We start from the raw sequence: 115467 nt of genomic DNA on the forward strand, positions 1-115467 counted from the left end.
TGGCTGTGGTGTAGGCCAGCAGCTACAGCTCCAATTTGACCCCTAGCCAGGGAACTTCCATATGCTACAGGTGTGGCCCTAAAAAACAAAACAAAACAAAACAAAAAAGATAGGTTTGTGATTTCTTTATTATGTAAAAGTATATTAAGAACCTGACCTGACATAAGAAACCAGGTACTAAATGTGATGTGTTGTGGGATCAAATTACCTAAGGAAAACTATTTATTGACATGCTGATCTTTACTAGGAAAAATCTTAAGATCACAAGAGATAAATGTTTGCCTTACTGGCCACAAACACAGGGAATTCTGTGGATGCACATTTGCAGGGCAGCAGTTTCCATGGTAATGTCATTTTCCCAGCATGCCACACGCTCTCACCCTCCTCTGTAGACCTGGAGTCTACCTTACACATCTCCCATCTTTTACTCTCTAACTAGTGAGCTCTGCTAGAGCAAGCAGAAGAGTGTCTTTCCTTTTACCATTAATGTTGGGATTGACCCTGTAACCTGCTCTATGTAACTCATGGAATACAAATCTGTCACAGTGGTTGATACACAGCAAGCATTTACATATGCAAATTAATTGAATTAAGAAATTTTGAGAGAAAAATCTAAATCAGAACCTGTACCACTAGGTGGTTTTGATCTATATGCTATTTGTGTGTGTGTTTGCTTTATGATTCCTTCCTCTGTTCTGTATTGCTAGAAAGACTGGCCTCTGCAAACTCTGTTTCACAGTCTTCCCTGTCAGTCATTCCCAGGTACTTTCAGCCACTAACAGGTACTGGCACTGAAAGAAAGGAGAAGCCAGGGTTTTTCTCCCCTTTCTCTTCTCGGGAACAGGGAGCTGCATCTGTAGCAGTGGCTGCTTCTCTTCTGTGGTTACAAATCTCACTTGACAGCCGTTCCCCATGGCCCCATGTCTTTCGTAGCCTGTTAAAGTTCCCACTGCTACCAGGTGATCCATGTTTCTGGGGTCCAGCAAGGACACATCCTTTCTTTATCTTTCCATTCCCTAGGGGCGTATCAGCTGCCTAGTTACCACTTTCTGGGTTTACTCTTCTTCCCCTATTTGCTTTTCAGCTTTTCTAATCTTGGATGTTATTTCCTGTATTACATTCCTTCTAGTAGTTTCATTTTCCTAGCTGGATCTTTGATGGATAACTTATTTCAGGAGCCATGTACAAAACTGTTTTTTTTTTTTTTCCTAAACTCTGGTTCCTAAGGGAGATATGTTTTCTTCCTTAATTCTTCTTTGAGTGCATTCCTCAGAAATACTCTTCCCTACGACTTCTTTTCTTTTCTTATGATACTATTTTGTATAACTTGAGATAATTATATCCAGAACACTATCAGCAATCAAAACCTAAGTCTGCCCACTAATGTCGTCAGCTGTTACCACATTGATTCATAGATTTGCTGCAATTCCTATCAAAATCCTAACAGATTTTTTCATGAAAATTGAAAACTGATTCTAAAATTAATATGACATTGCAAAGGGCCAAGAATAATGAATACCTTCCTAAAGAAAAACAAAGTGTTAAGACCTTTTCCACAGATATCAAGCCCTATTAAAAAGCTATGGCATTAAAGAAAGTGTGGTATTGCTCCAAGAATAAACAAATAGCCCAATGAAATGGAATGGACTGATATTATAGAAGAGTCCAGAAACATACCAATGCATATATGATCTCCAGGTTGTTTCAAAGTTAAACTACAGAGGAGGTAGGAAATATAGTCACTTCAATAAAAAAATTCCCAGAACAATTAGGTAGTGATATTTTTTTTTTTAAGTTGACAGTATCCCTATCTGATACCATGTTTATCCTAAAGCCTTGGTTCCAAAGGAAAATGTTGGATTTCTTCCATCATTCTGTTTTGGGAGAATTTCTGAGAAATAAGGCTTTTTGTTTGTTTGTTTGTTTGTTTTGAGATATAAATGTCAATGGCGGAGTTCCCATTGTGGTGCAGCAGAAACGAATCCGACTAGGAACTATGAGGTTTCCGGCCTTGCTCAGTGGGTTAAGGATCCGACATTGCCGTGAGCTGTGATATAGGTCGCAGACACGGCTCGGATCTGGCGTTGCTGTGGCTGTGGTGTAGGTCAGCAGCAACAGCTCGGATTCAATCCCTAGCATGGGAACCTCCATATGCCGCTGGAGCGGCCCTAAAAAGACAAAAATAAAAATAAAAAATAAAAAAATAAATGTCAACGGCAAAATAATTTTTTAAATTATAAAATAATGAGAAAAAAGAAAATCTGAATATAGGAACTGGCTATCTGCCAACTGACAACAATGAAAGACAGAGCCTCAAATACATTTCTAGATATGAAGGTTGGGCAGGGATGGGAGAGAGATGACAAACAAGTCTACGAAATCCTACCAGGACCTTGCACTTTTCCTCCCGACTCAGATTTCAACTACATCCCCTCACCCCTCCATTCTTTTTTCTGCCTTATTCCGTACCCTTGGTCCAGACCCTGGGCACCTAGGCGACTGGACTGGCGTAAATTCCCTCCTACTTGAGCCGCCACCCCCAGGGCCGCCCCGTGACGTCAGAGCTGAGCCGGGGGCGCAGCCTCCTGGGTGCCCGCCCCTCCCCGCCCTGCGGCCTCAGCTCGCCCTTTAAAAGAGCGAGTCCTGCGCCAACCGCGCCACACCGCGGGAACCAGGACACAGGGCTGCCTTCCCTGAGTATCTTCATCTTGCCTTCCGTCCACGACTCACTCACCACTCAGCAGCCGTCCTCTTCTCCGCGCAGATTCGGGCGAGCCGGGCCATGCAGCCGGCGGTGCTTCTCGGCTTCCTGGGAGCTACTGTGGTGGCCGGTGAGTGGGCGCGGCTGGCTGTTCAGCACCGTGGACAGCGCCAGCCTCTGTCTCCCAGGCTGCTCTGGGCATCTCGGCAGGCGTATGCTGGGAGAGAGGGAAGTTGAGTGGAAGGTTTATACATCTTGCTTGAGGGTCTTAATTTCTTTTTTCCTGGGTGTTTCCGCTCAACTACCCGCCCCATCGTCTGACTTGGAAAAAGCCAAAGGACTTCCTAGTCCAACCAAAAGAGTCTCGGTTTTTTCATATCTTTCTATCTGTAAGATAGAAAGAAAACGTGGCAGCACCTCCAAGGAAATCCCATATTTTGTGCTCACTTCTGAAATGCTACGTTCTCTCTACCTGTTTAGAGAGATGCTGTTATAGTCTTATTCTGCATCTGTAATTAAGTATTGGTTTGACTTTTAAAAGTCAAATGACCACGGAGAGACAGGAGTACATGTGTTATATTAGTTGGCACCTGTATAATTTCTTTTATCATCATCATCATTATTATTAAAACACAATGAGATAAAAGTTAGTTTCTTATGTGTATATGTATATAAGATATGTGATATCTTTTAAACATATTCATATGTAATTTATGTGTATTCGTGTTCAGGCATGTGTATACATAGTTTTAATGTAATATTTTTTTGTATTTTGTGTTTCTGTCAATGGGGAGAGAGATTGAGAGATTTCACTCAATCAATTTTTAGTTATAAATGGAAACTACAATATATATTTTTACTTTTGTACTCCAGAAAAATAATGAGTATAAAATAACCACTAAAATTCTGTTGGAGTGGTTTAAAAAATCATTTTAAGCAATTTAGGAGGATGAAATTTTAAGTGGTAAATCTTTGACAGTGTCTCTCTACGATGGAAAATTGTGGGGTTAATCTTTCAAACTACTCTTTATCTTAAAGAAATGGTCTTTGGGGGGGAAAGTGTGTGTGTGTGTGTGTGTGTGTGTGTGTGTGTGTCTGTGTGTGTGTGTGTGTTGAAGCCATGAGTATTGAGACCACTGAGAAATAAATATGCCATCATCAGATTAAACTGTGTGTTTTCTGTAGCTGTTTTAGTGACCTCATAAAATATCATTCTTATCTGAGATTGAAATTCCTAACTAGAACTGAGGTATTGCCATCCATGAATCTGAAGATTTTATTAACAGAAATTACTGGATCCCAAATATAAAAACAAAATGAAAGCCACTGGGATTTATTTTGTTGCAAGCTATTTACATTCAGAATTTTCTAAAATTGTTGTCACTCTTACAAACTGCCTATAGATGTTTTCAATTTGATTAAAGAAAAGCAAATGAATATTTAGAGTCCTTTCTGGTCAAAAGTATTTTCAGAAAGGAATTGCTTGAAAGGCTAGATCTATGCTATACTTTGTGTTATAGACCACAAAAACAGAGACATTTAATTATGGTGGTAAAATAATTACAGCTCTTATGCAAGAAAATCTTTTTAAGAAGTGTTTATCTTTTAATATCAGATAAAATCAAGGCATTACATTCTTTTAAAAAATTATTGAGCTATAATTCACACACCATAAAATCCACACGTTTAAAGTGCACAATTCGGTGATTTGTTTAGTATATTCACAGATTGTGTAACCATTATCAAATTTTGCAATCACCCAGGAAGAAACTCCTTACCCACAGCAGTCATTCCCCATTTCTACCTCCCTCAGATGCTTGGAAATGAGACATGGCAGCCTTCAAGCAGAGTTTGTTATTTAGCAAAATCACAGGAAACCTGCAGAAACCATCTGGTTCATTTCCTACCCTTAAGAGCTTCTGGAGGGAGATCTACACCTTTTCACAGTAGTTACTGTGCACTCTAAAAATTAATACAAGTGAAGTAGCTAGTGACATTTATATTATACTAGGTAAGATGGTTTCTACATTCAAAATAGCTCGTGTAACATATTTTAGAGCTGTATTTTCCTTCTGGGATCAAAACCTAATTTGGTAGTCTTATGAGATATTAATACTTTGAAAGTTATCCTCAGATTTATCATATGATATTATGATATTACTTGAAATATTTCCTACCATTTCACTACTTCACTTTTATCATAATCATTGGGTTTTCTTTTGTGCCCCTTGAATCTTATGTTATACAAAGAAATAACTACTTTAGGGGTATCAACATATCTTTGGTTATTACTTTGCTGTCACAGATTCTATTGGAAAAAATATAGTGGAACTTAGATGTCTCACTAGATGTATAATATGTTTTCATAAGAAGACCTTGGTTCCTTTCCACCAAAAAGATGTCTGAAGAGCCTCAATCAGGGAAAGAGGACTGTTCTATAAAAACAAGTATGAGCTACAAATTGTTTAGAACCACAAAAGAAAAATATTCCTTCCCCCTCAAATCAGATGACTGTTAATACTTTAGCAATATCGATATTAGCTATTTAATGATAGCACCTATTATACATTTGTGAAATGAAGATGAAAGTTATTAGCAAGAAAAAGTTATTAGCCAGAAACTGTATTACCAAAGAAAGTTTTGTAAAGCTATATTTTAAACAGGTACCTTATAGTTGAGTAATTCTCAGTGCTTTTCAGAGGATTTTAGAGATCTCAGGTGGAGGAGTTCCTGCTGTGGCAAGTTAAGAACCCGACTAGTATCCATGAGGATTCAGGTTTGATCCCTGGCCTCACTCAGTGGGTTAAGGATCCAGTGCTACAGCGAAGGTCAAAGATGGGGTGGCGTTGCAGTGGCTGTGGCATAGGCCACCAGCCATAAGCCGAAAGAGGGGCCCTGAGAAGATAAGGAAAGAAAAAAAGGAAGTGCCAAAGTGGGAATGTTCTCAGATAACAGCCATTTGGAGGATAAAATAATGGCCCAGCATATTGAACCCTGGGTGTCAAAGGTGCCCATCTGGATCTTGTCTGAACTACATTTCAGAAAGGCCATGGGGTCATACCTTGTTAGCCACCTCTCGAATGTTTTTACCAATGATTTTAACCTGCTGCTTAGCTTTGGGCCTCTTGAAACAATTGAAGTAGCTCCCAGGCCATGCTTTGAGAAGGAAAATTCTGTGAGTCAATAAAGCAGAAGTTTTATTTCTAGACTGAGCTCTATGACATGTAATTAATTGGGGGAGGTAATTAAAGAGATTTGGGGGGCAAATATTTGGGGAGGAAAGGTTATCAATAAACTGCATTTGAGCAGCTTCCACCTCTGATGTCCAAGAATTTTGCTCTTGTTCCCACTAGCTTTTTGCTTGTCTCGGGGACCTAGAAGAACCTTCTGCACTGAGCTTCTCCAGCCATAAGAGCAGGTTCTACTCCAGGGAATATCAGGAGAACTGTGGAGATGGGCCTGTATGTACATAATTTGAACTTCTCCAATAGTAAGGGCTTAGACAGAAGAAAGTGAAAGAGAAAAGAATTAAAACAACTTTGAAAGAGAAAAAAAAAAAATGGCACTGTAAAATTTAAAACATCTGAAGCATTTTCCTAAGGAGACAAATGCACTTCAGTCATGCATTTAAAGTAAGCAGAATCTGGAGTTCCCGTCGTGGCGCAGTGGTTAACGAATCCGACTAGGAACCATGAGGTTGCGGGTTCGGTCCCTGCCCTTGCTCAGTGAGTTAAGGATCCGGCATTGCCGTGAGCTGTGGTGTAGGTTGCAGACGCAGCTCGGATCCCGAGTTGCTGTGGCTCTGGCTCCAATTCGACCCCTAGCCTGGGAACCTCCATATGCCGCAGGAGTGGCCCAAGAAATAGCAAAAAAAAATAAAAAAATAAATAAAGTAAGCAGAATCTCATGAAACTTAATTTAAATAAATTAAAATTTATCTTTTTGCAACATCCTCATAAACCATCTGTTGAATACCTATTTGCATGTGATATTACGGACTCGATGCTGTGCTGGAAAAACTAGATGCCTCCCATATTCTGCACAGGGCTGCAGATGACATGAAGAAAAACAAAACTGCTACAAACACATAAGCACCTTGTCCAAGAAAAGGCCTGGGAGTAAAACAAGGTAATTAATTACACAAGATAATCATAATCATGCTTTTGGACAGGAAGTGGTTTTCAGGGAAAATATTTCCTTGGGAACAGGAAAAGGTGGAAGGAATCACAGATCTTTACCCATTTTGTGTAGGCAGAGGGTTGACCTTACCCTGGTTTCCTTTAAACTAGGTTTGTTTTAAACTTTTAATTGACACAATATACATAGAGGAAACTGTGTACAACTTACTGGATTTTTCACTCATTGAACACACCTGTGTAATCAACACCTAGATCAAGAAACAAAACATTGCCAGTATCCCAGCAGCTCTGCTTGTCTGGATTTGATTTATACTGGATATAAGATAGCATTCATTTCCAAATTATGTTTATAACATTGCCAGGAGAAACAGCTGTGTGTGTGTGTGTGTGTGTGTGTGTGTGTGTGTGTGTGTGTGTGTGTGTGTGTACGTGTACATATAACTGGGGCAATTCTGGTCCTTAAGGCAGCCATCCTCTACTTTCTCCACTCTGCTCAGCTCTGACTCTGCCCTTCTCTCCAAGTAACATGCTACAGGTGGGGTGATTTTGTGAGTTTGAGGACACACAGCTTCCAAAAATCAACTCATTTCCCATTCTTTTTCTCCTTCAAAGCTGTCAGTTCTATGCCAGTGGACAACAGGAACCACAATGAAGAAATGGTAAGCTGAAATGGAAGTCTGGAATCTAGATTTACATCTAGACCCTAGAGCTCCTACTCCTTGTCATACCAAACTAAGCAAACAAACAAGAAACCCAGGCTTACGAAGCCAGGTTTTTAATCCATGAGGAAATGGGAGCAAGGGATGCCCCTCCTGCTCCGGGCTCTTCCTCCCTTCTTAGATGTTTAGTCCTCTTGAGGAGAGCTGGCATCACAACATTTCCCATCTAACCTGTTCAGAAATGAACATTTATTTCTCTGTGTCATCTTGACCTTCTTGCATTGCTCTGTGAGGAGGCCTGGGAGCTTTCATTCCTGGCCCAAGGATTCTGCATCAGTAGAGGCCACGTAGCCAACCCTCTCCTGGGAGCAGCTCTGGAATGAGTAGTCCAGCATCCCAGTGACACCAGCTTTGTCAACCTCCTTCTGGGTTTCCCCCAGGTGGCTCACTGCATCATCGAGGTCCTTTCAAATGCCCTGTCGAAGTCCAATGCTCCTCCCATCACTCCTGAGTGCAGACAAGTCCTGAAGAAAGGTAAGTATCTTACACTGTAGGAGGTCTTTGTTCCTTGAATGGTCCTTTCTCCTGCTCCCTCCATTTCTCCTTCCTCTTTGCTCCCACAGGAACAGGGAGCATGATGCAGTGGGAACAGGACTTGCTAGATCAGCAAATGATCTAAGATATGGCTTCTAGTCCCGGCTCTGCCACTTACAGGCTGTATGACCATGGGGAAGACTCCTTGACTCTCTGGGCTTATTTCCTCAAAGTAAAGTGAGGGAGTTGAATTCAATGATAGTCTTTGAGATGTCTATTAGTTCCTCAATTCCTTGTTTTCACAGTCTGGATTTTTTAGGTTGAGGGAGGTGTGCAGAGTGTTTGTTTATAAGATGGGGTGGGGTGGGGGCTAAATGTTCTGGAAGTATTAGAAGATGAAAGGATAGAAGGAGACAAAAATTATTCTTCTCTTTGCCTTCCACCCTTCTGACAGAGAGGAGCTGGAAGCTTGGAAAGGTGGCTGGGCAACTTGTGGTATATTTACCTGACAGATTGGTGGAGCCATTTTAATGAAGATCTTATTAGAATGAGAGGTACTAGTAAATGGTATCAGGGGTTCCAGAACTGGAAGGAGTGAGGGTGGACTCAGAGCATCCAAGGAGCAGAATAATGGCACTTCCAGGTCTAGACTGGGAAGTTTTCTCCACAAGAAACAGCTTGTGTTGAAAACAAAATTGGAACAGTGACACAAGCAGTATCCATTGGGAGTTGATATGAAGAGATAAATTTTAGTGCAAAGTCAAACGGATTCAAACAAATCCAAACGTCTCTGTCCTCGTCAACACCTGTCAGTGCTTTTAAATTTTTAGTCAAGCTGAGAACAGCAGATTTTCTTTGTTATTTTCACCTTTAAAATCTCCCATTATGGAGTTCCCATTGTGGCTCAGCAGGTGGGTTAAGAACTTGACCAGTATCCCTTAGGATTCAGGTTCGATCCCTGGTCTCACTCATTTGGTTAAGGATCTGGCATTGCCACAAGCTGCAGCGTAGGTTGCAGATGCAGCTCAGATCTGGTGTTGCTGTGGCTATGGCATAGGCCAGCAGCTGAAGCTCCAGTTCGACCCCTAGCCTAGGAACTTCCATATGCTGCAGGTGTGGCCCTAAAAAGAAAAAAGAAAAGAAAAAATTCCCCATTGCAAGATGATACTCTCTTGCTATTGCTGCACACGAGGCCTCATGCATAAAATCATAAAAACAAGTATTAGTGATTGGCTGAAAGATGACCTGGGGGGGACTCAGTCCACCATTGGGGGCTTCCGGATAACCATTGTAGGGGTGTGGGTCTGAGGCTGTAGGAGCCCCATGCACAGTGGAAGGAAGCTTCCCTGCCACTCCTAGCCTACATATCTCTTTCAGAATTTCTCCTCAACTTTCTTTTCCAGCACTACAGGAGTGAGCTTACTAGAATGAGTTTATTAGCCATTGCAGGGAATGAGTGAGAGCAGGGTGGGTCTCCAGGCAGGGACCAAAGACTCCTTTAGTCAAACTCGTGTTCCTATCTCCGTTCCCCTTTCTTGGTTTACCAGATGGACACAGAAGGTTTGGATCCCTCATTCTAGGGGATTCATCAAAGAACTGTGATTGCTTAAGAAGAGTGGTCAATTTTAGAGCTCTGCTAGCTGCCACGGTCAGATTCTTAGCACCCAGGCTGTGGCCATAGGTTTCTAGCCTCAACTCATCACTGTGCCCTGGGGTCTTTTGATGTCTCTTGAGGGACATCGGGGAAAAATGGTAAAAATCAGGACCCTGGAGATATCACACCCAGAGAGCCATTGAATGCTGAGATAGAAAAAAATTAAAGATCTCCTCCCAGGCTACAGACTCAAATACCAGCCAAGGCCAGATGGACAGATAACAGAAAGGAGTAAAACATGACAGAAGTGACTCACAAACTCCAAGTAGATTTTTCTCAGGTTCAACCTTATAGTGAGAGAAATATAGATTCTGTTATCATATCTTGGGAATTTTCAAAAGAATTAAAAATTTGGATTTTTGAAGTAGTATCTCCTGGCATTTAAATATTGCCTCTAAATTCAAATTTATGAAAAATGTTACTTACCTCTGGGCTACCAATTCAGAACTTTAGTCGACTAAAAAAAAAATGCACAACCTAAAAGTTGAAAATTATGTTTTATTCCATGACATACTGAGGACTGAAGCCCAGGAGACAGTTTCTCAGATGGCTTTGAGGGACTGTTTTGAAGATATAAGGGAGGAGCCAGAATATAGGAGTTTTTTGGCAATAAAAACCAAGTAGTTGGAACATCAAAAAAATCATTGTTAATTAAAGAAAACCAGATATCTTAGGTTAATAAACTTGGCACTTTTCTATGTACAGGAAGGTGCAAGAGCCTAGGCTTATTGAAATCATTCCTTTGATATGCACCTTAAATGCCAGTATCCTGAGTTTGTTTGTTTTTTCCATCCTGAATCCCCTCAGGATACACAATTGGGGTGGCTGTACTAACCGATGGCTTGATGGCCACAACATCCTTTGTTTACTGATATGACAGGAAAATTCTTAGTCCACACTTCTATTCTGTTTTCTCTCTCCTGCTGATATGTCTTAGGCTGATTGGAAGACTGATGGTGCTTTCTGCCAATGAGTAGGATGAATTCTTTCCTGCAGCCTCCCTCCCACCCTCAACCCATCTCTGTCTCCACTCCCACTCTCCTTAGCATGTTGCTGAGGCAAGTGTACACTTACTGAGCAAACCAACATTTGGGGACTTACTGAGCAAACTATTGTTTCATGGTTTAAAGAGACTTTAGGGAATACACAGTCCAATTTCTTAACAGGTATAAGAGTCTCGTTGATCTGGTCATCTTTACAACTGACAGTTAGGGATGGAAGGTGCATTTTCCCCTTTTTACTGGAAGAGAACTCTTCACACCTTAGTTTTACAGCTTGACAAGACTTTGTGCTGCTAATCACAGCCCTCCTCTGATCTCACCTGCGGGGGCTTAAAGCTAAATATAGGAGGAAGTGTTAAGCCTCAGGCAAGCTGCTGCAAGCAGCACTCATTCAACTGGGAAAAAAATAAAAATAACTTCTCTTCCTGACCAGCAGGCAGTAAAAAAGGGGCCACACAGCCTCTGCCCCGGGAAGCTCGGATCCTGCCTGAATGATGTCAGTACCTGCTCAAAGCCTCCCTGCTTACCTGTGCCTACCTAGTCAGCCCTGCCTCATTGCTGCACATACCACCACTGGCTCTTAAAAGGCAAAGGCACTGGTGATGGGCCAGACCTCAGATGTCTGGGTCAAAATGTCATGGACATTTCAGGTGCCTCATCAAACATGAGAATATTATCATGCCAGGCTGGGCTTTAAGTAGAGAGGTATAGACTGCCTTCTATTTCTTGGAGATTTTTACAAAGCAGACCGATTCTTTTTCTATTCTGCAAATATCAGTTCAAAATGACTCATCAGAACCGTTCAGTAGAAATATCATGCGGGCCACAAATAAATTTCAAATTTTCCAGTAGCCACATATTTAAAAAGTAAAAGGGACAGGTGAAGCTAATTTTAATAATATATTCAAGTTTGTCCAATTTATTTTATTCACTATACAACTTGTAAAATCCAATGTATTTATAGTATATATATTCCAGTATATCCAAAATATTGTCATTTCAACATATAATCAATATGAAATTTTGAGATACTTTACATTCTTTTTTTCATCTGAAGCCTTTGAGATCTGGTGGTTTCTTATATTTATGGAATGTGTCAGTTTGGACCGGCTACATTCAAGTCCTCAATAACTACAAAGGGGTGGTGACTCCCACAATGATGGCCTAGAGGTTGGCTCAGAACTGTGAGCGTCCTTGGCTTCAGGTGTTCTATCTGAACTCAGTGACGTCAGTTGAAATCTAAGCCCTTCCAGGTAACGACTCAGACAGTGTTAATTGCATGTCTCCTTTCAATGGGATGCCCTTGAGTTAAGGAAGATTTAGTAAAAGAGCTGTCAACATTTGGAAAAGATGGGAGGAAATAGCATTCAGTTAAAACATCAGTCATTCCATCTACTGTTGACTCGTGCAATATAAAGATAATTCAGTATACTGAAGCTTATTCTCAACACGTGAGAACATGTTGGATGGGACCTGAAAGAGGGAAAACATTGGTCCTTCACTGCTGTGCAGTTTTCTCAACAAAGAAATACACACGCTGCTTATCGCCAAATACTAAGTTATATTGTCACTGCTAAGTTGAGTCTACACAGTTGACTGAATAATAAAAGTCTTATAAACTGGAGTTCCCATCGTGGTGCAGCGGAAAGGAATCTGACTAGGAACAATGAGGTTGCAGGTTCGATCCCTGGCCTTGCTCAGTAGGTTAAGGATCTGGCGTTGCCATGAGCTGTGGTGAAGGTTGCAGACGTGGCTTGGATCTGTTGTTGCTGTGGCTGTGGCATAGGCCAGCAGCTACAGCTCCGATTAGACCCCCAGCCTGGGAACCTCCACAGGCCACAGGTGCGGCCCTAAAAAAAAAAAAAAAAAAAAAAAAAAAAGTCTTATAAACTAATATTAACATGTTAGTCTTCCTTTGAATCTGATATTTCCCATTTTGATTGTTTAACTTTATTTAGCTGGATTCTAGTGGGAGCTCTTTATACAATGTTAACTTTTTAATCCCTACTTAGAGGAAATATGGAAAGAATGGTCCTGAATTACACCTCTCTGAGCCTTAATGTCTTTGGTCTTCAGAGAGAGGAGATTGAACTACATGAATGCTAAGGTTTCTTCTGGGTCTAAATTCTAGTATTTTACAAACCTATATTTGAGTTTCAATTCAGTCATCAAGCAAATGAAAGAAACTTGGGTGTTATGAAAAAAATCAATATAGAGAGAATTTATGATTCAATTTAAACACAACTAAGTAGTTTTCCTATCATTGCTTTTAAAAGTAGTCTGAGGAGTTCCTGTCATGGCTCATCGGTAATGAATGAAACTAGTATCTGAGAGGATATGGGTTGGATCCCCAGCCTTGCTCAGTGGGTTAAGGATCTGGCGTTGCCGTGAGCTGTGGTGTAGGTCACAGGCACAGCTCAGATCCAGTGATACTGTGGCTGTGGTGTGGGCCAGCAGCTGCAGCTCCAATTGGACCCGAAGCCTGGGAACTTCCATATACTGTGGGTGCAGCCCTAAAAAGACAAAAAAGAATAAAATAAAATAAAAGTAGTCTGAGTATATTCTTCATTAACTGAAAAATTACCCAAGCAATTTTCAGGGTCTTTAGGGTTTGTAGTGATCACTGAGGCTGGGGCTTACTGAACAGCAAGCAATTCTGATGTTACACTTGCTCCTTTTTCTTTTCATTATAGGTGGAAAAGAGGTCAAAGATGAAGAGAAAGGTGCAAATGAGAACACAAGGTTTGAAGTGAGATTGTTAAGAGACCCAGCTGACACCTCCGAAACCCAGAGGCCCTCCGGTGGTAGGGAGGGCGCAGAAGCCCCATCGGAGGACACCCAAGGCCCCCCAGGGGCGGACGTAGAGGGCGGCGGGCACAGCCGAGAGGGGGCAGGCAAGCCCCGAGGGGGCCCCTACTCCTCTGACAACCAGTGGCCAAGGAGGCAAGACACGCCATTCTGAGAAGAGCGAGGGACAGGACAGGGAAGAAGAAGAGGGAGAGAAATATCAGAAAAGGGAGCGTGGGGAAGAGGGCAGCGAGGAGCGACACCTCCAAGAGCCGGGAGAGACGCAAACTGCTTTTCTCAACCAAGGAAACCGGGCTACAGCTAAGAAAAAAGAGGAGTTCGAGTCCAGGTACGATGCACACTCTGCTGGGGGCCCTGCGAAGACACACAGCCGGGAAAGGAGCAGCCAGGAGAGTGGAGAGGAGACCGGGAGCCAGGACGCGGCACCCGGAGAGCCTGAAAGCCCACCCGAGGGTCAGGAGGCACCTGAGGAAAGCCAGGAAGATGCCAGCCTTGAGGTGGACAAACGACGCTGGAGGCCGAGGCATCACCACGGGAGGAGCAGGCCGGACAGAGCCCCTCAGGAAGGGAGTCCTCCCCCCGAGGAGAGAGGACACCCCCGCGAGGAATCTGAGGAGTCAGTGTTGGGCCTGGCCAGCCCCGGGGGACAGAGAACCCGCCATCCAACCCACTACCCAGCTTCCGAAGAAGAAGCCGAACACGGGGAAGAAGTGAGGAGTTCCTCCTCGGTCCAGGCTCCTGGGGACCTGGTGGGGGCACGATACGGGGGCAGAGGGGGTGCGGAACACCGGGCTGCAAGACGTCCCGGCGAGGAGAGCCCAGAGCAGGACAGGAGGGTGGCCCAGCTCGGAGCTGAGGAATAAGGGGCCCGGACACAGTGAGGAAAGTGAGGAAGAGAGAGGCGACGAGGGGCAGCGGCACCACCGAGCCTGGGCAGGGGGGCCACGTGCCGACGCCCCTCCTGACCCGGCAGAAGAGGAACAGTTCTGGGGTGAAGCACACCGCCCTGTTCCAGAAAGCCAGGTGGACGAGGCAAGGCGCCACCCACAGGCCAAGCTGAGAAATTACCTCAACCGCGGTGAGGAGAATGGGGAGGAAGGAGCCCCAGGCAGGTGGCAGCAGCCGGAGGACCTGCAAGGCCCTGGGGAGCACGCTGCAGAAGCCAGGCTTCCAGGCAAACCCTATGCTGCCCATCGCATCCCTGAGAAGAAGAGATTAGGGGAGCTACTCAATCCATACTACGTCCCACCCCAGTGGGAGAGCAGCCATTTCGAGAGGAAGGACAACGTGGGTGACAATTTTCTTGAGGGTGAAGATGCAAATGGGGTGACCTTGAACGAGAAGACTTTCTTCCCGGAATACAGCTATGACTGGTGGGAGAAAAAGCCCTTTGAGGAGGATGTAAACTGGGGATATGAGGAGAGAAACCTGGCCCCCAAACTGGATCTGAAGAGGCAGTATGACAGAGTGGCTGAACTGGACCAGCTTCTTCATTACAGGAAGAAGTCAGCTGAGTTTCCAGACTTCTATGACTCCGGGGAGCACCTGAGTCCACGCCACGCAGCAGAGAGTGAGAAGGAGAGGGCCGGCCAAGGAGTTCTGACAGAGGAGGAGGTAAGATGTGGGGCTTTTGCCTAAAGCTAACTTCGGATGGTCAATGTTCAGATGTCACATACAAGGCTGCTATTAATGGGGAGAGATCCACAGCAATTACTCGCCATGAGAGGGTACCTCTAGTCAGAGACAGTCTGTGGGTTTGATTTCCACCTGGCATCTGGCCATTGCCTGCATCCCTGTCCACCCCCTTGCCCTGGGGTGCTTCTCAACCTTGGCTGCACATTGTAATTACCAGGAAAGCTTGAAAAATGACTGATACCTGAGACCAAGAGATTCTGTCCATTTGGTACCAGGTATTGCCTGGGCCTCAGGATCTTTTAAAGCTCCAAGGGGGTTTCAACATTCAGTCAAGGTTGAAAACCACCTGTCTGCTGTCTTCTCCTTGGTCATTTGACTTGTCATCACTATTTCTCAGGGTAAGAGAGAACAGATGTACAGAAATTAGTTGCTTTGTTCTGTCTGTACCATCTCTTGGTCCACATCAATCACAGCTACATTTGAGAGAGGTAACATCACCAGAGCTTTGCCTTCCTTAACAATGTTTTTCCCCCCAATATTGATTATGTAGGTCTATTCTTCTCAAACTAGAATGTGTATCAGAGTTACAACAGTGGTGGGGGGGGGAGTGGGATGGACCTGGGAGCTTGGGGTTGGTAGATACAAACTATTACATTTAGAATAGATAAGCAATGGGGTCTTACTCTACAGCACAGGGAACTATGTCCAATCTCTTGGGGTAGAATATTACAAAAGATAGTATGAGAAAAAGGATGTATACATATATATGACTGGGTCACTATGCTGTACAACAGAAATTGATACAACACTGTAAATCAACTGTACTCTAATAAAAATTTTAAAAAATATAAAGGAAAAAAGAACCATTATTTTAACAAATTTAAATGTTTTAAATTAAAGTATTTTTTTATTTTTTGCCTTTTTGATTTTTTAAATGGCTGCACCTGAATTATATGGATGTTCTGGGGCTAGAGTTCAAATCGGAGCTGAAGCTGCCAGCCTACACCACAGCCATGGAAATGCAGGATCCAAGCCATAGCTTGCGGCAATGCCAGATCCTTAACCCACCGAATGAGGCCAGGGATGGAACCTGCATCCTTATGGGTACCAGTCGAGTTCTTAACCCACTGAACCACAACCAGAACTCCAAAAGTAACCATTTTGATTGAAAAAACAAACAAACAAAAAAATCACGATTCCTAGACCTTAGCATTTCTTTTTTTAGTCTTTTTTATTTATTTATTTATTTATTAGGGCTGCACCTGCAGTATTTGGAGGTTCTCAGGCTAGGGGTCCAGTCAGAGCTATACCTGCTGGCCTACACCACAGCTCACAGCAATGCTGGATTCTTGACCCACTGAGCAAGGCCAGGAATCGAACCTACGTCCTCATGGATGCTAGTCAGATAAATCTCCGCTGAGCTATGACCGGAACTCCGGCATTTCTTTTTTTAAAAAAAATTTTCACTCACTTTTTTAAAATGATTTTTATTTTTAAACTCATTATAGTTGGTTTACAGTGGTAAAAAATTTTTTTAAATTAAAATACAGTTGATTTACAGTGTTGTGCCAATTTCTGCTGTATGGCCAAGTGACTCAGTTATATATATATGTATATTCTTTCCTAGCCGTTGGAATTTCTGATTCAGCAGGTTGTGGTGGAGCTCAAGATTCTATATTTCTGACAAGTTCCCTGGTGATACTGATGCTGCTGGTCCAGGGACCGAAGTTTGAAAACCCCTGATGTAGGGTATCTCATATAGCCTTTAACACATCAAAAATTCCCCTTTCTGTCCATACTCCTTCCAACGACAACAAAGTAATTTGATCGGGGACCTCATGCCTCCATTTTCTGTATTTTTCTGTATTTTCTAGGAAAAAGAACTCGAAAATTTGGCTGCAATGGATTTGGAACTACAGAAAATAGCTGAGAAGTTCAGTGGTAACCGAAGGGGCTGATGGTCCCTGGAGAAAAGGGCATATTTAAGAAGCAGCCCTCACATGACCTGTTTTCCACCACTTCACTGAAAGACACCATTTATTTACCCAAAGGCAAAAGTAGAATTTACTATTCATCAAATATTTGACACAACTGGAAATATCTTTAATTTTGCCAGAATGCTATTGAAACTATAAATAGCATGACTTGTAGCATATTCTTTATTAAAAATTAGATATATTAATATGCTTGTGGCAATGACTGTGCTTACTGTCCTTGAAAAAAGTATTTGTTTCAGTGTGACATAATAAAGGATTCTCTCCAGGCCAAAAGTGTCATGTTCTCATCTTCCTTTGGGCTCATAGGGAAGAAAGTGACTTTCAGATTCACTCTTCAAAGTAAATTCTAGGAGGTCCTGTGGTGGCTCAGTGGTTAATAAATCCGACTAGGAACCATGAGGTTGTGGGTTCGGTCTCCGGCCTTGCTCAGTGGGTTAAGGAGCCAGCATTGCCATGAGCTGTGGTATAGGCCACAGACGTGGCTCGGATCCGTGTTGCCATGGCTCTGGCGTAGTCTGGTGGCTACAGCTCCGATTCCACCCCTAGCCTGGGAACCTCCATATGCCACGTGAGCAGCCCTAGAAAAGGGAAAAAGACAAAAACAAAAACAAAAATAAATTCTAAATACAGCACTAAGATTTGTTAGTTTGTTGGTCTTTGTCTCTTTTTTTTTTTTTTTTTTTTTTTCCTTTCTTTTTATGGCTATGCCTGTGGCATATGGAAGTTCCTGGGCCAGGGATCAGTGAGTCTGAACTGTGAGCCGAGCCACAGCTGTGGCAACACTGGATCCTTTAACCCACTGCACCAGGCCAGGGATGAAATTCACACCTCCGCAAGGACTGGAGTTGCTCCAGTCAGATCCTTAAGCCACTGCTCCACTGCTGGAACTCTGATTTGTTGGTCTTTGGATGCAGAATAGGGGGAAAAAAAAGTAAATCTTCGAAATTAAAAGAATGTGCAGGATATAAAGAGAGAGATGGAGAGAAGACATCTGCTCCCCCAGTCTGGATAAAGACTAAATAGCCTTGAAGAACCTGGTTCAAAAATGATTATGAGACATTACTTCTAAAGTCCTATTATCTGGAGAGCTCTGGCCAAGAGTCATTATTTTCAGTGCTGAGTGTGGAACTCAAGCCATAGCCTATTAGCTCAAACACAAAACATGAAGCTGATGGACAAAACCTGAACCTGACACCAGTGACAGGCCTGGCTCTCTTCTGATAAAGAAGTAACCTGCCCTAGAAAGCTCTCTGTTTCTCGGTAAAGGGATGGCTTACTCAAGCAGACCCTTAGCCAGAATGAGACCCCCAGCTAATCTGTAAAACCACATCACCCTCTCCCCTATTTTAAGACTATAAAAAGAAGCAGCCATGGGAGTTCCCATTGTGGTGCAGCAGAAACAAACCTGAATTGTGTCCTTGAGGATGCAGGTTTGATCCCTGACCTTGCTTGGTGGGTTAAGGATCCAGCGTTGCCATGAGCTCTGGTGTAGGCCTGGACGCAGCTCCAATTCAACCCTCCTAGCCTGGGAACCTCCAGATGCTGCAGGTGCGGCCCTAAAAAGCAAAAAAAAAAAAAAAAAAAAAGGAAAAAATCAGAAAGCTGTTAGGTTTGCTGAGGGAGGCACATGCAAAGCCAAGTCAGTAAAGCAAAAGAGATTTATTAAGGCATCAGAGGGGCACAGGCTGAGCTCAAGATGCCACCAGCTCTGCCTGTGAGGAGGTGCTAGGCTTTTAAAAAATCTGTGGTGGAAATGTGTGGCAGGAACAATGAAGGAGGAGGGGAAGGCCAAGGGAGGGGTAGGTGGTCGAGTCCCATGACAGAGGACAGTTAATCCTTGTAGGTGGTTAATCTATGCTCCACATTCCAGGAAAGGGTATAGATTTTGTGCTGGGCTGTATGCATGTCCCCAGCAGGTCTCCAAGGTGAACAGTCACATTCCAGGGGTGGGGGTCTGTCTCCGTTCTCCAGGGAACCTATCAAATACTTCCACTGGGGTCAGCTCTCTCTGACCATCAGGAAGTCGTCCCATTGTGATAGCATGTCTTATGTCAACAAACTCATCTCTCTCCTCACTCCACTTTGTGTCCAGAAATTCTTTTCTGACCCATGTTAGGACCACGACACTGAGGAGAAAGTCTGGACGGTGGGAAGATGACAACACCTGGATTGGGCCAGACCAATCCTTGGGGCCTTGGGGGCCTGTCTGATTTCTGCTCTGGGAGAAGTCAGGCCTCTGACTCTAGGTAGCTGTGTGACTTTGGGCAGGTTACTTTCCCTCTCTGGACCTCAGGCTCATCAGTAAAATAAGGGTATATGTCCCACTGGGTTGTTATGAGTAGTGCCTGGTATAAGGTGACAGTGAGGAAACTCTGGCTGCTGCCATTATTATCACTGTATCTTCTCACAGCAAGACCCTTGTGTTGGGCTTCAAGACCCCTTCAAGGAGCTTGAACTCAAAACCTCTGCCCAAGACAAGAATTACCAGACCCTTATCATTGCCCCACCTATCTCTTTGTAATGCCCCCTCCCCCACTTGAGCAACCTGGCCTACTCCTTCCTGCCCCCTACCAGAAAACGTATGTGGCCCATTCGTCACCTACGTCTCTATAGGGACTTTATACACCCCCAACCAATCAGCAAGTGTATCATAAGACCCCTCTTCCCCCAACCAATCAGCAGGTCAGCAGGTATATCCCAAGACCTCCCCTCTCTGGGCTATAAAAACAGACAGGCCCACATGCTCACTGTCGGCTCCCCTAATCAACAGGAAGTTGTTTTCCTGATGAGCTGGCAGTATTTCTATCCTCAATAAACTCTTCTTCAGTCTCGCCCTGACTTAAGACTGGAACTTCTTCTTCCAACCTGCAAGCACAGACTGATGCCAGAAAGATGTTACTGGAATCTGGGTTCTTGTTCATGCAGTCGAAGAAGGAACTCACAGGCAGCAAGCAAGCAAAGTCTTTATTAAAGGAAAGCAAATATCTCCCAGGGCTGTTGGGAATGGGGACAAGCACACCACCTGCCCTCCCGCCACTCTCTATTGTCTATAGGGATTTTTATCTCTTAAAGATGAAGGGGACCAATGTGGGGTCCAGAAAGATGTGGTTCTCTCCCATTGGCCCTGTCCAGTTACCTACATCAGTCCTAGTCCTATAGGGTTTTAGGGGTGGAAATGTCCCATAAGTTTTATGGTTTCTTTGTCCTCTCTTCCCTTAGACTGAGTCACCATTCCTCTCATTCCTTTCTACCAGTTGAGGAGTGGGTTAGAGATTAAGGTCCACGTGGGGGAAGGCACATTTCCCATAGTAAATAAGGGCTGTGGAGAAAGTACACTTCCTATAGTAAACAAAGCCTGTGGGGAAGGCACAATTCCTATAATAAAACAAGGCCTGTGGAATTACTCCCTGGAGCCCTTAAGTCACAAATGTTAATCAATAGCCATATCAAAGAATTGACATATCACAGTATCATAGTCCATGCGCCTACACAGACTACCTGAGTTAATATTCTGCCTCAACACCACAATACCATGGATGATACCCCCTGCTCCCTCCTTTGACTTGTCATTTCATTCCTCACAAATGGTGGCTTCTACTTGGCTGATTACTACTATTTTGGCAGTTCAGGTAAAGAGCTGTTCTCTGGGCATCGAAACTGAGAAGGGCCCTGTGGGTCTCCTGGACACACACAAGTCTTTCTTTGTCTCCCATTTCTTGTTTTTAGGGAATAATCTTCAGCCTCCATGACCTTCCCTGAGTTCCAAAGGGTCGGCTCAAACAGCTGTTAATCAGGGAAGGGAGGGGATGCAGAGACCAGGGAGGAGCAGTCAAGAAACAATAGTGAAGCCTTACTGCAGGGTCCTGGTTCTTCTTCAAGGAATATACATAACAATATCGTTGAGTTCTTCTGCAGAACTAAAACCCCCAACAAAGAAAACCAAGAGGAGGACTACCAGATGGGGCCACTAAACACCAGCTTTGAAGAAGAATACAAGCCTGCATCCACCCTGATCCTTCTCTGTGGCCCCATTTTCCACTCCCAAGCTATAAAACACTTCCTAATCTCTCCTAAAGGAGGAACAACTCTTTAGGGCATTACCCTGCATGGCTCCTTTGCCTGCAAAGCGATAAAGCTATTTTTTTTCTCCTTCACCCCAAACTCTGTCTCGGAGTTTCTATTTGGAACCAGTGGACAGAGGCCGAGTTTCAACAACACCATCACCTATGACTTTTTTTCATCCTAAAAGCCTCGTTCTCCTCTTGGCTAAATGAAGAATTACCTGTGATAATTCAACCAGATTCTTCTCAGGTTATGTTTCCACGACATACTTTTCCAGGATAGTTTCAGCCTCACCATATGGAGAGCAAGCCAATTCGTGCTGTGAATTTGTGGGCAAGTTGTTCTAAATCTCACACACTTCTGAAAGGCTGCTTGTTACCTTTCTAGGGTCTTATTCTCTGGCCTCAGATCACAATGGGTGGCTTGCAAAGGCAAATGAAAAGTATGGGTTGGGGGTGGATGAAAATGGCTGCTGGAGGCAGAGACTCTATTTCCCAGTAAGGTCATGGTCCCAGGTACCAGAGTTGGGATTTCAACATATCATTTCGTGGCACACAGTTCAATGCATAACATTCACTGTATGTCTCTGTTTTCTCTACTGCCATCCATAGAAAACAAAATCATTTCCTAAATAAAGAGAATTCAAGAGGCCCAAAATGAATACAGCTTTACTCACTGGATGAGAGAAGCACTGCCATGCACCACTTTTTGGTGGACCAGGAGTTGGTACAGAACTGTTGTACTGGTTTCCTGGGGCTGCCATAAGCACCACAAACTGGGTGGCTTAAAACAACAGAAACGTACTCTCTCAGAGTTCTTGAGGCCAGAAGTACAAAGTTAAGGCACTGGCAGGGGGCCACGTTCCCTCTGAAGTCTTTTTTTTTTTTTTTTTTGTCTTTTGTTGTTGTTGTTGCTATTTCTTGGGCAGCTCCCGCGGCATATGGAGTTCCCAGGCTAGGGGTTGAATCGGAGCTGTAGCCACCGGCCTACGCCAGAGCCACAGCAATGCGGGATCCGAGCCGTGTCTGCAACCTACACCACAGCTCACGGCAACGCCGGATCGTTAACCCACTGAGCAAGGGCAGGGACCGAACCCGCAACCTCATGGTTCCTAGTCGGATTCGTTAACCACTGCGCCACGACGGGAACTCCCCCCTCTGAGTCTTTATAAAGATCCTTCCTTGCCTCTTGCAGCTTCCAGCAGTCCCAGGTGTTTCTTGGCTTGTGGTCACATCTGCCTCCATCTTCACATGATCATCTTCTTTCTATGAGTCTCTGTCTATTCACGAGATATTCTTTTATGGCAGACACCAGTCATACTGGATCGTGTCCCTCCTTCTCCAGTGTGACCTCATCTTAACTAATTACCTCTGCATCTACTCTATTTCCAAATAAGGTTACATTTGGAGGTACTGGGGAATTTTGACCTGTAGGCTAGATCCCACACCCCTGAGGTGGATTAACTCTAAGCCACTTGTTCTACAAGCCACAGATGCCACATTTGGGGACCTGCTCACTAATGAGCCCTTTATGCATTATTTTTAACCTTCCTGTCTCCCCACTGGTGTTTCTGAGGATCACCTCTTAGGGAAACTTGTCCTCAACTTCCTGAGTGTTGCTTTGAGAAACCCCGAACCTAAGAAGCCATTTAAAAGCAAGCTTGTATTGGAATTCCCACTGTGGCTCAATGCGTTAAGAACCTGACTAGTGTCTTAATGAGGATTTGGGTTCGATCCCTGACATTGCTCTGTGGGTTAGGATCCAGCATTGCTATAAACTGTGGTGTAGGTAGCAGATGTGGCTTGGATCCCACGTTGCTAAGCCTGTGGCTGGCAGCTGCAGCTCCAATTTGACCTCCAGCCCAGGAAATTCCATATGCCATGGGTGCAGCCTTAAAAAGAAAAAAAAAAAAGTAAGCTCATGATATGGCAATAATACAACTACAGTTATAACACATTACAATTATAAGCCCTTGTGTTACTGCATCTCTACAGAAGATGCGGGGAAATGCTTAAGACATTGCAATAAACACAATGCAATACGTCTCTCCTTTTCTCTACTGCTGTCTAGTAGAAAACAAAATCATTTCCTAAATATAGAGAATTCAAGCAGCCTAAAATGAATAAGGTTTTACTTATAGGATGGGAGAAGCACTGCAATGCACCAAATGCTAGCTTGTCAAGTCACACACAGATGTGCGCACATGGGTACACGTGCTGGGCAGTGGGCAGTGCCCATGAGGAGAAACTGCTGGCAGATGTAGCATAGCACTGCATGGTGCCCCATGCTTAGAGATGGTTCACATAGCATCCTTCTGGCCCGCTGCCTGGTGAGCCCTGTGCACTAGCACAGCCTTTCATTTTAGTTTGCAAACACTTCAGCACAGGGGAATGTACAGACACAAATGGCCTAGCAAGGATGCAGGAGATGTCCAAGAGAGCCCCCTGACCCAGGGTACCCTTCAGAAGGCAGTTAGAGTCTCTGGGTTCCACCATTTCTTCGAGGAGAAATCCAGGACTAGCCGGGCCACAGTTTTTCCCTCCTTTCTTCTCAATAATATAGGTTAATTGTAAAAATGTCAAGGAGTCCTAAAAGGCTTATAGTGTTATGAATTGAACTGTGTGCCTCAAAATGATAAGCTGAAGCCTTAACCCAACACCTGTGAATGTGACCTTATTTGGGCATAGAGCTTCTGCAGATGCACTCTAGTTATGATGAGGTCTTTAGGGTGGGCCCATAACTTACATGACCAGTGTTTGTATAAGAAGAGGGAAATTTGGGAGTACCTGTCGTGGCTCAGTGGTAATGAACCTGACTAGGATCCAAGAGGATGCAGGTTTGACCCCTGTCCTCACTAGTGGGTTAAGGATCCTATGTTGCTGCAAGCTGTGGTACAGGTCACAGACATAGCTCTGATCTGGCATTGCTGTGGCTGTGGTTTGGGCTGGCAGCTGTAGCTCTGATTTGCCCCCTAGCCTGGGAACTTCCACATGCTTCAGTGCAGCCCTAAAAAGACAAAAAAAAAAAAAAAAGGGACCTTTGCATGGCACACAGAGGAGAACCTGTAGAACCATGAGGTGCGGTGTCGGGCTGTGGCAGTGGTTAACGATCCGGGTGCCGGAGCTGGGTAGGCAAGGGTGGATCCCCTGTGGTCGGGGGCATGGCCTGATACACTCCGATTGGACCTTCTGGCCTCCAGATGTGAGAGGAATAAATGTAAGCCACCAGGCATAGCTTTGTTAATTGAGATACTTGAACATGAGAAACAAATGGCCTCTGCCCCCTCCTCCTTAATCCTTCGGCAAATGCAGCCACTGGTAGTTATTTTAGAGGTTTTTTCCTTATTTGAGTATTTTAATGGTCACACTATCTAATATTTTATCAAGTGATAGGTTAGGAAGGGGAAAAGATCCCACTATCATTACAGAATGACAGTATACAACATATCACTGTAACATATAGCATAATTGGGAGAGCTCAGGTACAAAAATAAGTAACTAAATGCAATAATCACTATTTTTACCTCAGGAACAGACCCTTAGATACACAATGGTGTGAAAAAGTGAAAAAAGATCTATAGAAGCAGGATGAGCCATGTGGATGACTGAGGAAGGACAATTTGGACAGAAGGACAGCAGGTGCAAAGGTCCAGAGACGGAATGTGGTAGACCCATCTCAAGAGGAACAAGAAGGCCTCTTGTGTGGGCCAGTCCTAGGGGATGAGGGTAGAGAGGTGGCTGTGACCAGATCACACAGGGCTTTGCAGGTCTTGGTAGGGACTTTTGCTTTCGAGTGCCCAGACTATGGACAGGATTTGCTTTATGTAATAGAAACACTCTGGCTGCCGGTTGAGAGAAGGCTATAGGGGAAGTGAGGGAAAAAATACAGAAACCAGTGAGGATGTCCCTGCAAAGCCTCCTGGCAGGTCATCATGATGGTTTGGACCAAGGCAATGGCACTGGGAGTGGGAAGAAGTGGTCAAACTCAGCATCTATTTTGGAGACAGATGACAGGCAGAGCCAACGGATTTGGTATGGCATGGCAGAAAGAGAGGAATCAAGGTGATTCCAATGTTTTAGTCCTAGCAGCTGGGAAGAACAGAGGTGGGGAAGACTGGCTTGGAGGGGAGGTACGTGGAACTCAGGGTGGGATTTGTTAAGTCTAAGTTGTGACCAGATACCAAGATGTGACCAGATGGAAGTGTTGAGTTGAGTACATGGGTCTGGATCTCAGGGAAAAGATTTGCTAAAGACACAGAGTGTGGGAGTTCCCATTGCGGCTCAGCAGGTTAAGAGCCCTGGCCTTTCTCAGTGGCTTAGGGTCACAGGTACGGCTCAGACTTAGTGTTGCTGTGGCTGTGGCATAGGCCTGCAGCTGCTGCTCTGATTCAACCCCTAGCCGAGGAAATTCTATATGCTGCAGGTGTGGCTGCAAAAAGACAAAAAACAAACAAAAAAAAAACAAAAAAAAAACCCCGCAGTGTGGCGGTCTCGTCACAGAGATGGTATTTAAGACTCAAAACTGGGTGAGATCAACTAGTGTTGAATAAAAGAGCCAAGGATAGCCTCTGTATATCGGCCCCGAGTTTATTTCTTCACTGTAGGCTGAGGTCTGTTATCTCAAAAGCCTGCCAGTGATACACTCAAATTTATACAACCATATACATATGTATTTGTCTTTTGTCTTTTAAAGGCCACACCCGCGGCATATGGAGGTTTGCAGGCTAGGGATCTAATCGGAGCTGTAGCTGCCAGGCTACACCACAACCACGGCCATGCCAGGTCCAAGCCGCATTTTCGACCTACAGCACAGCTCACGGCAACGTTGGGTCCTTAACCCACTGAGCAAGGCCAGGGATCGGACCCGCAACCTCATGGTTCCTAGTCGGATTCATTTCTGCTGCGCCACGACAGGAACTCCAACAACTATATATTTTAAACACAGCCCAAAGGAGCAGATTTTTGGACATTCAGGGCCCAACTTCTTTGCCTCTGCCAAGCTACACCCAGCATCTGCTGGCCATTGAAAAGATAGAGCCATGTGGAGTTCCCGTTGTGGCTCGGCAGGTTAAGAACGCAACTACTGTCCATGAGGTTCGATCCCTGTCCTTGCTCAGTGGGTTAAGGATCCAGCATTGCCTCAAGCTGTGGTGTAGTTCGTAGATACAGCTCGGATCCAGTGTTGCCATGGCTGTGGTATCAACCTCAGCTGCAGCTCTGATTTAACCCCTAGCCTGGGAACTTCTATATGCCACTAGAGTGGCCCTAAAATGGAAAACAGAAAAAAAAAAAAAAAAAAAACTAGGCATTCCTCTTGTGGCTCAGCAGGTTATGAACCCAACTAGTACTAACTAGTATCCACGAGGATGCAGGTTTGATCCGTGGCCTTGCTCAGTGGGCTAAGTATCCAGTGTTACTGTGAGCTATGGTGTAGTTTGCAGGTGCAGTTTGGGTGTGGCATTGCTGTGGCTATGGCATAGATCAGCAGCTGTGGCTTCGATTCGACCCCTAGCCTGGGAACTTCCATATGGTGAAGGTGAGGCCCTAAAAAGAAAAAAAAAACAACGACCACAAAGCTAAATGAATTTGTCCAGGGAAAGTCTCATGTTTTTTGGAAAAGCAGTGCTGCCACACAGTTTCCAGATCTGCCTCCAAAGCTGAACTTGGGTGTCAGTAGCTCTTTGAAAAATTAATTCTTCATTGAATTCATTTAGAAACTCTTCTTTGGTTAAATTATATGAGACTTTAGAAAAAAAGTCTTTGACTTTTAAACATTCTGGAGAGAGATGTCACATAATGCTTCATCTTCTGAACTGGATTGTCAGGATTAAGGCTTAAAGCATCAGAAGTCCCTTTGGCAATTTTAATATAAAATCCAGAGGTCTTTGTAGAAAGATTCAAAAGGTCTTTGACCTTCAACTTAACATTAGATAAACCCTCTTTCTCTATAATACTTGTGGAAAGCTGTATCTATTCCAGGAATGTTAGGGAAACCAAATTCTGGCATTTCCAATTTCACTGTCAAGCAGCATTCAGTGGAATTCTGTGTTTTTTCATCAACCTTGGTCAAGTCATACCTTCTACTTCAAACTGGATTTCTCCCATATCTCCATATTCTTAGGAAGTTTGCAGTTCTCTCTCATAGACAGCATCCCAGTGCTCTCAGGTCCCCAGTGGTTGAGGTCCCCAATGGCTGCCCCCTTGGACAGTGCCTCGGGCCCCAGCACCACTGCTCTGCTTGCTTCAAACCAGCTCTCATCACACTTCAAAATGCTACTGTCCTAGTCCATTCATCACTTCACTTAAATCCATGGTCAGCCTTCTTTTCCTTATAGGGCCAGATGGCAGATATTTTAGCCTTCGAGGGCCATATGGTCTCTGTCACAACTATTTAACTTAGTCATAGCATGAAAGCAGCCCTGGATAATATTCGAACAAATTAATGTGGCCATGTTCCAATAAAAGTTCATTTATAGCTACAGCAATTTGAAATTCATATAATTTTCACTTGTCAAAAAATTCTTCTTTTGCCCTCCCTCCCCACTCTCACCCCGCCAAATTTTAAAATGGGGAAAAAATGGTTTTTGGCTTGAGACCATACAAAAAACTGACAGTGAGCCAGATTGGGCCCATAGGCTGGGGTTTGCTGACCCTTCTTTAAAGCAATTATGTTCTTTCTTATTTTTGCCTCCTCTCTTCCTTGAGTCTATCACCCTATGTCACCTTATAGCTACTTCATGTCACTCACAGGTGATGGAAAAGATCTGCGGAGGCCAATTTACTTATACTGATTTGTTTGGGAAAGGTACTCCCAGAAGGCAAAGGACTTTCTGCTCTCACTCTGGATTAATTTCTCTGGTATTCCAAGTGTGTTGGTCTAGGATGATAACACTAAGTGGACCAAACATACAATATATTGAGCCCATCACATTTTGAAACAAAATTTCTTTTGTGCCTTGTTAACTTTCTGGCAATGTGAAAATGAAATGTCAAAATCTTTCCAGTCCTGTTTAAAATCTCATCTAAATTCCAAAAATTCATGTTATTAATGGAACTGTGAAAGATTAAAAAAAATCAGGGGACAGTACATGACATTAATTTCCTGTGTTTCAAAGATTTTGCACTCCCTCAAAAAGGGTCAAAAAGCAGTGAATGCATAGTAAACATTAATGCAGGTAGTTAACAGCCTTACCAATTACCCACATTCCTTGCTATTTGACCTGTGCTTCATAATTAAGTCCAAGAAATATCTGTAATTTATTTTGCAAAAATTGATACTAGCGTAGAGTTACCTCAAGTAATATCAGATGCACCTAGAGCCTTTGTAGCACTGCACTTAAATACATTCCAAAATCAGGAACATTTAGAACAAAGAGAATTTTTTTTCTTTCTTTTTATGGTTGCATATGCTGCATATGGAAGTTCCTGGGTTAGGAGTCGAATTGGAACTGCAGCTGCTGGCCTACACCACAGCCACAGCAATGCTGGATCTGAGCTGCCTCTGTGACCTGCAGCTTGTGACAATACTGGATCCTTAGCCCATCCTTAACCCTGAGTGAGGCCAGGGACTGAACCCGCATCCTCATGGACACTATGTTATGTTCTTAACCCGCTAAGCCACAAGGGGAACTTCAACAATGTGAATCTTAATAATCAGATTTTAAGGACATACTTCTTAGTATTTACTATTTCTCTGGCAATATTTACAACCAGTGTTTTATTTTTTTATTTTTATCATGATTTTGATTTTTTCCATTATAGCTGATTTACAGTGTTCTGTCAATTTTCTACCACACAGCAAGGTGACCCAATCACACATACGTGTATATATTCTTTTTTCTCAAATTATCATGCTCAACAAAAAAGATCAACAAAATTGATAAACCCTTAGCCAGACTTATCAGGAAAAGAGAGGACTCAAATCAATAAAATTAGAAATGAAAAAGGGGGAGTTCCCCTCGTGGCGCAGTGGTTAACGAATCCGACTAGGAACCATGAGGTTGCAGGTTCGGTCCCTGCCCTTGCTCAGTGGGTTAACGATCCGGCGTTGCCGTGAGCTGTGGTGTAGGTCGCAGACGCGGCTCGGATCCCGCGTGCTGTGGCTCTGGCGTAGGCCAGTGGCTACAGCTCCGATTTGACCCCTAGCCTGGGAACCTCCATATGCCATGGGAGCGGCCCAAAGAAATAGCAAAAAGACAAAAAAAGAAATGAAAAAGGGGACGTTACAAAGGACATCACAGAAATACAAAAGATCATGAGACTACTACATGCCAATAATATGCCAATAAAACAGACAACCTAGAAGAAATGGCAAAGTCGCAGGATACAAAATTAATACACAGAAATCAACTGCATTTTTTTTTTGTCTTTTTTTGCTATTTCTTGGGCCGCTCCCGCGGCATATGGAGGTTCCCAGGCTAGGGATCGAATCGGAGCTGGAGCTGCCAGCCTACGCCAGAGCCACAGCAACGCGGGATCCGAGCCGTGTCTGCAACCTACACCACAACTCACGGCAACGCCAGATCCTTAACCCATTGAGCAAGGGCGGGGATCGAACCTGCAACCTCATGGTTCCTAGTCGGATTCGTTAACCACTGCACCATGACGGGAACTCCTCAACTGCATTTTTATATACTAACAACAAAAGATCAGAAAGAGAAATTAGGGAAACAATCCCATTTACCATTGTATCAAAAAGAATAAAATATTTAGGAATAAACCTACCTAAAGAGACAAAAGACCTATACTCTGAAAACTATAAGACGCTGATGAAAGAAATCAAAATGACACAGAGATGGAAACACATACCATGCTCTTGGATTGGAAGAATCAATATTATCAAAATGAGTATACTACCCAAGGCAATCTACATATTCAAGGCAATCCCTATCAAAATACCAAGGACATTTTTCACAGAACTAGAACAAAAAAACTTTTTTTTGTCTTTCTTAGGGCCATACCTGCAGCATATGGAGGTTCCCAGGCTAGGGGTCAAATCGGAGCTGCAGCTGCTGGCCTGTGACACAGCCACAGCAACGCAGGATCTAAGATGCGTCTGCAAACTACACCACAGCTCATGGCAACGCCAGATCCTTAACCCACTGAACAAGTCCAGGGATCGAACCTGTGTCCTCATGGATGCTAGTCAGATTTGTTTCCACTGAGCCAAAGTGGGAACTCCTAGAACAAAATATTTTAAAGTTTGTTTGGAAGTACAAAAGACCCAGAATAGCCAAAGCCATCCTGAGAAAGAAAAATGGAGCTAGAGAAATCAGGCTCACTGACTTTACACTATACTACAAAGCTACAGTCATTAAAAACATATGGTGTTGGCACAAAGACAGAAATATAGATCTGTGGAACAGGATAGAAAGCCCAGAATTAAACCCATGCACCTACAGTCAAAGAAATCTATAACAAAGGAAGAAACAATATATAATGGAGAAAAGACAGTCCCTTCAATAAGTGGTGCTATAGTCTTTAGGATTTTCTAGGTACAGTATCATGTCATCTGCAAATAGTGGTAGTTTTACTTCTTCCTTTCCAATTTGGATTCCTTTTATTTCATTTTCCTCTCTGATTTCCATGGCTAGGACATCCAAAACTATGTGGAATAATAGCGGCATGAGCCAACCTCCTTGTCTGAGCTGCAGCTGCTGCCCTACATCATAGCTTACTGAAATACCAGGTTGGTAAAACACTGGGTGAGACCAGGAATCAAACCTGCATCCTCATGGATACTATGAGGTACCACCTTACACCAGCCAGAATGGCCATCATGAAAAAAATCTACAAACAATAAATGCTGGAGAGGGTGTAGAGAAAAGGGAATCCTATTACACTGTTGGTGGGAATGTAATTTGGATCTGTGGAAAACAGTACAGAGATTCCTCAGAAAACTGAAAATAGAATTACCATTTGATCCAGCAATCCCACTCCTGGGCATCTATCCAGAGAAAACTATGACTCCAAAAGATACATGTACTCCAGTGTCCATTGCAGCACTATATACAATAGCCAAGACAGGGAAACAACCTAAACGTCCACTGACAAAAGGAGTGGATAAAGAAGATGTGGTCCGATACACAATGGAATATTAGTCAGCCATGAAAAGGAAAGAAATAACGGCATTTGCAACAGTATGGATGGACCTAGAAATTATCATGCTAAGTGAAGTCAGTAAGTGAGACACCTATATCAAATGCTATCACTTACATGTGGAATCTAATAAAAGGACACAACAATGAACTTCTTTGCAGAACAAATACTGACTCACAGACTTTGAAAAACTTATGATCTCCAAATGAGACAAGTTGGGGGGTGGGGGGATGTGCTGAGGGTTTGGGATGGAAATGCTATAAAATTGGGTCACGATGATCATTGTACACCTATAAATGTAATAACATTCATTTAAAAGTGGTATAAAAACGTAGACTTTTGTACTGAGTACATGAATATATATATACATAAAGAATATATATATGAATGTGTGTATATATATATTTATATACAAAGAAAATGAAATTAACTGTAATGAAGTTAGCAGACTAGGCTTGGATCTGGTGTTGCTGTGGCTGTGGTATAGGCCAGCAGCTGTAGCTCTGATTAGATCCCTAGCCTGGGAACTTCCATATGCCACAGGTGCAGTCCTAAAAAGCAAAAAAACCCAAACAACAACAAAATCTTCTAACTGGCACCAGTGTATATATCCTAATCCAATGGAGAAGTAAGATGGACATTACAAAATGATTTTGTCTTTACTTTTTTCTTTTGGTTGCACCCACATTATATGTAAGTTCCTGGGCCAGGGATCAGATTCAAGCCCCAGCTGTAACCTACACCACAGCAGCAGCAACACTGGATCCTTAACCCATTCTGGTGGGCCAGGGAGCAAACATGCACTTCCACAGAAACAAAGCTGGATCCCGTTGCACCACCTTTTTTTTTTTGTCATTTTAAGACCGCACCCTTGGCAGATGGAAATTCCTGGGCTAGGGGTCAAATCAGAGCTGTAGCCACCAGCCTACACCACAGCTACAGCAATGCCAGATCTGAGCCTCGTATGCAACCTACAACGCAGCTCATGGGAATGCCAAAAACTTAACCCACTGAGCAAGGCCAGGGATTGAACCTGTACTCTCAAGAATACCAGTCAGGTTTGTTGCCACTGAGCCACAACGGAGTCATTAAAGTCCTATTTCATGTAACTCTCCTTGTAACTGGATGTATGGTAGTCATAGCATTACCTACTAATCTGCTCTGAAGGTACTTTATAAACAAGACACTTGTGATGTGGCTGTACACACAGGTGTTTCTCAAGCGTGGGTCCTGATTCAGCAACACCAGTGTTATCTGGAAACTTAAGAGATGCAAATTTGCTGCTCCATCCCAGTCTTACTTAGAAACTTGGTGAAACCCAGCAGTCTGTGTTTTAATAAGCCCCCCAGGGGATTCTGGTGAACACTAAATTTTCAAGCCACTGAATTAAGTCATCGATCCTCAAAGATGAAGTAAATTACATGAATGAGGAAAGAGCAACAGGTTAAATTTAACTCTGAGTTAACCCGGTACATGAAGTAGTCCACAAGTCAACACTAGGGGTACCTATATGGGCACATAGTCTTTGCAGCGCAGACCCCCAGACTGAATGGAATGGGATGGGGCTTGAAAACTGGTTGAGTTTCAAGCAGGTGGTTCGAGTAGTGACGAGTGGACACCAGCCACTACTGAATCCAGTCTGTGCATATATTGTGCTTTGCAAACTTGACTGGTTGCATGTGGGTGACAACTGTAAGGATGTGTTTGGTGAGATTTTCTTGTGTAAACCACCTGTCACAATCAGGTGAAAGCCAGTGAGCGCGGCATCATACAGCATCATTAAGTCAGACAGATCACAGTAGGAAATGCTTTTATTCTTTAAAAGCAACTGGTTTCAGAAAAAAGAATCAGAACTGTACTTGCTAATCACACTGGCCATTTTTAGAATAGTACATGCTATTAGGAAGAAGCAACTTTTTTTCCCCCCGTCTTTTTAGAGCTGCACTCTCAGCATATGGAGGTTCCCAGGCTAGGGGTCAAATCAGAGCTATAGCTGCCAGCCTACACCACAGCCACAGCCACAGCAATGCCAGATCTGAGCCGCATCTGTGACCTATACCACAGCTCATGGCAACACCAGATCCTTAACCCTCTGAGTGAGGTCAGGGATGGAACCCAGGTCCTCATGGATCTCAGTTGGGTTCATTAACCACTGAGCCTCAAGGATCTCAGTTGGGTTCATTAACCAGTGATGCTCCTTGCTGGGTGATTTGCATCTTTAATGATGTGGACAATACACAATGAGTATGTTTAGTGACCAAGACTCAGACTCTCAAATGGACAGGACCCTTGGCTTCCTCCAAACACTTTCTTGGCTGCAGCAGATGACCAAATAATTTGATTACATTTTTTTCAGAGCTTAGAAAGGCTAATAACCACCTAGTCATGCCAAAGTTCAACAAACCAGCATTAATAATCATCAAAAAAGGCACTTTAAAATATATTTGACAAAGAGTGACACTAATGCAATTAGGATTGGTCTAAGTCCAGCACTAAACTTTGCTACTGTTCACATAGACAGTGCATTGTGTGTGTGTGTGTGTGTGTGTGTGTGTGTGTGTGTGTGTGTGTGTACAAATACGCATATGTATATGCATATACCAACATCCATATGCAAGTACCTATTGCTCTAAGTCTCTGGGGAGGGAAAAGAATTTCTGTTGCCTTTAATTGAATAGCACACAAAATTTTATTTGGAACAAAGAGAGGAATTGGAATATTAATGCAAAAAACTACCCTACTACACCTTTCTATGGACAAAAACAACAGTAAAATAAATATTCAGAGCTTTCCTAGGTCGTCAACTATAAAATAATAAAATATAACATTTTTTAAAAAGTTTATTCCATTGGGGGAGAAAGGGTGGACATTTTTGGTACTGTAAATCTCACACACATTCATATTGCTTAGGTTGAAGAGAGTGTAATCAAACAGAGGAAATTCTTCCACAAATTCCTTCCTTTTAGTACCCAAGTTTCACTGATGGCAGGTTATTCCACTTAGCTTAACATAAAAACAAACATGTTGTATAAATATATTTTTCAGATGCCTAAATTCTCAAGATATTTGCACAGAGTACTAAAAGTACTTAGAGAATTTTTGTGAAATAAACAGAACTGGCCATATACTAGTCCACTGCTTATTCTAGGCTTGGGGATTTGGCTCCAGGTTTTGACAGACCAAATCCATCTGCATCAGAGGTGGACAAAAGGCTTACTTGTCCTTCCTAGGAACAGGTATATAGACATGTTCTTATTCTTAGGCTATGAAAAAACAATTAGTAATGGCATTTAAAGTTTACATCCTAACTATAAAATGCCTAAGAACAAAAATCAAAGCAATCTTTGAAAGGTTAAGCGTCAGACTCCGGGCATTTCCGTTTTTTAGCTGCTGGCTCTTCAGTCTTGTATGATTCTAAAGTGCTGGTGCTGGATTTGAGACTAGTGTCTGCTTTAAGGTTGTCCATGGCCACGGTGAAGCCTGAGAGAAGGTACCCCCCACCTCCGCTCATCAGTAGTTTGGGATGACTTCGATCTGGCAAAACCTAATCAAGACAGAAAGATATTCATGTTTTCCTAAGCAGATAAAAAGCCCATGTTAACAAAACACATGCTGGAAATAAGAATTAAATGACACAGATTTTCCTGAAGAGACTAATTTAATCAGACCAATGTCCAAGGAGTTCCTTCCTTCACATGACAGTACATATAAAAGCAGAGTAATTGACTTAAGTGATTTTTCTTTTGAAAAATAAAACTGGGGAGTTCCCATCGTGGCTCAGCAGAAACGAACCTGACTAGTATCCATGAGGATGTGGGTTCCATCCCTGGCCCCGCTCAGTGGGCTAAGGATCCAGCGTTGCCATGAGTTATGGTGTAGGTCACAGATGTGACTTGGATCCAATGTTGCTGTGGCCGTGGCACAGGCTGACAGCTGCAGCTCTGATTCAAACCCTAGCCTGGGAACTTCCATATGCCTAAAAAGCCAAAAAAAAAAAAAAAGAAAGAAAAAAAGAAAAGAAAAGAAATAAATAAAAGAGAAAGAAAGAAAAATAAAAGCCTGAAGCAAGTTTCTTGTGGTGAATGTGTAATTGGTTAGTGTAGTGCTTTAGAGAAGTAGCTACTGGACATACATCCAGAGCCTTCCTTCTCCAATACTCTAAACTGTCAAAAATTATTCTCTCCTGTTCCCACAACTAAATAAGATGACCACTGCGAAAGGCAGGGTTGCCCAGGGCTGCAGAGGGTCCTGAATTAGGTAAAATGTCCAGAAAACAGGCCAGGGCCCGTGGCAGCCATGGAGGCACAACCCCAGATCTGTGAGCTGAAGAAACAAAGCGCCTCTAGATACTGCCTCTTTGAGATGTGCACTAGCGTTTATACCCAGGGAGGCTACAGACTCTTCCAAGTTGATAACTGACCTGGGTACCAGGACTGGACCATTTCCACCCAGCACAGGGCCCCTTCCGTGGGTATCTTGGCTCTAGGGTTCATGGTCATCCTGGCCAAGACTTTCTCAGAGTAGTACTTGTGTCACAGGTATCAGACCTGTGTCACGGTCTGCCAGTTCTCCCGGCCTAATCCTGCTCCCTCTCTTCCTGCCTTTCAAAGGCATTTCTCTAAAAAATCTCTTATACTTCTAATTCTAGCCTGGCATATACCTTCCAGAGGACCTGAAATGACACGGAACCCACCAGGCAATCCTGAACACTTGCTGCAAAGACATCCCAGCAGAGAGAAGAGGGTCACTTTCTTGTTAGCCTAGGGATTTTGCTATTATTGGTCATTCTCTCCACAGTGATCTGGAAGCCTTGGGGAAACACGAACCCCAGTTGTCTGCATTTTAAATGTCTCTGAACTCAAGTTACTAAGTAACAGACAGTGGCACAGAAAAAAAAAGAAGGGTCAGGGAAGGTCAGGGCACTTTTTCTGAGTTTCAAATTTGAGACTTTCATCTCTGTAGTCAGAAACAGGGATATCCTTGGTTAACAACTTCCGGCACCACTGCAAAGAGCCAGCAACCCAGGAGAGCAGCTCGCTGGGACCAGCTGTAATGACACGTACCTGGTAATTTCTAAGCCAGGTTTCAGACAGCCTGAGGTTGATGACCCCTCCTCTTTCCCGCAGTTTTGTGTAGCATTCCAACAGAGGCTAAAGATGTAAACAGAGTTCTGTTAACAATTACTTTGAGGGCTGCAATTTGAGAATCAACATTCAGATGCAATAATCCCTGTCCACTCCGTTTCAGCATTACCTCTTTATACTGACAGTAGACCACGAATGGCCTTGAAGGAGCCACAAAGTCCAGCAAAGACAGCAGCAGTGGAGTAGGATGGAAACGACTAGCTACAATTAAACTACAAGGAAAGTGTTAGACAAATTATTTCTCTATAACCCCAAAGTAGAGTATGGGTTTAAAATTCATTTAAGATGTTCAAATATTTATTTGTATGACTCACACAAGGAAGACCGTGAAATACAACATTGTAGAAATTCCAAAGAGTAAAATCATGAGCTCTTACTTTCTAAGAAAGGCAAACTGGATTACAAGCTCTCCTACTTGCCAACTTTATGTGGCATTTAGTAACATTCTTTTTTTTTTTTTTTTTTTGCTTTTTAATGGCTGCACCAGCAGCATATGGAGGTTCCCAGGCTGGGGGTCAAATTAGAGCTGTAGCTATAGGCCTACGCTGCAGCTAGAGCCACTCGGGATCTGAGCTGCGTCTGTGACCTACACCACAATTCATCGCAACACTGGATCCCCAACCCTCCAACCAGGGCCAGAGATTGAACCTGCCTCCTCGTGAAACCTGAACTAGTTAGGTTCTTAACCCACTGGGCCACAATGGGAACTCCTTAATGACATTCTTGATTAAAAAAATCATCTGGAAACAAACCCAACATTGCAATACTGGCTTTGCAGATACCTGAATCTACCTCTCCTGTCAGGTTTTTCTTAGCCCTCAACTTCAGCCAGTATCACATCAACTGCAGTGCAGGACAACACAGCCCCAGCTGATGCACCACTACTTGAGAAATTTCATTTTCTTCTAAAACTCTGAAATCAGCATAATCAATTTCCCACTTCTGCCAGATGCAGCCTCCTTTCTTTAAAAACCCAGGACAGAATCATCATGTCTGCTTCCACTACAACCAAAGCAGACAAGCAGCCAGAGAATGCACATCTGCTTGAAGCAGAGCCCACGAGTACTGAGACACTGCCTGTGTTCTTTCATCAACGCACCCATCCGCGTTTTTTTCACTCAGCAGCGCAGCAGCTTCTAAATGTCTTTTCTTCTGCTCTTCTTGTCTCCTCTGCTTTTCCTGAATCTTCAAGAGGAAACATAAGAAACCAACATACTGAGGTCATTCAGTCAGGGGTTTATGGAAACACTGGTCTGTCAAAACATTTTAACAATATTTATCAACTTGGACTGAAGCAACAGAAGGAGGTCATTTATGAGGAACCTGAAGACACATAAAAGAGCCCTTATGTTATAGAACCATCATCAAGCTAACTATCCAGCACATCTGTCTCTTAAAGCTCCATCTCAAAGACTAAGTCACACATGCGTGTACACTCACACACACTCTGTCCGTTTTGATATTTACTATCTTGGGAGCTAATGCTCCAAAGCCAAACCAAATCTCAGTGCTTACATGAAGTTAATGGAAGCCCTGAGGAAGGATAATGAGGATAGTGGGAACTCTTAACATTCTTACATAATCCTTTTTGCTTCCTCTCTCTTTAGGCTCCTTATATTCTGGGTCTTGAGAGATCATTTCCATCGTCTCTTGTTCTTCTGGGTGACTGCTCTCTTGGGTCTCCGCCACGCTGTCCTCATTCTCTTGTTCTGAAGGCTGTTTTTCCTCCAGCGTGCCATTGCTTTCTTCAGCTGAGGTGCTGTCTTTTGGCTCTGAAGATAACATCTCAGCAGAAAACGTTCCATTTAAGAGACTGTCCACTTTGTTGAGGGGGAATTCATAAAGACCACTGAGAAAAGATTTTGGAAATCCAAAACATGCTGTTGCTGCCCGAACAGGTCCGCCTCCAGGATACAGCTGAATAATGGAGCCAAAACCTGAACAGATAAAAGAAATAAACATCTGCTCAATGGAGGCAACTCTAGACTCTGCGACCCTCAGGGTAATAAGTAAAAAGGCTGAAGGTCTCTTTACTCTGTTCAGGGCTGAAGATGATGCAGCTTCTCTGGAGGGGTCCATCTGGAGTCTATTAATATTCCCAATGGAGATAATATAATTCCAAACGGGTAAACAGGAAGTCTTAAAGAAGTGTACCTGCCCTAGCACTACAGTAAAACCCTGTGATGTCACATGATTGGTGACTGGCTCTCAGCTACACCCCAGGCCAATGTTCATAGAGGGCAATTAAAAATTCTTATCTTCAGGAGTTCCTACTGCAGTAACGAACCTGACCAGTAACCATGAAGATGCCGGTCTGATCCCTGCCTTTACTCAGTGGGTTAAGGATGCTGTGCTGCCATGAGCTATGGTGCAGGTTGCAGACGTGGTTCAGATCTGGCATTGCTGTGACTGTGGTGTAGGCCAGTAGCTGCAGCTCCGATTCAACCCCTAGCCTGGGAACTTCCATGTGCCGAAGGTGCAGCCCTAAAAAACAAAAAGCAAAAATTCTTATCTTTGGAGTTCCTGCTGTGGCTCAGCAGGTTAAGAAGCCGACTAGTATTCTTGAGAATGTGGTTTCCATCCTTGGCCTCGCTCAATGGGTTAAGGATCTATCATGGCCACAAGCTGTGGTATAGGTCACAGATGTGGCTTGAATCTGGTATGGCTGTGGTTGTGGCTGGCAGCTACAGCTCCAATTCAACCGCTAGCCTGGTAATTTCCATATACTGTAGATGCGGCCCTAAAAAAAAACATCTTATCTTCAAAAGAGTCAGAGAAAGGGCAGACAAATCAGGCTATATGGTACTCTTTCAGGACAAAATACTTCCGTAATTTTCTTCCCACCCAAACCCTTCAATATGGGTTAAAAAAAAAAAAAAAAAAAATGAATACCAGCTGTCTTAGAGTTTACTAAATAGAGGTACTAGTCAGAAACAGGCTCAGAACCATCCCCACCGATACAGAAGCTGGAAAGGACACTGTGTTGCCAACACAGCTCAGGCTGGGAGATGTGGAAAGTGTAGAAAGTCTCAGAGTCTGGAGCTGTGCAGGCACAGCCAAATCGTTTCACTAACTTCTCATTAACAGCAACTCAACCTCGCTTTCCATGACTTTGAATTTAAGACCCCTCTACTCAAATCACAGTGGGGTTTTAACGAACTTGAAAACATTAAATCTCACCTCCCATGCGTTCCATCATCGCACCCAGCACCAAGCCTGCGCATGTTTCCATCACAATCATTTTATTGCCAGCACGGATATTTCCCAATGTCAACATCTGGGCTAGTGTATCGTATCTCATGTGGCTAAGGAAAAAAGGAGGATTTATTCATTTTTAGGTAAGCAAAGGCTGCTCTTTTAATCATCATTTTTCAAGTTTGGTTTGCTTGTTTCATAAAAATTATGTTGTTAAGATTACTGATTGCTTTGGAGCAATAGGAAAACAGGACTTACAATTTATGAAGTAGGAGGACACTTTATGCAGATGAGCAAGATTTTCATTTTACTTAAAATCATGACTTTCTTAAAGACATATTTTCCCCCAACTATAGTTTTGAAAGGAAACAAAGCGTACTTAATTTTTCCAGGTTCTCTTGCATAATACATAACTGAAAGAATGCGGGTGGATGGCTTCACAATAGTAATCATGGCTTCATATCTGGGGGAAGAAAAAACGGCATCAATTTTGAAAAGCTGCTTTAAAAACAATTTATTTTTTAATGATATATTTTATAAACCTATAGGAAGATTTCATATTTTCATCCTTTCAAAACAAAAACTACTTACTTCTTTTTCTTCTTTTTTATATATTTATCTTGAGCAAACTCTGTCTTGTCTCGGAATGTTGTACTATTTTCAATTAATTGTTGAACTATTTCCTATGAGAAAGGGAGCAAGTAGATTTCCTGAAATTTTATTTTCACAGCACAGGTAACTTCAAAGGTTTCTTACCCCAGACTGTATCCAAAGGTCTGAATCTCCAGGCCCTTTTCCACAGAAGTCCAAGTGGATGAACTTTATATTTTTATACTCTATCTAGAATTTGTATTAAAATATAAGTAGTTCATAATTCCATATAAATCCAAGTAAAACAGAGATACACAATAAAGGGAGAAAGAGGTAAAGGAAATTGTCAGTCCTGAAAACACTGGCTGAAAACATTACTGAAAATGAACAAAGTTAAGCTCTGATAAGTTATCAAATTCCCTTTTGTTAATAATATTAATAAGTCATTTTCATTTATATTCCCACCTGTAAGAAACAAAATCTTTGTTACACTGAATTGCATTTACATTCCAAGCTATTTTTAACAGAAATGTACAGTATTTTTACATTTTACCTTAGGAAAAGTGTGCTTTAAAAACCAGGCAATTTCCTGAAAACCAAATCCAAACGAAACAAAAAGTCCTTTGAATTTTACCTCTCCTTTAATGCCTTTGTCCTTTAAAGCTTTTATGTCATCTTGAGTAAGTTTCTGAGATTTCCCGTCATCGATTATATTTCGATTATCAGTGCCTGCTTCTTTGGTCTCTAAGGAAGAAAATTGCTCTGTAACACATATGATCTAAAATTACTTAAAAATCTTTCTTCCTCTACATTCATATCCACATCCAGCCCATCAGCCACTTAAATTTGGCCTTCCAGTTGTGCCCCCACCCCAATCCACTACCTTTCTTGACATGACCACTCTAAGCCTCTCATATTCCTTTTCCCACTCTTGCCCCTTTACAATCCATCTGGACATCAAAGTTCTCTCTCTCTTTTTTAAACACGTGGCCGCTACCGTGGCACATGGAAGTTCCTAGGCAGGGATCGAACTAGGGCCCTTGCAGAGACAACTCAATGCAATAGTGAGTAGTTACATTATGAGCCACAGGGAAAGTTCCAGAGTCCTCTTCTTAAAATGCAAATCGGTGCATCTATTCCAATGCACAAAACCACACAGTGGCTTCCTAGAGCAATTCAAATACATTCCAAAGATGACTTGCAAGCTTGTATATGATCTGGCCCCTGGCTACTTTTTCAGGCCTTATTTCTTAACCCCTGTATTCAGCCACACTGCCCTTCTTTCTATTCCTTAGACGCACCAGCATGGTCCCAATGTAGGGCTTTGGCACTTGCTGTTCCCTCTGCCTAGAGGGCGCTTATGACAAGTGGGTGGATCCTATCCATCACTCAGCTCTGACCTCACCATCTCAGCCAAATCTCACCTCATTCAACCAGCCCTCAGTACACCTCCCTGCTTTATCATCTTCATAGCACACATGACCATCTGACATTACGCTGTTTGCTAATCTACTTGATTACTTTTGATGTTCCCCACTGCTAGGTAAATTTTATGGGATGGTCCATCTCATGAACTGCTAACATCACAGTGGCTAGTCATGCCTGGAATATATTTGGTGCTTAAGAAAAATATGCATGTTAATTTTAAAGTATTTAATAAACTGGCTTGAATTGGAACTTCAATAGTACTCCAACTATTTAAATGTAATAATTGTTTTAAAAATTTTAAGTACACTTATTTTAATAAGTGTTTAAGGGTTTAATTTTAATTAATGATAGCTAAAATTACAGGGCTGTTACTTTAACAGGCAAGGCACTGTTAAGCACTTCCTATGTGGGAGTTCCTATTGTGGCTCAGCGGGTTAGGACCTTGACTTGTATCCATGATGATGCAGGTTCAATCCCTGGCCTTGCTCAGTGGGTTAAGGATCTGGCATTGCCTCAAGCTGTGGTGTAGGTTGCAGATGTAGCTCAGATCTAGCATTGCTGTGGTTGTGGCGGAGGCTGGCAGCTGCAGGTACTATTTGACCTGGAAACTTCCATATGCCACAGGTGTGGCTGCAAAAAGAAAAAAAAAAAAGTTTTAAAACAAGAACTTCCTATGTGTACATGTGATTTTAACGCTCATTACAGGTTGGGCATTAGATGTGTTTATGGCCCTATTTTAAAGATGAGCAATTTGAATACATTCCAAAGATGAACCTGAGAAACCAAATAACTAGCTCAAGGTTACAAAGGCAAGTGATGAAGATGGAACTTAAACCTAGTCAATTGAATTCAAAGCCAGACATCTTATCCTTCGCCCTATGTGCCAACTACCTCACAAGCTGTTCTTCTAGGCACTGAAAGGGCTATATATCTGCTCTTACACTGAAGCTGCAAAGACTCAAGGGAGTAAATGCCTGGCCCAAAGTTCAAGAGCTGATTAATGGTGGGAAGGAGCCAGAACCCAGGTATCTCAAAGGTATCTAAAAAATTAGCCAAAGGCTAAATCAGTAATTCACTCTACCAAGCTGCAGTTCTTAGATGATGGGTTTAGATTTCTTTGGGGAGATCATGGCTAGCAATTTAGAACCAAATGGGGTTGATAGACTTCTGAGTAGCCAGCTCAAAAGATCATCAGTTTCATACATCTTAAGTGGTATAGTGCACCTGAAGTAGGCTCTTCCTTCTTCTTCTTCGGCTGAAGAATTCCTCCGTTGGTCACTTCAAATGTGGTTCCATAATTATGGCCTATAACGTTATCCAGATAGAACCACTGTTTTTCAAAAGTTACTTTTCTGGGGAAGAAATGCAGTCAATTAGCTGAATCTCATTTGCATTCAGTATTGGAAAGATATGTTTAATCTAGTTTATTTTAAAATTGGTTTCCACAAAGGAAGATCAGCAACATTATCTCTAACCATAAACCAAAAAACAAACTAGAGAAAATTGAGTTGGGGCAGAGACATAAAATTAACAAAGAAGCCACAAAAAAACATTGAATTTGGAACAAGAAACAAGAAACAGGAGACACTCCTCTTGAGAGGTACTGGTCTGGCTCCAATTTGCGCTATGTGATAGCATGTCCAAACTCATAGATTTTTTTGGATTTCCTGAGTAGCATAAAAGGCTGCCAAGATTGCCAGGCCACTAAGACACATATTGTGAAACTCCTCTTGTAACTTACAGGAAAATCTCAAAACTAACGATCATTGAGATGACATGGACTTGACAAATTTTCTGGCCTCACTGGCCATTTTCTTTGAAAGGTATCCAGTAAAGGCAAGTGATATTTACAGATACACATCAGTGTTAGTGGTGCCTAACACTGATGGGGCGCTACTGAAGCCCAGGCAATTTTAACTTTTCCCATTACCCAGAGTTTTATCTTTGTAAAATTTAAAAGGGAAATCCTACCAAAACAAAAAACTTTCCTTTCAAAAGAAGATAACTAACATCCACTGAGTGTCAATCAGAGGTTAGGTAGTATGTGCCAGGGGTTTCATACTTTCTGATTTAATTATCAATTCAGTAATCCTAGGACACAGCTCTTTCCAGATGATTAATACTGAAGCTCAGGGAAAAATGTCATGTCCAAGATTGAATTATATGGTGGCAACTGGGATTCAAGTCCTAGCCTGTCTGAATGCAGCCTCGTTCTTTCCATTATACCACACTGTCTACCCAGGAAATAAATGGATCTCCGGAAGCCATGCTTAGCTTCAGGACATGGCCCATGTAAACAGAACTCTGAATCCTGAAAGATGCGCACTGTGTAATTTTCTTTATGCCCCATCCCATACCTTCTCTTTCTTATGAAGCCAACCAGGACAGATGCAAAGACTGCCTTTCATGCTGAAGGCTTCCCAACATTCTAGACCCTTGGGTGCATCACCAGTCTCTACTGGTGGTTCTCTAAACTTTGTCACATCTCTTGTAAGTATATCTGTCATTTCTTCATTAAATCTCCTCATCTGAACCATCTCAGTGACTCTCCCCAAGTATTTGGGTAGGGTCAATTCTTGTTCTTTGCTGGGTCCTCAGTGATTAACATTTAATACTCAAAATATACACTGACATAAACCCCCTCAGAGAGGCTGAAACTCAGCTCAGCCCAGATGTGCATCTTCCCCCACCACATCCTTTGAGTACCCCAGGGCTAGCAGAGTGCCCCTGCGTCTGAGCTAGGCTGGGTTTATCCCTCTGGCAGCTGGTCTGGTAGGCAAAGCAGAGTGTGTCAGGCAAACTGTTTGGCCTAACAGGAGGTCACTGCCCTAGTCAGGAAAAGTGGACCCTGTGTGCTTTGCTGGGAAAAAGTGGTATTTGCAGAGTCTGCTCAGAGAGCCAGGATTGCTTCTGCACAACCAGATGAATGCAGCCTTGAGGAATAGTGAAGGGAGAATCTGGCCTGGGATGTAACTGAGCTCAAAGCTTAATTTTCTAAATAAAATGGAAACTAATGCCATGGCTGCTGCCAAGAAAACTGATGGAAATGTTTCAAAATGACTGTCTAAAGAATATGTTTCAGAAATAGAGATGTCTCCTTAGAAATAAAAAGCTCTTGTCTGAAAGAGCACACTATTGAGAAGTATACTCTAACAATCACATTTCACAATAAAGTAACTTAAAAGGACAATGCAAGAGAGAAACCGAAGTTTCACCTACAGTTACTATACAGCTGTGTAACTCTGAAATCATTCATCCAACTTATGACCTAAGGACTTTGCTGCATTGCTATATTTCAACTAAAAAGTTTAAATAATTAGTATTAGCACTTTTCAAAATTATGTACTTGGAAGCACATACACATTTCCAATCAGAAAATCTGAGAAGAAAAAAGTATTGGTTTCAAGAATACAAAATAAAGTAGTGATGGGGCGTTGGGTGGACTCTGGGAGACAAGGGTGAGATCAGAGGGTGAAGGGGTTCTGTGAGAAGATAGGAAAGAAGACCTCAAGAACCTAGGAAAAGAACTCCGGGACAGGGATGGTGAAAGAGGCAAGGCACCTAAAGCCAAGAATGGGAAAAGAACTCTGTGGAAAGATTAAGCGGGATGCTTAAGACAGGTGGGGTGAAACGGATCCCAGGGGCTGAGAACGGGGTCTTGGATGCAAATGCCTAGGTGCGAAGACCCGAGAGTAGTTAATGAGAGAGAGCGTCTCCTGAAGGTGGGGGCTGGGAAACCATAAGGCCAGAGACCTGACTTACTTTCTCCGCTGGACTTGCACTGCTTTAAACACATCTTCCCGTTTCAGCACCACGAAGTCGCCGTCGCGGATGCAGTGATCCCCGGGATGCAGTGGCTGTGGGCCCGGTTGCTCGTCAGAGCCCTCCATGACGCTCAGCCGATCTCTGAGCTCCGCGGCGTCTCTCTAGTTCCCTCTCCGCCCCTCGTCTAGGGTTGTCGCCGCCGGCGGCCTGGCCTCGCACAAACCGAGGGGACGCCGAGCCCAGAGATCTGCACCTCCCCCACGTGCTGCGCACCGCTTCCGCTTTCCGGTCAGAGCCTCAGGACAACTTCCGGGAGCCTCACAGCTTCCGTCTGGCCGATCTCCTTGATTGGCTGCCCTCCATCTCGCCCCTCCCGTCACGCCGCAGCTACGGGCGGAAGTTGCGTCACAGAAGCGCCAAAAAAGAACTTAGAAGACTGGAGTTAGGTTTCAGACCCTGTTGTGGCTGCCTGAAGTAGACCTATTCGGCGACCCACTGCAGCCTCAGTGGAGAAGCCGAGGTCCCCGAGCAGCTTTGACGTACAATCCTTGGCCCCTCCCGGGGACGTCAGGTAAGCTGAGGGCGAAGAGTCTGCGGGACTTAGGCAGAGTCATCTGAGGAGCTCGGACCGTGGAGTCTCCTCCGCTCCGCCGAGCTTCCCCCAGCTAGGAAGGGAGAGCCAACCCATCCACGAACTAAGAGAGCTCTGTGACCTGTCATCCTTTGCAAGTAAAAACTTAGTCTGAGAAGACTTAAATGAAGCGAGGTATTTGACCAAGCATAGCAGCTCGACGGGCGGGTCCTTGCCTCTTTCTCCAGTCCTACTCCTTAGTAGTTATTCCCACTGTATTACCTCCTTTGAGAAAGATAGGGGACATAGCGTTGTCGAAGGAGAGCTTCAGCCTGGGAATGTGGATAGGAAATTTGAGCTTCGTTCTGTCACCAGTTGATCAGTTAATTTTTTTTAATTTTATTTCATTTTTTATTACTCAAATGAATTTATCACATCTGTAGCTTATAATGATCATAACAGTCTGATTTCACAGGATTTCCATCGCACAGCCCAAGCACATAGTTAATTTTTTTTTTTTTTGCTTCAGTTTCTTGACGTACGATGTGGTCTACATGATTATCAAAGCCATGTTAGTGCCTTAAGATCGTGAACTTGTTTAGTTATTAACGTATTAATTAAATCTTTTTAAATAGAGCTGCGGGAGTTCCCATTGTGGCGCAGCGGAAACGAATCCGACTAGGAACCAAGAGGTTGAGGGTTCGATCCCCGGCCTCGCTCAGTGGTCAAGGATCCGCGTTGCCGTGAGCTGTGGTGTAGGTCACAGACGCGGCTCAGAACTGGCGTTGCTGTGGCGTAGGCTGGCAGCTACAGCTCCAATTAGACCTGTAGCCTGGGAACCTCCATATGCTGTGGATGCAGCTCTAAAAAAAAGGCAAAAGACAAAAATATAAAAATAAGTAAATAAATATAGATGCAGATACGCTGCCTGGTAATGAATTGCGTTAGAGTATGGGTATATTTTTATACATTTTAACCCTTGGGAATGAACTATTGAATTTATAGTTTATTATTGTTTATAGCTGATTAAAATATTATTTATAATGTTTATAAGGTATTAGTTTCAGGTAAACAACATAGTGACCTAATATTTTATGTATTATGTTCCATTCAAAGTTATTATAAGGAGTTCCCATCGTGGCGCAGTGGTTAACGAATCCGACTAGGAACCATGAGGTTGCGGGTTCGGTCCCTGCCCTTGCTCAGTGGGTTAACGATCTGGCGTTGCGATCTGGCGTTGCCGTGAGCTGTGGTGTAGGTTGCAGAAGCGGCTCGGATCCCGCGTTGCTGTGGCTCTGGCGTAGGCTGGCGGCCACAGCTCTGATTAGACCCCTAGCCTGGGAACCTCCATATGCCGCAGGAGCGGCCCAAGAAATAGCAAAAAGACAAAAAAAAAAAAAAAAACAAAGTTATTATAACATATTGGCCGTTTTTCCTGTAATGTACATTACATCCTGTTAACATCCTTTAACTTAGTTTATAACTGGCAGTTTATACCCCTTAATACTTTTTACCTATTTTGCCCCTCCCCTCACCCCTCTTCCCACTGAACCACTAGTTCTCTGTATCTGTGAGTCTGTTTCGTATGAGCAGAGTATTATTATTATATTGTAATATTAATATTATTATTCATTTTTTCGTTGGGTTTTTTTAGATTCCACATATAAGTGAAGATATATAGTATCTATCTCTGCTTTACTTCACTAAACATAAAATGCTCCGGATCTGTCTATGTTACACATGACAATTTCTTTTTTTTTCTTTCTTCTTTCTTCTTTTTTTTTTTTTTGGTCTTTTTAGGGCCTCACCGAGACATATAGAAATTCCCAGGCTAAAGGGTTGAATTGGAGCCGCAGCTGCCAGCTTACACCACAGCAATGCCAGATCTGAGCCATGTCTGCAACCTACACCACAGCCCACGGCAATGCCAGATCCTTTAACCCACTAAGCGAGGCCAGGGATCAAGCCCACATCCTCTTGGATACTAGTGGGATTTGTTACCACTGAGCCACAACAGGAACTTTGAGAATTTCATTGTTTTTAATGACTAATGTTCCTTGTGTGTGGCGGGTGTGTGTGTGTGTGTGTGTGTGTGTGTACATACATCTTTTTTTCACCCATGGACACTTAGGTTGCTCCATATTTTCGCTATTGTGAATATGCTGTCATGATCATTGGGGTGCATGTATCTTTTCTAATTAGCGTTTGTCTTCTTTGGATAAATACCCAGGAGTGGAGTTGTTGGATCATATAGTAGTTCTGTTTTTAGTTTTTTGAGGAAGTTTCATACTGTTTTCCATAATGGCTGCATCAATTAATATTCCCACCAACACTGTACTATGGTTCCCTTTTCTTCACATACTCCCCAACATTTATTATTTGTTGTGTTTTTGACAATGGCCATTCTGACAGGTGTAAGGTGACAGTGTGGTTTTGATTTGCATTTTCCTGATGCTTAGTGATGTGAGCATCTTTTCCTGTGCCTATTGGCCATCTATGTCTCTTTGGAAAAATGTCTGTTCAGGTCCTCTTCACATTTTTTAATTGGATTGTTGGTCTAGTTTTATTATATTGTGTTGTATGGGTAAACTATTTTCTTAAATAGATTTTAATTTTAAGAATAGTTTTAGGTTTACAAAAAATTGGACAGAAAGTACAGAGAGTCCTTATTTAAATTCTCTTCCCTTTTCCCATCCCTAGTTCTCCTATTATTAGCATCCTGCATTAGTGTGATACATTTGTTGCAATTGATGGGCCAAAATTGATAGGTTATTATTGAAATCCATAGTTTATTTTAGGATTCACTCTTTTTGTTGTATAGTTTCATGGGTTTTGACAAATGCTTGATTTCATATATCCACCATTATGGTATTATACAGAATGGTTTCACTGATTTATACTCTACTTATATGAATTATTTTAAAACTGTTAAAAGATTTATTTATTTAGCTGTGCCCATGGCACACAGAAGTTCCTGGGCCAGGGATCAAACCCAAGCCACAGCAGTGACAATGTTGGGTCCTAACTAGTCTTTTTTTTTTTTTTTTTTTTTTTTTGGCTTTTTAGGGCTGCAGGTACAGCATGTGGAAGTTCCCAGGCTAGGGGTCAAATTGGAGCTATAGCGCCAGCCTGTGCCACAGCATAACAACACAGGATCTGAACCATGTTTTCGACCTACACCACAAGTCACGACAATGCTGGATCCTTAACTCACTGAGCAAGGCCAGGGATTGAACCTGCATCCCCATGATCCTAGTCAGATTCATTTCCGCTGAGCCATGATGGGAACTCCCAAAACTCATTTTAAAGGTCATTTATATTTTGATATATTGCTACTGAATCAGCAATTATCTTTATGGATCTGAGTTTAATAAAAATGAGTATCTCAGAGTTCTTGTTGTGGCTCAACAGGTTACCAATCTGTCTAGTATCTATGAGGATGTGGGTTCGATCCCGGGCCTCACTCAGAGGCTTAAGGATCCAGTGTTGTTCTGAGCTGTGTAGGTCACAGACCCGGCTCAGATCCCACTGTTGCTGTGGCTGTTGTGTAGGCTGGCATCTGTGGCTCCGATTGGACCCCTAGCCCTGGAATTTCCATATGCCTCAGGTTTAGCCCTAAAAAGAATCCTTCACTATGTACAAAGTAGAAAAAAGTGGGAAGGGATAATTAGCCAAAATTAATAATAATAATAAAATATTAACAAATATGAATATACTTTCAGGAAAACTTTTATTGTATTTCAACAAATTTATGTAAACATTCCAGACAACTCATCTAATCAGTATTGGCTTAGAAATGGCCTTGTTCCTTTTTTTATATATACAGTTGTAAATCTTCTCAAAAATTAACTTCTTTCCTGTTTTGGCCCGTATGGGGAAAAAAAGAAAGATTGAAACATGTAGGTACCCTGTTCCATGATAAATCCCATGATAAAAATAAGAAAAGGGAGTTCCCGTCGTGGCACAGTGGTTGATGAATCCAACTGGGAACCTTGAGGTTGTGGGTTCGGTCCCTGCCCTTGCTCAGTGGGTTAACGATCTGGCGTTGCAGTGAGCTGTGGTGCAGGTTGCAGATGCGGCTCGGATCACACGTTGCTGTGGCTCTGGTGTAGGCTGGTGGCTACGGCTCCGATTCGACCCCTAGCCTGGGAATCTCCATATGCCCCGGGAGCGGACCAAGAAATAGCAAAAAGACAATAAATAAATAAAGAAATAAATAAATAAATAAAAATAAGAAAAGGTGGGGAGTTCCCGTCGTGACTCAGTGGTTAACGAATCCGACTAGGAACCATGAGGTTGTGAGTTCAATCCCTGGCCTCGCTCAGTGGTTTGGGAATCCAGCATTGCCGTGAGCTGTGGTGTAGGTTGCAGACTCGGCTTGGATCCCGCGTTGCTGTGGCTGTGGCGTGGTGTAGGCCAGTGGCTGCAGCTCCGATTAGACCCCTAGCCTGGGAACCTCCATATGCCGCAGGAGCAGCCCTAGAAATGGCAAAAAGACAAAAAAAAAAAAAAAAAAATTAAGAAAAGGTGTAAGCATTCAGTATACTTGGTTAAACATCTGTGGTGTACCTTAAGAGATGAGGATCAGAAGAGTAACTGTAGAGTATTTGGGTTTTGTACCATGTTGTGCAACACTGTAAGCCTATCTGCAAGTCTTAAACTAGAATATATATTACTTTTTGTTTATTTACTATGTTAATACTCTTTTCTTTTTTGTCTTTTTGTCTTTTTAGGGCCACACCCTTGGCATATGGAGGTTCCCAGGCTAGGGGTTGAATTGGACCTGTAGCTGCCAGCCTATACCACAGCCACAGGAGCTTGGGGTCTGAACCACATCTGCGACCAATAGCACAGCTCACAGCAACGCTGGATCCGTAACCCACTGAGCAAGGCCAGGGATCAAACCTGTGTCCTCATGGGCACTAGTTGGGTTTGTTAACCACTGAGCCACGACAGGAACCCCTGTTAATACTTTTAGGAGCACTGTTTCCCTTATAGTTTGTTTGTTTTTTATTTTATTGACATATAGTTGATTTACAATGTTCTGTTAGTTTCATATCCTTTTCCATTATGGTGTATCACAGGATATTAAATATAGTTCCCTGTGCTTGTTGTTTATTTCCTCTATTGTTTTGATGAGGACTTTCTTAATCTCTCTCTTTTAGAAGACATGAATGGAGCATATAGAGGCAGAGGATTTGGACGAGGAAGGTTTCAAAGCTGGAAAAGAGGAAGAGGTGGTGGGAGCTTCTCAGGAAAATGGAGAGAACGAGAGCATAGGCTTAACCTGAATAAAGCCACAGGAAAGCATCCTGGTAGGGGAGGCCAATATTCAGGCTTTTTTCCTTCATGAAGGAATCTGTTCATGCCTGTCATGAAAAGCAGTTAAACTCAAATTTCAGTCTGTGTTTTATTTGACATTACCCTTTAAGGTAGTATTTGAATGTTAATACCCAAAATTCTTACCGAAACTTGTAACTTAGATATTCTGCTGTTAACATGTTATGTCCTCATTGTTAAAGGAAAAAGCAAATTGGGAGAAAAAGTTTGCTCTGTTTCTGTTAACCTTGAATTATGGTTTTTTGTGTGTTTGTTTTTTCAGAGAAAACCCCACAGTCTTTGCTACTACAATCAACATTGGATCAATTCATACCATATAAAGGCTGGAAGTTTTATTTTTCTGAAGGTAGGTAGGGTTAAACATGCAGAAAGTACCATAAGTCTTATTTTCTTTTTTTGTTTGTTTGTTTGTTTGTTTGTCTTTTTGCTATTTCTTTGGACCGCTCCCATGGCATATGGAGGTTCCCAGGCTAGGGGTCGAATCGGAGCTGTAGCCCCCAGCCTAAGCCAGAGCCACGGCAATGTGGGATCCAAGCTGCGTCTGCAACCTACAACACAGCTCACGGCAATGCCAGATCGTTAACCCACTGAGCAAGGGCAGGGACCGAACCCGCAACCTCATGGTTCCTAGTCAGATTTGTTAACCACTGCGCCACGACGGGAACTCCAAGTCTTATTTTCTTAACTGGTCTTTGGATGCTATATCTCATATTGCAATAATTCATTTGGCGTACATATGTGTGTATCTGTCTCCCCCTTCTTTAGTCTTAGTTTACCCAACAAATCAAATTATTTTTCTGTTTCAAGATCATTATTTTTCATTTTTGTATCAGTCAGAAAAAAACCTGAGTAGATATTTCAAAAGGGGGATTTAATACAGAGAATTGGATGTACAGATAGAAGACGAAAAGATCAAAAAGGGAACATTGAGGTAAGGCCTCAGACAATAACTTTAACTTTGAAAAGCAGCAACCACCCTTATGACTGATGGAACAAAAGGTAAGTATTTCTAAGGTTACCAGAACCTAGAAATTCAAAGGAGGTTTGAATTCTTAGTTGTGGCTTTGACTTTTGAGAGGCACCCTACAAAGCTGTGCTTGGCTCTCTGAAGGGTATCCTTCAGAGCTATGCTCAGACCACTGAGGCAAGTTAAAGCTGAGTATTGCTGGTAATTCTGGTAGGAGGTTGGCATGGTTGGTGCCTGGAGTTGCAGGCTAGAACTGGACCTATCCTCCGTAGCTGGAGAGATGCTAAAAAGGATTGAAAACAAAAATAAACTAATTAGCTTCCTCCCTCCCTTCTTTCCTATCTCTAAAGTGCCTCCAATTGATAGAACCTAACAGGATTCTGGGAAATGCAGTGTTCAGATCTTGATCAGAGAATCACTGAGGAGAAAATAGAAGGGTTGACCTAGAACCGAGACAACCATCAACAGTTTGTGTAGAAACACAGTTAAAGATCTCCTTTTTATAATCCAGAATACCAGTTAAAATTATACATCTGTCTCTGTGGGTTTGAAGAATCATCTTTTCTATTCTCTGATAGTATCATGTCCTTATTATATGTCTTTTGAGAGGTGGCATTTATGTTTATATATATCTGTGCTTTTTCCCTAATAGATTGTGCATTGCTTAAGCCCAAGGATCTTGCCCCATACCAGGAACTCAGTATTCATTTTGCGAATGAATAAAGTGCTTACAAATGTTTTCTATATTGAGAGTCTGTTTTTTCCTATTACTTAGATATGTTTCATGGTTGATGTGTCTTTTGTTGCTTTAGGATGTTGGTTTAGCCACCAACACCTGCACTATTTCCCTGACATTTAGCTCAGAACATTAGAAGTAGTCTTTGGACTAGTCCTAAAGATGGAACTCACAAAGCACCTTTGACCAGTTGTATTTCCAGACTGATTCATTGTACCGTTGCTGTGTGAGAGACCAGTTTGAAAATGTTATGGGAGTTCCCATCGTGGCGCAGTGGTTAACGAATCCAACTAGGAACCATGAGGTTGCGGGTTCGGTCCCTGCCCTTGCTCAGTGGGTTAACGATCCGGCGTTGCCGTGAGCTGTGGTGTAGGTTGCAGACGCGGCTCGGATCCCGCGTTGCTGTGGCTCTGGCGTAGGCCGGTGGCTACAGCTCCGATTCAACCCCTAGCCTGGGAACCTCCATATGCCGCGGGAGCGGCCCAAGAAATAGCAACAACAACAAAAAGACAAAAGACAGAAAAAAAAAAAAAAAAAAAAAAAGAAAAGAAAATGTTATGGAACTTTACATTGCGGAAGATAACTGTACAATTTTGGGACCAGAGTCAAGAGGTGGTCTGCTGCCCCTGATCTCAGGAAGGGATTTGACAAGTGGCTCTTTGGACTAGTAGAATTTTCTTTGCAAAGGCATTGTCTTTAGCACCGTTAAAGAAAATAGTTTAATGTGTCAAGCTTTGTCTTCATTATGAAAGCTGTGTGAACTAATAAGTACTATTAGGTTCACAGCTTCAGTGTAAAGATTTTCAGATATCGGGGCTTTTAGGAAGAGATACTTCCTGTCTTCATTTCAGATTGTACAGACCTAAGCATGCCTTAGAATCTTGTGTATACATTGTATACCATTTCTTATCTAAATGTAATCAGAATGCAAAGCAATTGGATAAGTCATTTACTGTGTGTGTGGTATTTTGTCTCATGAAAAATATATGTAATGATTATTAATGCTGATGCCATTTTTGAATTAGTTTACAGTGACAGCTCTCCTTTTATTGAGAAGATTCAAACATTTGAAAATTTTTTCACAAAGCGTATTGATTTATATGATAAGGTAAGATTCCTGTACCACAAAGCTATTAGTCCACCTTTATATGTCATCTTATTGAGCGGTATATTCGAGGTGCTAATAATTGTGATGACAGACACTGGGCTGCTTTGGTCCAGCTCCCAGCTTGCCACGTTAGCAGTGTGGACTTTGGCAAGTTACTTACTTTGTGCCTCAATTTTCTCATCTATCATTAGAGGATAATGGTATCACTAGTACCTACTACAAAGGGTTGTTAAAGCCATAAATGAGTTGATGTATTTTAATATTAAAACTGTGCGTAGTACAAAACTTGTAGTACTTATCGCCTTAGTAATAATATATGCTTTCTCAAAGTTTATAATTGAATGCTCAGGCATGATAATTGACTCTGAAAAAGCAATCATTGTTTTTATACCTTAATATTTTATAGGATGAAATAGAAAGAAAGGGAAGTATTTTGGTGGATTTTAAAGAATTGACAGAGGATGATGAAGTAGCTAAATTGATACCGAATGTAGCAAATGAATTAAGGGATACACCTGAGAAAACCCTGGCTTGCATGGGTCTGGCAATACATCAGGTAAATATTTATTTTTGTGAGACTTGACAGAATTTTAAAGGAAGATTTTATGTAACAGTCCCATCTCTAAAAGATTTCTTAGTTTTTATCAACAGAACTTGGCTAAAACTGAAAGGTTGCAATGCTGTCCTAAAACTCTCTGTATAGCAGCTTACCCAAATATAACATTTACTTCTCATTTATTTAAATTAGTTTAATCTTATCAAAGATTGTATAGAAATTAAGCCTCGTTTTCAAGGAGGCATGTAATCTCACAGGAAAGATAAGGCTTGATGGTGTTACTAGTTATGAACTTGGAACAAAAAGTTTAATCCCAGATTTAGGCTTTGCAGCATAGGGCAAGTCACTTAATCTCCCTAAGTGTCCCCATGTGTAGATCAAAAATTTAACAGTATTTGCTTTGCCTGCCTGAGTTTTTCTCAGAGTTAGATGACACAACATATGTGAAAGCATTTTTTAGGCAGGCAACTAGATAAATGATTCAAGGTAAAATGTGGTAAATCTTAGGACAGGCACAGAGAAGTGCCAGCTGCATTCAGAGATGAAAACCTTCAACTTTTGGGGAGGAATGGGGAAAGTGCAGAGGAAGTCTACAGACATGGTCGGTTGTATGATGAGTCTTAAAGGGGGTACTGAAGACTGGATATAGAGCAGAGGAGGTGAGCAACAGTTTATTACCAAGATGTGCACACTGCTAGTGACCCAAGACTGGGAACCTTGGCTGTTTTCTTCAGACTCCCCTTGCTCATTAGTTCTCATTATCTAAGTTACCATATCCTTTCACTTCTGTTGCTTAAATGTCTCTTAAATCCACCACTTTTCCATCCTTACAGTTTCTATCTTAAGTCTTCATTATCTTTCCTTAATTGTTGCCATACATGGTAAAACATGATTTGTCCTTGGAAACTGGTGACTCTTTCCTGCCAAATGATATCCAAGCCCTTTGTGTGTCACTGAAAGCCTTCCATAACCTAGTTCACCTTCTCCTCACTCTCCTTCATTCACTACCATCCAGCTAAACTGCACTTCCTCCAGGATTCTCTGGATCCTGCACCTCTTAGACATGCTATCCATTGGGCATAGAATGCCCCTTGCCTCACACATCCAAATGTCTTGTCACTCTGTGAAAGCTTTCTTATGACCCCTTTTCAAAGCTCACGTGGGTTTTTTTGTCTGGTAATTTTTACAGTAACAATTATAGCTGTATGTAAACTTCGCATCTCAGTTTCTCAGACTGGCGGCATACTGCTTTGTACACAAGTAGATGTTAAATATTTATTTTAATTTAATGTCAAATGCCAAGGAAGTTAAGTATTGGTTATTTCAAAAGTCATCTTTATTTTCTTTATCTTAATCAGTGTATATGGAAAAGGAGAAGATATTTTTTCATCAGAATCCTTCTAGAATGTAATAGCTTTTCCCAAAGCTGTAACATTTTATTTAGTGCATATAGGACTATTTTGAAGAAGTCCTATAAAAACCTTTAATTTTGGATTTAATTGAAACAGAAAGCAGACAGCAATGCTGAAATTTTCCAGCCTAGGGATGGCAAAATCCCAGGGAAAATATAATCCACTCTAAAATAAGTAATCATAATTAAATATCAAATAGCAGAAATTTTAAAGGGCAATTAGAGTGCTGTTAATATTCTATTCTGGGCAGTTCCCTTTGTGGCTCAGCAGTTAAGAACCCAACTAGGATCCATGAGGATGCAGGTTCAATCCCTGGCCTTGCTCGGTAGGTTGGGGATCCGGCATTGCCTTGAGCTATGGTGTAGGTCACAGACACAGCTCGGATCCCGTGTTGTTGTTAACTGTGGTGTAGGCCGGTGGCTGCAGCACCAGTTTGACCCCTAGCTGGGAAACCTCCATATGCCACGGATATGGCCCTAAAAAGCAAAAAAAAATTCTTTTTTTTTTTTTTTTTTTTTTTTTTGTCTTTTTGCCATTTCTTGGGCCGCTCCCGCGGCATATGGAGTTTCCCAGGCTAGGGGTCTAATCGGAGCTGTAGCCGCCAGCCTACGCCAGAGCCACAGCAACGCGGGATCCGAGCCGCGTCTGCAACCTACACCACAGCTCACGGCAACGCCGGATCGTTAACCCACTGAGCAAGGGCAGGGATCGAACCCGCAACCTCATGGTTCCTAGTCGGATTCATTAACCACTGCGCCACGACGGGAACTCCAAAAAAAAAAAAATCTATTCTGAATTGTTTATAACTTCATATTCCTTATAAAAGAGTCCTATTTCAAGAGGATATTTTGTTTTCAAACTTTTAAGTAAATGTCCGTTTTGTCTAGGTATTAACTAAGGACCTTGAAAGGCATGCAGCTGAGTTACAAGCCCAAGAAGGATTGTCTAGAAATGGGGAAACAATGGTAAATGTGCCACACATTCATGCAAGGTGAGGAAATTGCTGGTGTTAAAGTAGTTAGAATCAGGCATTGAAGACTATTTAAGAATGAGAACTTCATAAAGCTAGAGAAAACAGTAACGTCATCACACCCAAGTGAACCCACTGAATTTGAAGTGATCATGATAGAAATAAACCTTTTCTGCCCAAAGAAGTTGATTTGTCAACCTGTAAGTGGTGCGATTAAAATTTGTTAAAATTATTACATTTCTATTAAGCACAGAGAATAAATGGAATTTTGTTTTTTGAATTCACCTTTATTACAAGATTTTAAATTTCTCAATAGAAGAGATGAATAAGGTAATCATCAGGGTTTGGTTTTTTCCCCCCAGAGTTTAGGAAAAAAGACTTTTTCTAACATTTCTTGAGAAAAGAAGTTAGAAACTCAAAAGTTACTGAATCTGAGATTTTCCTCGTGGCATTATTTTTTCCTTTTTCCCTAGAGAATAGCCAGTGGAGCAAGAAGAATAGGGAACGTTTAGTTTTTTTAAACGATATAATACTTAGAATATTCCCAATAAATATGAGGGTGAAATGGTTTGAGAATTCCATAGTTGCTCCTAAAAGGAACTTGTGTAATCGGATATCCTCAGCTCTCTGTTCATGGTAAATTCATAGATAAATATATTCCTGTTTTTGTTCTTAGGGTATACAACTATGAACCCTTGACACACCTCAAGAATGTTCGAGCAAACTACTATGGAAAATACATTTCTCTTAGAGGGACGGTTGTTCGTGTCAGTAATATAAAGCCTCTTTGTACCAAGATGGCTTTTCTTTGTGCTACATGTGGAGAAATACAGAGTTTTTCTCTTCCAGATGGAAAATATAATCTGCCCACAAAGGTATCTTGTTCTTTAATTACTCCTCCTCTTGGTAAAGAAGGCAAGTCAATTTACAGAAAATATTTCCCAGTGTTTCTAAATACAGAGCTGATTTCTTTATTTTCAGTTTTTGAATTTTGAATTACCTCAGAGTATAGAAAATTTAAAAATGAAATGCCTCTACTCATCACTCAGAATTTACATTTTGCCAGATTCAGATATATTTTGAAAGATAGAAAGCATCGCTGGTACAATTTGTATCTCTTTTTTACCCCTTGCTTGTACTGTTTCCCGAGACGATCATTATCCTGAAGTTAATGTGTAGTCTTTCCATTCATATATTTATATTTTGACTTAATAGATACACATATTGTTTTCTTTCCTTTATTCTGCTCTTTGAAAGTGATGTGTTCTTTTTTTCTTTAGCTTTTTTTTCAACTGTAGATTTTAAAACTGTAGAAAAGTATAGAGAATAATGTAACTAATATCAGTATACCACCATTATGAGTTGGCAATATTTAACAAAAAATACTAAGTATTGTAAAGTTAAGAGTATCTTTCGGGAGTTTCTGTTGTGGCGCAGTGAAAACAAATCTGACTAGTATCCATGAGGATGCAGGTTTGATCCCTGGCCTTGCTCAGTGGGTTAAGGATCCAGCATTGCTGTGAGCTGTGGTGTAGGTCGCACACATGGCTTGGATCCCATATTGCTGTGTCTGTGACTTAGGCCAGCAACTACAGCTCCAATTTGACCCCTCGCCTGGGAACTTCCATATGCCACAGGTGAGGCCCTAAAAAGAAAAAGAAAAAAAAAAGTCTGTAAGTGTCCATATGCCACAGGTGAGGCCCTAAAAAGAAAAAGAAAAAAAAAAAAAAAAAAAAAAAAAAAAAAAAAAAAAGACAAAGAAAAAAAAAAAAGTCTGTGAGTTCCCATTATGGTGCAGTGGAAACGAATCCGAGTAGGAAGCATGTGGTTGCAGGTTCAATCCCTGGCATTGCTCAATGGGTTAAGGATCTGGCATTGCCGTGAGCTGTGGTATAGGTTGCAGACGCAGCTTGGATCCCGAGTTGCTGTGGCAGTGGGGTAGGCCAGCAGCTGTAGCTCCAATTTGACCCCTAGCCTGGGAACCTCCATATGCTGCAGGTGCAGCCCTAAAAAGCAAAAAGAAAAGTCTCTTTCTTTCCCTCCTCGGTTCCATTAACTTTGCTTCATCCCTAGAGAGAGGTAGCCACTATTCTGAAACCAGCATGTGTTCTTCAAGTCTACATTTTCTTCTTTTTTTTTTTTTTTTTGTCTTTTTGTTCCCAGGCTAGGGGTCTAATCTCAGTTACAGCGGCCAGCCACAGCCACAGCCACAGCAATGCCAGATCTGAGCCGCGTCTGTGACCTACACCACAGTCACGGCAATGCTGGATCCCCAACCCACTGAGCGAGGCCAGGGTTCGAACCTGAAACCTCACGGTTTCTAGTCGGATTTGTTTCCGCTGTGCCATGATGGGAACTCCAAGTCTACATTTTCATACTTTACTGTATATGTAGGGTTTGTTTATCTTTACACAGATTTATATGTCTTTACATAAATTTATCCTTACATAAATGGTATACTGAATGTAACAAATTAGAACTTTTTTTAACTTGGTTGTTTTAAAGTTCTAACTATCAGAGTTCCCATTGTGGCTCAGTGGTTAACGAATCCGACTAGGAACCATGAGGTTTCGGGTTTGATCCCTGGCCTTTGCTCAGTGGGTTAAGGATCTGGTGTTGCTATGAGCTGTGGTGTAGGCTGTAGACATGGCTCGGATCCCGAGTTGCTGCGGCTCTGGCGTAGGCCAGTGGCTACAACTCCGATTCAACCCCTAGCCTGGGAACCTCCATATACCGCAGAAGGAGCCCTAGAAATAGCAAAAAGACAAAAAAAAAAAAAAAGTTCTAACTATCACAATGCATATCTAATTCTTTCATTTTTACTATTGTGGAGTAAACCATAGCCACTGTTTGTCCATTCTCCTGGTGGACATTGTGCTGTTTCCATTTTACAATTACAAATGACTCTACAGAGAACGTTCTTGTACCTGTCTCCTTAGCAAAGGAATTTCTCAGTTATATGATATGCTTATTTTTAACTTTTTTAGATGTTGCCAAAATTCTTTCTGGATTGTTGGTCCCAACTTGCACCCTTACTAGTAGTGTTGATCAATAATCATTTTCCCATATTTTCAGTAATACTTATTATTGTTAGATTTTTAAATTTTTGCCAGACCGGTGGGTATAAAATGGTATTTCACTTTTTTTTTTTGTCTTTTTGCCTTTTCTTGGGCCGCTCCTGAGGTGTATCTCCATACAGACTAGGGGTCCAATCAGAGCTGTAGCCGCTCGCCTACACCACAGCCACAGCAAAGCAGGGATCCAAGCTGAGTCTGTGACCTACACCACAGCTCACGGCAAGGCCAGATCCTTAACCCACTGAGCAAGGCCAGAAATCAAACCTGCAACCTCATGGTTCCTAGTCAGATTTGTTAATCAGTGCGCCACGACGGGAACTCCAGTATTTCACTTTTAATATGAATTTCTATGATTTCTGTTATGTTTGAGCATCTTTTCACTTCTTTATTGGTCATTTAGTTTCCTTCTTTATTGAATTTCCTGTTTATGTTATTGATAGGAGTTCTTTATAAATTCTAGATAATGATCATTGATTTTTTTTACATCATGGTTATTTAACTTTGTGGTACATTTTTCTGTTTTAGGGCTTTGCATTTTGATGTAGTTAGATTGATCAGTCTTATCCCTTACGACTTGTACATTTTATGCACTGCTTAAGAAGCCTTCTCTCAGTCAAGCGTTATAACCATATCTCTTAAATTTTCTTCTAATACTTTAAGTCTTTTTTTTCTTTTTTCCTTTTCTTCTTTTTAGTATTGCACCTGTGGCATTTGGAAGTTCCAGGCTAAGGGTCAGATCAGAGCTGCAGCTGCCAGCATACATCACAGCCACAGCAACACCAGATCCAAGCTGTATTTGTGACCTGCACCCCAGCTTGTGGTGATGCCAGATCCTTAACCCATTGAGTGAGGCCAGGGATTGAACCCATATCCTCCTGGATACCAGTCAGATTCTTAACCTGCTGAGCCACAACAGGAGCTCTTAAGTCTTATTTTTTATACTGAGATCTTTCATCCATCTGGAATTTAAATTTGTGAATGGCATAAAGCTAATTTTATCCTTTTAGGTGCTAAGTCAGTTGTTGCCATTTGTTAGTTAAGCCCTGTGTTTCTACTGCTGTTCTGTGCATCCTCTGTAATGCATTGCTGCGGTAGGCTTGTGAGTCTGCTTTATTTCATTGGTCCTATACCAGCGCTACGTGATCCTATTTACATTGCTCTTATTAAAATCTTTGATAAGGTAAGGAGACTTGCTGTATCTGTTCTTTTTCAGAGTTGTCTTTATCATCCTTAGCCTTAATAAGTTCAGTATTTATATATTCCTACTCAAATTGGAATTCTTAGGCTCACTTCTCTTATAGGAATCCTAGAGTATGTTGGGTTCGCTATTGGTTCTGAATAATCAGTGCTGTTGATAGATAGATGTCATCTGGTATTTGGGCTTAACATTCAGGTATTTAGGTCAGAGGCCCAAATTTAAATTCTGATTTAACGTGGATATTTTCTGTAAGCGCTAATGGGTCAAGGTATTTCCACACCCTGTATCATAGTAGGTAGTGGTGCTGACTTTTTACTCATGTGTCTGAACTTCAGTGAATGGATCAAAAAGATGATTGTTCCAGGTGATCTCTATTCTAGTCACTATTGTTGCATAACCATTCTAAAACATAGCAGCTCAACATAACAATAATCGCTATATTATTTCACATGGTTTTTGTGAGTAGGGAGTTTGAAAGAACTGATTGGCTGGGTACTTCTGGCTCTAGGTCTCCTACGGAGGTAGAATAGCAAGGGGCGGGAGTGGCTGGGTGCTGACCAGTGTCTTTCTTTGTGGGATCATTTTTGCTTCTTGCACACAGTATGGCAATTCAGGACACTCATTCTGCTCACGTGGCTGTTAATAGCTTCAAGAGACGGGTCCAGACAACATGTGGAAATGGTTCTGCCTCTTTTCAAGAATCCTCAGAAATCAGACAGCATCACTTCTGTCATGTGTGGTTGGTTACAAAGGGAGTCACAAGCCTGTCCACATTCCAGGAGGGAGAAATTATTTAGACTCCACCTCTTTATCAGGGAGTAGCAAAGTTCTAGAAAGGTGTGAGGGGAGATACTGTTACAACCATATTTGGAAAACACAGTCTGCCACAGTCTCTGTATTTACAAATGCATCTTGTGGTACACACAGCTAAACAGCTAACAAGTGACTTATGGAAGCTTCAGCACAACTGACTTACATGTTGAGAACTGCCTCTGTGGCATACTGAGTGTTAATACTGTAGAAACTGTGCAAAAGGAGATGAGGTAGGAAAACTGGGTATTGAAGAAAACCTAGAAAAGGCTTTTGAAAAGGGAACGGTTAGGCTGGGTGTGGAGGACTGGGTATGAGAGGCTATTCAAGGATTAGGAGACTATGTGGGCACAAAGGAAGGAGTGCGGGAGGTGAGTAAGGATCCTTGCATACCCACAGCAGAAAGAATAAGAGCAGTAATCAAAAGGACCAGCTGAAAATTTGCCTCAAAAACAGAATCAGTGCAGAAGAAAATCGAAATTTATTACAGCTTTTAGTTCTACTTTAATACCATTCTGAGGCCACCTTTTAAAACAATACTAAGGGAAGCATTTTAACTTGAATTTTCCTGAGATATGACTGTAGTTTATCAAAACTTAAATGTGAATGAATTTCATTGCAGTGTCCTATTCCTGCCTGTCGAGGGAAGTCATTTACTGCTCTCCGTAGCTCTCCTCTCACAGTTACGACGGACTGGCAGTCAATCAAGTAAGCAAGCAGACTATTCAATAGAAGGCAGGTTTTAGAGCTCTCAGGCTGTCAAGTAAATCTACAATATTCCTCTATTATATTTTGATTCTTGTCTGTAGATAATGATAAAGTATATAATAAAGGTTTATTTTATGAAGAGTTATGTGTTGAAATGATAGTTGTCTTTATTTGAAATCTGTTCTCTGTCAGATTCCAGAAAGGATTTAATGTACAAGTATTGTATCCTTTTGCTATGGGGAAATAGTTCATTTGCTATCTCATTTATGTGACTCATTGAACTGGAAAACTGTATGTTTCATTCCATAATGATCTGTGTTGAAAATAATATTGTTTGAAAGGTTTAAAATAAAGGATCCCTTAGAGGAGTTCCCTGGTAGCCTAGTGATTAAGTATTTAGCCGTGACTCGGATTTGATCCCTGGCCCAGGAATTTCTGTATGTCATAGGCAAGGCCAAAAAAAAAAAAAAAAAAAAGAATTCCTTGGAAATAGATATGTTTCATTTCATATTTATACTATCCATAGGCATTTTACTCTAGGTGTTTAAAAAAAAATTTTTTTTTGAAAGTCACTTAGTTTTCTGTGTGTGTTTGTATTTTTATAACTTTATTTTTGCTTTTTATGGCCACACCTGCAGCACATGGAGATTCCCAGGCTAGGGGTCTACTTGGAGCTACAGCTGCTGGCCACACTGAGCGAGGCCAGGGCCACACTGAGTGAGGCCAGGGATTGAACCCGCAACCTCATGGTTCCTAGTCAGATTCATTTCTGCTAAGCCATGATGGGAACTCCCTGTGTGTGTTTTTTTAATCTAACAGTTTATTCCATTTTTTTTCTGGCTGTAATCCTATAACTCATCCCTAAATATAAAATAATGGTAGTTTTGAAGTCAGAGTGCTATCCAGGAAAATTGCCTGAAACAGATGGTCTTGTTTGTTTGTTTTGCTTTTTAGGGCAACACCCGTGACATATGGAAGTTCCCAGGCTAGGGGTCAAATCAGAACTGCAGCTGCTGGCCTACACCACAGCTCACAGCAACAAGGGATCCCTAACCGATCCCTAACCCACTCAGCAAGGCCAGGGAACGAGCCCGCGTCCTTATGGGTACTAGTCAGGTTTGTTAACCACTGAGCCACGACAGAAACTCCAGAACAGATGGTCTTAAAAAATTAAAAACCTAGGAAAAAAGTGAAGTAGATGGCTGTCAAACACTGTCCCGCTTCACCTCCTTCTGCCCTATAAAAACCAGGACCAGTATATATAGTAATTAACTGTACACTTCACTGAGATCTTTACAAATATTCCATTTTATAAAAGACAAAATTTTTTTTTTCAAGACAAAATGTTTGAAACTCTCAAGTGTGGTGCCGTATGAATGGGGGAGCCTGGTTTCCAGCCCATGTCTGTAGCGCTGTCACCACTGAGGAGCATGATGAGGGCCTCAAAGGTGCTATTAGGTTCAGAAAAAATGCACAGAAGATTCAGAGTGATTTAATTTTTTGAACAAAATATCTTTGTTTTCAGGTAAAAAAAACAGACAAAAAATGGCTTAAATGCTTAAATTCAAATGATCATCTCCTAATGTTAGGAAATTAAACTTAGGGGTTAGGGGTAGATGATTGAGAAAGGGAGGCTATTTAAATCCTTCTCTTGAATTTTTTTTTTTTTTTTTTTTTGGTTTTGTCTGGTTTTGGGTTTTTTTTTTTTTTCAACTTTATTTTATTTTTTGTCTTTTGGCTATTTCTTGGGCCGCTCCTGCGGCATATGGAGGTTCCCAGGCTAGGGGTCTAATCGGAGCTGTAGCCACTGGCCTACGCCAGAGCCGAGTTTGCAACCTACACCACAGCTCACGGCAACGCCGGATCGTTAACCCACTGAGCAAGGGCAGGGACCGAACCCACAACCTCCCGGTTCCTAGTCGGATTCGTTAACCACTGCGCCACGATGGGAACTCCTGAATTTTTAAAAGTAAGGTATTGCTCAAGTTCATTTTAAGTGAGTTAGTTATAGTAAAACTTGGTTAATGTGTTATAAGCTTATATAATTAATTGTTTTATTCTATTGCTCTGTAGATACATAAAATGATTTTTTGGCCTAGAAGAAAGGCCTCCTTTCTGCCATACAGAGTAGATTCTGTTTCAGTTTTCTTTTGAGCCTTAGTTTGGATGGCCATAAGAAATTATTGTTTTTCAACTAGTGCATTGAAACGTTTGGGTCCATTATGATGACAAAGCCCTTATAGTATATATCAGAGTCAGAAGCCTTTATAGTTGCAGCTGTCCCAGTTCTAGGAGTTCATCTGATGAAAACAGTCACAATATGCAGAAAAAGCTTGCTAAAAGTATGTTTTCACAGTATTGGTAACCAAAAATGGAGAATAGCCTAAAGATCTGAAGAAAATATTGTAAGAAGGATGGTACCAATAAATTATTCTGTAGCCACTAATTATGATAATAGAGGAGAATGTTTTGAAATGACTTTTTTAAAATGTTTGCCATGGAGTTCCCTGGTGGCTCATTGGGTTAAGGACTTGGCATTATTACTGCGGTGGCTAGGATTGGATCCCTGCCCAGGAACTTTCACATGCCATGGGTGTGGCCAAAAAAAACCATCAACAAAAGCTGTTTACCGTGAATTTAGTGATAAATCAGGTCACAGAATGCTATCTACTGTGCAATATTGACTTTATTTAAAAAAACAAAATGAAACACCATGGGCAAGAAATATAAAAAAGCACGTTGAGAGTATACTCTCTGGGAGGTGAGATTAGAGTAATTGTTATTTCCTTTTTTTGTTTATCTGTGTTTTTGCATTACATTTAGGTAGAAGTACATGTTTTTTTGATAAGAAAAGTTTAAAAGGTAATTTTAAAGTAAGGAGACATTAACATGTGTCGTTATGACACCTCTCAATACCAGTATTCACCAGTATTTAAATGTGCATTGAGGGTGAAGGTGGTGGGTAACTGTGAAGCAGGGTTTGTACTTATATTCATCATTCAAGTGTAAATTTAAACGTTCTAAAATAACGCATATGAATGTTTTAAAAACTTATTCACTATACTATAGTTCCCACAACTTCTTGTTGCCGTCTACATTATTTTATTTATTTTTGGCCATGGCATGCAGAAGTTCCCAGGCTAGGGATCATGCCTATGCCACAGCAGTGACCATGCCAGATACTTAACCTGCTGTGCTACAAGGGAACTCCTTACATAATTTTAGATAACATTCTATATCTTTTCCTTCATTTTACTCATCCACTCTGTGCCAAGGATGTTAGAAATGTTGTATCTGTGCTTTGCTTTCTCCCACTTCTACCTCTAGACGTTTTTTCAGGTATGATGTTACATTTTAAATTGTGAAGGTTTACTTCTGTTTTTTCTTTCTTCTTTTTTTTTTTTTTTTTTTTTGGCTACTCCCATAGCATATGGAAGTTCCCAGGTCAGGGACTGAATCTGAGTCACAGCTACAGCCTATGCCACAGCTGCAGCAAAGCTGAATCCTTTAATCCACTGCACTGGGCTGGGGGTCCAACCCATTCCTCCGCAGTGACCTGAGCCACTGCAGTCTGATCCCTGACCTCACTGTGCCACATTAGAAACTCCCTACTTCTATTTTCTTATCATAATTACATTCCATAGTTTATGTATGGATTGTATCTAACAAAAACAACAAACAGCATTTACATTTTTATGATAGTATAAATACTGTTCAACCAAGTAAAGGTGATCAGATGTCAGGAGAAGAAAGCATGGGGTTTTTGTTTTAGTTTGTTTTGCCCCATAAAGGAAAATGATCCCAGCATCAAATCAAAATGGATTCCCTTTTCTTATACTCCACTGAATTATCCCATATTTTAATGTGCTTCATATTCGGACTCTAACTTTGTTGTTGAGTACTTTTCCCAGTCTTTGTTATCTTTTTATACAGAGTATTCTGAAAAAGTCTGAGTCCATCTAATGGTATCTTCATCCTGCTTAACACTGATTGGCCCTTTTCTTTTAGAATTGTCTTCAACTCTAGAATATCTATTTCCTATTTTCTTTCTTTGGGCCTCCTGTCAGGTATATCCATTGGGTTGTTCATCTGTCTTCCAACTTTTTCTTCACTCTTTGTTTTCTTTTTGCTGTTTTCTAGATTTCTTTGGCTTTTCCTTTTATCCCTTCTATAAATATTTTATTTTTATATACATATCTTTAATTTTTCTGATGTCACACTTGTTTTCCAATAGCTTCTCTTTTTTCTTTTTTTAATCCCTTCCACAGCATGCAGAAGTTTCCAGGCCAGGGATTGAACCTGCGCCACGGCAGTGACAATGCCATGTTCTCAACCTGCTAAGTGGCCAAGAAACTCTTCCAATAGTTTTTTATAGCAATTTATTCCTGTTTTATTTGTTTTCTTTTTGGGCCACCCTGCAGCATTTGGAGTTCCCAGGCCAGGAAGTGGATCCAAGCCACAGTTGCAATCCAAGCTGCAGCTGTGGCAACACCAGATCCTTAACCCTCTGTGCCAGACCTGGGATCACACCTGCATCTCAGCACTCCCAAGATGCTGCTAATCCCATTGTGCCATAGTGGGAACTCCAGTTTATTCTGGTTTTATGATGGTAACATTTTCTCAAATGCTTCAGCAGTTGATTTTTTGTTTTCAGTGCTCCTAGAATTTTTGCCATTTCATCCTCAAATAATCATCCAATGAGGAATTATTTGGAGTAGGTAGGATAGGTTTCCTTTGCTATTTTTTAGGTAGGAGTTTTTCTTCCTAAAGCTTCATCCCTGGATAAGAAGGTAGTAGGGTTTTGGCTATCAGATTTTACTTTATAAATGGGTTTTTTAATTTGACTTGGGCTCCTTGAATGCCAGAATGAGAGGAGGCTTATGCTGGAACTCATATCTCTCTGGGCACCAGAGCTCCCCTCACAGAGGGGATAGCTCCATTTCCTTCAACAGTGCTCTGGTTTTTGCCAGGTAGGGAAGCCTGATGGCTTTGCTGGGATACCCTCATTCTTCTACTCACATGTCCACCCACCTTCCAGATAATTTCTGAAGAGCGATTCCATGACTTGTCTTTCAGTCGACTATTCTATTTTCCTGCAGCCGTCTATTTCCACTCTCCATTCCTGCTAACGCCAACTCAGAAGCTTCTCTAGGGCTATGCCAAGAACATTGGCTCCCACTTCCTTTGTACCCTTGTAAATTTTTGCTGTCTGTATTCTGGGATTGATTTTGTTTTACCCATCAGTACATTCCCATTTGCTGTTTTTTAAAAGTTCATTAATATCTCTTATTTATTGGAGTTCCCATTGTGGTGGAAACAAATCCGACTAGTAACCACAAGGTTGCGGGTTCAATCCCTGGCCTTGCTCAGTGGGTTAAGGATCCAGCATTGCCGTGAACTCTGGTATAGGTTTCAGACACAGCTGGATCCTGTGTTGCTGTGGCTGTGGTGTACACCAGCAGCTCTAGCTCTTATTTGACCCCTAGCCTGGGAACCTCCATATGCCACAGGTGCAGCCCTAAAAAGCAAAAAAAATAAATATATATATCTTATTGTTGGCACCTCTACACACCCCAAAACTCCTCTTCACTCTTTTAGTGACTATCATTTTGGTAGATATTTTGGAAGAAAGGTAGGCAAATACATGTGCCCATCCGGCTGTCTTTAATTGGAAATTGCTGAAATAACTTTAGATATACCTACCATTGAACCTTTTTTTATTTTAATGATTTTTATTTTATTCCATTATAACTAGTTTACAGTGTTCTGTCAATTTTCTACTATACAGCAAGATGACCCAGTCACACATACATATGTATATATTCTTTTTTCCTCACATTATCATGCTCCATCATAAGTGACTAGATACAGTTCCCAGTGCTATGCAGGAACCACTGAACCTTTTTTTTTTTTTTTTTTTTTAAACTTAACTGCCTTTATCTAGCTCAGCACCATGTGGACCCTGAAGAGTTAATATGTTTGAAATTAACCCAGAGTTAGTATGTGTACTGACAGAAAACCATTAACTTTTTAGAATCCAGGAGTTGATGTCTGATGATCAGCGAGAAGCAGGTCGGATTCCACGAACAATAGAGTGTGAACTTGTTCATGATCTTGTGGATAGCTGTGTCCCAGGAGACACAGTGACTATTACTGGAGTTGTTAAAGTCTCAAATGCTGAAGAAGGTGTGGTATAACTTTCTTCAATTTGATTGTTCCTCAGTAGCTTGTTAGCATTCATCTTTTCCCTTTTTAAGAAACTTCTGAACTTCCAGTAATTTAGAGAATTCTTTGATTCTTTCATTGGTAAAACTTTTTCTCTAAAGGTTTATTTATAGTTCACTGTGCCTTTCTTTTACATTCTACTTGAATTTTTGTAGGGAAAATGAAAACACCAATTATTTATTTCATACTTTGAAATTTACAGGTTCTCGAAATAAGAATGACAAATGCATGTTCCTTTTGTACGTTGAAGCAAATTCTGTTAGCAATAGCAAAGGACAGAATACAAAGACTTCTGAGGATGGATATAAGCCTGGAACATTAATGGAATTCTCACTTAAAGACCTTTATGCCATCCAGGAGATTCAATCTGAAGAAAACCTATTTAAACTCATTGTCAAGTATGTATGAGGTTATTCTAGTTTAATTATGTATGTATGTGTTGGGGGTGCTCTTGGCTACAAATAACCAAAAAGTAGTCAGAATGTTGCAAATTACAATTCATGGGCCAAATGAAGCTAATCACCCATTTCTGTACAGCCTGTGAGCTAAGAGTGGTTTTTACTTTTTTTCATCGCTGAAAAAAATTTTAAAAAGAATTTCATGAGATACAGGGTTGTATGAAATTCAGAATTCATTGTCTATAAATGATGTTTTATTGGAACACAGCCACAGTTGTTCATTTACATAGTATCTGACTGCTTTTGACCTACAGTGGCCAAGATGAGTAGTTGCAACAGAGTGGCTCACAGATATTTACTATTTGGTTCTTGACAGATAAGTTTTCTAATCCCTAGTTGAAACAAACAATAAGGAAAATTTACTGTCCCACACAAGCTGGTTACGCAACAGAATGGTCATGGGACAGTGAATTTCAAATCATTTCAATTAGTTGTATGTAGGAGATTGTTTGTTTACTTTTAAAAAACAAGAAAGAGGAGTTCCCTTGTGGTGCAGCAGGTTAAGGATCTGGCATCATGGCAGTGGCTTGGGTTCTGTCCTGCCCCAGGGAATTCTACATGCAGTGAGTGCAGCCAAAAAATAAAAATAAATAAAAAGCAGGAAAGAGATTCACAGGGAAGTCCTTTACATTTGGTAAGTATTTCAGAATTTTTTTGTTTTATTTCCATGTTATTGCCATGCATAGAGAGGGAGCAAAGTAGAGGCATTTTTGCTTTAGTGGTTAAGAGCTTTGGAGGGGAAGAAAAACCTAATTTAGAATCTTGTTTTAGCCACTTACTTCCAATATGCTAACTTCAAAGATTTCAAAAAATTTTGAAAATTTTTGTCAGTTTTTTAGATAATTTTGAGTAGGAGAAAAAGGGAGACACTGAATAGTAGATATACCAAATAAAGGTAAAGAACTGAGGTTTTGAAATCCATTGTACTATAATAATTGATTTTGTCAGCTTTACTGTCCACCAAGTCCTTGGGGTCTAGGAGAATTTGACCCTTTTCCTTTCTGCCTTTAATATGTTAATTAGTCAGCTGGCAAAGGTATAGAGTTCCCCAAGGGTTCTTTGTCCTTAAACCCTCAGAGACTTTTGAAAAGACAGCCATCCAAACCCACCCTGGGAGACAGGTTTCTCTGAGCTAGGGTGACACTGTGGTCTGGTGGTAAGTGATGGAGTGGTGCGTGGTCTATAGCAGCTCCCTGGTTAAGAATCAAAACACTTCTTTGATTGATTCCTCTTACTGGTTATTAATAAAAATGAACATTTTGGCATGGTCCTCTGCCATACTTGGGGAGGATAAGTTAGTATGAAAAACTTGGGTTTCTTTCCCACAGTTTGCTTTTACCTATTACTTCTAAGTTTGTGGTTTCAACGTCGAAACTAGAATTCAGTAAGGGTATCTTTCTTTTTTTTTTTAAGGGCCATTACCCATATATGGAAGTTCCCAGGCTAGGGGTTGAATCAGAGCTGTAGCTGCCGGTGTCTGCAACCCACACCACAGCTGGTGGCAACGCCAGATTCTTCAACCCCTGAGCAAGACCAGGGATCAAACCTGCATCGTCATGAATATTAGTCAATTCCTAACCCCCTGAGCACAATGGGAAATCCTTAACATCAAAAGTAGGATTTTTCATGGTTTTCCATTTATTAATCTTGCAGGGGATGGCAAACTAGGCAGGCTGCCTGTTTTGGTAAATAAAGTTTTATTAGAACACAGCTCCACCCATTCATTTACATATTGGTGATGGTTGCTTTGATGCAAGTTGGATAGATATGACCCAATAGTAAAATGCTTTATTTGGGAGGTGATCCCCAGAAATACTGGGAGAGGAAGGGGGACATTTAGGTTTTTCTGTGTCTTGGCTATTGTAAATAGTACTGCAGTAAACTTTGAGGTGCATGTATCTTTTCTTTTTTTCTCCTTTTTTTTTTTTTTTTTTTTTTTTTTTGTCTTTTTTGCCATTTCTTGGGCCGCTCCATGGCATATGGAGGTTCCCAGGCTAGGGGTCGAATCGGAGCTATAGCCGCCGGCCTACACCAGAGCCACAGCAATGCAGGATCCGAGCTGCGTCTGCAACCTACACCACAGCTCACGGCAATGCCAGATCCTTAACCCACTGAGCAAGGCCAGGGATTGAACCGTAACCTCATGGTTCCTAGTCAGATTCATTAACCACTGAGCCATGGCAGGAACTCCTGTACCTTTTCAAATTATGGTTTTCTCTGTATATATGCCCAGGAGTGGGATTGCTGGAATATGGTAGTTCTATATTTAGTTTTTTGAGGAACTGTCCTTATAGTGGTTACACCAATTTACATTCCCACCAATAGTGTAGGAGGGTTCCTTTTCTCCATACCCTCTTCAGCATTTGTTTGTAGACCTTTTTTTTTTTTTGGCTTTTTAGGGCTGCACTTGTGGCATATGGAAGTTCCCAGGCTAAGGGTCGAATTAGAGCTGCAGCTGCCAGCCTTCCTCATAGCCACAGCCACGGCAACTTGGGATCTGAGCCGTGTCTGCAACCTTCAGCACAGCTCAAGGCAGTGCTGGATCCTTAACCCACTGAGCTAAGCCCAGGATCAAACCCAAGTCCTTGTGGATACTAGTGCTGAGCCTGACAGGAACTATTTTTGTTTTTTGTTTTTTTATGGTTTCCTTTGCTGTGCAAAAGCTTTTAAGTGTAATTAGATCCTGTTGGCTTACTTTGGTTTTTATTTTTATTATTTGAGGAGGTGCATCAAATAAGATATTGCTGCAGTTTATGTCAAAGTGTGTTCTCCCTTATGTTTTCCTCTAGGAGTTTTGTAGTATTTGGCCTTATGTTTAGATCCTTAATCCATTTTGAGTTTATTTTGTGTATGGTGTTAGAGATTGTTCTAATTTCATTCTTTGTACGTGTAGCTGTCCAGTTTTTCCAGCACCACTTACTGAAGAGAATGTCTTTCCTTTGCTGTATGTTTTGGTTACTGTAGCTTTGTTGTATAGACTGAAGTCAGGGAGCCTTTCTGTTTTTCTTTTTCAGTACTGCTTTTTGTTTCCCTACAAATTTTTAAATATTTTGTTCTAGTTCTATGAAGAATGTTATTGGTAACTTGAGAGGGATTGCATTGAATCTGTAGATTGCCTTGGGTAGTATAGTCTTTTTAACAATACTGATTCTTCCAATCCAAGAGCATGGTATGTGTTTCCATTTGTTTGTGTCACCTTTGATTTCTTTCATCAGTGTCTTATAGTTTTTTTAGAGTACATATATTTTGTCTCTTTAGATACATATTTTTTTTTTTTTTTGGTCTTTTTTCCATTTCTTGGGCCGCTCCCACGGTATATTGAAGTTCCCAGGTTAGGGGTCGAATCGGAGATGTAGACACCAGCCTACGCCAGAGCCACAGCAACGCATAGGTATTTTATTCTATTCGATGAGATGGTAAATGGGATAGTTTTCCTAATTCCTCTTTCTGATATTTCATTTTTAGTATATGTAAAAGCAGTAACTTTCTGCTTATTAATTTTGTATGATGTGTTTTAAAGGCAGGTAATGTAAATGCTTTACAAGTATCCTGTCTCCCTCACACAGGCACAATTTTTAAGGCATTCTTCCCTTTGCATATTCACAAAGAATTTTGAGAAATTTACTGCTAGAATGAAATTTCTTGAGTTTTTTGAGGAGATGGAAATTTTTTTTATTTTTGTTGATGCTAAATATAAAGCAAATTAAGCAAATTGCAAAGTAGATCATCTAATGTCTCACTGAAATGTAAGTTAGAATTTATAAGTCCTTTTCTGTTTTTCAGCTCGCTTTGTCCTGTCATTTTTGGTCACGAAGTAAGTATTTTACTTCATCTTTACTCAAAAATACATAAATTCAGCAAAAATAAAATATAAAGGTTAAAAATAGTCATTCCTGGTGGCCCCATTATTTATATCTTTTTTTTTTTTTTTTTTTTTTTGTCTTTTTAGGGTTGCACCTACAGCATATGAAGTTCCCAGGCCAGGGATTGAATCAGAGCTGCAGCCTGTGGCACAGCTCACAGCAACACTGGCTCCTCCACCCACTGAGCAAGACTAGGGATGGAACCTGTGTCCTCATGGACACTAGTCAGGCTTGCCACCACTGAGCCATAACAGGAACTCCCCGTTATTTATATCTTAATATGAATCATTATTCTCCATAAATGACTGGTATGAGAGGCAAATTACAGCTCCTTGTAAGGCAGAGCTGCTTACCAATTAGAGTTAGTAGAAATGGGCTTCTTTTAAAGTGACACTGGACACTAAATGTTAAAGTAGGAACTAATAAATACTTCTCAGCTTTGTGGAATGGGTTTGTAGGTCTTCACTTGGTGACTTTTAAGTTACCTGATTTTTTTTTTTTTTTTCCTTTCTTTTTGCCTCTTCTAGGGCTGCACCCAAGGCACATGGAGGTTCCCAGGCTAGGGGTCTAATCAGAGCTGTTGCTGCCGGCCTACGCCAGAGCCATAGCAACGCAGGATCCAAGCCTCGTCTGCAACCTACAGCACAGCTCACAGCAACACCAGATCCTTAACCCACTGAGCAAGGCCAGGGATCGAACCCACAACCTCATGGTTCCTAGTCGGATTCATTAACCACTGTGCCACAACGGGAACTCCTTTATATGCTTTCTAATTTTTGCCTTTTAACCATTTACATTAAAGAAGTTTATATTTTTAGACTTATTTTTCTTGGGGAAAAAAAAAGCAAAGTTCAATCATGCTTTAAAAAAAAAATTCCCAAACGTTGAAAATATAGAAGGAGGAGCACTTCTTTTGCTTTACAGTCTTTACATTTTTCTCATTTGTTTTGTGTTTTTTCTCATTCTTCTTTCACTTCTGAGCTTGTTAAAGCAGGTTTGGCATTAGCACTCTTTGGAGGAAGCCAGAAATACGCAGATGACAAAAACAGAATTCCGATTCGAGGAGACCCACACATCCTTGTTGTTGGAGACCCAGGCTTGGGAAAGAGTCAGATGCTACAGGTAGGAAATCAGTCATTTGGTATTTGACCTTTTGCTTAAATGCATGAAGAATTCACAAGGGAATTTTCTTTAAAACTTGTTTTTGTGTTCCATAGAGCATCATTTGTTAGGTAGTACCAATGAGTTGAAGTTTGTGTGAGTATATATAACTTGTATCTGCCCATCCTTTCAAATTGAGCCAAGTCGTCTGTCACACACACTACACAAGCGTGCTAGTCCCTTATGATGTCAACTACAACCCCTCTTTTTTGTTTCCAGCATTGCTTTGCTAGACTTTGTGTCCTGACCTCACCTATGAACAGAATAGTTTAAGAAAGTAAAGCAGGGTCCCCCATTATCTCATAACACTTTGTTGGGCTTTAGGAATAGTCTGATAAAGGTAAGAGATCTTGTCCTATCCATCTCCACTACTTCTCTCTGGAAACTTCTTTGACCAGTCGGTTGTTGGTGCCCAAGAAGATTTTGGCTGTGCCAATCAGAGCCTAGTAGTTTTCCCCTCCAGAGCTTATGGCCCTGGAATGTGTAGCTGGTGGAATGCTGTGGTTTACCTGGAGTAACACCCGCTAAGCCAGCATAAGAATGCTTAGGAACCCCAGCTGCAGATCAAAATCATCTCGGGAATTTTTTGAAAATATTGTGGACTTTCCCAGTACTAAGAATTAAGAGTTTCGGTTAGGGTTCTAGTGTTGATCTGTGTACAACCACGGGTGATCCTGAAGTGCAGCCAGGATTGAAAACCCTTTGATCTCCTCATTGCATCATAAACCCACTGTCTTTCATGTGAGAGTCTTTCTTTATTCCCGACGGCTAAGTGTTAAACCAGTCATCATTTCAATTCCCAATCTGACATTTAATCTGTGTTTCCATATTTTGTTCCTTTTGACCAATTGGGCCAACTTCTTTTTATCTTTTTTAAAATTCTGTTTGGAACCCTGCTACAAGCCTGACAATTGAAGCACAGAGTACTCAGTTATAGGTGAAACAGACTTTGATAAAAATGAAAACAGTGTACCTAGGTAGACTGTGTGTGTTAAAGTGCATGTGGGAATTTGGAGTTCCCGTCGTGGCACTGTGGTTAATGAATCCGACTAGGAACTATGAGGTTGCGGCCTTGCTCAGTGGGTTAATGATCCGGCGTTGCCATGAGCTGTGGTGTAGGTCGCAGATGTGGCTCGGATCCGGAGTTGCTGTGGTTGTGGTGTAGGCTGGCGGCTTCAGCTCTGATTAGACCCCTAGCCTGGGAACCTCCATATGCCGCAGGAGCAGCCCTAGAAAAGGCAAAAAGACCAAAAAAAAAATTAATAAATAAAGTGCATGTGGGAATCTGAACTGCATGTAAGTCTGATGTGATCATGTGTAAGTCTGCTGGCCCCCTAAGCCAAGATTTTTAATAATTAAGCTAACAGTTATGAATTGTTTATATTTTTAAATCCTATTTTCCTCTGACCATGTAGTAAATGTCATTCTCAGACTAACAACTAAGGAATTGCAAGTGATAAAAATAATGATAGCTACCATTTATTTAGCTAGACTCCAAAGGGTCACTTGGGCTATGTTCCATGCATGTCCAGAACACACTGTTGACATAGATAGCTGTGCAGCAGCTGTCTTCTAGGGCTGTGGAGTGCACAGCCTTGTACAGCAGCCTTGCATGGGGCACATGTTACGTGCCAAGTACCCAGTTAAGTGCCTTGCATATACAATCTCATTTATTCCTCAGGGCAGCACATGATTAAACATAAGCTGAGGCTCAGGGAGGTTCAAGAGCAGCATTACCAGTAGCTACATGGTAGAGCCAGGATTTAAATAGGTCTGCCTGACTCTAAAGGTCCATACTGTTGTGCTAGGAACTACTTTTCTGTCTTAGCATTTCTTGTTTATTCAGACAGTGAGTATTATTGAGCCATTTTTATTACCCCATGTTTAAAGAAGCATTGGAGTCTGAAACTAAAATTTATACTTACATTTTTTGCTATTTGAATGTGAAAATGAAGCATAAAATGGAATTGTATAGAGTATTCACATGACCACAGGCTTCAGAGTCAGGCTCCTGGGTTTGACTGAATCCTGACTTCACAACCTGTATAGCTATGTGAGTTACTCTCATCAGACCTTGCTTGGCTTCTCCATCAGTAATGGGAGTGTAATAGTACCTTCTTGTTACTGTGGTGGTGTAGATTTTACAATGAAGCTCTTAGAAGAATGCCTGGCATATAGCCAGTCTTTGTGAGCATCTAGCATAGCGATTATTTCCCTTTTACTTTGGTTGATTCTCTTAGACTCTTTGTTTCATTAGGCAGCGTGCAGTGTTGCTCCACGTGGCGTGTATGTTTGTGGTAATACCACAACCACCTCTGGTTTGACTGTAACTCTTTCAAAAGATAGTTCCTCTGGAGATTTCGCTTTGGAAGCTGGTGCCCTGGTACTTGGCGATCAAGGTAAGAGGCCAAAGCAAATAATAATAATTCTGGGGCTTTGTTTTTGTTTTTTTTAAGCCTTTTCTTTTTCAATTAATTTCTTCACATTCTGTTCCAGAAGTCATTTGGACCACATTGTCCCAACCAGTGAATTGAGACTGAGAGCTCCCCAAACTGGGAATACATAGCTCATCGTTTTGTTTTTTCAGGGTATGATTGATAGTTTATAAGAAATCTAGTTGGAAGGCTCAGCAAAAGGAGTTCTCCAACTGGGCTTTGCTACCTAAGTTTCTCTTTTTGATGCTTTAACCCCATTGGGAAAACATGTCCCTATGCATGTGTCAGGCAGTACCCAGATTCCAGTCCAGCTGAGGTCATTCATTCCTTCCAGTTTGCCAGGGACACTCACAATTCTAAATCCAGTGCCTGTCAGCCATGTCAACAATGCTGATCACTGCCCCATCCATGAAATACTTTATCTCCTTGGTTTCCAAGACACTACACTCTTCTGATTTTATTCTCACTTTATTTTTTTTTTCTCCTCACTTTATTTATACTGTTCATTCTCAGTCTTTACTTGTTCTTCATCTCCCCAGCCTCTTAACTGGTTGGCTTCTCAGAGTGCTTAGTTTTTGTACTTTTTTCTTTTCAGTCTGCACTTACCTTCTTGGGGATCTTATCTAGTTTCATGACTCTTTACCTACCTGTATGCTAAAGTTTTCCAGCTTCGTGTTTCTTTTCCCTTGAATTCAGGCTCACCTGTTCAGTATCCTCACAACTTTCTCAAACTCAGCATGTCCAGAACTATAATCTTCATCTTCCCCTTCAACCTATTCTTCTTATATTTTTCCCATCATGGTAAAATGACAGTTCCATCTTTTTTTTTTTTTTTTCTTTTTAAGGCTGCACTCACGGCATATGGAGGTTCCCAGGCTAGGGGTCAAATCGGAGCTGTAGCTGCCAACGTACACCACAGCCACAGCAACACAGGATCTGAGCCGCATCTGTGACCTGCACCACAGCTTGCAGCAACGCTGGATCCTTAACCCACTGAGCAAGACCAGGGATCAAACCCACATTATCGTGGATACTAGTCGAATTCTTAATCCGCTGAGCCACAACAGGAACTCCAAAGCCCAAGTGTTAATAGTGGCCCAGGTGCCCTTCACATTCCAGCCTTTAACCACCTCTTTTGCCCCATTACCTGTTACTTCCTTCTCTTTCCTCTTCAGCTTCACTGGCCTCCTGGCTATATACCTTGAACACCACCAGCATTCCAGACACATCACATTCCTGCATTAGAGCCGTTCTACTTTAGAATGTTCTCACCCCAGATAGTCTGCGATGCTTATTCCCTTTCCTCCTTCATGTTTTTGTTCAAAAGTCCTGACCCCAGTGAGGCCTCCCCTTAACACCACATTTTACACTGTAATCCCCACTCCCACCAGCAGGAGACCCTGCTCTTACCCTACTCTGGTTTTCTCTCCAGGGCACAGCTAATGTACCAGATGGTTTATCTTTTTTATTATCTGCCTTCCTACACTGAATAGAATGTAGGCTTCACAAGGGCAGAGAATTTTGTCTTTACAATGCTATATCCCACATGCCTAGAACATAGTACTGATATGTAAAAGGCATTCATTAAATAGTTGATGAACACATAAATTCAACAAACATTTCTCTGGTTATCATATAGCTCATCAGAAGTGACAGTAAAGTTCCTTTATTGGCTGAGCAGTTAACAAACCCGACTAGGATCCATGAGGATGAGGGTTCAATCCCTGGCCTTGCTCAGTGTGTTAAGGATCCGGTGTTGCCATGAGCTGTGGTCTAGGCTGGCAGCTGTAGCTCTGATTCCACCCCAAGCCTGGGAACCTCCATATGCCTTGGGTGTGGCCCTAAAAAGCAAAAAAAAAAAAAAAAGTGCCAATACTTTTGCTAAATTACCAGGTGAAAAAAAAAAAAAATAGAGGTTGCTCATTATTGAATATGAAGGTGAGACAAGGTTTAGCTGTACAGATAGCTAATGGGATTTAAGATAAGGAGTGTTAAAAGCCCAAGGGTGTCTCTTTTAAATATACATAGAGGAGTTTCCATCATGGCACAGTGGAAACGAATCCAACTAGGAACCATGAGGTTGTAGGTTCTATCCCTGGCCTCGCTCAGTGGGTTAAGGATCCGGTGTTGCTGTGAGCTGTGGTGTAGGTTGCAGATGTGGCTCAGATCTGGTGTTGCTGTAGCTGTGGTGTAGGCCAGCAGGTGTAGTTCTGATTCGACCCCTAGCCTGGGAACCTCCATGTGCTGAGGGTGTGGCCCTAAAAAGACAAAAAGACAAAAAAAACAAACCCCAAAAAACAAATATACATAGATAAGTTAAGCACTATCATAGTGAAAATATCGCTGTTAAAATAATAAAGAGGAGTTCCTGGTGTGGCACAGCGGAAACGAATCCGACTAGGAAGCATGAGGTTACGGGTTTGATCCCTGCCCTTGCTCAGTGGGTTAAGGATCTGGCATTGCCGTGAGCTGTGGTATAGGTCACAGATGCTGCTCAGATCCTGCATTTCTATGGCTGTGGCTATGGCCAGCAGCTATATCTTTGATTCGACTCCTAGCATAGGAACCTCCATGTGCCTCAAGTATGGCCCTTAAAAGTGAAAAACAAAAAAAAAACAGAAATACAAAAGAATGTTAGTCAGCAAAGATCAGACTTCTAAAAGCAAATAGAAAATTTTTACAATTTAAACTTTGCTTTAAAACCAGGGGTCAGCAGGAGTTTCTGTTGTAGCTCAGTGCTAACAAACTCGACTAGTATCCATGAGAACTTGGGTCTGATCCTTGGCCTCGCCCTGGGGGTTAAGGATCCGGCATTGCTGTAAGCTGTGGTGTAGATCACAGATGCGCCTCGGATCCCTCATTGCCGTGGTTATGGTGTAGGCCTGCAGCTACAGCTTCCATGTGACCCCTAACCTGGGAACTTGCATATGCCATGGGTACAGCCCTAAAAAGACAAAAAAAAAAAAAAAAAAAAAAATACCAGGGGTCGGCAAACTTTAACGTACAGGTCACCCCACGCTTCAGCCTGTTTTACTGTAGTCCACAAGACTTTTTTGGCCGCCCTTCAGTATGTGGAGTTCCTGGGCTGTCAAAGATCAGATCCAAGCCGCAGTTACGACCTACACTGCAACTGCAGCAATGTAGTTGCTGCAAAATCCTTTAACCCACTGTGCTGGGCTGGGGATTGAGCCTGTGCCCTAGCACTGTAGATATGCCGCCAATCCTGTTGTCCCATAGCAGGAACTCCCACAAGCTATTTTAAAAGTTTGTAAAGAACAAAAAAAAAAATAATAATAATCCTAGAATATGTGACAGACTGTATGTGGCCTGCAAAACATTAAAAAATCTCTCTTTAGAGGAAAAGATTGCCACCTCCTGCTTTAAACTTTGAAAAGTAGCAGCTATGTAGCTTGACTTTGTTCCTACCTTGTTCCTATCCTTGAGGAATTGTACTAAGTAAATCTTGAGAACTTCTCATAATACCATCAATTCCAGAGAGGCACGGGCTGACTGAGCTGGCATGGCTTACTTGGTCATAGAGTAGACATAGAGGGGTTTAACCATAGCAAAGATAACCACCAAATTGCTCATGGTATGGGGAGTGGAGGAAAAATATTACAAGCTAATGTTAGAGGGCTTTCAGTAACCTGTGGATTAGATATAATACTCCTGGCACATAAAATGCCTTCAGTCAGGGGTGGATCTTCATATTATGTTTAAAGAGATTAAGTGTACAATTAACCCTATGGTTGTACAGTCAATGCCGAGTATTGCTGAGAACTGCACTCTAGTCTTCAGACTTTAGAGCCCATGTGTTTCTTCCCAAATCATGCTGCTCTGCGGTTCCCAAAAGACCCAGTTCAAGTAGTACCTTTTTCCTAAAACCTTTCTAGATTCCCCTTCCTCTTTAATCCCTCCCACCCACAGAAAATTCATGATTATGCATATCTGTTACAATTGTCAAAATATACTATTTTGGATGTGTACATATCTTATTTCACCTGTTCAACTTTAAGTTTTCTAAGCTTTTTTTTTTTTTTTGCTTTTTACGGCTGCACTCACAGCATATGGAGGTTCCCAGGCTAGGGGTCGAATCAGAACTACAACTTGCTGGCCTACACCACAGCTACAGCAACACCAGATCTGAGCTGCGTCTGTGACCTACACCACAGCTCACAGCAACGCCGGATCCTTAACCCACTGAGCGAGGTCAGGGATCGAACCTGCATCCTCATGGATACTAGTCAGATTTATTTCTGCTGAGCCATGACAGGAACACCTAAGTCATCTAAGCTTTTTTGAGGGTTACTCTCATATCTTCATTTTTGTAACCTCACAATATAGTGCCTATGGAAAATGCTAAATGAGTAAATAAAATATAATGTTTAAATAAGACAGGTATGTTTTTTTACTGTAAAACAAGCACAAATGTTGTACTGTATGACATTTTATAATTTTAACTGTTGGAAGCTAATGGAAATATTCTTTATTGTGGAGTAATTTGTATCCCGTCAAGTTTGAAACTTAATGAAAGGAACATTTTTTTGTCTGTATTATTTTACTATGGTTGTAGGTATCTGTGGAATAGATGAATTTGATAAGATGGGGAATCAACATCAAGCTTTGTTAGAAGCCATGGAACAGCAAAGCATTAGTCTTGCTAAGGCTGGCATGGTTTGTAGCCTCCCTGCAAGAACTTCCATTATTGCTGCTGCAAATCCAGTTGGAGGACACTACAATAAAGCCAAAACAGTTTCTGAGAATTTAAAGTAAGTCTCTTCAAATATTTATACCTTTAATATATTGAATCCCTATAGATATGACGAAAATAACTGAGGACATAAATGGGTAGTTCACAGAAGTTGCAGGTTGCCAAGAAATGTACAAAAATATGTTACAACACTGCACATTAAACAATGAAGTGCTACTGACATCTACCAGATTGGAAAACTTTTTTTTAAACCTTATTATTTATTTATTTATTTATTTATTTTTGACAAATGTTTTAAGTATTAATCATTATTGCCAATAGGATGGGAGAGTGGATTCTCACAGACATAGTTTAGCATTTTGAAGCAGCGCTCAGCATATTTATTGCTATTTTAATGTACATTCTATTTGTTGCAGCCATTCTTTTAGGAATTGTACTCATAGACATAAGCACAAGCACATAAAGATGTGTTGACTGGGTGGGTATTATGGCATTGTTTATCACTGCCAAAGTTTGGAAATAACTTAAAATGCCCATCAATAGGGAAGTGGTTGAACTGTGTGGTAAGTTTGTACAAGGGAAACCAGCAGTTAGGAGAATGAAGGTAGCTTTATGTGTACTGATAGGGAAACACATCTGTGCTTATTACTGTCAGTCATAAGAGCACTTACAATACTTATATATGTGGTATGATCCCAGTTTTTTCTGAAACCAAAGAATTTATCTGTGTGTGTATACTTTCTCTTCTAATTTGTTCTGTACAGGTTGGACAAAATATATAGGAAGGGAAGAATAGACTCAAGTGATACCTAAGTGAGAAGAAGACCCCCCCACACACACACACAAAATGTCTCATATGAAAAAAAAAAAATAGAGCTTTAAATTCTAGTGGAAAATAAAAAGCTAATTTCCTCATATTTAATAATAAATACCGTTACTATTAGAAATGATACATAGTAAAAAACACAGTTGTACTTTGAGATTCTGGGTATTTCCGTACCACCACCAACAAAAAAGCCATCTGTTGGTGTTTCTTAGGAAAATGACAAAGTCCTGTATTGGAAAGATCAGAGGATCCTCCTGAACAAGGATCCAGAGGACTTGGATTCTGATTTTTAATGGTACCACTGGGATGTTGGTCAAATTCTTTAATTACTCTGGATTTCAGGGGGTTTTGTCTCAAAAAGAGGAGTTATTTGGTTGGCAGATTCAGAAATGACCAAGCACTTTTATCATAGCAACTAATAGAGGTATAGATGCCCATTTAAGAAAAAAATGGTATTTTTACTTCTAAGTGGGCATGGGGGCTTTGGAGTGCCTTGATGTTTTAGTGAGACAGAAGATATAGAAGTTTAAGAACTACTCAATCAGATAATCTTTGATCTATCATTTAGCATTCTAGCTTATAAATCCAATGATCCTAAATCACAGGTAGTGATATAGAACATAGAGAAGAATTTAGTGGTTTGATGGTGTAAGAAAAGACCTTGTCCTCACATCCAATATAGGTATATATAAGGCCATGTACATGTTGAAGAGCATGTGAGCTGGTATGTCGAGTAAATAAACAGTTTTCTAGATTTTTCCATTTGTTTTAATTCGAGTCACTGTTTCTTCTTTCTTTCACACCTCTTAGAATGGGGAGTGCTCTGCTATCCAGATTTGATTTGGTCTTTATCCTGTTAGACACCCCAAATGAGGATCATGATCATTTACTCTCTGAACATGTGATTGCAATAAGGGCTGGAAAACAGAGAGCTGTTAGCAGTGCCACAGTAACTCGTATGAATAGTCAGGATTCAAATACTTCTATACTGGAAGTGGTTTCTGATAAACCACTATCAGAAAGACTAAAGGTATGTTTCTTCTCCTTAATCGTTCAGTTCGTTCTATTTGAATGTTTAGTGCATTGGTTGTTGGAGAGCAATAGTCTATAAACTTTCATACCAAATACCTTTTATAATAGTAGATTTTATGTAAAGTTCAGGTGAAATAATCTAAGTCAACTAGACGAGAGCCAGAACTGTAGTGTTTGGCTTATTTGGAGAATCTTTTAGAATATTAGATTTATCTGAACAAGTAATTGTAGCAGAAAGATTTTATTTGCTACTTATTCTTTTAATCTTGGGCCTTTTTATTATGCTTTAGGTGGTTCCTGGAGAAGAAATAGATCCAATTCCCCACCAACTATTGAGAAAATACATTGGTTATGCTCGGCAGTATGTCTACCCAAGGCTATCCACAGACGCTGCCCAGATTCTTCAGGATTTTTATCTTGAGCTCCGGAAACAGAGCCAGCGGTTAAATAGCTCACCAATCACAACTAGGCAGCTGGAATCTTTGATTCGTCTAACAGAGGTTTGTTTATGTTAAGGTCATGCTCTTTTGGCTTAAGAAGGGGGTAGAGAGAGGAGTTCCCTGGTGACTCACCGGGTTAAAGATCTGGCACTGTCACTGCTGTGGCATAGATTCAATCCCTTGCCCAGGAATTTCCACATGTCATGGGCACTGCACAAGAAAAGGAGGGGATTAGAGGGTAATAAGATTTCTCTTAGTTTTCTGTATAATGATTTGCTTTTCTTCCTACTGAGAGACATTAGAAACAGTATATTTAACATATCAATCAAATTAGCCACTAGTGGTTAAGGATCTGGTGTCGTCAGTATGATACTGAACCCAAGTTCGCTCTGCTCATGGCATGACAGGCGTTTCAGAAACAAGGTATTGGGGCTAAGAGAATTCTGGCAGTTAAAATTAGCTGGGTCAGAATTTGAACTTTTTTTGCTTCTAGAATCTGAATAACTCATCTTTGTTGTTTTAATAAATTAGTTAGGCATGATTCCTGAAAGTAAAAGGCAAGGAACAACCAAGTCTATTCCATAATTAAATCTTCTAGCATGAACATTCAGAAAGATGTGTTAGTAGATAAAAACAGGTTTTAAAGTGAGAGAATAGGAGTTCCCATTGTGGCTCAGCAGTAACAAACCTGACTAGCATCCATGAGGGTGCAGGTTTAATCCCTGGCCTCGCTCAGTGGGTTAAGGATCCAGCATTGCTATGAGCTATGGTGTAGGTCGCAGATACGGCTCAGATCTGGCATTGCTGTGGCTATAGTGTAGGCGGCAGCTGCAGCTCCAATTCAGCCCCTAGCCTGGGAACCTCCATATGTCAGAGGTGTGGCCCTAAAAAGCAAAATAAATAAATAAAATGGTGAATATTTTCATATTTTAAAATTCTGACTTTTCATATAGTACAACCCCTTCTTCCAAAGTTTTTGTGTAAAATGAATAAATGAAATAAGCTTAAATGTACTATACCTACTCAAACAAATGTGAAATATATTTACCTTTTGTCATCTGAAGATGGTTACTTTCTTTCATAGGCACGAGCAGGTTGGAATTAAGAGAGGAAGCAACCAAAGAAGATGCTGAGGACATAGTTGAAATTATGAAATATAGGTAATATTAAATTTTTAATGCACCAGTCATCTTTCATCTCAAATTTTGTGTTTGCGTATATATACATAAAATAAATTTTTTTTTTTTTTTTTTTTTTTTGCTTTTTAGGGTCACATCTGCAGCATGTGGAAGTTCCCAGGCCAGGGGTTGAATTGGAGCTGAAGCTGCCAACCAACACCACAGCCACAGCAACACAGGATCTGAGCCAAGTCTGCAACCTAGACTATAGCTCACACGGCACGCTGGATCCTTAAACCACTGATTGAGGCCAGGGATCTGAGCAAGGCCAGGCATCGAACCCACATCCTCATGGATACTAGTCAGGTTCTTAAATTGCTGAACCACAACAGAACTCCCTCAAATTACATATTTTATTAGGCCAAGCAAAATTATTATTTTTTTTTTTTTCTTTTTAGGGCCACACCTGGAAAGTGCATATGGAAGTTCCTGGGCTAGGTGTAGAATCAGAGCTTCAGCTCTTGCCTACACCACAGCCACAGCAACATGGGATCCAAGCTGCATCTGTGACCTACACCACAGCTCACGGCAGTGCTGGATCCTTAACCCACTGAGTAAGGCCAGGGATTGAACCCAAATCCTCATGGGCAGTAGTCAGGTTGTTTTTTTGTTTTGTTTTGTTTTGTTTTTTGCTTTTTAGGGCCACATCCACGGCACATGGAGATACCCAGGCTGGAGGTCCAATTGGAGCTACAGCAGCGAGCCTGTGCCACAGCTACAGCAACAGCAACATGGGATCCAAGCTGAGTCTATGACCTACACCACAGCTCACGGCAACGCTGGCTTCTTAACCCACTGAGCAAGGCCAAGGAACAAACCCGCAACCTCATGGTTCTTAGATTTGATTCTGCTCTGCCATGACGGGAACTCCACTAGTTAGGTTCTTAACCTGCTGAGCCACAATGGGGACTCCAAATTTATTTTTATTTATCCTATTTGATCACTTATGTTCCTCAGAACAAATTATACTTTCTTGATTTAAAATATTCTGGTATAGGAGTTCCCGCCATGGTGCAGTGGGTTAAGAATCTGACTGCAGTAGTTCAGGTCTCAGCTGGGCTCAGATTCAGTCCCTGTCATGGGAACTTCCATGGGCCATGCATGTGCCATTTAAAAAAAAAATCTTGTGTAAATAATTTTACATTAGGAGTTCTCATCATGGCGCAGCGGAAATGAATCCGACTAGGAACAATGAGGTTGCAGGTTCGAACTCTGGCCTCGCTCATTGGGTCAAGGATCTGGCATTGCCGTGAGCTGTGGTGTAGGTCAAAGACGTGGCTTGGATCTGGTGTTGCTGTAGCTGTGGTGTAGACCAGTGGCTACAGCTCCGATTTAGACCCCTGGCCTGGGAACCTCCATATGCTGCAGGTGTGGCCCTAAAAAGACAAAATAATAATAATAATAATTTTTACATTAAAAAATCAGGTGTGGAGTTGGGGAATGGGTAATACACTCATATAGTTGACCAGTTTAAAAATACACACTTTGAAAAGGCTCCTCCCCATCCTGTTTACAATCCCCCCTTCCTCTTTACCAGGATACCCATTACTTTCTTATAAATAGTATATCACTTAACACTGATCTATACCATTTTTTTTCCTTTTTTGGCCACATCCATGGCATGTGCAAGTTCCCAGGCCAGGATGGAATCTGAGCTGAAGCTACGACACAGCTGCAGCAATACTGGATCCTTACCCACTACACCGGGCCATGGGATCAAACTGATGTCTCCACAGAGACAAGCCAGATCATTAACCTGCTACCACAGTGGAAACTCCAGTAGCTCTTAATTTTTTATTGCTGGCCCCAGGGCAACTGCCTCATAATGAATAAAGTTATCAATAACTAATGACTACCAACCCTTTCAACCATTTCCTAACATATTACCCTTTATGCCTTAATATCCTACTGGTTTGGCATCACACAGTGCTTGAACCATCAATTTTCTTTTTTGTGACTCAGCAGTAGGGTTTGAGAGGTCTTATAAGTGAAAATTTTCCTAAGATGGCTTCATTGTGCCGGAGACCCTTCAGTTACCATCTATAAACAACCACATAGTCTAGAAATTACTATATTTTCTCATGCAATATGGTCCAGGTCTCAGTGTACCACCATATGAAGTAAAGGAATAGCTGCAAAAACCAGTTGCCTGCCTGACTTCTAGTGGGTCCAGGTTCCTAGGAGACGAGACCAATAAGAAACTGAGAGTCTAGAACTCCTGATGTGGCACAACGGGATCAATGGCGTCTTGAGAACACTGGAACTCAGGTTTGGTCTTTGGCAAGGCACAATGAGTTAGGGATCCGGCTGGCATTGCCAAAGCTGTGGCTTAGGGTGCCACTCTGATCTGATCCCTGGCCCAGGAGCTACATATGCCATGGGACTGCCAAAAATAAAAAAAAGAAAGAAAGAAACTGAGAGTCTACCCTAACAGAGGTCCTTTTTTCACACTGAACCCAACAAATTCTAGAAATGTTGGATTCTAAGTTTCCTAATTAAAAACAAGGACCAGCAAAAGGGACTTCTTATTTAATGACAAGAAGTTGCCTGTGGAGTTCCTGTTGTGGCGCAGTGGTTAATGAATCGGACTAGGAACCATGAGGTTGCAGGTTCGATCCCTGGCCTTGCTCAGTGGGTTAAGGATCTGGCATTGCTGTGAGCTGTGGTGTAGGTCGCAGATGCTGCTCAGATCCCATGTTGCTGTGGCTCTGAGGCCGGCAGCTATAGGTCTGATTCAACTCCTAGCCTGGGAACCTCCATATGCCTTGGGAGCGGTCCTGAAAAAGGCAAAAAGACCAAAAAAAAAAAAAAAAAAAAAGTTGCCTATGCCTACTATCTTTTGAGTGTATGTATCTTTCTCTTACTGTGCTTTACACCTTTAGGCTCTTCACCTTTGGGAGTGGGACTAAGATTACCACTCCTACTTTTCTTTCCAATGGTCTCTCGGCCTTTGGGTCTTCTGTACCTGGCTCCACTGAACAACATTATGCACTCTACTTCATAGACTGTTGCCATCAAGCAAATCAAGGGTCTGACTACACTCACCACTCTCCTTCACAGATAACATTCATTTTTTAAGGCTTTACCCTTACTCAGTTTCCTGAGGCCTCAGATCCCAGACTCTCCTCAGGCAGCCATCTGGTGTGTTTCTCTACAATAAATCTACAATAAGAATGCTAAAGTGCCCATTTATAGTTCTACATGTGTGAATACTCATGTCAAATAGTGTTTGCATGTGCTTTTCCTTGGGAAACTTGTATTTATTTCTACTTCTCAAAGTTTCCTTGCTGGTAAAACTGAATTAATTTCAGGCTGTCAGTTTTCTTCTCCGCCCCTGAAAAAAGAAGTCTCATTATTAAGTATAAACAGCACCCATGTGAGATTACTAGTTTGTTTCCCTGAGTTGCCTGAGTGTATTTACTCTTAATTTTTAATATTTATTTATTTGTTATTTGCCGCACTCAAGGCATGTGAAGTTTCTGGGCCAGGGATGGAACCCGCACCACAGCAGTGACCCAGGCCATTGCAGTGACAACATCAGATCCTTAACTTTAATCAGACTTTTCAGGGAGGGTGTTCCCATTGTGCCTCACCAGTAACGAACCCGACTAGTATGCATGAGGACTCTGGTTCTATCCCTGGCCTCACTCAGTGGGTTAAGGATCTGGTGTTGCTGTGAGCTGTAGTGTAGGTTGCAGACATGGCTCAGATACAATGTTGCTGTGGCTGTGGTGTAGGCTGGCAGCTGCAGCTCTAATTCAACCCCTAGCCTGGAAACTTCCCTGTGCTGTGGGTGTGGCCCTTAAAAAAAAAAAAAAAAAAAAACCTTTTCAGGGGAAAAAAGGAGGCTAAATTGATTTCAGATGATTGGATTACCTGGCATTATTTCCAGAATAGAGATAAAGACCCAGTAAAACACTTTGAGACTAGATTGTGAATTATCTGCTTTGTCATCCTTAACGTGCTTTCTGTCCTTAGTCTAAATTCTGAGAGGAGTTCCCACTGTGGTGCAACAAGATCACTGTGGTACAAGGACAGTGGCATCTCTGCAGTGCCAGGACTCAGGTTTGATCCCTGCCCAGTGCAGTGGGTCAAGGATCTGGCATTGCTGCAGCTGTAGCCTAGGTCACAACTGCGGTTCAGATCTGATCCCTGGCCTTGGAACTTCATATCTGTAATTCGGCCAGAAAAAAAAAAAAAAGAAAAAACTGTGAGAGAAGGAACCTTATCTATCGCATTTACCAGTGTATTCCCAGGACCCAGACTCATGTGTAGCACTTGGTAGGTTCTTGGTAAATGTACTGCATTGATGGTAAGGTTGATCTTAGTAATCATTTTTTGTTCATTAATCTTCCATTTCAAAGTTTCTGTCTCTTCAACTTTTCAATGTTTCCCCTTAACATGGTTTTGAACCTGCAAAATTACATTTACCCTGGGAAGCAAAGGCCTAAATAATAAAAATCTAAGCTGACAAAATACATCACAGTTATCAGAGCACATAGTTTTGGAAAACAAACCTGTTGATGGGCAACAGTTCACATAAGCTTTCTCATATAATTGGATATACACTAGGAAGCAGAACAGAGCCACCTTCAAAGGTTGAGAGATCATTGTGAGGGGGTTTTTTTGTTTGGGTTTTTTTTTTTTTTTTGGCTTTTTAGGGCCGCACTCATGACATATGGAGGTTCCCAGGCTTGAGGGGTCGAATCAGCACTGCAGCCACAGGCCTACACCACAGCCACAGCAACTCGAGATCCAAGCTAACTCCAAGTTTTTTCTATTTAAGGAAAGTAACTGGAATATTTTTACATTCTTTCTTCAAATCTGAAGCAGTACAGCTCAGAATCAAATCCCAGATACACCACTCATTAGCTGTGTAACTTTTGGCAAGTCCTTTAGCCTTGTTTCTTCATCTGTGGAGTAGGAAAAAGAGTAGTCTCTTAAGTCATAGGATTGCTAGAAGGACTAAATGACATAATGCATGACAGATAAATAATTTAGGTAAATATTAACTGTTATAATTAATGTTGTAGCCTAAGGCATTTTTTGACAACTGTTTTGTGAAAAATAGGTAGACGGTAAATTATAGGGCAAAGTAGTTAATCATAAATAAGATTATACTGTATTTCTGGAGAAATCACACAATTCATCTAATTGTTTTCTCAGTTATTATAATCTTATTGGGATGACTCATATTCCTATTTGTACAACCATTCTCTTTCATGTGGGCTCTGAACCTATTCAAGGAACAAAATGAAGCTGTGTTTTTAGTAACCCTTTAAACTCATTCCCATGAGCTCCTTAAAGGCAGGAAATATACCTGTTTTGTTTACCACCATAAGCCTGCTCCCTAGCAAGTAACCAATTTATTTTTGATTAATTCCTGATTAAATAATGTCTTTGCCTATGAACCTGGCTATGAGGTTATATGTCCCATTTACAGGCAGGGAATCAGCAACAGGGCTGGAGTAGAGGGTGGCCAGTTGTATCTTTAACGAGTACTTCCAGACTTACAGCTAAAATTCACTGTCAAGTGTGTATGTCTTTCCTTGCTGATACCGTGAAAAGCAGCAGAGAGCTGAAGTAATAGGTCTATCCTTTAATATTTAACCATCATTACTGCCAAGTCAGCAGAACCTTTCTAGTTCATTCCCAGAGTATGTTTCAACATTTTCTATTTGCTAGATGCTGCGCTAGGAGCTGAGAACACATCTTTACCAAGTAAAACCTAAGTTTAGTATGTTTAGAATTTCTTTTTTTCATGAGTCAAAAAGAATGTTCCAGATATTTATATTGTAGCCTATCAACTTTATATTTTTATGCATTTATCTTTCCAAGTATAGAAATTTATTAAAAGTAGTAACTGTGTCCAAAATATTTGTATCCCTGTAGAGTCCATTCATAGTGAATTTCATAGTGGCCGCTCAGTAGATACAGGTTTAAATCTTTGTTATGTGAGCCTCAGAGTTACTTCCACATTTTTCTTGTTATAACCTAAAGGCCTGGGACAAAAGTTTCTATAGCTGTGCCACATCGGGTAACTTTGTTTTTCTTCCCCTCCCATAAGCATGCTAGGAACTTACTCTGATGAATTTGGGAACCTGGATTTTGAACGATCTCAGCATGGTTCTGGAATGAGCAATAGGTCAACAGCAAAAAGGTTTATTTCTGCTCTCAACAACATTGCTGAAAAAACTTACAATAATTTATTTCAATTTCAACAACTTCGGCAGATTGCCAAAGAGCTAAACATTCAGGTATGATAAACCAAATACTTAGTAAATCTTTTCGTAATAATTTCAAGAGGTTTTAATTAATATAGTAGAACTTTTAAATATAAAAAGATTTAGATTAGAGTTCCTGTCATGGTGCAGTGGTTAATGAATCCGACTAGGAACCATGAGAGGTTGTGGGTTCAACTCCTGGCGTTGCTCAAGTGGGTTAGGGATCCGGTGTTGCTGTGAGCTGTGGTGTAGGTCGCAGATGGGGCTCGGATCCCACATTGCTGTGGCTCTGGTGTAGGCCGGCGGCTATAACTCCAATTAGACCCCTAGCCTGGGAACCTCCATATGCCGCAGGAAGCGGCCCTAGAAAAGACCAAAATAAAGTTTTTATCTAAAATTCATACCTTCTTTTCAAAAGAGGTTCAGCATCTTGATAGGAAGAAACATCAAAACAAGACTCAGTTTCCATGTTATTTTGACAGTCCCTATGGGCAGGTCATCTTAACTTCAGCCATCTCATTTGTTAAATGAACATGAATCCACCTGCTCTGCATACTTAAAAGTTTTAGAGAAAATGAGCGTAATAGCATGTAAAACAGTTTATGTGGAAAATTGCTCACTCAGTTTCAAAAATTAGTTTTTGTTTTGAAGCTAAGCTGAAACAAATATTAAGGGTTCTCAGCATAGTGGAGTTATTTTTTATTGGCTAGGTATTATACAGAGAATAAAATGTTCTCTGTAAGAAGTACAAATAATTTTATTTGCCCAAGAAAAATTTTTACAGATTACTATTTGAGAAATTTTTATTATTATTATTTGCTTTTTTAAGGACTGCACCTGTGGCACATGGAGGTTCCCAGGCTAGGATCGAATTGGAACTGCAGCTGCCAGGCACAGCCACGGCAACACAGGATCTGAGCTGCGTGTGTGACCTACACCGCTGCTCACGGCAACGCTGGGTCCTTAGCCCACTGAGCAACACCAGGGATCGAACCCATATCCTCATGGATAATAGGTTCATAACCCACTGAGCCACAATGGGAACTCCCAAGAGATAAATTTTTAAATCATATTTTTGCATATTAATGAACTAACTCTGTTGATATTTTCTTCCAGGTTGCTGATTTTGAAAATTTTATTGGATCGCTAAATGACCAAGGTTATCTCCTTAAAAAAGGCCCAAAGGTTTACCAGCTTCAAACTATGTAAAAGGATTACCAAGCCAGACCCTCCCAAGTTGCTTAAGAAGAATATGAAAAATACAAACAAAAAAAACAAAACTGTTCTCTGAAAAATGACATCACAAATGTAATATAATAAGAAAAGAGTATTTAAGTGATAAAGTGTTAATTTTTTTATTTCTTCAAAAGGCTAAAAATAAATTGTTTATATTTCTTCTCTAAATGATAGAAATTATTTATAGTTTTACTTTTGACCTATCTTTTATTCTTATAAATATTTCCTGGAGTTCCCGTCGTGGCTCAATGGTGACGAACCCAACTAGTATCCATGAGGACTCGGGTTAGATCCCTGGCCTTGCTCAGTGGGTTAAGGATCCGACGTTGCTGTGAGCTGTGGTGTAGGCTGGCAGCTTATAGCTCTTATTCCACCCCTAGCCTGGGAACTTGCATGTGCAGAGGGTGCAACCCTAAAAGGATTAAAAAAAAAGTCATATCAAATGTCCATCTGGGTAAGGATTCACCAAGTTAAATAGTTCTGACACACAAAATTGAATGAATTATCTTTTAGAAATAAGTTGAAAACAACTTTAAATTCCCCCCAAAATTGAAAATATTTTATATTGACTTTTTTATTGAGGTAACTGGTTTATAACTTTAAGTTTCATGTGTACAACAATTTAATTAGACTTCTGACTATACTGCTGCATGCTTACCAAAAGTCTAGTTTCCATCTATATACTGACTTTTTTTTTTGTCTTTTCTTTTTAGGGCCACAAAGCAGCATATGGAGGTTCCCGGGATAGGGGTGAAATGAACAGAGAAATGTACGCCTGTTATGTAGTATTGTATACATCAACTATAATTCAGTTTTTAAAAATGAAAAGAATAAAGAAGACATGAATAACATAATTAGATGGATCTAACTGATAAATACTGAAGTCTGCAACCTGGAGTCAGAACAGATCTTCTTTTCAAATATGCAATGTTAACCATAAGATAAACCTTAACAAATCCCAAACAGTAAAAATATTAGGCAACAATCTTTCATCAGATAGCAATAAAACTAGAAATTTAAGATTAATATGTAAATAGCTTTTGAGTCTAGAAATCAAAACCAAAAATTTCATATATTGCCTATGAGCTAACACTAGTCCTGGGAAATTCAGAATATCACTGTAGATATATGAATCAGTTAATAGAAGGAGTTTTGGGCCCAAGCCCATCTTACAGTGGCCCAAGTGAATCCCTAAACCTACCCTACCTTATAGTATCTCAGTTCCTGAGTGCCTAATTGGACTAGACATACTTTAAGAATCTCCACTTGGCTCCCTAATTTGTGGATCAGGGCTATTCTGAAAGGAAGGCTCTCTATATAATTTTTTTCAGCCACCCCCACAGTATATGTAAGGGATAAAATCCCAGCTGGAGCTGTGACCTGTGCCACGGCTGTGGCAACACTGGATCCTTAACCCACTGCCCCAGGCCAGGAGTCAAACCAGCACCTCCACAGAGACAAGCTGGATCTTTAACCCAGTGTGGCCAAAGCAGGAACTCTAGGAAGACCATATATTCATGAGAGTAGGGCCAAAATAGTAAACCAGAGGCAATGCACATTCCTAGAGGAATCACAGAGATTACTGCCACCCATTTCTTTTGGAGGAGGAAGTACCTGATTTAATTCACTTTATTGCAGAAGATGTTTTAGAAAAATAGCAGTAGAATATCTTAAATTACTCTGATTGCAGCTATAGTTCCCAATATTGTCTCTTTACTAGAGCAAATCAGCATAATCACTAGAACTTGGTAGGAAGCTATACATTTGGCAAATGCTATTTTCTCTGTCTTAATGAGAGAACACTGACAGCAGTTTGCTTTCACCTGCCAAGGAGAACAATATTTCTTCATTGTCTTATCTTGGGTCTATGATAACTGACTCTGTCATAGTTTAAGGTACAGAGACTTTGACCATCTCACCATTCTATGGGCTGCCAGTTCTGGTCCATACCTTGATGATGCCATGCTGACAGAATGATGAGCAGGCTATACCAGATAGCCTAGACATCTTGGCAAGTCATCTATGCCATAACCTTTGAGGTAAATCCCACAAAAATTCAGGGGTCTGTTTCATCAGTGAAGCTTCTAGGGTCCAGTAGTCTGGAACCTATCAGAATATGCACAAGGAGTTCCCGTTGTGGCGCAGTGGTTAACGAATCCGACTAGGAACCATGAGGTTGCGGGTTCGGTCCCTGCCCTTGCTCAGTGGGTTAACGATCCGGTGTTGCAGTGAGCTGTGGTGTAGGTTGCAGACGTGGCTCGGATCCCGTGTTGCTGTGGCTCTGGTGTAGGCCGGTGGCTACAGCTCCGATTCGACCCCTGGCCTGGGAACCTCCATATGCCGCGGGAGCGGCCCAAGAAATAGCAACAACAACAACAACAAAAAGACAAAAAGACAAAAAAAAAAAAAAAAAAAAAAGAATATACACTGCAGGAGTTCCTGTTATGGCGAAGCAGAAATGAATCCAACTAGTATCCATGAGGCTTCAGGTTTGATCCCTGGCCTTGCTCAGTGGGTTAAGGCTCCACTGTTGCCTTGAGCTGTGGTGTAGGTCACAGATGCAGCTTGGAACCTGCGTTGCTGTGGCTGTGGTGTGGCTGGCAGATGTAGCTCTGATTCAACCCCTAGCCTGGAAACTCATATGCTGCAGGTGTGGCCCTAAAAAAGAGAAAAAAAAAAAATTGCTACAAAGGGAAAGACAAGTTGCTATACTTTGCTCCCCATTCTACTCCGAAAGAGACACAATACTTGTCCTGCTTTGGACTTTGGACGTCAAACACAACACACTAGGTGTGCCACTGACCCGTTTATTGTGTAATCCGTATTTCTAGTTTTAATGGGGCTCTGTGATACTGTCCTTTATATATATGACCTATATATATGACCTATATATTCACTCCTGTTTCTGGCACAGAGCTTCCAAAACCCTTGGAATTTCCTGAGCAATAAGCAATGGGAGCATTTTTTTTTTCCCCATAATACTTGGTCTCATGTCCTCTGTTCCTGAAATCACTTCAAAGCCATTAAGGTGAAATGGGTGTTTGTTATTCATAACAAGCTCCCTTCCATCACTGCTGGGTCTATATTAATGAGGTGACTTTTAGAAAACACCCAAGGGTTACCAGGGAAACCAACTCACATCAGATGGTTGGAACTTTCAGTCCCACCCCTGATTTCTGAGGAGAGGAGGAGTTCCCTGGTGGTGCAGTGGGTTAAGGATCTGGTGTTGCCCCAGCTGTGGCATGGGTTCATTCCCTAGCCCAAGAACTTCTGCATGCTGTGAGCACAGCCAAAAAAGAAAAAAAAAAAAGGCCAATTGTCCATGACTATGTAAAGAAGCCTCTATAAAATCCAAAAGGAAAGGGTTAGGGGAGCTTCTGGATTGATGAATATGTGGAGATTTGGGGTGAGGGCACAGAAGCTACACACCCTTTCCTCACACTTTGCCCTATGCATCACATCCATTTGGCTGTCCCTGAGTTATATGCTTTTATAATAAAGCAGTAATTCAGTGAGCAAATGGGTTTCTCTGGCAAATTATTCGAATCCAAGGAGGAGATTTGTGGGAACCATCGGATTTATAGCCCACTAGAAGGACAGATAACAGCCTGGGCTTGGGGAGTTCCCTGGTAGCCTAGCAGCTAAGGATCCAGTGTCACTGCTGTGGCTCAGGTCACTGCTGTGGCACAGGTTCAAACCCTGGCCCAGGAACTTCTGAATGCCTCCAGCTGAGGCTAAAAATAAAAACAACCTGGGCTTACAGAGCCTCCTCAGTGCCCGCTTATATCCCTCACAAGCGTTCTATCTTAATAAGTCTATTTCTTGCCTAAAAAACAAACAGTGGAGTTCCTGTCGTGGCTTAGCAGAAATGAACCTGACTGCTATCCATGAGGATGCAGGTTTGACCCGTGGCTTGCTCAGTGGGTTAAGAATCCGGCGTTGCCTTGAGCTGTGATGTAGGTCACAGACACAGCTCAGATCTGGCATGGCTGTAGCGTGGGCCAGTGGCTACAGCTCTGATTGGATCCCAACCTGGGAACCTCCATATGTCGTGGGTGCGGCCCTCAAAAGGCAAACAGACCAGAAACACCTGGACTTGGAATGTGTGTCTGAAGTCAAAAGCAGTCTTGTCGGGCTGAACCCTTCACCTGTGGGATCAGATGCTATCTCAAGGGTGGCAGAATTGAGTTCAACTGTAGGACATCCAGCTAGTATCTGGAGACTTGTTTGGTGGCATGGGAAAATTCCGCCTCACACACTGGAATTGGGTCCAGGACCCAAACAGGCTCGAGCAGGAGAAGGCTCACCAGCTGGTCCCAGCTGCAGAGCCAACATCTTTGTGACGTTGGTGCTCTCAGTTTCTATGGAGCCTGGTTCAGGCAGGTCCTCACAGGACAGATATGACGTAGGCCTCCAGAACTGGCATAAGGCCACACTCTCTTCAGCAAGTTACCATTCGTCCTTTTCAGAAACAGCTCCAGGCCTTCTATGGAGCCCTCATTTACTGGCCATCCACCAATCTGTGATGTTGGGTCAGTGTAGCAGCACCCACCAAAGTGAAAGAGCATATGGAAGAACAGGCTGAGCTGGTCTCAAAGGCCCAGTGTGTTTCCAGGAATGTGGCGCACACTCTGTGTCTGGTCCTGTCATACTGTCCTCTCCCTTCCATATCTGGAGCCTCATGGAGTTGCCAAGGTTCAACTGACTGAACAAGAAACATTTTGGTTTTTTTTGTCTTTTGAGGGCTGCACCAATGACATATGGAGGTTCCCAGGCTAGGGGTCTAATCGGAGCTGTAGCTACCGGCCTACGCCACAGCCACAGCAACCTGGGATCAGAGCCGAGTCTGTGACCTACACCATGGCTCACAGCAACACCGGATCCTTAACCCACTGAGCAAGGCCAGGGATCGAACCCGCAACCTCATGGTTCCTAGTCAGAGTCATTTCTGCTGCACCATGACAGGAATTCCTGAAAAGGAAAATTAAAAAAAAAAATTATTGGAGTTTCCATTGTGGCTCAGCAATAACAAACCTGACTAGTATCCATGAGGACTTGGGTTTGATCCTTGGCCTCACTTAGTGAGTTAAGCATCTGGTGTTGCCAGAAACTGTGACATAGGTCTCAGACGTGGCTTGGATCTGGCATTGCTGTGGCTGTGTTGTAGGCCGGCAACTGCAGCTCCAATTCAACCCCTAGCCTAGGAACTTTCGTATGCTGGGGTGCGGCCTGATAAAAATAAAATTAAAATAAAATAAAAATTTTAAAAGATAAAATTTTATTTATTTTTTGGCCACACCCATGGCATGTAGAAGTTCCTATACCATGGATCAAACCTGGGCCACAGCAGTGACAATACTGGATCCTTAACCCACTGTACCATCAAGGACCTCATTTTGAGTCTGGCTTATGGATGGTTCTGCATGATGTCTGGCACCAGCCAAAAGTGCTGAATCTCTCTGGACAACACACTGTGCTAAAGAACATGGGAAAAGGACTTTTCCCCAGTAGGCACATCATGTAGATTAGCCAAATAGTCAGGGGGTATAAGAAACCAGATGGGAGGATTGGTGACAACAATTAGACCATGTCACACCTGTGCTTAACTTAGAGTAAAAGCAAACATACTTGACATGGCTTACAGTTCCTTTTTTCTTCCTTTTTAGTCCCACACCTGCAGCATATGGAAGTTCCCAGGCTAGGGGTCAAATTGGAACTGCAGCTACAGGCCCACACCACAGCCACAGCAACACCAGATACCAGCCCCATCACAGCTCCAGCAACACTGGATCGTTAACCCACTGAGTGAGGCCAGGGATGGAACCCAAATCCTCATGGATACTATGACGGGTTGCTAACCCACTGAGCCACAACAGGAACTCCCACAATGTCTTTCATATGCTCACACTCTTAACCTCAACTCCTCCTGCTCTCATTCCCCTCCCTTACTCTGCCGCAGCCACACTGGCCTCCTTGCTGGTCCTTGTACACCCCAGGCACATTCTTACCGAAGGTTTTGCACATGCTGCTGTTCTACCTGATAAGCTTTTCCACCAGACAGCCACATGGGTCATCCCCTCAGCTCCTTTGGGTCATTAATCAAATATCACTTTTTTTCATTTTAGTGCCACACACCGCATAAGGAGGTTCCCAGGCTAGGGGTCAAATCAGAGCCGTAGCCGCTGGCCTATGCCACAGCCACAGCAATGCCAGATTCGAGCCACATCTGCAACCTACACCACAGCTCACAGCAATCCTTAACCCACTGAGCAAGACCAGGGATCGAACCTGCATGGATGCTAGTCTGATTCATTTCCGCTGAGCCATGATGGGAACTCCTCATCACCTTTTTAATGACATCTTCCCTGAACATTCTTTTGTAAATTGCACTCCGTAGTTCCCTGTTGGCCTAGTGGTTAAGGATTTGTCATTGTTGTCACTGCTGTGGCTTGGGTTTGATCCCTGGCCTGGAACTTCCACATGCTGTGGGAGTGAGGAAAAAAATTGCACTCCTCTCAACTCTCATCTTCCTTTCTTCTTCCTCTCATCTTCCTTTCCTGCTTTCCCTGTAGCAGTCAACACAATCTATTACATATATAGTTTATTCATCTTGTTTATTCTGTTCTCTCATCCTACTAGAATGTAAGTTCCATGGGAATAGGAATTTGTAATTATTATCTTCACTGTTAAGTCCCCTGTTCCTGTAATTAGTATCTGCACCAACAGGCATTCCCTAAGATGTTTGCTGAATGAACAAAAGTCAGTCTGGTGAAGACGCTTGTGAATGAGTTCTCAGAATGTACTGTGTCCATGAGAATATCTGTGTCCATGTGAATGCTTAACACAGGAGCTTCGAAACTAAACAGATGTCACCTATTCCATGGCTATCAGCTAGTCTCTTCCTCCACCCACTCCAGTCCTTGCCCAACGAGTTCGTGAACAAATGACCATGGGGCTATGGGTTGCAGTTAGGCATGTGCTCAACAGGAACTTCCCTTCACCGAGATTGACCTAGACTGTCACCATTGCTGAGTGTCTAACTTGACAGCAGAGCAAGCTCACCTGAGACAACACAGCACCATACCTCAGGGGGACCAGCTTGCCACTTGGTGGCAGATCAACTCCATTGGGTCCAGAGGGGGCAGCAATTTGTTCTCTCTGGAAGTAAGAGGGGGTTTATGTTTCTTCTTCTTTTTTCTTTTGATTGTCAAGGCAGCACCTGTGGCATATGAAAGTTCCCAGGCTAGGGGTCAAATCAGAGCTACAGCTGCCGGCCTACATCACAGCCACAGCAACGTGGGATCCAAGCCTCATCTGCGACCTACACAGCAACGTCAGATCCTTAACCCACTAAGCGGGGCCAGGGATCGAACCCACATCTTCATGGATGCTAGTGGGATTCGTTTCTGCTGCGCCACGATGGGAACTCCAGAAGTGGGTTTCTTTTTTCTTTTTTTTTCTTTTTTTCTTTTTTTTGCCTTTTTGCCTTTTCTAGGGCCACTTCCTAAGGCATATAGAGGTTCCCAGGCCAGGGGTCAAATCGGAGCTGTAGCCACTGGCCTACACCAGAGCCACAGCAACGTGGGATCCGAGCCGCATCTGCGACCTACACCACAGCTCACGGCAACGCCGGATCATTAACCCACTGAGCAAGGGCAGGGATCGAACCCACAACCTCATGGTTCCTAGTCAGATTCGTTAATCACTGTGCCACGACGGGAACTCCGGGTTTCTTTTGAATAAGCTGCTCTTGCTGCCTTACTTCTTTCAGCAGTGCCATATGTGAATTTATTGAACTTATTCACCATCATATATCCCACATATATTCCGACATATCACTAAGGAAGTCATTTTTTTTCCCTCTTTTTCAGGGCCATACTTGCGGCATATGGAGGTTCCCAGGCTAGGGGTCTAATCAGAGCTACAGCCACCGGCGTACACCACAGCCACAGCAATGCCAGATCCCAGTCACGTCTGCAACCTACACTATAGCTCATGGCAACGCCAGATCCTTAACCCACTAAGCGAGGCCAGGGATCGAACCCGCAACCTAACCTCATGGTTCCAAGTCAGATTTTTCTGCTGCACCACGACGGGAACTCCAGGAAGTCCTTTTACAACTGAAGAAATAAAGCAATGGGTTGAAGTTCATGAGTACTGTCTTTACCATGTACCCCATCACCTAAGAGCAATTTGGCCTTAGTGAACGCTGGAATGGACAGTGAAAAATCAGTTACGGAGCCAGCTAGGGGAAAATATCTAGCAGACTGGGGTACTGTCTTACAGGATGAATTGTCACTGAACCAGTGACCACTTTATGGTGCTGTTTCTCCCACAGCCAAAATACATGGGTCTAGAACATGAGTAACACATTGTCACTGTTACTTTGTTTTCTTTTTAGGGCCACACCTGCATATGGAAGTGCCCAGGCTAAGGGTCTAATCAGAGCAACAGCTCCTGGCCTACACCACGGACACAGAAACGCCAGATCTGAGCCACATCTGAGAACTACGCTGCAGCTTGTGGCAACGCTGGATACTTAACCCACTGAGTGAGGCCAGGGATCGAACCCACAGCCTCTTGGTTCCTAGTCAGATTCGTTTCCGTTGCGCCACGACAGGAATTCCCACTATTTGGATTCTTAACCTGATAAGCCACAACTCACTGTTACTTTTTTTTTTCTTTCATTTTTTAAAGTTTTATTGAAGGGAATTCCTTCTGTGGTGCAGTGGGTTAATGATCTGACTTGTCTCTGTGGCATTGCTGGTTCCATCCCTGGCCTGGCACAGTGGGTTAAGGATCTGGGCATTGCTGCAGCTGTGGCATAGGTCATAACTCTAGCTCTGGCTTGGATTCGATCCCTGGACTGGGAATTCTCATATACTGCAGGTGCAGCTTAAAAAGGAAAAAAAAATGTATTGAAGAATAGTTGATTTACAATGTTGTATCACTGTTACTTCTGATGACTAATTCAAAAAGGTTTTGCAGAATTCCCCTTGTGGCTCAGCAGTAATGAACCCAACTAGTAACCATAAGGAATTAGGTTCGAACCCTGGCCTCACTCAGTAGGTTAAGGATCCAGCATTGTCATGAGCTATGGTGTAGGTCGCAGACATGGCTCAGATCCAGCGTTGCTGTGGCTGCCGTGTAGGCTGGCAGCTGTAGCTCTGATTTGACCCCTAGCCTGGGAACCTCCATATGCCGCAGGTGCTGCCCTAAAAGACAAACAAACAAAAAACATAAAGATTTTGCTTTGCATGCCCATAAAACTGGGCTTTACTAGGAAAAAATACCTCTACCAGAGAACAGGGCAATTATTCCACTGAACTCGAAGTTAAAATTACCACCTAAATATTCTGGGCTTTTGTGACCATGATCTAGAAAACAAAAAGAGGATTCACGGGTTTGCCCTTGGTAACTAGGAGAAAATTAGGTCACTAATATAAATAGGGACACGGAAGACATTTCCAGAACTTGGAGGGTCTTCTAGGGCAGCTCCTAATATGTTTACATCCACTAATAGAAGGGAGGAGTTCCCTGGTGACCTAACGGTTAAGGATCTGGCATTGTCGTCACTGCTGTGGTATAGGTTCCATCCTTGGCCTGGGATTTTTTTTTTTTTTTTTTTTTGGTCTTTTTGCCATTTCTTGGGCCGCTCCCACAGCATATGGAGGTTCCCAGGCTAGGGGTTGAATCGGAGCTGTAGCCACCGGCCTACGCCAGAGCCACAGCAACGCAGGATCCGAGCCGCGTCTGCAACCTACACCACAGCTCACGGCAACGCTGGATCATTAAGCCACTGAAGGAGGGCGGGGACCGAACCCGCAACCTCATGGTTCCTAGTCGGATTCGTTAACCACTGCGCCACGACAGGAACTCCTGGCCTGGGAATTTTTATATGCTCGAGGCACAGCCAAAAAAAAAGGAGGTGATGAGAGACTACAGGAAGGATCAGTAAGGGCTCAGGTTCAGACTCCTCAAGAATGAACTTTTTTTTTTTTTTTTTGGTTGCACCCACGGCATGCAGAAGTTCCCAGGCTAGAGATCAGACCCAAGCCACAGCTATAACAGTGACAATGTCACTGCAGTGCAGAGCCACAGCAGTGACAACTTCAGAGCCTTGACTCACTGAGCCATGAGGGAACTCTGGGAACCAAGGTTTGTCATCCTACCTTGAAGAAAGGGAATGGAGGAAGATAGTTGTAAATATGAACTAGAACCTCATGACCAGTTTCAGAAAGAAGATCTGTATTCATACAGTAACTAATTTGCCTCCCCTCTTTCTTTCCCCTATTATTTGAAATAAAATATATTGGTAGCAGTCAACTTGATAATTTAGTCCTTAGGATAGAGGTTATCAAGCTGAATGTATAGGAATAAACACCACACGGAGAGTTGACTGATCCTTATAGCTCCCCTTTTATAAAAAAGAGAAATATGGTCTTTGCATTATGTTAATCGTTGTCATTGTTATATAGATGTTTAAGAATGGGTAGAATTGGAGTTCCCGTCGTGGCGCAGTGGTTAACGAATCCGACTAGGAACCATGAGGTTGCGGGTTCGATCCCTGCCCTTGCTCAGTGGGTTAACGATCCGGCGTTGCCGTGAGCTGTGGTGTAGGTTGCAGACGCGGCTCGGATCCTGCGTTGCTGTGGCTCTGGCATAGGCCGGTGGCTACAGCTCCGATTCAACCCCTAGCCTGGGAACCTCCATATGCCTCGGGAGCGGCCCAAGAAATAGCAACAACAACAACAACAACAACAACAAAGACCAAAAAGACCAAAAAAGACAAAAAAAAAAAAAAAAAAAAAAGAATGGGTAGAATTAACATGTATGCATGTTGACAAGCCAAAGAGATAGATGGGTGGTAGTAAATAAAGTGATTTGATGGAGTTCCCATTGTGGCGCAGTGGAAATGAATCCGACAAGGAGCCATGAGGTTGCGGGTTCAATCCCTGGCCTCGCTCAGTAGGTTAAGGATCTGGCGTTGCCATAAGCTGTGGTGTAGGTCGAAGACGTGGCTTGGATTTGGTGTTGCTGCAGGTGTAGCCTTAAAAAGGACAAAAAGACCAACAATAATAATAATAATATTAATAATAATAAAGTGATTTGATACCCAACATCCATTCCATCCTCCTAGTGTGCCTTCCTACGATGCAGAGGCTGGAAAGCAAAAAACCCCTACATTTCCCAAAGTCCTTTTGAGCTAGAGTTCTGAGCCTGAATTGGGTTCTACTGATTAGATGTCCTTGTGTGACATTCGAAAGGTAGAATTGAAGAGCCATCTTCCACTTGCTTATTGTTTACTGCTGGCATGTGTCGTTGAGGAGACATTTAATTTCTCTGCAGCAGAATTCTAGCAGTTGTTTAGGAGGCAGTTGAGTGACGTTGTAAGGTCCTGATTCTCCCCGTTTCATGTTGTGGGGGTAGCAGCTCCCCTGGCAAGCAAGACCTTCTGTGTTTTCCTGGGAGTCAATCCTGGAGACCCAGCATGGAGCCATTCCTCCAGCCCTTATGACGATATTACAAGAATCCATTTTACGAGTTCCTTTGTGGCTCAGTGGGTTAAGAACCCAACAAGTATCCAGAGAATGCCGGTTAGATTCCTGGCCTCACTCAGTGGGTTAAGAATCCAGCATTGCGACATCTGTCCTTGGTCTGGCTGTGGTAGAGACTGGCAGTTGCAGCTCTGATTCAACCCCTAGCCCAGGAACTTCCCTATGCTGCAAATTCAGTCCTAAAAAGAAAAAAAAAATCCATTTTGCAGTCTTGTTAGTGTGCCAAGAATGGTTTATGTTTTCCAGAACTAAACCCTCACTGATATACCTTTAACCAAAGCCCTCCACCCAGCTCATGTACTATGTACCTAAAAAGTTATGAGGCAATATTAATTCACAAACTTACATACTAGTTTTATTTAGAGTCATGAAGGTCACCATCAGAGCTAAGGAAGCTAAAGGTTTGCTCTGGAGAGTGGGCCTAGGTGTAGAAAGGTAGCGTGTATCTATTTTCATCATCAGCTTTCTATATAATGGAATTAGTTACAATGTGTATATATAACTTGCTAAAATCAACATAAAAATAAATGAAAAGATTTTAAAAATTGCTTAAGTTTTTTTTTTTTTTTAATTTTATGGCCGCACCCACAACATAGGGAAGTTCCCAGGCCAGGGATTGAATCCAAGCCATGCCTGTGACCTGTGCCAAAGCTGTAGCAGTGCTGGATCCTTTAACCTCACTGTGCTTGCCTGAGATCGAACCCGCCCCTCCGCAGCAACCCAAGCCACTGCAGTTGGATTTTTAACCCACTGCACCACAGTGGGAACTCCTTGAGTAAGATTTTGACATTTGCTTTTTTTTGGGTGGGGGGGCTACACTTGTGGCATATGGAGGTTCCTAGGCTAGGGATCGAATCAGAGCTGTAGCTGTCTGCCTACGCCACAACCACAGCAATGCAGGATCCAAGCTATGTCTATGACCTACACCACAGCTCAGAGCAATGCTGGATCCTTAACCCACTGAGCAAGGCCAGGGATTGAACCTGCTTCCTCATGGTTGCTAGTCAGATTTGTTAACCACTGAGCCATGACAGGGAACTCTAAGATTTTGACATTTAAACTAGAGCAACTCTTGGAGTTCCTGTTGTGGCTCAGTGGAAACGAATCTGACTAGGAACTATGAGGTTGCGGGTTTGATCCCTGACCTCGATCAGTGAGTTATGGATCCGGTGTTGCTGTGAGCTGTGATGTAGGTTGCAGATGCAGCTTAGAACTGGCGTTGCCGTGGCTGTGGCGTAGGCTGGCGGCTACAGCTCCAAATAGACCCCTAGCCTGGGAACTTCCATATGCTGCCCTCAAAAGACAAAAAGACCCCCCCCCCAAAAAAATACAATAAAATAAACTAGAACTACTCTTAGTACACAGACTTGCAAAGTCACTGAATAATTCATTGAGACTCCAGAATCTTATTCCCCTCACCTCCTCCCCCCCCACTTTTCAGGGACACAGTCATGGCACCTGGAAGTTCCCAGGCTAGGGGTTGAATTGGAACAACAGCTGCCAGCCTACACCACAGCCACAGCAACACCAGATCCAAGCAAGTCTGCAACCCACACTGCAGCTTATAGCAACGCTGGATCCTTAACTCACTGAGCAAGGCTAGGGATAAACCCATGTCCTCAAGCATGCTAGTCGGGTTCATTACCGCTGAGCCATGACGGGAACTCCCAGAACCTTAGTCTTGCTTCCATAAATGAATGATAATCTCAGCAGGCCTCATCTGGATATATTGAAAACACTGGATAGCCTGAAAACCTCTATTTCTCAGAGATGGTCTGTTATCTAGAGTATTAAAAATTACTCTCCTTAGAGTTTTCCTGTGGCACAGTGGGTTAAGGATGCAGCGTTTTTACTGCAGTAGCTTGGGTTGCTGCTGTGGTGCAGGTTCAATTCCTGTTCTGGGAACTTGCACATGCCGCAGGTGCAACCACAAACAAACAAACTAACAAAACCGATCTCCTTTTCAGTCCTGAAAGAACACTGTCGTCACACCTTAGAACACTGTAGTCACATGTTCCAACAGGCAGAATAATGTCATCCCCACACCACCACATCTACATTGTAGTCCCCAGAATCTGTGAATATGTTAGGTTATATGGCAAAGGAAATTAAAGATTGTTAATCAGTTGGCCTTAAAATTGGGAGATTATCCTGAATTATTTAGGTAGACTTATAATTGGAAGGAACACAAAAAGTGGAAGGAGGAGGCAGATGGAGTCAGTCAGAGGAAAATGTGACTATGCAAAAAAAGCCCGAAAAAATGCAACCCTGTTGGCTTGTTAGATGGAGGAAGAGGGGCCTCAGACAAGGAATATGAGTGGCCTTTAGAATCTGGGAAAGGCAAAGAAACAGGTGCTACCCAGAACCTCTAGGAAGGACCACAGACCTACCAATAGCTTGATTTTAGTGCAGGAGATCTGACCTTCAGACCTGTAAGGTATAAATTTGTGGTAAGGCACTAAGTTTGTGGTAATGTGTTATAACAGCAATAAAGCCCTAATATAGCATCATACAAATAGTATTCTAAAAGAAGGTGCTAAGGAGTTCCTGTGAGGTTCAGCCAGTTATGAACCCAACTAGTATCCATGAGGATGTGGGTTTGATCCCTGGACCCACTCAGTGGGTTAAGGATCTGGCGTTACCTGTGGCATACGTCTGAGCTGTGGTGTAGGTCACAGATGTGGCTCAGATTCAGCTTTGCTGTGGCTGTGGTGGCAGCTATAGCTCTGATTCAACTCTAGACTGGGAATTTCCATATGCTGCAGGTGCAGACCTAGAAAGCAAAAAAAAAAAAAAAAAAAAAAAAAGTTACTACTGAGGGAACAGGGGACAAAAACATTAAAACCAACTCTTCACTTGCTTGTTTGTAGATATTGCCTGCCTATGTGAGTGTTTTTACTTCCTTAAAGGTTCCTGTAAGAAATGAACCATTTCTATGAATTTTTATAAACTCTTAGACAAAGGCTTATTTTTTTTTTTTTTTTTTTTTTTTTGTCTTTTTAGGACCACACCACAGTATTTGGAGGTTCCCAGGCTAGGGGTTAGATTGGAGCTGTAGCTGTTTGCCTATGCCACAGCCATAGCAATGCCAGCTCCCAGCCTTGTCTGTGACCTACACTGCAGCTCACAGCAATCCTTAACTCACTGAACAAGGCCAGGGATTGAACCTGAATCCTCATGGATACTAGTCAGATTTTGTTTCCGCTGAGCCACAATGGGAATTCTAACAACTTACTTGTTCACATAATTCTAGCAAAAAATAATAAAAGGTTGGCACTAGTAGCTGACAAAAAAGGAATTAGTTTAGACCTCTGGGTAGTTGAAAGAGGACTCTAAATTAGAGAGTTTTGGCAGCGTTCATCTCTGTAAGTCCTGAGGAGGTTGACCCTACCACTAATGTCTTCTCTTGTGTACATGTGCTTCAATTCTGAATCCAATCACGTTGTTGCAGGGAGGGAAGCCCCTTCCAGGGCCTGAAAATGGGCTCTTGTCTAACACTCGGAGACACATGTGCTGTTAAAGCAGGAGACTTTATTGGGTAGGGGTGCCCAGGCAGAAAGCAGCAGGGCAAGGAAGCCCAGGAGACCTGCTTTGCCACATGCCTTGCAGCCTCAGGTTTTATGAGAATGGGGTTAATTTCTGGGTTGTCTCTGGCCAATCATCTTGCTCGGCCATATTTGGTCTGGCCCAAGGTCCTTCTTGGGGGTGTGCACAACTCTCAGCCAAGATGGATTCCAGCGCCAAGGATCCTGGGAGGTTGGTCATCTTCTCCTTCCTACTGGCCCCTCCCAAGTCCTCTCAGTCTTCAGGGCAGCACCTTGTTCTTTATCAGGGCCTCCTGCTGTGAGACAATTCGTGCAAGTGGCTATTGACGTGCTTGGCCAAAGTGGGCAGTTGGGTTTTTTTTTTTTTTGCTTTTTTTTTTTTTAGGGCCTCACTCACAGCACATGGAGTTTCCCAAGCTAGGTAGCCGTCTGCCTATGCCATAGCCACAGCAACACAGGATCCAAGCTACATCTGCGACCTATACCACAGCTTGCAGCAACATCAGGTCCTTAACCCACTGAGCAAGGCCAGGGATTGAACCTCCGTCCTCATTGATACTAGTCAGATATGTTAACCACGAGCCATGAAGGGAACTCCTTCAAAGTGGGCAGTTTTGGTCAATGGTCTCCTAACAATTTTATTCCTTCCTATTTAGACTGTTGGTTCATGTATTCGTTACAATGGTTTAAACCTGTACCCTATTTGGGTTACTAGTTATTCAAAATACCTCTGGGGTATTACAGTTCACTCCTACAAAACTGAAGTCTCCTTGATTCCTCAAGAAATAATTTCATTTTCCTGGTTTGCTTTTAACTTCCAATTATTATTTATATAAGACCCATTCATGTGCAAATTATAATTATTTACTTCTGGTCCCAGGAAACAGAGTTTATTGTGTCTCAGAACAACTTAAAATAAGTAACAAACATATAACTAATGATATGTCTGATATAAGGGAAAGTAAACATATCTCTATGTTTATCAACAGGCAATTTATCAACAGAAAATATAAATGAATAGTTTTTGGGTAGTTTACTTTTTAAAAATCTTATGCTTCGGGAAGTTCCCGTCGTGGCGCAGTGGAAACGAATCCGACTAGAAACCATGAGGTTGTGGGTTCCATCCTTGGCCTCGATCAGTGGGTTACAGATACAGCATTGCTGTGAGCTGTGGTGTAGATCGCAGATGCGGCTTGGATCTGGCATTGCTATGGCCCTGGTGTAGGCCGGCAGCTACAGCTCTGATTAGACCCCTAGCCTGGGAACCTCCATATGCCGCAGGTGTGGCCCTAAGACAAAAAACAAACAAAAAAATCTTATGCTTCGAAGAGAAGTGACAGGTGGGAAAGAGTGAGTGGGTTGCAGAATTTTCAAAAGCCCAGAACCATGATCCAGGAACGTTTAACAGAGCTAAGCAGTACCTATATTCAGCACAGCCTGACCTGTAGCACTTTACAGCTTACCAAGGAAAGCAAGAGTGCAAGACAATACTATCCTTTAGGGGCAGGGGTTTTATTTTCACAACTTCCTCAGCAAAGGATCAAAGGAGGGAGCCATACATGGTATAGCTCCACTGTGACTGCACAATAGATACTAAGAAGAAGCTATTGTTAGCATTTACTGCCTCAAGGAACTAACTTAAGCACACTGTCAATTGGCTAATTATTCAAGGTTAATTATTTACAACATTTTCTCTTTTCCCGTTCTTTAATTTTTCTAATTAAAAAAATTTTTTTAGGGCTACGTCTGTCTGTGTCATATGGAAGTTCCCAGGCTAGTGGTTGAATTGGAACTACAGCTGCCAGCCTACTCCACGGCCACAGCAGTGTGGTATCTGAGCCTTGTCTGGGACCTATGCTACAGCTCATAGCAACATCGGATCCCCTACCCACTGAGGTAGGGGCCAGGGATTGAACCCACATCCTAGTGGATATTAGTCAGATTCGTTTCTCCTGTGCCCCAATGGGATCTCCTCTGTCCCTTTTCTTTTGTTCTCTTATTGTTAGAACTTACATGATTGACTAAAGAAGCTGGGATAGAACACCTGACCAGTGTATTTTTTAAGAAAATAATTCCGATAAAAAGGGTGAAGAGATAAAAAGCAGGAAGAGATAAAAATTTTAAATTAATTTCTGCAAGAGACTTAGAGTCTATATATGGATATTGTTGCCAAAACTTGGCCTCCGCCCACTGATGCCAAATAGAAATGTGGAGTCAGAGTTTTGGGTGAAGGAGAAAAAATATCTTTATTGCTTTGCCAGAAAGGTGGCCACACAGGCTAATGCCCTCGACTGTGTCCTCCCTGGGGAGAGATTAGGAGGTGGTTTTACAGTCTGGGAGTAGACAGTAGGGTCACAGATAAGGATCAGGGTAGCTAGCAGCAAGCTTTTCTTCTTCTTCAAACCTGGTGTTTAGTGGCCAGGACTGGTTCTGGTGGTCCTCTCTGGTTTTCATTTGATGGGTGTTTTAGTTCTGCAGAACTCAAAGATATTGTGATGTATATTCCTTGAAGAGGAACCAGGACCCTGCCCCTAGGCTGCACTATTATTTCTTTTTCTTTTTCCTTTTTGTCTTTTTAGGGCCACACCCGTGGCATAAGGAAGTTCCCAGATTGGGGGTTGAATTGGAACCACAGCTGCAGGCCTGTGCCATAGCCACAGCAGTGCCAAATCTGTGACCTACACCACATCTCATAGCAATGCTGGATCCAATAACTCACTGATTGAGGCCAGGGATCAAACCTGCATGTTGGAGTTCCCGTCGTGGCGCAGTGGTTAACGAATCCGACTAGGAACCATGAGGTTGCGGGTTCGGTCCCTGCCCTTGCTCAGTGGGTTAATGATCCAGCATTGCCGTGAGCTGTGGTGTAGGTTGCAGACGCGGCTCGGATCCCGAGTTGCTGTGGCTCTGGCGTAGGCAGAGCCCAAAGATATAGCAAAAAAAAAAAAAAAAAAAAAAAAAAAAAAAAAAAACCCTGCATGTTCATGGATACTAGTCTGGTTCATTACCTTTGCACCCCAAGGGGAACCCCTGCACTATTGTTTCTAAACTGCTCATCCATTTTCTCTGCATCCTCTTCCTTCCCTGATAGACAACAGTTTGAACCTGCCCTTTGGAACAGGGAAGGTCATGGAGGCTGAAGCTTATTCCCTAAAAAGAAGAAATGGGGCACACAGAAAAGCTTGTGCCCAGGAACCCCACAAAGCCCTTCTCAGTTTCAATATTTGGATTCTTGATACAGACTTACTTTTCTAAGTTTATTTTCCTAATTTTGGGAAAAATCCGGTGACAGAGATTCCCGATCCCTTCAAAGATGTGAGTTACGCATCTACTTAATTAATCTTCTTGGACAGAAATTAGAGAATTTATAAAATAGGGAATTAACTTATTTTATTTTATTTATTTATTTATTTATTTATTTATTTTTTGCTATTTCTTGGGCCGCTCCCGCGGCATATGGAGGTTCCCAGGCTAGGGGTCGAATCGGAGCTGTAGCCACCAGCCTATGCCAGAGCCACAGCAACGCGGGATCCGAGCCGCATCTGCAACCTACACCACAGCTCCTGGCAACGCCGGATCGTTAACCCACTGAGCAAGGGCAGGGACGGAACCCGCAACCTCATGGTTCCTAGTCGGATTGTTAACCACTGCGCCACGACGGGAACTCCCGGAATTAACTTATTTTAAACCAAACACTAACTGTAGAATTTTTAGGTTTCCTCTGCCCCCTGCCCTCCTCCAAACTGAATGTATTAGTAAACATGTTCCACTCCTATTTACTGTGTGTATCTTAAGAGCTTATATCTGAGATTGTCTTCCTATTTTCTGCAATATCTCCAGCCTTCACCTGAGATTGTTCATTTGTTGACACTTGTCATGTTCTAGAAAATGAGATCAAAGACTGATGGTGGGATGTTCTCCTGCCTTAAAATGTTAAGGAAATGTTTTGTTGGAAGCACTGTTACTTTTTAATCCTATGTATTGAGTTGTCATTGACCTTTAGACCAAACTGTCAGAAACTTTATTGCCCTACTTTACAAAGATTTAGTAACATCAGTAGTCCATTGTAAAGCTGACTTCTAAATATATTACATATACATAAATGATAGTTTCCTATATTTTCAATTTTTAAGCTTTATTGATACAATTGAGATATAATGTATAAATTTAATATGATGATTTGATATGTGCATACATTAGGAAATGATTACCACAATAAGGTGAGTTAATGCCTCCATCACCTCACATAATTATTTGTATGTGTGTGTGTGTGTGCACCATTTAAGGTCTATTCACTTAGCAACTTTCAAGTATATAATACACCATTGTTAACTGTAGTCACATGCTGTACACTAGAGCCCCAGAACTTACTAATCTTATAACTGGAAGTTTGTACCCTTTGACCAACACTTTCCTATTTCCTAGATACTATATGTAAAGTGTGAGTTTCCATGGACTTGGAGAACAGACTTGTGGTTGCCAAGCCGGAGGGGGAGGAAGTGGGAGTGGGATGGACTGGGGATCTGAGGTTAAGGGATGCAAACTATTGCCTTTGGAATGAATAAGCAATGAGATCCTGCTGTATAGCACTGGGAACTATATCTACTCACTTATGATGGAGCATGATGGAGGATAATATGAGAAAAAGAATGTATATATGTATGTATGACTGGGTCACTTTGCTATACAGTAGAAAATTGAGAGAATACTGTATAATGGAAAAAAATAAAAATCACAAAAATTAAGTGTGAGTTTCATTTTATTTGGGTTAATTTTTTCTCTAATTTGATATTGAAGTGAAAAACAAAACATAATGAAATTGCTACATAGACAAAAGTTATATTTTAGAAACTTACAACTTAGGGGGAGTTCCTATCGTGGCGCAGCAGAAACGAACCTGACTAGGAACCATGAGGTTGCAGGTTTGATTCCTGGCCTTGCTCAGTGGGTTACGGATCTGGTGTTGCTATGGCTGTGGTGTAGGCCAGCGGCTACAGCTTCGATTAGACACAGGACGGGAACCTCCACATGCCGTGGGTGCAGCCCTAGAAAGACAGAAGAAAAAAAAAAAAAAAAAAACCTTACAACTTAGTATAATGTAATTCCATACACTGAAATATACAAATATGACTAAATATGACTAAATTTGTGTCTTTTTTTTTGTCTGTTGTCTTTTTAGGGCCGAACCCGAGTCATGTGGAGCTTCCCTGCTGCCGCTGGCCTACTCCAGAGCCACAGCAATGTCAGATCCGAGCCATGTCTGCGACCTACACCACAGCTCATGGTGAGGCCAGGGATTGAACCTGCAACTTCATGGTTCCTAGTTGGATTTGTTTCCACTGCACCATGACAGGAAATCCTAAAATTGAGTCTTAAACAGAAAACTATTAATGATATTTCATTGTTTAATTTTTTAACTTTTTTTTTCTTTTTTTTTAGGGATGCACCTGAGGCATGTGGTAGTTCCCAGGCTAGGAGTCGAACTGGAGCTTCAGCTGCCCGCCTACTCCACAGCCATGGATGACAATGGCAATGCTGGATTCGAGCCACATCGTTGACCTATGCTGTAGCTTGCAGCAACACCATTATCTTTAATCCACTGAGGCCACGGCTCAAATCTGCATCCTCATGGATACTAGTTGGATTTTTAACCCGCTGAGCCACAATGGGAACTCCTCTTCTATTTTTAATAGGCAAAAAATAAGGCAACTAAAAAAATAATAATAATAAGGCAACTAACTGAAGAGCTCAGGTGCTATTCTTAATGGTGTCATTTTTGATGGCCCTGGATAAAACTAGATTATCATAAATTGATAGTACAGAAGTTGAACAAATAATTTAACATTAAACTAGAATTAAAAAAAACAAGATTAGACAAATAGCAAAAGGAATAGAAATAAAACCTATCAGAACAACAAATGGAAAAAAAAACATGAAAAGCAAGATCCTGTCCTCAGTGGGACTATTAGAGGCAGATTGCAGCAGGACTGAACCGCTTATGGAGAAGAGAGAAGAAAAATCCCAAGAGACAATGAGAAAATGTCCAATTAGGAGAAACTGTAAAGAGTGAGTAAAGGCAATTCAGTGGAAAGGAGAGGAGACTGAACTACTGCCTACTCCCCCTTGACAGGATTATTCAGAAAGTCTACATAGGAGTTGTAGGTATTTGATTCCAGTATCATTGGGTTTTGCTTTTGTTTTTGTTTTGTTTTTGGCTGCTCCAAGGCAGCCAGGAATTTGTTCCTGGGCCAGGAATTTGCCACCCAAACCACAGCTAGGCCAATGCCCCAACCTTAACCCACTGTACCTAACAGGGGACACAATCTCAGTCCCAGTGCTCCCAAGATGGCTTGGATCTTGTTGCACCACAGTGGGAACTCTTTTTTTTTTTTTTTTTTTTTTTTTTTTTAGTCCTTTTTACGTTGCTAGTACAAACATTTTAATTTTTCTCTCAATATCAGCATTTCAATATATATATAAGAAACTGAAGGGTTTTTTTGGTTTTTTGTTTTTGCTTTTTTAAATTGCACCTGCAGCATATGGAAATTCCCAGACTAGGGGTTGAATTAGAACTGCAGCTGCCAGCCTATACCACAGCCACAGCAATGCCAAATCCAAGCCGTGTCTTCCACCTACATCACAGCTCAAGCCAATGCTGTGTCCTTAATCCACTGAGTGCAGCCAGGGACCAAACCGCATCCTCATGGTACTAGTAGGGTTCTTAACCCGCTAAGTCACCACAGGAATTCCACAGAAATTGAAGATTTCTTTTGATAAACACTGGATCAATATGATGTTCATGTTGAATTGGTGTTTCCCAAACTACCTGAACTAAATTTAAGATCAACTTCAGTGTGGGTCTGTTATCACAGACAGGGCTGAGGTGAGGGGTGTAGAGCGCAAGAACCACTCAAATTCACCCTGACAGAACTCAACAAGAAAATAGTTCTGTAACATTGCAATATTAATATATATTAATATATCCATAATCAGTATAATCCATGATATAATTTCTATATGAACTAGTAATGTATAAACATTAGCTAGTCAATTAAAGATGAGCTATTCTTAAGTTATTTTGGCTATTTCCCTAATAAGCACGTTTCTTAACCTAAGCCTTAATTTCCTTATCTGTAAAAAGTTGCTAATGAAACCCATCCTAGAGTTGTCAAGAATTTTACTTGTTTTTTTGTTTGTTTTGTCTTTTTGCCTTTTCTAGGGCCACTCCTGCCGCACATGGAGGTTCCCAGGCTAAGGGTCCAATCGGAGCTGCAGCCACCGGCCTTCGCCAGAGCCACAGCAACGCGGTATACAAGCTGCGTCTGCAACCTACACCACAGCTCATGGCAAGGCCGGATCCTTAATCCACTGAGCAAGGCAGGGATCGAACCCTCAACCTCATGGTTCCTAGTCGGATTCTTGAACCACTGCGCCACGACGGGAACTGGGGAGTTTTAAACAGGATGATGCACTATAGCCTGGCTATAATATAGTCAACTTTTTTCCAGGTAGACGACTGCTTTCAGGTAAAGTAATTGCTATTACTGACATTTTTTAATACCTTTTTTTTTGACATCCGACGCGAAAAGAAGGGAAGAACAGAGATCTAGGATGAAATACTTTCTCTATACCATGCATTTTAGTAAACACATTTTAGGCTCCCAGGAGGCCCCCCGCAGCCGTGCACACCCGGGCTCCTGTCTTTTCGGGCC

General features: G+C 41.9%; 3 protein-coding genes and 1 pseudogene across 9 annotated transcripts; 2 read left to right on the forward strand and 2 right to left on the reverse strand.

The window, feature by feature from the left end:
- On the forward strand, nt 2682-17395 carry CHGB (chromogranin B). Its single transcript, NM_214081.2, is given in 8 exon segments — nt 2682-2831; nt 7453-7499; nt 7940-8033; nt 13382-13617; nt 13620-13628; nt 13631-14337; nt 14339-15110; nt 17006-17395. Coding segments are annotated over 8 exon segments (1998 nt in total). The 5' UTR covers nt 2682-2782; the 3' UTR covers nt 17090-17395.
- LOC100626769 lies at nt 26766-27501 on the reverse strand (annotated as a pseudogene).
- TRMT6 (tRNA methyltransferase 6) lies at nt 33083-45718 on the reverse strand. 3 transcript variants are annotated; one of them, XM_001927396.5, is made up of 11 exons: nt 45408-45711; nt 42870-42997; nt 40852-40961; nt 40218-40309; nt 40006-40089; nt 39612-39736; nt 38010-38368; nt 37531-37616; nt 36541-36643; nt 36351-36437; nt 33083-34831 (listed from the first exon to the last, which is right to left on the reverse strand). In XM_001927396.5, exons 1-11 carry the CDS (start codon nt 45533-45535, stop codon nt 34640-34642), a joined length of 1494 nt encoding a protein of 497 aa, XP_001927431.2. In that variant the 5' UTR covers nt 45536-45711; the 3' UTR covers nt 33083-34639. The 3 variants fall into 3 exon arrangements, 2 of the variants coding, with proteins under 2 accessions (XP_001927431.2, XP_005672738.2); XM_005672681.3 differs by having other exon boundaries at nt 40852-40979; XR_002339863.1 differs by having other exon boundaries at nt 36541-38368; nt 39885-40089; nt 45408-45718.
- Nucleotides 45798-92820, forward strand: MCM8 (minichromosome maintenance 8 homologous recombination repair factor). Of its 5 annotated transcripts, none has more exons than XR_002339859.1 (19): nt 45800-45981; nt 51147-51296; nt 51584-51667; nt 54050-54132; nt 54539-54688; nt 56988-57091; nt 57747-57945; nt 62778-62863; nt 68898-69049; nt 69291-69486; nt 73330-73360; nt 74391-74531; nt 76828-76969; nt 81579-81774; nt 83353-83572; nt 83865-84074; nt 85099-85174; nt 91260-91449; nt 92533-92820. XR_002339859.1 is itself a non-coding variant. In XM_021077410.1 (19 exons), the coding sequence occupies exons 2-19, from the start codon at nt 51152-51154 to the stop codon at nt 92623-92625; spliced, it is 2502 nt and encodes an 833-aa protein (XP_020933069.1). In that variant the 5' UTR covers nt 45800-45981; nt 51147-51151; the 3' UTR covers nt 92626-92820. The 5 variants fall into 5 exon arrangements, 1 of the variants encoding a protein (XP_020933069.1); XR_002339861.1 differs by having other exon boundaries at nt 51150-51296; XM_021077410.1 differs by having other exon boundaries at nt 83865-84078.

The sequence above is a fragment of the Sus scrofa genome, chromosome 17, assembly GCF_000003025.6.
Source record: "Sus scrofa isolate TJ Tabasco breed Duroc chromosome 17, Sscrofa11.1, whole genome shotgun sequence".
Lineage (NCBI taxonomy): Eukaryota > Metazoa > Chordata > Mammalia > Artiodactyla > Suidae > Sus > Sus scrofa.

Excerpts from the sequence above, each read along its gene's own strand:
- TRMT6 (XM_005672681.3), bottom strand. The coding sequence starts at position 45,535 with ATGGAGGGCTCTGACGAGCAACCGGGCCCACAGCCACTGCATCCCGGG. Across the intron at positions 37,617-38,009 it reads GAGGAAGCAAAAAGGATTAT|ATTCAGGAAAAGCAGAGGAG; the intron begins GTAAGAATGTTA and ends TTCCTCTTGAAG. Across the intron at positions 34,832-36,350 it reads CCTGGCTTAGAAATTACCAG|GTTTTGCCAGATCGAAGTCA; the intron begins GTACGTGTCATT and ends TGTCTTGATTAG.
- MCM8 (XM_021077410.1), top strand. The coding sequence starts at position 51,152 with ATGAATGGAGCATATAGAGGCAGAGGATTTGGACGAGGAAGGTTTCAA. Across the intron at positions 51,668-54,049 it reads GAAGTTTTATTTTTCTGAAG|TTTACAGTGACAGCTCTCCT; the intron begins GTAGGTAGGGTT and ends TTTTTGAATTAG. Across the intron at positions 91,450-92,532 it reads CCAAAGAGCTAAACATTCAG|GTTGCTGATTTTGAAAATTT; the intron begins GTATGATAAACC and ends ATTTTCTTCCAG.